The following is a 144,179-nucleotide window of genomic DNA, read 5'->3' as shown; positions in this document are numbered from 1 at the left end:
GCGGTTTGTATAGAGCCTAGGCTCTAAACAATCAAATTAAAGCCTACCTTGAAATAGTGTCGAGAAACGTCGTTTCAATACTGAAAATATTTGTGATAGCCTTAAAATATATTTTCATTTCTATTTATAAAGTTTAAAGCTTCAAAAATAGTGTAGATCGATAGATCTATTAAAACTTGAAAATCGTGAAAATTGGCTGTCCAAAAATGCATAACAAAATACACTATTTCCAAAACTTAAAATCCATTTTTTTCTCATGTCCATGCATCTTGACATTCAGATGATCAATTTGAGTATATTTGGGCATCAAAACAACCTCTTGTAGTGAGATTTTTTAGGTAGGCTCAAACTTGATGTTTTAGAACTTCAGCTCTATATAAAATTTTCTCATATCTATATATATATATGGGAGTGGATTTTGTATGGCCATAGCTGACTGCTATAGTAAATGCCAATGGCCCAGATTAAATCTAGGTCGATCTAACTGTTACGATCTAGTTTGAATTTTAATTTTTTTTCTATAAATCCAAATCACTTGAAATTTTAGGTGTATATTCTTCTCATCAAGGCTCATCTAATAAAAATATAAAAATAAATAATCCATAAAATAAATTGACAAAAATACCCTGAAAACTTTATAGGGGTATTTTGGTCAATTTTTTCATGTCAATTTTTTTATATATATTTTTTCGAATATTCACCTTCTTTTTTTTTGTATACACGTTTCAAATTTCAAATCAATCCGATTTGTAAAAAAAAAAATTAAAATTCAAATACTATTGGACATTCGAGATCGTCAGATCGGCCCAAATTCAATATGGGCCGTTGGTGGTTACTGTAGCATTACGCCCTTGGGCTGACAAGATCTTTTCCCTTAGCCCACTAGCTCATATAAACATATGATCCCAACGGCCCAGATTGAATCTGGGCCGATCTGACGATCACGGATATCGGGTAGTGCTTGAATTTTAAATATTTTTTCTACAAATCCAAATCACTTGAAATTTTAGGCATGTGTTCTTCTCACCAAGATGCACCTAATAAAAATATAAAAAAAAAAATATTCACAACAAACAAAATGATTCGAGGGTATTTTGGTCAATTTATTTCATGTAAAATATTTTTTTGATATTTTTCCAAGATTCATCTATTTTTTATAAACACACACTAAAAATTTCAAGTGATTTGGATTTGTAAAAAAAAAAAATTCAGATACTACCGGACATCCATGAACGTCAAACAAGCTAGTGAGCTAATCCTAGCTTTTTCCATATATATATATATATATATATATATATATATATATATATATATATATATATATATATATATAGAAGATGCTATAGTACGCTGATTCGTCTACCGTTATAGTAAACGCCGAATGCCCCAGATCGAATCTGGGCCGATCTAACGATCACGACTGTCCGGTAGTATTTTATTTTTCATTTTTTTACAAATTAGAATGATTTGAAATTTAAAACGTGTATTCATAAAAAATAGGCGAATCTACAAAAAATTATCAAAAAAAATATTTTACGTGAAATAAATTGACCAAAATGCCTTCGAAAAGTTTCAGAGGTATTTTGGTCAAATTATTTTTTTCGAATTATTTTTTTTATATTTTTATTAGGTACATCTCACTAAGATGTCCACACATTCCAAATTTCATATCATTTCAATTAGTAGAAAAAATATTAAAATTAAAACACTCTCAAACAACCATGACCATCAGATCGGTTCTGATTCAATCTGAGTTATTGGGCGTTTACTGTAGCGGTACGCACATGGGCGTACAGGACCTTTTTCATATATATATATATATATATATACATATATATATATATATATATATATATATATATATATATATATATATATATATATATATATATATATATATATATATATATATATATATATATATATATATATATATATATATATATATATATATATATATATATAATGATCCTATGAGACCCTCCCACCCTCATGTGTGTACGACCCTAAAGGATCGCCATTAAATTTGGCACAGATCTCTAGAAAAGTTATCACATAGGCGTGGGACTTAACTTTTCTAGTTATTTATACTAAATTTGATGGTGATCCTTTGGGGTCCTACGCACATGGCTTTAGGAGGGTCTCATGGGATCATTACTCTATATATACTTTATTTCGTGTTTGAATTTTAAAAACAGGTTGATAACTGATAGTGTGCTTGTGGCTCAAGAATTATCCATTCAAGAGTTGAAAGTAAATAATCAGGTGTAATGATCAAATTGGATATGAAAAAAGCCTATGACAGGATTGAGTGGAGCATTCTTTTAGAAGTTTTGAATAGGATGGGTTTTGGGGTAATATGGCATAACAGGATTTACGGTTGTTTATCTTCTGCGTACTTCTCGGTACTTATTAATGGTTGCCCAAAATGATTTTTCAAAGCCTCTAGAGGTCTCTATCAGGGAGACACTTTATCATCCTTTTTTTTCATAATCTATGCCGATTGTTTTAGTCTTACGATTAGTAATGTCGTGAATAGATGTAACTTTTCAGGCTTTCCTATTGGTCATGATGGACCTATTATTTCTCATCTCCAGTATGCATATGACACATTGATATTTATTGAAGCAAAAAACGAGTATATTGAGAATATTGGCAGATTTTTAAAGTGTTGTGAATCGGCTGTGGAGCTAAAATCTTACAAAAACATCTTTGGTTGGGTCAATTGTAGTGCGGATATGGTTGAGGAGCTGGCTCTGACTCTTGGATATAAAGTCGATACCTTCCCCATAACTTATATGGGGCTATCAATATCTAATGCAAGACTTCCTATCTGAATTTGGGATAAAATGATTCAGCGTGCTCAAGTGAAACCAGATTTATGAAAGCCGAAGTATCTGTATCTTGGGGGAAGAGTGATCTTGTTGAGATCCTACATAGCAAACTTACCTATTTATCAATTGTCCCTTTTGAAAATGCCGTCAAGTGTGGTCAAGAAAATCGAAAGGATGATGCGTAATTTTTTATGGGGTTATTTTGGGGAGGATAAAAAATACCACTTGTTGAGATGGAATAGGGTATGCACCCCTAAATGTGAAGGGGGTCTAGGCATTAGAAGAATTTCTCTGATGAATGAGGCTTTATTAACTAAATGGTGGTGGCACGGTCTATTCTTCAAAGATCATATTAGAAGTAAGGTACTTATAGCAAAATATGATATAGATGGCTTTGAAGTTTGGATTGGAGGGGGTAGAAGAAGTGCATCTAGGTCGATTTATTGGAGAGATATCTTTTTATATAAAGATTATCTTCATAGATATATCCAGTGGTGTGTGGGGATCTCACAATTCATAAGCGGATCTCAAGTTTCCTTTTGGCATAAAAAATAGATAGGTAACTTCCCATTGAAGATATCCTTTCCTGGTTTATTTGCTAAAGTTTCTAATCCTAATGCCTTGATAACTGACACTTACGAATTAGTAGGGGAGCAAGTGGTATGGAATATTCAGTTTTCATATAACATAATTCAAAAAAACATGCTGGTGCAATTTAAATTATGGTTATCGCAATTGCAGGAAGCAGTTATTTCTTGCAATATTGCGAATGAGATGGTATGGGAGCATAAACATGATTGATTGTTCACGGTGAAAGCGATGTATTCCCTACTATTCCATGATCGCCACAATGGTCTTTGCCACAGATTGCACATGTATGGAAGTGGTCGATACCTCATAAAGTACAGTGCTTTATTTGGTTAGCTGGGCAAAATAAGGTTTTGACCATAGACAATCTTATCAAGAGAGGTAACGTTTTGCCCAACGTTTGCTAAAGAAGACAGTGAAATCTTTTGGTACATTGTCGTTTTGTTTCAAAAATTTGGGAATTCTTTCTAAATATGTTAGGATTCAGGATGGCTTTACCTCAGGATATGTTGGGTATTATATCACAACTAGTCTTTCTGGCCTTACCGAAGTTCGGGTCTATCTTGTGGCAAATAATTAGAAGGGCAATATATTGGGAGATATGGAAAGAGTGTAATCGACGCAACTTTGAAGGGACAGTATTTTTCTTTGATAGTATCTTTCAACGTATAATCCATACCACTTGGACGTGACTTTCGGTCACTAAATAAGGTAGAGGTATCACTGAGATTGATGTAAAGTTAAACTTAGTGAACCTTGCTTTCTCTAATATGGAAAGGACAATGCATGTAGGTCGGTGGTTACCTCCTATTCAAGGGTGCTTAACATTAAACTTTAATGGTAGTTCCCTTAGTAAGCCGGGCGAAGCAGGTATTGGAGGAGTAGTGCAAGATTGGATTGGGACAATTATTCTCGCTTATGCATGACCTAATGGTTATGCAACCGCCAATTTTACGGAATTCAAAGCTTTGCTCAAAGGACTATTGTTCATTAAATCTATTAATCTTGGAAATTTCATCATGGTGGAAGGGGATTTTTTGAACGTGATAAGATGGCGTAACAATGAGCAAAGAGTTCCATGGATGCTTCGGTCAATTTGGGGACAAGTGGTGGATTTGGTAGAGGTGGTGTCGATATCTTTCCATCATGTGTATTGGGAGGCCAATGGTGCTGTGGATGGTTTAGCTATAAGCGGTGCTTCGCTTGAGTCTATTTCTATCCTTAATGATGTGAATCTGGTCTAAATTTCTAACAATAAAATTTTATAATCGTGGTAAAAAAAAAATTAGTATGCACATCTTTTGTCTTGTCACGTGTAGACATTTTTCTCTTTTTAGTCCCATATTCCCTGGGGTACATAATAAGTTACATGATATATTGGGTAAAATTTTTAATAATAAAAATTTTGTAGTTTCTTATAACGGTGAATAAAAAAAAAAAAGCTATTAACATCTAAGAAATAAAATTTTATAGGTTTCAAATTAAAAAATGCTACGAAATTAAGGAGCATACATACGATATAATCCTATAGATCCTTGCTATAAAGTAAATCCCTCAACTAGGCTTTAAAAGAGAGAATGGTGCTTCATCCCACTAACAAATGTGGTTTTGTTATTCCAAATTTAACCATGATTTTTTTTGTTAAAAGACCATGTAAATCTATCAAACTATAAAAACTCTCATTTATCAATAAAATATTTTATTATTTTCATAATTTCCTTGAAATGAGCCTTTTATACAAAACTAGAAGTAAATTTCACAACAAAGTATCACATACACTTGGAAGTCATAAATTTTGTATAAAATATTATACTATTTTGAATAAATTGTTTTAATGAGCATAATTTTAAAATATCAAAATTATAACCATTTTTCTTCCTTACAATGTGTAATCAGAAAACTATTGGCTTTTTTATTCCTTATAATTAAAAGTTCATAACTAATAGTTCAACACTACTCTGATTCCTTATTCAAAACTATTTTATAAATAAAAACCCATTGATTCACCCACAAAAACACTTTGAAAAAAAACATGATAAACGGACATGACAAGTGCTCCTCTTACATAATAAAGTCTGTAATCACTGAACAAATAGCATTACACGCAGAATCTACAATTGCATGCTCCTTCAGCTGTATGCTCCCTAGCTTTTAGGAACTCAAATTCTATTCTTCTCTTTAAAAAAAGGGTGTAGTTCGCACGGATGGATCCTGTAGAGTTAAGGTGTTGATGTAAAATATTCTTAGGATTATCTCAAAATCTATTTTATATCTAATTATAAAATTTTAAATTTCAAAATTAGTTAAAATCAAGTAGATATATAAACATATGAAAATCTTGAAAATGGACGGTGTAGATAATATGTTGTAAAATGCACTATTTTTTTGATTTAAAATCTTTTTATTTTTCATGGTCATACATCTTGATGTCGAGATGATCAATGAAAGGTTTTCAACATTGAAACTATCTTTTCTTATGGATTTTTGAGGTGCATCCGTAGTTCTACATTATAAAGTTGCATCCTTATATAAACTTTTTCCTTAAAAAAAACACCTATGATATTTTAAATGTGAATTTATAAATTTGAAAACCAGATAAAATAACACTATATAAGTCTTTTTAGATAATTTAGTTATATAATATGTTCCCTCGGGAGCATTTTATACAAAAAATATACTCTTTTGAATAGGTGTTACCACGGTGTATCAACATTAAATGCCATGGAGGAAATTGTTTCACGTCTTATCCATTTTCTTTTGAAGTTCTTTCAAAAAGGAATCATTGTTCTTTTATTAATATTGGCATTTTGTTAGTTCGAATTAATTTAGTTATTTCTTCGTATTAGTTAAAAACTTTTATATCATGCAAAAATAATTCCTACTCATGACAATTAAAGTTATAATTTATTTTTATTGCAGTTTTGGGTATAAGGTGAGACACGTTAAAATTTATAGGTCACAATTATATATTTAATTTTTTAATATTAATTAAAAAGTTCTATATCAAAAAAAAAAAAACTAAAATAATTTTACTCATGAAAATTAAAATTAGTATTAATAAAAAAAATGAAATTCCATCTTAAGTAAAAAATAATTCTCAGATTTAAAAATTTAATTTTGGTCATGAAAACTTCTTTCTTAAATAACATTATTAAAACCATTTTTTATGAGAGAGACTTTTCGAAATCAAAATTTTCAAAAAACATATACATTGCAATTTATAAATTTTATTAATAAAGTTTCTATTTTTCAATTAAGTAATTAAAAAACTTTGTATATCATACAAAACTAGCAAAGTGGTCAGCTCCCATATCTTAACACAATTTTAAATTTTTGGCCCTTTAATATTTGATTATTAAATCCAATTTAGTTTAACATCATAATTATAAATAAAAATTTAAAAATTTATTTGTGATTCACGCTATAATTTTTTTAGATTTAACAATTATTTATGACTCAAACTATTTCTAGTTCAAGTTATAACCCTACTTAAAATTTAAAATTTATCAAATTTTATAATTAAAATTTTAAAAAATAAGTGTAAATAATTATTACCAAAAGCTATAATTCCATCTTAAGAAATAAATGGAGCTCAAAATGATAAAATTTACTTAAATTATAAAATTAATATTTAATTTTTTAAGAGCATTTTTAGTAACTAAATTTTATTTATTCAAAATAACATCTTCAAAACATCTCCGGAGTGTGATTCCTTAAGTTACATTTAACTTTCTAATTTTTTTTTATTAAAGGGAATGCATAGAATTGCACAATAGTATAAGAAGATTGGGGACCTTAACTTTCCCTTATCATATCCCACGCCCGGGTAAAAAAGTGGGTTGTCTTAGGTAGGCAACCAACTTAAAATTTTGCTAAAACTTCTCATGACTCCGGAATATGTATTATTTGTTTTTTAATATAGCAGAATAACAAATTAGAATTCGTGCAGCTGGCCCCAATTACTTGGAAAAAGGATTTGATGATGATGACATAGAATTATACACATTTTCAATTATCTAACAATCACTAGACTGCCCGAGTGTATATTTATTTGTTCTTAGACTATATAGATCATTTTCCCATCAAAAGTATTTAATTATGTTTTGTTTTCATGTTATATGATTTTTAGAATTGTTATTTAAACTTTTCTAAATCTCTAGGTATTTTATTGATCTAATTTGGAATTATAAAATAGAGATATTAATTTTACATTGATTTAATTACTCAAATATGATTTTATGAATTTTTAAAAATCATAAATTATTTTTAAAATATTTTTATATTACATAAGATACCCAATAAGATAAATGGGCCCACCATGACAATTGGGTGGGCCCATGGAGTGCCACCCAGGGTGGCGCTCCCCACCTCGAGGGCGTTCTAGTTTGGTTGAGCTCAAGTTGTTGGCTTGGGAGAAAGATAGCCTATGATTTGGAAAACTTGTGTTTTGAAGAAGCTTTGAATTCAAATAAAGAAAGTGTAAGGAGGCTTATGTATGAAATAAGAAAGCATAATATTAATATAGATATTTTTTTATTTGAATTAATTGATGGGAAAATGGTTTAAAAAATGAGAGATAAAAGTTCTAATAAGAACGATAATGATCTAGAAATATAAGATCGTGGAAGGATTAACGTGATATAACATGATAATGATTAACATGAGATATTTTCACCTATTTCCTTATACTTACACATTTATTGTAATCAAATCATTGTGTAAATGATTATTATAAATAAGAACACACACCCCTTTCTATGGGTGTAGAGAATTTTATATAAAGATTGTTTTTTAAATTTCTTCATGATATCAGAGCTAAATAAGAACACACATCCCTCTCTATGAGTGTAGAGAATTTTGGAGAATTTTATACAAAGATTGTTCTCTAAATTTCTTCATGATATCATAGTTAAGTTCAAACTTTCAAGATATCAAAGCTAAGTTCAAACTTTCTTTCTAAACTCTGCGTCAAACTTTCATTGACGCAGCTCTCTCTAAACTGCAAATGCTTTCTCTCTAAATTGTACATCAAACTTTATTTGATGATGCTCTTTCTCTCATCCTGTTCGTCTGATTGATGCCCATTCTTCTCATTGATGTATGGGCACTTGTGCTGCATCCTATCAAATCTATGGTAGCGTAAACCATCTCACTCCTCAATGTTATTGTCGGTACTCTTGACAGAACTCTCAATACAACCTTAATACTTTGACTCATTCTCTTGGGGCTATGTCTCTCACCACACCATCTGAGGCATGTTGGATGTGCACATTGGAGCTACAAATCATGTAGATGATGATTCATGTATGCATATTGATATTATTCTCTACAATGGTTTGTGTTGTATCATTATGGGTGATGGTTCCTCAATTTCCATCTCACATATTGGCATTGCCTCTATTGCTTCGTTTATGGGTTCCTTAAAAGTACCTTATGTTTTTTTTGCCCCTAGATTTCAAAAAAGTCCTTTTATGTATATCAATTTATTGACCAATTTAATTGTTCCTTCCTATTTACAACCGTTGCTCTTTTAGTGATGGATCTTTGATATGAGAAGCTCCTCGCTAAAAAAAAACGTTAAGGAAATATTTATTTTCTTCAAAGTGATGAAGTTCATGCTTTGTTTGTTGCTTTCCTATCCTATATAAGTAATGCTGGAGTATCTGCCGAACTATAGCATCATCGGTTAGCTCATACCAACTACGCCATAGTAAACCACTTGAATAAACTCAAGGAATTGCCCTTTTTATGTAATAAAGTACCAAGCAACATTGTTTCCAAAAATTGTCAACTTGAAAAACATCACTAACTACTGTCAAGTAATGTCTTCCACAGTTGCTGAAATCACTTGGTGCCGCCACTTTCTATCAGAATTGAGTATTAGAATATAACATGCAATTCTTCGTTGTGATAATCAAAGTGTAATAAAGCTCGTCTTTAATCTGATTCTTCACGCACGATCTAAACACATTGAACTAGATCATCATTTTACTCAAAAAAAGATGGAAATTACTCCTAATAATATTTCAACTACATAACAATTAACTAATATTTTTACAAAAAATCTTCCTACATCACAACTTCGTTCGATTGCAAACAAGTTGTCTATGTTTCACATTGACATAAGTTTGAGGGGGAGTAATAAGAATGATAATGATTTAGAAAGATGAGATTTGAATATACACCTTTGATTTTTTCGGCTTAAAAAAAGAGGGTGAACAGTTATACGATTACTATAATATCATTCTTAGTTATTTTTGGGCTATTGTATCAAAACCCCGTAGTATAGATCAGTCCTTCGAAAAAGTACTCATGCATCAGCTAAAAGTCCATTACACCAATCAAAAAATATAAATAAATAAAGATCGAAGAAGCAAAAGCTAAAGACAAATTGATCAATTTGGACCCAGCCAATAGCTAAAATCTACAAAAAGAACGTCTTCCACAAGCGTCACCATCAATTGAGCAGATATGCTGCTGCATTCTTGCACTGTAATACCACGATTGTTCATCCTGGTTGAGTTTCAAACGAAAAAAACAAATGCAGAGGCCACAGATCCATCAAAACAGATGAACAATACACACAGATTGGCTAAATCCTTCTTCCTTGAGATAATCAAAAGAGATTAACAATCCACACAGGTTGGCTAAAGCCTTCTTCCTTGAGATACCCTGTAACATTAGAAACCGCAATTCTGCAATCAAGGGGAATAGTATCAAGATCAATAGGGTACAGAACACTTCTCTTCTGAAATGCTTCTGGTTTTCTGTAAGAAACAATGCAGCTTCCTAACCTAAATAGGGAGGCAAAAAAAAAAGAAGAAAAAGTAGTCGCAATGGGAGCAGCTCATGGCCACCGAAAGCAACTGTGTACGTCGACGATTCCATACATATAAGAATAATCAAATGTGTATAACACCAAAAAAACTCTATTTACATCCATCACTTGTACAACAAACTGTCTCGCTAAAGCACATTGACATGAGTGACAATCACTAAAGCACAATGACACGAGTGGCGATCCCCTCTGGTTATTGCAGAGAGAAAGAGGAAGGGCGGGAGAAGAGAGAGTTGGTTGGCTTCTTTTCAGCACTTTGATATGCCACCCAGTGACAAATACCTCCAGTATTTATGTTGCAGCCACGTGCTGTTTTGTTTGGGACGTCTCCGCTTGCCCCTGGAAATGCTGAAAACATAATGTCACAAGATTATTGATGAAAAAAATTGATAGTTGGTAAAAAAGATCCATTAAATGACAACGAGAGAGAGAGAGAGAGAGATGTTCGGAAATATAACATATCATCATCACAATAATTATCAACTACAATTTCAACGAATTGCACACCATTAGCCATTCCAACATCTAAACGGAAGGTACACATCTAAATTCCATTGACTAGTAAAAACCTACCACTCTGTACTCCAAGTTATCACCGAAACCATGGGGACGAAGAAATTTGAATCAATAAATACCGAGGTTCTTTATTGTTCAATAATCGAAAAATTAACAGGCATATTTTACTAGATATGGGGTGCTAGCATATCAATGAATCCTGCAACACACCTAGAGAACATACCAAAATATGCACCAGAAGAAGTGAAAGGAATAAATCATACAAATAAGCCTAGGCTGGCAAACATTGCAAATAATCCACACCTTGATACAGTGCTGAAGCCTCCATATAATCTGGAAGAAAGGATGCCCAATGAGAACAGTTTTCTCATATTCACCTAATTACTCCCATGGTTTTGTTACCTTGTTTTGTATTTTCATATATGTTCCCACGTATACTTTTAAGCACGATGTATGATACATACACTTTCTTTTAGTTCGATGAACAGATATGGTTAATGAAGAAGAGAACTCTAAATCACCTGAAACAATTGATGAGGAACAAACTCCTACTCTAACCTGTTTCAAAAGAAGAAAAAACAAATGCCTCAACGAATGTATTCTGGACCTCAATATGAACCAAAAGCCTCAAGTCTCACAGAAAGTAAAACTACTTAGCGCTAAAATGCTCCTCTCAATCACATAAACATAGTATGTAGAGGTTATCTCCCTTACTAGGTGAAAGATAATTAAAACTGGCAGACAACACTCCTAGAACATGTAAAACATTACCTTTTCTTCTGTAAAAAATACTAACCAATTGGCAGCCCTTGCATAGCACATAGAACAACAGCATGTTGCTCAATGGGAAGCAAAGATGAAGCTTGTTTGCCTCTCCATCAACCAAAGAAATTTCCCAATGAACAGCCATGCCTATAGTATGTTACTCCATTAACAATATAAATTTTTCTATACATTATATGCGTGTGCGTATAAAGATACATCTTATATATTCCTTATAGGCATATTGTATTCCAGGGACCTCTTAACCCAGAAACATTAACATAAAGTTCTCAAAAAGGGTAATCCTTCCAATTCCCATGTTAAACTTTAAGAACTGAATGCTTAAACATAAATGTCTCAATATGATAAAACTTTATAGAAAAAGAATATTTTCACTTAACCAAATTTTTAAAACAAAGAGTAGGATATCTGAACCGAGCTGAAATAAGGAACCATTGGAAGCCTATACCAGGGCACCCAAGAAGACGCGAGTTGCACATTATAAACCCAACCCCCAACCAAGATCCAGTAAACTAGGTAACCTTGTTGCATTATATGACCAATACAACATCTGAATCTCCTCTGAATAAAAGTAAGAATCACAAAATAAGCTAGAATAATTTTTTTCCATGAAAGATGGGCATAAAGTTCTAGCTTCATGGTCCTATCCTGTTTTCTGTAAGAAACATCGAGAAAATTGCTTAAGATTTAGGAAAATGCCAATATTTTATTAACAGATGGATATACACATTCCCGACTCCTAGTATCTTCTTGAGTTGCATAGAACTTGCAAACAACAAAAACAGTTGACAGTGTTTCAATTGTTACAATTGAGCTAAAAGCACCAAGCAAAGTTACTTCAAAAATATGTGAAACCGCAACGAGTTCTTAAGCCACAAGAAGTACAAGTGCCAGAGAAGAGAAAGCGAACAATACCTTTCTGTTCTCACGCCACGTTATGCACGAGACAAAAACCTGCGGAAGCGCTTCACTCTTGGCTCATAGTTGTTCAATGAACTGGTATCATCCTGGCTAGATAAGTTCCCTCGTCGCCTTTTTCTCCCCATTCGGATCAGGAAGTCTTCTGTGTCTAAAACATAAGATACCTGTGTATGTGCAGTCAACAAAAAGACGCTTTATAGCATGAAATTTTAACCTTAAGCCAAAATGCCCATAACAAAAACAATAACATTTTCTTGAAATTCGTATCAAGAGTCCCAGTCCATGCCCAAGCACATTACATGACCTACCTTGGAAGTGTTGCAAGAAATCTTATATTCCAAGCCATTGACCACTCGAACGCCTTCCAGTGCCAAGCAAGATGAGGAACTCTCGTCATCACTTCCATATTTCTGTTTGGTTCTGTAAAAGAAACCCCTGTTACAACATATAACACCACTACAACAAGATCAATCTACCACCAAATTATTATGATCCACACCTCTTAAGGAAAACCCCATCAATCTCCTTCTTATAAGGGATAACTGCCAGGAATTCACTGTAGAGATAAGCAGCAAAGGATGGTTCCATGGAAATAGCCAAGACCTCAGGTTTCTCATGCCCAGATTCCATCAGCTGGATAGACAAACGAGTCGGACCCGATGACTGCAGTCACCATTACAATTACGGAATATCATTGCGTGAATCCAGATAATTACTTTATAGGAGGACAGCAACCCTTCCACTTATAAGGACAATAGAGAATAGAACCTAATCTAGCAAAACCAAGAATCCTAAATTCGAGGAAAACTTACACATTCAAAACGGTACATATTCTCATCATAGAGCAGAACACGAGCATTTGCATGATAAACTAGATCGATAAATTTTCCAGGTGCCCTTGAATTTTCATATGCATACAGCTGAAGGAGTTTATTGTCCATCTCATCAGATGCAATAGCTTGTAGCTGAAACAGATACCATGCAAATGAGCATGTCTAAAGCATCAAGAAATATTAGGGAATAAGTGCAGGTGTAATATAATACCATACCTGTTTGACAATTTTAAATATCAACTTGTCTAATGTGAATAGCACATAGGACTGTGTACCAATAATAGCACGACAATCATCCTCAAACTTTGTATTGTCAGCAGAGCCATCAAGTAAGCTGTAAAGGATGCTCCTAAATCTGTACTTGGCATAAAAAAATGAACACTGAGCTGTTGACAAAAATACTCTTAAATGAAAAGATAGGACAATAAAAATACTCTTAAATCAAAAGATAGGACCACAATTAAACGGATCACCGACTTGGCATAGAGATCAGGAGGACTGGTATCCTTCAATGTTCTCCATTTCTTTTCAGCAGATAATGAGTTCATCTTTGCAGAGAGTATCCTCTCATACAATGTCTGAGAAAGCAAAAACCAGAGATTGAATAACTTAGATAAATTGCAGTTCAAAAATTCAATGAATCGACATACTATGAGACCACCACTGCTTTGGTCAAAATTGGGATGTCAGTAATTAACACAGTTGACTCAGGCATGCCTAAAATTTAGTTACAAGGTGAGTCTATGTTTGTTTTTGAGTGAGAGAGAGAGTACAAGTTTCATTAGTCAATCTAAACTGGTTAGAACATATTATTAGCACTTTAAAAATGTGGAAACTCTGTTTTCATTATTCAACCAAAATCAACTTAACTTTACATGTCAGTGACAGTTAAAAATTGTGAGAAGTATGGAACTCAACTCCATGAAAACCTTCAAAAAAATAATTATATATTATTTTCCGATTCTTCTTTAATCATTTTAAACTGAAGTAGTTGTCGTGTTTCGTAACGTCAAATCAGTCAAACCATGCTGGATGCAGGTTGAATTGGCTTGTAAGCAGGCCAGGTTCACTCTGAGACGTGAATTTCTAGACCATAACAGAGAAAAGAACTCTAGAAAAGCAGTGAAAATGAAAAAAATCTCACCTGGTGAAGCCTAAAGAGCACATAGAAAGAATCATTCCCATAAAATATCCTTGATCCTCTATGTTCACTGCCACGTAAAGCCAAAGGCACAAACTTCGCCAGAGGCTTCACAGAGAGCAGAAAACGTTCTGAAAAGGCCAATGAAATTCCATCCCCATCTAGATCATGAGCATCAGCCATCCCTTCAGCCTCTCCTTCACTTTCAGCCTTAGCATCATGCTCTTCGTCTTCTTCTTCCTCCTCTTCACGAGAGCACTCATCCCCATCACCCGACTCACTCCCTGACACTTCCTCACCGCCCTCAGATACATTCTCACTGTCCTCTGATGACCTTTGGGCACTCTCGTCACCCTCATCATCTGCATCAGCATCATGTTCCCCTCCTGCCTCTTCTCCACAACAAATCTCTTCTTCTTCACCATGCCTAACTTGATGATGATATTGCCTGCTAGCACTTGCAAGTGGACTACTATTGTTCTTGTTGTTATTATTATCTTTTGCCTTTGACATGTTCTCAATACTACCATCACCGTATGCCACAAACCCATCCTCATCAAAATCTGGATTTGGAGAGAGTTCACCCTCTTCTCTTTCAGGCTTAAAGGTGCTAGAAGAATTCTCACGATATGTACTAGTGCAAACCAAGGGAGAAGCATCAGGCTTACTACTAGCATCTGCCATGCTCCTCTCTATCGTCACTTCCACTGCTTTATTGTTGTCGCCACCATCCTGTATCACAAAAGAGAAAAGAGCTTCAGAAATTGCGTGAGAAACAATAAGAACAAAGAAGTCTAAACTCCACCAATATCTGAGTAAGAGCCTTCTACTAAAAAGTTATGTTTTCCTTGTAAACCTAGCATATTGCCAACCATTTAACAATTATGAAGTACAGAATTCAATAGCATCAATTTCTTGCCCCTTGTATCCATTCACTTATGTTGACAGGACCCCCAGCCTATCAAAAATGATCTATTGAACTTGATTGCCACCAATATACACGGGCCTGTAAACTTACAATCAATCTAAGTCACTCAAAACCACTGAAATCGACAAGAGGAACAAAAAAAATGATGCAAGGACAAACTATAATGTGCGAGTTGATATCCTTAATGTTACACAGAGAAAACAGCAAGTCTCAGCTAAATTACACCAGCATAGAAACATCTGAATAAACTGAAGATAAAAAAAACTGTAACTGGAGTTAGCCAAAATTTAAAGAAAAAACCCTGTCATTCTTAATAATATCACACAAAAAGGCTATGACAGAAGCATACTTTAAAAAAAAAAATTTAAGGAAATTCCTTTCCGAAACAATTAACAGTTTCAAAACCAACAAAAACAAAAGAGAAAAAAATTGCCCCCAAATTACTGTAGGACTATGAACGCTCAATAACATTGCCAACTATAAACAACAGTCAACAAGCAAGGTCAAAAGCCCCACTAAAAATGGGACACATGTTCCTTAAACAACAGTAAAAATATCTGTGCTAAAAAGACGCATTCTTAACGAAAACCAATGCCATAAGCCATCATATCTAGATGGAACACAAAACCATCAATCTCTATGTGAAATCCACAGAACATGCTTTCTAGGACATAAAACAAATTGTATCTATACAAGCAATATCAGAAGAATAATTTAACATCAACAAAATATCCAAAAATTGCCTGCGCTTGGATTGCTTACCCCACCCAATAGTAGCATATCATCATTAGGTTTTCTCTCAAGCTCGCTTTCAGTGATGGTATGACCAGCTTTAGAAAGCATCGTACCAGTTCCTTGTATGAAAAAGAAAATTCTCAGAATGCGGTGAAATTCAAAACAAGAAAACAAAAAATACAGAGGAATTGCAATGTACCACAACTTAGTAAACAAAATGCAATTGAGCATGCACACTGACCCAATACATGCTCCAGATTAACTCTTCCTTGATTCATCTCTGATCTAGCAACAGCATGTGCCAAGTTGGAATCAGAAGTTCGCTCAGTAGAAGCCATATGTATGGTGACTCCTGGCATTCCATCACCCATAGGATTAGAAACAACAGCAGCATTTGTAACAACTTTTCCATCACTTTTGCGAACAAATTGGTCGGTGTCATTATGCACATCTTGCTTACTGGACAAATTAGCATCCCCATTACCACAATTAACCAACAACCTACCCTTGCAGGATGGCGCTTGTTCAGTTGCTGGTTCATCACTACTCCCCCCAGGGTGTGCTTGAGGCTTGTTGTGGTTAGTGGGGGTACCAGTACCATCAGCAGCAGCACAGGGACTACCATCACTATCCCCAGCACTAGTCCCATTAGTTTTTACAGAGTGGTTATGGCCCTTATTAGATTTCACTACATCTTCAGTGTCTTCTGCACCCTGAGGACGTGGGGGAACACCCAAAAGGGGCTCCAAGAAGTTCGTCCAAATTCTCATCACCTTGTCTAGCTGCTCCGTGTTAGTGCACACCTCATCACAAGAATACCTAATGATTTGATATATATCTTCATGAATATCTGGATCATTGTACTCAAACTCGAGATTGGGGATAATTGGCCGTCGGTTGCCCGCGGCGATAGCCAGAAGCACATCATCCTCCTTGCGCTTTTTCTCATTTATTTCTTTAATCTCAGACAGCAAAGCTGAACACAAAAAAGTAGAAGATAACAAATCAACATACAGGTAAAGCACAATTGCAAAAGGCATGAAAGTGAGTTTCAAGCAATTGGGAGAGATAACGAAAGCAAATGCAAGGTGTTCTTGTTCAATTCTCTCATCGACCAATGGCATACTTAATACAAAAAGCTAATAAAAAAATTAGGCAGTTAAATTTCAGGAGGTGGAACATAATACAGGACTTTTGTCTACTTTACCAATAACAATACATGATAGTCTTACATTAATGCCAAAATGTATAACCGCCTTGTAACAGTAACAATGCTATAACAGCATCTTTGTTTAAACTCCTCTCCTATATATATATATATATATATATATATATATATGGGGTCGAGGACATTATGTTGAGCCACATGCCCTCCTAACCACCAATGGCCCGACCCCGTTCCTGACGAAATTCAATAAATTGGAGATAAGATTGCAATTTAGTGTGTTGCACCTCCTTTTCTCACTTTTGTAATGGCTATGCTCCGACATGATTGACTACATGTAACTTACCGCATAGGGCCCAAAAGCCTTACTACACACAGCCAAACTAACAAAACTACAAATACTGAGAGGGCCATATCACATGGCTACTCAACTTCTTCTTTCCAGTAGTTCAGGGTCGAATCCACCAAGTAACCTACCCAAAAGAACCAAATAATGGGGACAATGGTGCCATTGGAGAGGGGAGGGATGGTAATAAATGGATAGCCTCGTTCGCTTGGGATGATAACCAGACTCAACATATGTAGCATTAATCAAAAGTGGATAAGTGAGTCTTTAGATCTAGGAATCAGTATTATAATACACTCTGCAGAATCTTCACTATGTAGACTCAAAGGTAAAAGTATGCCCATTAGACAGTTCATTATTGACTGTAATGTCTGTGATATTTTTATGTCTCTGATATTTTTATGTCGTTGATGTTACCATGTTCAAGATATGTTGAACATTTTTGTTTTTGAATAAAGGTTACATTATATTTTATAACGAGTAGCACAAACAAACGGCTCACAAGATGTGAGTAAAAGAAGCCCACATCCGGTGCTTACAAAAAGAAAACAACGCAAAGAAAAAATAAAAACCAAACACAAAAAGAAAGAAAAAGGGTTCAAAACAGGGAAGGAAGAGAGAGAGAATGAGAGACACACCGAGATGAGAGATGAATAGAGAGAGTAGAGAGTAAAAAGGGGAGGAGGAGGCACGAAGAGAAATGAGAGAGAGAGAGCAGACGGGAGGTGGAAGAGAAGGGGTATGAAAGAGAGAACAAAGAAGAAGTCAAGGTGGAGGGGGATTGAGAGTTCCATCTTTTTGGCAAGCTGGTCAGTCATACTGTTACTTTTGCACCACAGATGTGTTGATAGTTGACTTGTAGAGGCCTGCTGAGGTGCTTCACCTGGTCGACGATGTGAACCAAGTGCCAAGGGGGAACTGCTGAGTTAGAAGCCCTGGCAACTGCATAGTGAGAATCGGCTTCAACCATAAGAGCGTTAGCCCATCTGGGATCAAAACTACTTAAAGCTTCAAGGAACACTGTTGCTTCACCCCAATTAGAGTCCCCATGGCCAATGTGAGAGGAAAAGAGGTGCAATGTGGCCCCATCTGCGTCCCTGGAAATATCACCCACTCCACAGGGACCTGGAGTGCCTAAAGAGCAGCCGTCAATGTTCACTTTGACACTGCCAAAGGGGGGTGTTTGCGTGAGTGTAATAGTCTTGGTGGTCTGGAATTGACAATCAAGAGCCAGTTTTGGTGGAAATCCGAGGAGGAGAGGCCTCTGAGACTTTTGTAGTTGGAGGTCCACAAAATAGTAAGAGCTCTGGCCTTATCAGCCGTTGCAGCAGCTGAATTTCTCCAATACCTGAAGATCCAAAAGTTTCGTTCTTTCCAAATTGACCTATGGTGGTTTGAATGGATGAGCGTCACTACAAGGTCCCAGCTAAGGGCAAGGGCGGAGAAGAGAGGACAGCAAAGAGGCCGGGGATATCTAGTGGGGTCACCCAAAAGTAATTGAAATCACTTAAGTGTTTAGACCACACACTTTGGGAGAAGGGGCCGTGGATAAAAAGGTGAGGGTGAGTTTCCTCATCCTCTTCACATAGGACACATCGATTGGCAAGATTAAAGCCTATTTTCTGAAGTTGATAATGTGTGAGGTTTCTCTGTGAGATGACCAGCCAAGAAAAAGACTGAATTCTAGGATGGGTGTCAACAAGCCATGTTGTATGGTGTATGGAAGGACTGGGTGGCATTTGAGGGGTGATAACAAGGTAGAAGAAGGCAACTGAATGACCAGATAGGTCCATCTGTCCCAATATCTCTAACAAGAAAGTTAGAGAGGTAGCTGAGAAGGTTGAGCAAGAGTTGGAATTCATTCTTGGTGATAGGTCTTCTAAATAGAGGAGTCCAGATTTGTTGGTTTTGGGAGGGCGGAAAGTAGGAAGCCACAATGGCATTAGGGTCCGAAGCAAGTAAAAGTTAAACTTGAAAGCTAGAAAATTAAGTACATAGTTTTATCTTGCAAATTTTAATATTCTCTAGAATCTAGATGGTGGAATCCATTGTGTTGTATTTTAGAACACGTGTAGATTATTATATATATGATGAATTTTAATCATCACTTAATGATTGCCAAAGGATTTAAAATTTGTAAAAGTTTGTAGGTACTAAGCCGTGAATGTATCCATATGTGCAACAGCGCAACTTTGGAAACTGGAAAGCAAGTTAATAAATTAAAGGGAGAAGGAGGTAGTCCCCCCTTTCTTCAATTTATAGTCAACATAGACCGCTGAGTCTATGTAAAACCCGTGAAACCCCTCCCACTTTAAAAAAAGGGACCCACGGCCCCTTTCCCAACTTATATCAAGACTAAATTAATTACATTATTACATACATGTTTATCTCATTTTCAGATATACCAAAGTCATCCAAACACAAAATCTCCCGAAGACCAGCCCAAATTTCACAGATATGGTGGAGTCCTGCACCTCTCTCTCTCTCTCTCTCTCTCTGACTGATATTGTGAAACATTGAAACAACAAGCAGGTGGATAGCGAAAAGAGGCCAGCTATAGGTTACAAGTTCAAAATTTTGGGTTCAGGATGGGAAGATCTACAAAAATAAACTAATATGAAACAGCAAACCACAGAATGATCCTCAAATAAAAGGGAAGAAAATTGTGCTCAATTGGAACCCAAGAATGAAAAAAAACAGCAAGGGTTTCCTTTTGTTTTTGCGGCCCACATTTTTGGAAGGTAATCTTTGATATCAGAAGATGTTATCCAAACCAGACATGGTAGACTGAGAAAACAAGAAAGAAAATAAAATAAATGAGGTTAAAATGAGCAAGAAAATCAATAGAACAAGAAATGCATAACCTACAACACAGTGGCCACGAAGGGGACAGAGTTTTGCTTAAAAGAGAACAAACAAAATGTATGAATTAGAAACTTCGTAAGGGAAGGCTGTTTTCCAGTGAAAATGCAAAGACTCCAGCATGAAGCTGCAGTTGGCTTTGAGAATTTCATGTTCCCTGCAGGTGTCCGCTGTTTTCAGGCAGAGTTTGGGTTGGTTTAGGGAACTTAACTTTTTTGCAATTGGATAGCTTTGGTATTTCTGAAAAGACAATGGATATTAATGCAATTTTGACACATCAAAAAGTTTTTTTTTTTCCTTTTTTTTTTTGGGGTCCTGGGACTCCAGGGGGGAGGGGTCGTCACGGGGTATAAATTGACCCAAGGGTCTATGCGGACTATAAATTGAAGTGGGAGGGGACTATATACTTTTACATAAATAAATAAAATGAGCCATGACAAAAAAACTAAAAAAGGAAAAGAAATAGCAAAAGAAATTTTCTTTCCATGGTCTTAATGAATTTTTCCTCTCTCAAGATTTTACTCTCACTTTTTCAAAGACTCAGTTAAAGACTTCTTAAGTTGATTCAGGGCTCAATGAATCAGCTTGGGACTGCATTGAGTCTGAGTTGAAAAGTTTCGTCCTCGTAGACTTCCACTTTCCATCTGCTTCAATGTCAATAGTGGAGTTATTACTCTTGGTACCACAAGACCAGTGTTTCAAAAGTGCTAGGCGGGTACTAGGCGATCGGGGGGATCCAGGCGGCCCAGTAGAAATTTTTTTCTTTTTTGGTTCTCCCTCTAAAATAGCCTCTAATGGGTTTTAGGTTTCAAAACCCACAATTTTACCCTTTAGTATTAAAAAAATGACCCAAAAATACCCTCAAGGAAATATCCGCCCCTAGGTGGGGCGAAGGCCCTAGGCGGCCACCTAGGCGGGTTCAGGCGAGCGCCCAAGGATATCCGCCTAGGCGGCAGCCCAGGCGCTGTGTGGTCCGCTTTTTGAACCACTGCACAAAGACAAGACCTACACTAATTGGATAATATCTAGCATTTCAATTTCCTTTCCTAAATAAAGAGCACTAGACATCTCAAATCAGGCTGCCTCTGCTTAATCAAACCACCCTATCCCTAGGCCGCAACCCTCCCCAAACGCCAAACAAGTGACAAGCATAAGACCTTTCAGTTTCGTCCTAACAATCCAAGAATACAAGTGGTTCCCTCAATTCCCTACATTGTTGATCACAAAGTTGATTGCTCTTAAAAAATTTCACATTTCTGGAAAATGATAATGGGTAACCAATCTGACATCAGTTCTTTTGTTTTTAACCTTTTCACAATTAGTTCCTCTCCTTTTTATTTCGGGCGGAAAAGCTGAATTTCAACCGTGGCTGTTAATGCTAAAGACATATGCCCTAATCACTAAACCAAGAGCAAAAAACCAGTGAGCAAGAGATAGGACTCCAGCTCGTGTTTGTTTATCACCCTAGAATTGGCTCCTTAAACCCAACAAGCGACATCTGCAATTAAAACAGAAAATGGGTTGCACCCTCTAGAAAGTAGAAACCCATTTTAAAGTAATATAACCCAAACCATGGTCTAAAAGGGCACTTCAAAAACGAATGGGTTCTGAAAAATGAAATCCCAATTCACAGTATGATATATCAAACCATGGTCCCAAATTCCTTTCCTCCCACTACAACAAAACAATAACAAATACAGAATCTGCAAAGCTAATTCCATTAACTTCCATGTCCAAGTAAATAAACATGATCCTTTCAAAAGAGGAACAAACAAGCTGCATCATCTGTGAAATACACAAAGCAGGGAATGGTATCTGCTAATAAAACCTCTGACCATTTAAGTCCCTGCATATACAATACAGCCCCTAGCACATTGCATCCCAAAGCCTGCAGCTAACATCAACGTCTACTGCCTAGTACTTGATCAAAATGTACATTCTTGTGAGAGAATAAGACTATAGGAGAAGAATAGGTCTTATATAAAAACGACAAAGAAGACAGAGGCACTCATTAGGTAGGGAGCTTCAACAACAGGTCATAGCAGTCAGGATCCCTGACTACCCTAGAATCAATGGCCAAAGGGAGATCAACTGTAAGGAAGTTCCTGATTTAAGGGCTCTACACATGGATTAGTGAGGATCCCCCTACCCACCCATCAACTGGTAGCAGGGTGCATCACCACCATGCTTTCAGATGAGGTATTTTCAACCAGATGCCCATTTAAAGTGATTGAACGCTTAGATTGAAGATCTCCTAGTGATCTATGACGCTTACCTCTATTAATGTTTTCATAATTCAGACATTTTGGGCTTCAAATTTTGGTTGAAAGCATGCTGGAAAAATTAGTGACAAATTTCAGTTCCTTAGGGTGCTTAGTTTCTTTCTTTCCATTATTAAGTCCTTTTTGTATTTGGGTTTTAATTTTTCTTAAGTTACAAGGTTTCTAAAAAGTAAGGTTCCAATACTAGTCAGCTGAAAACCATTGAGTTGGACAGTTTCCAAGAGCCTTTATGTTTTCTTTGCCTTCAAAAGACCAAGTATAGGGTGTGTAGAACTTGGAAATCTCCATAGATACCCATGTAACACATTTGCTAATTCATTTTGAAATTAAGATTGAGGTCTTTCTTTTCATAGTGTGAGGCAATCACTGGAGGAGTGATTCCTACACCTCGAGAAACCAAATTCATTTCGAAGTTGAAATTGAGAATAAAGATTGAGTTCTTTCTTTTGGTGGTGTGAGGCCATTTCATTCACCTCGATGAGGGATTGACAGAGTGATTCTACGACTTTAGTTTAATGTTGGAAGGGTATCTCCAACAAGTTAGAGCCTTTTTCTTTCCCTTACTTGTGACGTTTCCTTTTCCAAATTGCCCTCAACCAAATGTGACACCCTATTTCTAACCCCATCAAATCAACCCTTCCCAAGCCTTAGCAGCATAGTCCATGCTTCTCAAACATGTATGCTATACCTATAAGCTCTCCAATCTAACTTAGCCATAATGTTGCTTCAAGCCCTTCAAAAACATTATCTACACGTAGGCTGTGCCTGAAATTTTTCAACTACTTCAACCCACGTCTAGAACCAGCCCCCAATCATCTCCTACTCATACCAAAACCTACTGAATCATTTTAGCACCAATCCTACTAAATTAGATCACCCATTCCCATATCCTATTCAAATTAGAAGACTTTGACATCCTCAAAACCCTGCTGTCCTAAATTTGTACTACTAAAACTCTTATGACTTCTATTTCTACTTGGAACCCTAATCCAAGCAGGAATCCCAGAGTAACTAGCAAACCCACATGATAAGGCCTCTTATTCCAATTATGATTCCTATCCTAACTAGGACTCCTAATCTAACCCTAACTCAATTCTTCCATCTTCATATAAGCCCTCCAAAAGTTAATACATTCGTGCAGGGTCCAATAACATTGTTCCTTCATGTTTACCATAACAAAGTTTTTTCCAAATTATAGTAGGCACCTTCTTCATCAAAAAAAAAAATTTATTAGCACCTTTAAAAGCATGAACACTCCTAGAATCCACACAGACCAAACCATGATACTCATACAAATTACCAATGCATGTCACCCCCTGGACCTCTTGCCTCTTTTCTTTCCCCCTGATTATCATTGATTCGAATTTTATCCTTGGTATCCCTATTCTAGGCTACCACCATATTGTGAAGAAGAATATTGAGTTTGTTTGCGTCTTTCTAAGCATAATAGATAATATGTTCTCATTCTGAGTTTTCCTCCTGTTTTTAAGGAAGCATTCTTTTGGGTATGCCACCAGATGACATTTGATTTCTCTTAAAAAGCCTCACTAGAACCATTGAGATTATCAAAATAAGTGTTGTTTAGACCGGACCGGGCGCAGGAAATTGGTGAACTAGTGGACAATTCCTATCCAGTTGAACCCCTCCAACAGGAATGTCCACCATACTGGTACTGAATATCAAGTTGAACTCCTGATCAAAAATGTAGAAGGCAAAAAGGCCCTCTTCTTTTTTTTGCCATTTTAACCGTTTTGATGTGTTGTTTGTCAATTACAAATAATAAGGCCATTTTGTTAATTAAAGCATAAGGGTGGTTTTTAAGGTTTCAAAGACACTCTTTAGAGAGGGAAACACTTTGGTAGGTCTCTCTCTAACTCTCACAAACCCAAAAGGCCCCTAGGGCGAACTCCTGTCAAGTTCTCCAGGCATCTACCGCACTCAATCCCCAATTGCAACCCAAGTAAGTCCATTTGATTTTTTTTATTTTTTTTATTTTTGTTAGATTAAATGAAGTAAAGAAAATTTGAATAAATTTTTCTTTTTTAGGGCTATTAGAAATAATTCTTTTCCCCCCAAATAATAACAAGGGAAAATCTAGAATGAGATCATTTACCTTTGGTACAAGGTGGTCACATTAATCTTGACCATTGGATGTAAAATTGGGTGGCTGCAATTATTCCAATGACCAAGCTCAAACTTCAAAAGAAATTTCTCGAACTTTGTGACACATCCAAGCTATCAAATTTCACATCGGATGGCTGTAAGTAATTGTGACCACCTTGTATCAAAGGTAAATGGTCTCATTGTATACAATCCCCAATAACAATTGGCTATTTCTTGCATTCATTCTAAAGGTTTTTTGGCCTAATAGTCACATGCTGTAGGTATTTGCCTTCAATATTCAGTAGTTCATTTTCACTGTTACTGCATGATAGGTTATTGGAGACTTGGGGTGCATCAAATGATATGAATATATGGTGTGATATAACTTCATTTTTTAAGATACTAATTTTCCCATTTTTTTATATTTTTCTGGATTTTTCTATAATCTCCTCTATTTTTTCAACTTCTTTGCACTTCACCCATTTTATTTTCTTTTTCTTTTTTTTTAATGACTGGACTGACCGGTGAACCGGTCATGTCTGCCCTGTCCGACAAGACCCATCCGCTCACCAGTTTGACCCCTAGCCAATCCTAACAATAATAATCAAGACCTCAAAATTATCACTGCCTCCCACATTTGAAAGTCGTAATCAAGAGCTCCCGTTCATATTGAACCATCTGGTCATAATCACTAGATTGGACAGTAAGTCTTTACAACAAGCAAAACTTTCAAATTATTCCCCCAAGTTATGCACTCTAAACACAAATTCGGTGGGGTATTAGAATGTACAAAAATTTAAGTTCCAAGGGGCAAATATGCAGGTAGAGGTGCCCCACATGCTTGTCCCCTGGCCAGAGGTTCCAAGGAAAGAGTCACAGTGATCTAGGTAAATTTGACAACTACAACTTCTATAATGCTAAATGCTGATATGGTAAAGAAAAAGAAATGTGAAGTCTTCACTTGGGTAAAAAACCAGCCATGTCGGTTTAAGACTCAAATTAAGAAATAAAATTAAGCATATAACATCAACTAATTTTATAAATCCTCAAGGATCATGACAATGCAGAAATTAACGCCACCTTTTGTGCTCAAACTCTTCTTGTCCTGTTGTTTGAAATAGAAGCTCCGATGATCAAGTGACTTGTGATAATTCTTAGCATACACTTCAGCCCAAACTTTATTCATATCCGCACGACACCTTGACCACTCATCTTGCTTTTGCTTCAAGCGAGTCAGTATGACAGGTAATGCAACAGCAGCATTCTTGCGAAGTAGGTCCATCACATCCAAACCATGATCACCATATATTCTCTCAATACACCTGATATTTATAGCTGCAAGAGAGAGGAGGAGAGGAGGAGAGCAAGAGAGAGATAAGAAGTGAGAAAACAAATAAAGAGGAAGCACAGAAAGAAGATGGCAATCTTGCCATTGGCTACAAACCAGTCAAGTGATCCTCGATACGAATTTGGCCATCAAGTTTGCTATTACTGTCTTGCATCTTTTCCAATAATTCTTCAACACGCCTCGTTGTTACATTAGTTGATTCTAACAACATGTCCAGCTCAAATCTGACATCATGTAATGAAAATAAACATAATCAAGACACTCGAGCAAGTAAAGCAAAAGCAAGGCACACGTGCAATGGCCCATGCACACACACACACAAAGATAATGAATTCAGAGAAGAAAACAGTAAGGCATATAAAAAAATATCAAGCACTGAAAAAAGAACCAACACTTTGAAGGAAGAAGCTCAAAGTAACTACCATACCTATCATCTTCGCATCTAAAAAGGCTCTCCTCATATTGGTTTTTGCGCATATGTTTGAAAGAGTAATCCTCACTGCCAGATGTCACTGATACCCACACGTCGTTCAAAACTGCTGCAGCCAGCTCTGTCCTCTGGCTAGCAGGAGGTGTTGGATACTGCGAGAAATTTCATAAGATGATTAAAACCAAAGTCTTATATGTTAACACAAAGCAAACAATCAAAATCTTCAAACACAAATGGACTTACATTCTTTGGGAGTAGGCGATAACTAGGAGTACAACGATCACAATTTGAGAGGTCAAGCTCTGAAATAGGCTTATTCATGTATTTGTCTTTACTCGGATTCAAGGAGACCTTGTGGCTAGTTACATCTCTGGGAACAAATGGGACATTTTTCTCAAGCCTATCTCTTTCTTTTCTTTCCCTATCTTTATCTTTATCCCTTTCGTCTCGTTCACGCTCCTGATCTTTTTCCCGGTCCTTTTCCACCTTGGGCTTAGCCACTTGACCTTCAGTCCATAAGGATTCTGAATTCAATTTGAAGGAACAAAATCAACTCAGGTGTGACCATCATATTTGTAACAATTTGCAAGGCAATTCTACATTCGGTTGAGAATTCACAAATGCAGATATGTTGCAGATAAAAAAGAAGAAACTAAATCAACCCTCAAAATGGCTTGAAGCCAAGTTCCTGATATCTTGTACCATGAGAGTGAAATAAAACAAAATTAATCCACAAACTTACTTTTGTTAATAACACCAGCCAGATAGCCATCTGCATGAATAATTCTCCAAAAGCTCAGATGAACAGTTGAAAAGAAAGTGAAATAGTTAAAGAGCATAAGAATCAACAGAATAGAATTGGCACATTACCGATATTCTCACACTGTGACAAAAATTCATTAAACCCCTCCATAAGATCCGGATACTTTCCAAGTATATCCGCCACCTGAAAAGGAAAACATATAACACTTTTTATACGTTTTACTACTTTAAGAGTAATGCCAATTGTAATAATGAATTGAGCACGAAATTCAGTCACCAACTAATTGATAATTTGCTGAAATATAGAGAACCCCTGCAAGACAGTAAGAAGTAAATGAGAAGAAGGCTTACCAAATTTTGCAATTCTGAGCGACTAATAATTTCTTTGCTATAGATATGCAGGCACTTCAAAAACTCCTGGTAAGTGTCACCATCATGCAACCTCTCCTTGACTTTTTCAATAAAGGGGAATTCTTGTGTATACACACCTACGACAAGAATTATAGAGTTAACGTTACAAACATATATATGTGAATAAGTAGAGCTCGATGGATGTAGTTCTGTTTAAACATCGATGCAATTCTATAACTGTGAGATATAAATTTAAATATAGAAACTAATAGCTTCTGTGCAATAAAACACATTTAAAAAAATGGCAATAGATGAAAAGCAAGCATAGAGACATCATATGATCATTTTTAAGCACGCTGGAGGTTGTTTCAACACGTCTGTCGTGTCATGACAATTAGAGCAATTTTGGGTGACTTAATCGCTTTCAAATATCAAAATGCTCTAGTCATATAAAGAGATATAACTGTTGAATACTTGTTCATAAAACAACCAGTATCAAACTGATAATTCTTTAGAAGACTGGGGACCTGCATCTTCCTATAACAAATCAGTATCAAACTATCCCCAAGCCTTTCAATACCTATACCATGGATCAAAAATGCTCAGAGAGAAGTCATGAAAAAGCTCTCCGACATACTATGTACTCCAATAAACTCATTAAATTACCAACTTTGAGAACCTGGCAGTAATAAAATCACAAGAACCTCGGAAACCTATAATAATCCATGGCCAAACTTGCTAGGAACAATATAAGAATGTAAAAAACTACCTACAAAGTTGGAAGGCTCTTACAAAATAGCATGGGATAGCAGAATCAGCAATTCAAGACTTCAAATTTTTACCACTCTCCTAGAATATTTTCCAAAACTATAATTGGTGAAACTTTGATCATCATTTCACTAGGCCATGCAAAATCTAAATTTACATTGGCATTCTCAGATATCCATAAGACCATAACCAAACAACATATACTCAGATAAAAGTCTGGAATGTACAATCATTAAGATTTATGACACAAAAGCATGAAAAACCATGCATTAGCAAAAGCTCAAGGAAGAAATTTCATACAAACCCATTGCCAACCAAATCTCATATATTATTAACTCCCAACAATATTCAGTATCCAAAAAAACCAGATGAAAGCATAATGGTATAAAAAGAACTACTCACCCTTCAACACATTTTTTTCTTCAAAGGAAGAAGCTGCTCCTGTGGATTGAGCTCCAAAACTTTCGACCCCCTCACCAGCTTGGGACTGCTTGCGAATGAGCTCATCCGCAACCCTAGCAGACTTGCGCTTGTGACGCTGCATATTATCCAAATCCCTGTCCCTCTCCCTTTCCCGGTCATGCTCTGAATCTTTATCATCCTTATCACCACGCTCTCTCCTATCCTTCTTCTCCTTGTCAACCCGCTTCTTTTGCTCCTTGTCAACTTTGCCAGAAGATTTGTCATGTTCAGGATCGGGACAGTCAACACTGAGATCACGGTCCATGTGGACTCCTCTATCCCTCTACCACGCCACCACACATTACAAAAAATAAGCCTTTCATTTTACTTAAGTTGGTGGGTAAGACCTGGTTAAACGATCCAAGAAAGAGCACCCACCATAGAAATAAAGGAACTAATGTATCCCTCAGAATGCCTCAACAAAGAATTCATACTATGTTCAAACTTTTAGTGCTTAAATTTTATTTTCCTTTTTCTGCTTAACTTCCAGCATTAAGCCGATATTTAAACTGGTTTAGAACCCAAAAGAAGCACAATCTAAGAAAAGGACAAAAAAAAAGTATTACCCACCAAGGAGGATCACTTCAGGAGAATTGAAATTTACCTTCTCTCCATGAGATTGCCTTATGACAGGCATCCCAAGGCTCTTGTCCTCCCTACGCAAAACATTGATGGATGAGTTTCGAGCAGAGGATGCATGTTGAGTATTAGCCATGGCTTGCGAATCAGGAAGGAAATGAGTGAACTCCTCAAGTAAATCTTGGTGATCATGAAATAAAAGAGCCACCTGCAAATTTGAAGAAAAATAACCCAAATTCATTCAATAAGTGAAAAACCTAAAGCAGCTATTCATCATGAACATAGAGTGCTGATACAAAAACTATTACTAAGAAGAACATAAAATCAAATATTGCATGATGAATTTAAATATACCTCCTGGTAAACCTCATTGATTGACTTGTTCCTTTTCCGGTACAGATTCAAAATCTCCAAAAAAGATTTGTAAACTTGCTCATCATATTGGAAACGAGTCTAGAAACAAGAATCAAATTAAAATCCCTCAGAAAATTATGAAAAAACCAAAACACTTTCAAGAACAAACAGGAAAAGCATTCATCATATTGGAAACCAAATATTATCAAAAGTTAAAATATTGCCTCACCTTTATCTTGTTTACATAGTTGAAAACGTTCAAATATTGCCTCACCTTTATCTTGTTTACATAGTTGATTGCTTCGTCAAATTCTACGGGTTTCTTTGGAGGAGGCTCATCCTCGAGTGGAAGAGTAATCTCATAACCCTTAGGCAAGAAAGTATTAAAACCTAAAATGAGGTTGCGGTGACCCTTGAACAATTCCTTCACCCTAGTTATAACACCTGCTGTGTCGATCCTGTAATGACCACACAAACAAATCATCTTCATCTCTCTAATATTGCAAAATCTCTATCAAATAAAAAAAATTATAAAGATCATCATTGAACATAAATTAAAAGAAAAAATCAACGCACAAGAGTATGAACTGCTAAGAGATAGGATGGTAGAGAAAACATAGGGAATTATCAGAAACGAGAAAAGGAAGGCAGCTGTCAAATCCAATAAATTATACATTGCAGCCTTGAACTGCTTCATGACTTCCAGAAATTCATCATATTTTTCCTTCTTATCCAGAAACATATCTTTCACAGCCTTCAGATAGGCGAGTGCATCGTTTGTCGTAAGCTTCTGAGTGCCAACAGATTGTTGTTGGGGTTGTCCAGACCTAGCACCCAAACAAGGATAACCAGAAGTTAACATCCAAGCAAAGAGAGAGAGAGAGAGAATGCAGCCCAATTTTCAAATAATATACCTAAACAATACTGTCTAAAATCATATCCACCATGCTAATAGAACCAAGAGGTGAGATGGGTCGGTCAGATTGCACAAAAACAATAAAAATAAAAATAAAAAGGTGCATAGACAATGCTGATAATGAAAAGAAAACAATCCAGAAACCCACGGATTGAGTCATGGAAATTAGAAACAAAACCATCCCTGATCAACAAAGAGCCCTAGGACTTCTATTTGAATTGCATATGCATAAGAAACAATCTGAACTGATGAAGCCCCAATGTGTTACAAGAACTACTGAGCATAATGATCAGAAAAATTTAAATTGGGAACCCAGAGAAAGAGAGGGAGGAGAAACTCTGAAAAGCAAAAATGGGAAGAGGGATTTACAAAAAAGTAGGAGACTTACGGTTCCCCACGAGCAGGGCCATTGGAACGCCTGGGTTGAGAACCCATGTAACCATCTTCTCGAGAACGCTTCATCCTTCCGATCCTTCACCACTATATGCAATCAAAACTGCAGAATCCCTCTCTCTCTCTATCTAACCCCAATCTTCTACAACCAAGCTAACCCCAAAGCTCGAGAGATTTCCCAGGCTTTGGGGTCGAGATTCTAACCATAAAAGACCAGTCCCTAACCAGATCTACCCAAAACAACAAACCAAAAAGACCCAAGCAATTCGCTTCAACCCCAATTCCTCTCTGCAACCAATATCCCCAACAACACAATAATCGCGAAAAACAAAGGGACCCGAGAAACCAGACCCCCGAACAAAATCTCTCCAACTTCTTAGATGTGAGAGAAAAAGAATGTATAGAGAGAGAGAACAGGAAACAATGAAAAAAATAATGAAGAAACATTAGAGAGGGAAGTGAGAAGAGAGGATAATGAAACGATCCATGGTTAAGAAGCCCTGAACAGAGATGAAGCCGAGAAGGAGGGAAAGAGTTAGAGAGAGAAAGAGAGTGGGAAGAGGTTTTAGAGAGAGAAAGTGGGAATGAAGAAATGGGTTCGCGGTTTCCTTTGCAGAGCAGGACTAAAAAGAAACCGCAGGGGAGTTGGTTTCATACTAAATGCAAAATCAAATATTATTACCCTTAAATATGGAGTTCAGTGCAGATTAAATGCAAAATCAAAAAATATTACCCTTAATCTCTCTCCCCCTCGCTCGAACTAATCCTTCTCTCCCTCGAACTAATGGGACAGGTTTCTATCCTTCCCCATGAAGCATAAAAGGTGTATCCTCCCCTTATCATCTAGCCGTCCAATTTTGTTCAAGAGAGTCGCTCACTGTTTGATCTTAATCTATGACGTCTCAAAATATGTTATTTTGAAGGTCTATCCTCCCCTTACCATCTAGCCGTTCAATTTTGTTCAAGAGAGCCGCCTATTGTTTGTTCCAGTGGTTTAAAAAACGGATCGATGTCCCGGATCGGGCATCCCAAAAACTGATCCGCATCGGTGAATTGACGATTCGGATCGAGAATCGGGCCGAATTGTTCTGAATAAGCCTCAAAAAATTCAAAAAAATTATTAAAATTTATTATAAATGTTGTTTTTTATGAATCCAATAAGAAATGAGAGTACTACATTATTAACTTTCATTGTTTTTCTCAATTTATGAATATTAAGATGTTTTTTCCCTGTATGAACTTACGTTGACCATTAAATTTACATCACACAAATAAAATCATATAATTATCGTGGATTAACTATATAATCATATATGGAGTACAATAAAGACTTGACTAAATCGATGAAAAATTGGCCACTAAAATCTCGAATTGGGGGAAAACCCCAATCCGCTAAAAAAACCCAAATTATTACAACCTAACTAATTATAATATTATATACCAACAATATTTTATAATTATTTTATCATATAAATAATAATAAATCCAAAATATTTTATAATATCATCTAATTTAAAATGTATTATTGACAACTGTAAGAAAAATAGTACACTACATGATTTATAATACAAAAATTAATAAATAAAATAAAAGATTTGGTTATCAATATAGAAATTATTAAAACGCGTATCAATTTTCTTTAATTTTTTAAGTTTCTATAATAAATTAGTGGAAGAGATTGTTAGTAGAAAAAGAGAGATTTCAAATGGCCTCATTGTATGAATCTTATCTTTAAATTAATATTACTAAATTTATGCTAAAGACCATCATGTTATAAAAATAAAAAATATAATTAGACCATTTATTCCTAGGTTGTATGAATAAATACCTTTTATTTTTTTTACAAGAAATACTTATTGTGTTATCTTTTATTATTTTTTTACAAGAAAAATATGATACTTGTTGATTATCTTTGTTTTTTTTTTTTGACAAAAAAGAAGATGTTGTACTACATTTTTGTTTGTTTGTTGTATTACTTTTTATTTTTTTTACAAGAAAAATAAATAAATGATGTTGCCAAAGTACATTTTATTTTTTTATGCCTTTTGTTTTCTTTTTTTTTGCAAGAAATACTTGTTATATTACCTTGTATTTTTTTTACAAGAAAAATAAAAAAATGTTGTATTATCTTTTTTATCTTTATCTTGAAAAGCTTTTTATTTTATATTTTTTCTATTTTTTTACAACAGTAGTTTATGCATTTGTTTATTTTTTTGACAACAAATTGTATTGTTTTTAGAAGAAAAATAAAAAAATATTGTATTATCTTTTGAATATTTATCTTGAAAAGTCTTTTATTTTATATTTTTTCTATTTTTTTACAACAGTATTTTCTGCCTTTGTTTGTTTTTTTTTACAACAAATTTTTTTTTGTATTTTTTTGTTGTGCGCTAAGGGGTTCGAACTCAAAAAAAAAAAAAAAATGGTTGTTTTAACAGTATTTTTGTCATTTTATTTCATTGAAAATATTTTTTTTATAATTTTTGCTAGTGCGAGTTTAATAGAAAAATAGACATTCAAAATTTGGTGTTTAAATAGTTTATAGAAAAAAAATTAAAAATAAAATAGTGTAGAGACCGGACATTGTGATTGGAGCAATCTTAACCATCCATTCAAAATGGACGGTTGGATAAGGAGGAGGATAGATCTTCTATACATTACGGAAAATATAAAAAGCTTGCTTCTAACTAATCCCCCCCTCTTTGTAACACGAATTTTATGGTGTACTAAACCTGATTATTAAAAACGTTAGTTGATTTATACGATAGTGAGAATCCCCGTTCATTTTAACAATTGATGGATTGAGATGAATTCAGCACTGCTCGAAAGGAAGGTATACTATATTACTTGTAGTATAGTGCACTTCCCCTCGTGGTGATTACACCGTTGGAATTTGGACGCTGGTTCGAGGGCCTAATAAATTCAAACACCTATACTATGCTTTTGCAGTACCAATATTGTTTATCTACTCTTAGTCAAAAGCAGCTTGGGAGTTTTTTTTTTTTTTTTTCGATCTGAAATTTAGAAACCACCTGAAAATCATTAGACAATTATTTTCAAAATATAAAAAAAAAATTGATTTTTTGATATTTAGATCTTATCCTTCATGGTTTCTATTAATCTAGGGGCGTTATCTATAAATTTCTAAGATATATAAAGTTCAATTTAAAAAAAAAATTACAAAGTAGGTACAAGATTACATTTACTCTTTTGTGTTGAAATTTAAATCAGGTGGTTGTAAGTGTATCATTTACTACATTTAAAATGCAAATATAAATTTCTCAAACTTCATAACCCAACATAAGCTGTCCAATTTGAAATCGGATGGCTAAAGGTATTTGTGACCTCGTAAATGATTTTGTAATATACAATCCCCTCTTTCTTTCTTCTTTTTTTTTTTTTTTTTTGAGGTTATTCATCCCGAAAATTTGAGGTACTAAAATTACACCTACGTCGGGTTTTGCCCGAGGACATAAATAGACAATATACTCCTGCACGAGAGTATAAAATCTTCTCAGGTAGAATTCTCCATCTCCCAAATGAAGCCTAGGCTTTACGGAAACAATTAAAGCTTTATCTCAAATAGTTGTTCAAAAAGCACTTTCGGCAACGGAAATCGGCCACTAAAACATTTTCAATATTAACAATAAAATTAAAATTTAAAAAAATGGTACTGATCTTGTAGATATATATATATATATATATATATATATATATATAACTACTTATTTTTAGAGCAAAATAAAAGGCCTAGATAATTTGTTACAATATTCATTATATTTAGATCTTGAAATCTTAATTTTATTTCACAACAATAATGGTCAAGTTCAGATGATTGCTATAAAAATTTTCAAATGCTTGAAATGTAACAAGTCATGAGATAAAACTTTACTCACTTTGTGGCTTGCTTTACAAGTTGCCGATGAAATAGCAACAAAACTATTAGATGAGATGACTTCGAAAAAAAATTTAGGAGGGTATAATATCCGGATTTACAAGAAGCAAAATGCGTTATTTCCTAACCCAAAAATTGGAATCTAGGGTATCAAGAACATCTCTCTATCAAAAATTTGAAATTTAGGATGTCAAGGACCCCACTCTTTCTCTCTAGAACCCCACAATCTTTATTTTCTTCGATCTCTTTTCTTCAAAACGGCTTTCGTGGGATCTTGATAATGGCACCGAGGTTTTGCATTTCCTTTTGGATACAGATTTGAAAAATAAGCTGAGAGATTGAATGGTAAATCTATAAATTTAAAAAGATCCATAAATATCGGACTCCAATTTGCATTATAAATCAATTGGAAATGACTTTGTGAGACCCTCTCATACTCATGTGTGTAGGATCTGAAAGGATATCATTAAATTTGACACAAATCTCTAAAAAAGTCAAGTTTCACACCCATATGATAATTTTTCTAAAGATCTATACCAAATTTAATGGTGATTATTTTAGGTCCTATACACATGGGTGTGGGAGAGTCTTATAGGATCATTACTCTAAATTAATACCCTAATTTTAACCTAAAAATTATATTCGTTTTTTACCCTAATTTTTATCGTAAATCAATAACCCCAATTTTAATTGGAATCATGAACTTTAAGCTTCGATTTAGGGTTTGATTGATTGTAATATATATCACTATAGACCCTAATAATCGATATTCCCAAATAATGTAAATCCTAAATCTATCAATTGTGAATCAACTTAGAATAAACCTTTAATTTAAATCCTACTAATTATAAAGGGGAAAAGTTTTTATAGAGCCTAGGCTCTAAACAATCAAATTAGAGCCTATTTCAAAACATTCATTAGACTAGGTATTTTTTATGCCCGAATATCATCAAATTGATAATCTTGATATCAAGATGCATGGACATGAGAAACAAATGAATTTCAAGTTTTGGAAATAAGGCATCTTGTAACACATTTTTCGACTGTCAATTTTTAAGATTTTAAAGTTTTCATAGATCTGATCCATCTATACTATTTTGTAAGCTTTAAATTTTATAACTAAAGATGAAAATATAATTTAATGCTATCACAAAACTTTCTGGCATTAAAACCATATTTCTCGACACTATTTGAAGGTGGGCTCAAAATTATTTGTTGAGAACCTCAACTCTATACAAACAGCACCCAATTATAAAACCTAAATCCTAAATATTTAAATGATCTATTTGAAGACAATCTATTTCCTATTCCCTTAAATGAAAACTCTAAGCTTTTCATGTATTTTATTTATTTTTATTTTGTAACTTATTTGCATTATTATTCATTGAATTCTTGAACATTTACGATTGGGTGCGGTTTGCATAGAGCCTAGGCTCTAAACAATTAAATTAGAGCGTACCTTCAAATAGTGTCGAGAAATATGATTTCAACGATGAAAAGCTTTGTGATAGCCTTAAAATATATTTTCATCTTTGTTTATAAAGTTTAAAGTTTCAAAAATAATGTAGATTGACATATCTATGAAGACTTGCAATTCTTGAAAATTAACGGTCTAAAAATGCATTACAAAATACACTATTTCCAAACCTTGAAATCCATTTTTTTCTCTTGACCATGCATCTTGATGTCGAGATTATCAATTTAATATTTGGGCATCAAAACAATCTCTTCTAGTGAAATTTTTGATATAGGCTCTAATTTTATTGTTTAGAGACTCGTCTCTATACAAACTTTTTGAACAATTAAAGTTTTTGAAATTATTTTTGCGTATATCTATTGAGCTCTGATCTTTTGCCAATTGACCTATAAAGGATGTAATGGTGAGGTTTCATCTTGTTCATTTACAAGACATGAAAAAGCATCGGTTTTTTATCTTCAACTTATCTTATTCATTTGAATCTTTAATAATTTTCTTTCAAATAAAATCTCAAGAAAATCTTTCTTCGTAGATTTCTTTTAAATCTTTAGTAATTTTCTTGCAAATAAATTGTCAAGAAGATCTTTCTTCATAGATTGCCTTTAATCTTTAATGATTTTCTTTCAAATAAATACTCAAGAAGATATTTCTTCATATCCGACGCAATTCGAGATAAACATAAGAGGACCAAATATCTAATATATTGACTTAAAAAAATAAAATTGAAAGTTAACCAGCCTAGCATTAATGGCTCTTCTAAATTCAAGTCGAATTCTTAATTATGATAATTTTGAATGATTATCAACTCAAAATCAAAACCGGAATACAAATCTTATTTATATACTTTAGAGCAATGGTTTAAAAACGGATCGGTGACCCAGATCGGGTTTCTAAAAAACCGATCCGGATCGATGAATCGGCTATCCGGATCGGGAATCGGGTGAATCGGTCAGAATAAAGCTTAAAAAAAATCCGAAAAATTTATTAAAATTCATTATAAATATTGTTTTTTAGGAATTCAATAAGAAATGAGGGTACTTCATTAAGAATTTTCATGTTTTTGAATGAATATGCGAATATTGATATGTTCTTTTCCTGCATGAACAGCCATTCAGAATTTAATTTACATCACACAAAAGGATAAACATATAATTATCATGGAATAAGTATATCAACATACATGGACTACAATAAAGCATAAAATTAGTAACATATGATCTAAAAATAAAATGATAGACGACGTTATTGTTCTTCTTGGTCACGATGGTGCCATTGATTGAATTCGTTTAACAATTCATTGATTCGATCTAAAAACGAATCATCGATATTAGCAGGCGTCTGACTATTCCCAAATCCCTAAGTGTTAGTGTTTTGTTGTGTTTCCAATCTAAAATCCCCGAAGATTGTCCATCCTTCATGCTCACCTGCACTGTCGTGCTCATCCCTACATTGTTGCTGTTGGGACTCGATATGTGAATAATATGGCTGGGATAGGGTGGCCTCATAATCATCATCTCTCTCATTTTCTCTTTGCATATTATGGATTAAAAACAAAAAAAAACAAAATTTCAAAAAAAATCGATCATGGATTAAAAAAAAAAAATCACAAATTTTCAAAAAATTCTATCATGGATTACAAAAAAAATTTTGATCATGGATTAAAAAAAAAAAATCACAAATTTTCAAAAAATTCAATCATGGATTACAAAAAATTCGATCATGGATTACAAAAAAAAACAAACAAAAAAAAACAAAAAATTCAATCGTGGATTACAAAAAAAGGAAAAAACAATTCGATCATGGATTACAAAAAATTCAATCATGGATTACAAAAAACTCTATCATGGGTTACAAGAAAAGCAAAAAACAAAAAATTCGATCATGGATTACAAAAAAAAAACAAACATTTCGATCATGGATTACAAAAAAAAAACAAACATTTCGATCATGTATTACAAAACATTCGATCATGGATTACAAAAAATTCTATCATGAGTTACAAAAAAAAAAAAAAAAACAAAAAATTCGATCATGGATTACAAGAAAAAAAAACAAACATTTCGATCATGGATTACAAAAAATTCGATCATGGATTACAAAAAATTCTATCATGGGTTACAAAAAAAAAAAAATTGTATCATGGATTACAAAAAAAAAAAAACAATTCAATCATGGATTACAAAAAAATCGATCAAGTATTACAAAAAAATCTATCATGGATAACAAAACAAAACAAATAAAAAAAAAAAAAAAAAATATGTACGAGACTCGCCGATTCACTATACGGACTCGCCGATTCCATACAGTGAATCGGCGAGTCACTGTACAGAATCATCTGGTTCTCTCTAGAACCGGACGATTCCCGTTTTTTTCGCCTATTCGAGCCGTCCATGGCGATTCCCGAGTCGAACCGGGCGAGTCCTGTTTGACTCGACGTTTTTTTAAACACCGCTTTAGAGCAATGGTTTAAAAAACGGATTGATGACCCGGATCGGGCTCCCAAAAAATCGATCCGAATCGGCAAATCGGCGATCCGAATCGGGAATCGGGTGAATCGGTCATAATAAAGCTTAAAAAAAATTCGAAAAAATTATTAAAATTCATTATAAATATTGTTTTTTAGGAATTCAATAAGAAATGAGGGTACTCCATTAAGAATTTTCATGTTTTTGAATGAATATGCGAATATTGATATGTTCTTTCCCTGTATGAACCGTCATTCAGCATTTAATTTACATCACACAAAAGGATAAACATAGAATTATCATGGAATAAGTATATCAACATACATGGACTACAATAAAGCATAAAATTAGTAACATATGATCTAAAAATAAAATGATAGACGTCGTTATTGTTCTTCTTGGTCACGCTGGTGCCATTGATTGAATTCGTTTAACAATTCATTGATTCGATCTAAAAACGAATCATCGATAATAGCAGGCGTCTGACTATTCTCAAATCCCTGAGTGTTATTGTGTTCCCAATCTAAAATCCCCGAAGATTGTTCATCCTTCATGCTCACCTGCACTGTCGTGCTCATCCCTACACTGTTGCTGTTGGGACTCGATATGTGAATAATATGGCTGGGATAGGGTGGCCTCAAAATCATCATCTCTCTCATTTTCTCTTTGAATAATATGGATTAAAAAAAAAAAAAACAAATTTTCAAAAAAATCGATCATGGATTAAAAAAAAAAAATCACAAATTTTCAAAAAATTCTATCATGGATTACAAAAAAAAAATCGATCATGGATTAAAAAAAAAAAATCACAAATTTTCAAAAAATTCGATCATGGATTAAAAAAAAAAACAAAAAATTCTATCGTGGATTACAAAAAAAGAAAAAAACAATTCGATCATGGATTACAAAAAATTCAATCATGGATTACAAAAAACTCTATCATGGGTTACAAAAAAAACAAAAAACAAAAAATTCGATCATGGATTACAAAAAAAAAACAAACATTTCGATCATGGATTACAAAACATTCGATCATGGATTACAAAAAATTCTATCATGGGTTACAAAAAAAAAAACAAAAAACAAAAAATTCGTTCATGGATTACAAGAAAAAAAAAACAAACATTTCGATCATGGATTACAAAAAATTCGATCATGGATTACAAAAAATTCTATCATGGGTTACAAAAAAAAAAAAAATTCGATCATGGATTACAAAAAAAAAAAAAAAACAATTCGATCATGGATTACAAAAAAATCGATCTAGTATTACAAAAAAATCTATCATGGATTACAAAAAAATATATATATATAAAAATATAAAAAAATAAATAAATAAATTCCGTACGGGACTCGCCGATTCACTGTAGGACTCGCCGATTCCGTACAGTGAATCGGCGAGTCGCTGTGCAGAATCGTCCGGTTCTCTCTAGAACCGGACGATTCCCGTTTTTTTCGCCGATTCGATCCGTCCATGGCGATTCCCGAGTCGAACCGAGCGAGTCCGGTTCGACTCTACGTTTTTTTAAACACTGCTTTAGAGTAATGATCCTATGAGACCCTCCCACACTCATGTGTGTAAGACCTCAAAGGATCACCATTAAATTTGGTACATATCTCTAAAAAAGTTTTTACATGGGTATGAGACTTGACTTTTATAAAGATCTGTGCTAAATTTAATGGTGATCCTTTAGGGTTCTACACACACGAGCGTGGAAAAGTTTCATAGAATCATTACTCTATACTTTTTTTGGATGCCCATAATCCTACTTTTTAACATGAATTAGACCACCGAACTAATATACCAAAGGGAAGTTATTTGATGGAGTTGCACCTCATAACTCATCGAAAATTATAGTTGAAGTATTGAAAAACCCTTACGTCAATCATATCGATGTGAACATTATGGTTGTGAAAAGAAATTAGGATTTTAAGCTCTAAAAATAGTGTATATTGTAATAAATTATGTTGACCATCCATTTCACCTTAAAACAAGTGTTCATAAATCCGCAATATTTGTACCATTTTTTTAGTTTAAAATTATATTTTTAGTGTTGAAAATTTATTTTAGATCGAACAAGAATCTTAAGTAAGGCTTTATTTTGTTTTCACAAATCCTAGGCCTTGTAGAAACTTCTTCCTATACAAAATACTCAATCCCTCTATCACAAATCCTAGGCCTTCCTATACAAAATATTCAATCCCTCTAAACCAATATTGCTCCTTCACAGTGGAATAATATTTTGCTATGGTGTCATAATTCTTACTATTACCCATTTTTGAGATCTATAATGCCAAAGTCTACATAGCCAACAAACTTGGTTAAAGAGGGCCTGTAAAGGCTTGAACCTATGTTATATAGAAATGGACTCGCGTGAGCGTGAGCATAAGTGTGAGTGTGAGAAATGTTAACCCATGTTACGTAGTTGTGAGTGTGAGAAATGTTAGCCTAAAAAATCATTTAGACCCAGCATGTCTATACAATTTATGGCTCTCTCTCTCTCTCTATATATATATATATATGGAAAATTTTTAATAAGGTTGCAACCTTAAAATGTAGAATCATAGATGCACCTCAAGAATCTATCGGAAATGTTGTTTTAATATTGAAAAAACCCTCCAATCGATCATCTCGACATCAAGATGTATGAATATGAAAAAAAAAAGTTTTTTAGTCTCGAAAATAGTGCATATTGCAACACATTATCTAGACCGTCCATTTTCAACATTTTCATATATTTATAGATCTACTTGATTTTGACCATTTTTGGATTTTAAAATTGGGTTTTGTTAGGCTATACCACTTGTGGTGTAGACCCTTAGAGTACTTAACAGTTTTAGATATTTAGATACCATTATCTTATAGTATTAGATATTTAGATACCATTATCTTATAGTATAGTAACCTTTTGTTTAGAGGTATTTAAAATAATTAGCCGATGGTAAACTATAAATTCCTAATAAAAACAAAAGTATTTATTAACAATAGTAAACAATGACATCACCGATGTGGTGTGTGACATCACCCACAAGATGTATTAATTGTTTTTAACTCTAATAGAATGCCACTATTTCCTTATAAAAATATTCATTATACATTTCTAAATGACAAAAAATGCCCCTATGTGAAAATTTTTGTATTACAATTCAAGGGTATTTTAGTGTAAAAAAATGTCGAGCACTTTAAGGGTCTACACCTCCAAGTGGTGTAACCTAACAAAACCCTTTAAAATTTTCTAATTAGGTACAAAAATAGATTTTAAGATAATACTAATACTTTTTTACAACAAAATTACATGTTATGATAAAATTTTAAGGTGTGCCTTAATTGGATTGTTTAAGGTTGCAACCTTATAGAAACCGCACTCATATATATATATATATATATATATATATATATATATATATATATATATATATATATATATATATATATATATATATATATATATATATATATATATATATATATATATATATAATGCTGGGATTAGCCCACCTAGGTCATATGAACTTATGAGCCCAATGGCCTAGATTAAATCTAGGCCGATCTAACGGTCACGACCTAATTTCGTATTTTAATTTTAATTTATTTTTTACGAATGTAAATAACTTGAAATTTTAGGTGTGTGTTCTTAAAAAATAGGATACTCTAATAAAATATCAAAAAAAGAATTTGCAAAAAATAAATTGATCAAAATACCCCTTAAAAGTTTTGGGGGTATTTTGGTCAATTTATTTTTTACAAATTATTTTTTAAATATTTTTATTAGCTGTGCCTTGATGAGAAGAATAGACATCTAAAATTTCAAGTTATTTGGATATGTAGAAAAAAATTAAAATTCAAACACGAAATGATGTCGTGTCTATCAGATCGGCCTAGATTCAATCTAAGCCATTAAACTCATATGTTCATATGAGATAGTAGGCTAATCTCATTGTTTTCCTATGTGTGTGTGTGTGCACAATTGACATCTACATTTATATATGGGAAAGTTTATATAGAGCCTAGGCTCTAAACAATCAAATTGGAGCCTACCTTAAAATTTTCACTAGAAGAGGTTGTTTTGATGCCCAAATATCATCAAATTGATCATCTCGACATCAAGATGTATGGACATGAGAAAAAAATGGATTTTAAGTTTTAAAAATAATGCAACTTGTAATGTATTGTTAGACCGTCAATTTCAAGATTTTCTAGTTTTCATAGATCGGCTCTATCTACACTATTTTTTAATATTTAAATTTTATAACTAAAGATGAAAATATAATTTAAGGCTATCACAAAACTTTCTAATATTAAAATTATATTTCTTAATACTATTTAAAGATGGGATCTAATTTGATTGTTTAGAGCATCGGCTCTATACAAACCGCACCCTTTATATATATAACATAACAAAAGTAAAACATTAAAAAATGAATTAATAGTCCAAAAATATTACTAAATGAATTAAATTTGTATTCATCAAAAATTTCTTATAACCAAATTTGCATCATAACATAAAAAAAAAAGGTTAAAAAATATTAATTAAGTATTAATTCAAAATGTAGCAACCTCATTGCATAGCTATTAAATTGGATCCTAATGTATACATCTAAAATCATATATTGCACCACTCGTATCCGCAATAGTATGATAAAAGTACTACAAGTTTTAAAAACTATTAAATACAAGTACGAACATTTAAAACCGGTAGAACTCAAATGCCAAGAGAATGCAAGTAGTTCGACATAAAAGTATATTAAAAAAACTAAAGTAGAATAAATGGTAAAAACGAACTAATCAACTAAAAAGATCTTATATGGCAAAATGAGAAGAGAAACGTTGGCAAAGAGGTTAGATGAAGATCCATGGATCCACAACTTGGAGAGATGAAGCTACGACTTAGGTAGCGTAGAACGTTTATTAGCACGTAAATAAAAAAATATTTTTATTTATAGGAATAGTCACTTATATAAACCTTAATTAAGAAAGTAAAATATTTTTATTTTTTATCTAAACTAGTTTATATCATAAATTATTTTTTATTTATAAAATAAAATATTTTTATTGAAAAATGCATTTTTAAACAAAAAAAACAATAAATTCCGTACACAAAATGTGTCCAAAAAAGGGTCAAAACACTGTCATAGGAGGGGTCTTTCGCGTTTCTAGAAGTGCCAAGACGCGTGTCGTATCCAATAAGTATAGATATGTGGTTAGACCCTCGGATACACAGGTGTCCATATTTCATAGACTTAATTGTGACTCATGATGTCATAATTACTATTACCAATTTCGAGCTCTATAATGCCAAAATCTACATAGCAAACAAAACTTGGATAAAAAATGCCTCTAAAGCCTAGAATGTCCTAAATTTTGCTGCACAAAACCTGGCATCAATGTTATATGGGTGCAGTTTGTATAGAGCCGAGGCTCTAAACAATCAAATTAGAGCCCACTTTCAAATAGTATCGAGAAATGAGGTTTCAATATTGGAAATATTTGTGATAGCTTTAAAATATATTTTTATTTTTAATTATAAAATTTAAATTTTAAAAAATAGTTTAGACCAAGCATATCTATGAAAATTTGAAAATCTTGAAAATTGACAGTCCAAAAATACATTACAAGATGCACTATTTCCAAAACTTGAAATCTATTTTTTTTCTCATGCCAATGCATCTTGATGTTGAGATGATCAATTTGAGGAAATCTAGGCGTCAAAACAACATTTTTTAATAAACTTTATGAGGTAGACTCTAATTTGATTGTTTAGAGCCTAGGCTCCATATAAACTTTTTCCATGCTATATAGGTCTTGTATATTAAAGCTTAATCAAATGCGCAGGTGGTGTTGTCTATGTTTACGATATGAAGAAAATGAATATTTGTCATAATTACCAATCTTTAAATGCTTTTATTGCAATTAAATGTTTAGGAAGTTGGGAGCTTAGAGTTTATTTTTGGTCGAGTAATTGGAATAAGCTTAATATAATTAGAAACTTACTCGATCCATGTAGTTTGGGTTTATATCAATTTCAAATCTATTGGGAAAGTGAATGCATGTCATGTCTCATGTGCTTATATGTTTTGTTGTTTTATGATTTAACTTTTATTTCATCTAAAATGGGCTTATCTTCATGACTTCTTGATTACCATGAAGCATTTTTTTTATTGCTTTCAATGACTTCCATCTAAGGATGGGGTTGATTCTCTAGGTTGTCGTTGGGTATTGACAAAATTTGTGTGTTGTTGATGGGTTTTGACAAAGTATTTTCTTGGTGGGTTTGGAGTGTCCAGGGTATGGGATTGTTCTATTGGTGCATTTCTTTAATTGATTAAACTTAAGTCGTTAGATGTAATTGTAGCTATGGATGTTTGGTTTTCTTACCGGAAAAGTCTAAAATATAGGCAACTAAGACTTCTTACGGTTAATTCAATCATTTTCTAGTTACGAGGTGTTAATGTAAAATTGTTTTTCTCATTAAGCTATACTAAAATTCAACCCCCTCAAGAATGGTGCGGCTCTATTGGGCACGAAGTAAAAAGTTGTCTTGACGGGTGTTTGCCCACGACTATGAGATTGACCTGACTATCCAAATTCCAATTAACATAAGATCGTGTTCGAACTTATATTTTAAAAGTTAGAAGAGGTGGGTTCTGTCAAATTAAGATCTGTGCAAAATTTAAAATAAAAATAGAAGATATAATGTGAAACAAGAATAATAGCTCTACTAAAGACAATAAAGATTAATAAACAATAAAAGTAAAATAAATAATAAAGGAAAAATCAACAAAGAACAAAACAGCCTAGAAGTTGGGCCCTCAGGTCAGGCACCCTGGAGTTGAGCCCAAATGCGACGGCGAAGATTTTGAGTCTCTGCTCCTTGTTCTTCAAAATTGTAGACCCCAATGAATGATGATACTCTGGAAAAGAGTATTGTAGACACCCCATTTTTTGAAATGGCTATTTTCCTTATTTTTCCTAATTTTCAATTTCTAAAAAATGCCTAAAAATGCTTAGTAGATCTTTAGGGACCAGATTAACCTAGTACACTGTAGATCACCCTTTCTGCAGTCCGTATTCCTTTGAACCATGATCCCATCCTTTTAAAACATCACAAAGAATCTCTAAAATAATCCTAACATCCTAGAAAAGCATCTTAAAATCTAGAAATTTATTCTAAACACTATAAAATAGCAAAATCGACTTAGGATATGGGATTTCAGGATAAATCCGAGTCAATATATGATAAAATTAAGATAAAAATCACAAGGAACAAAAAATCTCAAAACTTGAGCTGCCCGAGTCTTAGATGCCACTGGTCCAAAAAGCCCTAAATGCCACAATCTGTAGAGTCTAATATTAGGATCCCGAAAAATTAGCTCTCACATACCAAAGAACTTAACCATGGCATCTGGACCAAAAACCTTTAAACACCATGGTACATGGCGTCTAAACTTCAGACCCAAAAAATTTATGGCTGAATTCCTATAACTCTGGACGCCACATAACCTGGTGTTTGGTCCAATTTTTGCTCAAACACTGCATATCATGGCGTCTAAACCTATTTGAACAGTCAACTCAAATTTTCCAACAGGGACTCTCATAGGTAATTGAAACATACATAATCTTAGATCTGGAGAACTAATCCTTACCACAATTAAGAAGCCTAACCCTCAAGATACCTAACTTTGGTTTTCTAACTCAAATTCCAGAGAATATAACTTAAGCTTATATCTTCTTAACCTTAGCCTAGTGCTTTGGCCTTCAAACCTTAGATCCTTAAGGCAATGACCCTAGATCCTTAAAGACATGACCCTAGATCTAAGTTACAAAACCCTAGATTTAATTTCAACCTCTCTCAACTATCCACAACCAATATTTTCAGCAAATCTCATAGGGGAATTCAATCCTCAAAAGAGAAAATTGAAGGCAAGAGGTGGAAACAATATGCGGTCCTGATACGGGTGACATCCTCCAATTCGGGTGTCCCGGGCCAACTGGCTCGAATAGGTAAGTTTCCTATCTGTTTCTTCTTTAATTTCTAGTTAATTTTGTTTATTTTCGTTAAATTTAATCTGTAAAAAAAAAAAAAAAAATTTTGGCAAAAAGATCAAGTCGGCAATGCCGACGATTTAAATTGGCCTACATGGGTTAATACTTTAAATCGTATTACGATCTTCATCTGCACAATCTCTATCAAATTTTAAATTAACTAGTTTATAATAATAGATCAAAGGATTTCAGATTTGAAATCTTTTCGATTTCACGATGTAAATAAGTATTACCTAGGATTTTGCTTCTAGACCTTTGGATTTGATTGAAAAAAAGCTGCTTTATATCTGAAAGTTGTTGGAAAAAGTGTCTTAGATCTAGGGTTTCAATTGCCTAAGTTTAGGGTTTGGAGTTTGTTGGACTGAGATAGGGCTTAGATATGGAATCAGGGTTTTCATATTGTGTATTGCTGAAGAGGCTAGGAAAAGGTCTTTTTATAGGCAAAAAACAACTCAAAACAAAAGTCGGTGATCCTCGCATATGGGGCACCCACTTGTCAACAATGCAGTATGCATCATGAAGGCATCTATGTCCAACGATGCGCTTCATGTCATTGACATCTACGAGGCTCTGAATAACATAGATTGTCCTACAATTTGATATGTTGATATATTTTCTTGCTAATTGATAGAAAATCTCAATTTAACAAATATTGGAGTATTTTCTCTCTAATTTGCAATAAAACCTGCTTATTTTGGGTGATTTGATTTTATAACTCTTGATATTTAGGATTTATAACACATTCAAGGTATTATTATAATGGATTATAATATGGGGTTGACTATGGTTCAATATGTCTTGTTATGTACTGGGATAGTGTACTCCTGGTTTAGAATTTAGAAATAAAATTAAATTTAGATTGGGTGCCTACCCATGGCTATGAAGTAAAAAGAGATGGGGAAGGATTCTCTTTTGTTTGACAAATATGTGTTTTGAGTAAGCCATTTTTTTATAGATTCTTCTTGTTGAAATTATTTTTATAGTCAAATGTCAAAGTGTGTGTGTGTGTTTTGAGTAATCATTATTTTTGTTGAAATCTTGATGGAGGAGATTATCAAATAAGTTCATGATAGTAGCACCTTCTAAATGATCCAAGTGTGTGTGTAGGGGGGGGGGGGGGATGGTGTTGTTGCAAGGATGTTTTGGTTGATATGATAAAGAAAAGGAAATTAAAATACAATAATATATTTGATAGTGAGAAGCTTAATAATATATTTGATGGTGAGAAGCTTAAGAGCTGACACAAAATATGAAAAGATATATACCATGTTTAACATTGCATCTCACAATTTAGTTATGGATGGATGGGGATCAAAGTGTGTGTGTAGGGAAGGGGGGGATGGTGTTGTTGCAATGATGTTTTGGTTGATATGATAAAGAAAACGAAATTAAAATACAATAATATATTTGATAGTGAGAAGCTTAATAATATATTTGATGGTGAGAAGCTTAAGAGCAGACACAAAATATGAAAAGATATATACCATGTTTAACATTGCATCTCACAATTTAGTTATGGATGGATGGGGATCAAAGTGTGTGTGTAGGGAGGGGGGTGGGGGATGGTGTTGTTGCAAGGATGCTTGGGTTGATATGATAAAGAAGAAATTAAAATACAATAATATATTTGATAGTGAGAAGCTTAGTAATATATTTGTAGGGAGTGGGGTGGGGGGGGGGGGGGGGGGGGGAGTGGTTGTTGCAAGGATGTTGTTTGGGTTGATATAATAAAGAAGATGAAATTAAAATACAATAATATATTTGATAGTGAGAAACTTAGTAATATATTTGATAGTGAGAAGTTTAAGAGCAGACACAAAATATGAAAAAATATATATCATGTCTAACATTTCATCTCACGATTTAGTTATGGATGGATGGGGATCCAAGTGTGTGTGTGTAGTGGGGCGGGGGGGGGGGGGGGGGAGATGGTGTTGTTGCAAGGATGTTTGGGTTGATATGACAAAGAAGATGAAAAATACAATAATATATTTGATAGTGAGAAGCTTAGTAATATATTTGATAGTGTGAAGCTTAAGAGCAGACACAAAATATGAAAAGATATATATATCATGTCTAACATTTCATCTCACGATTTAGTTATGGATGAATGGGGAAAGAAAAACCGTGGCAATAAAAATGGTCAACTTGTGTAGATTTTGTAGCAATGAGCTGTAACCGCAATGCTTCTAATCTCTATATTGGACTTGATTTCATGTCTATAATTGTGCAATGATACCCACAGGTACAAATATACTCTAGTAAGTCTTTGTCGATATTGGGAGTGAACAATATATTTCATGGATATCATTACAAATAGAAGACATAGTCAAGTGAGGGGTGACACGTCTCAATGACATGGGGACACTTGATTAAACCCAATATGAACCTCTCCATATTGACTTAGTTAATGAGGTGGATTTATCATCCTCAAGTGACAATATAAGAAAATGGTCAATTCCAATGTATGAGGCCCAATTAAATCCAGTTAAGTAACCCTTTTAGACTCGCTCTCCCCATCAACATCGCTTGTCCATCTACCATCTCTATTTCATAGCTAAAACGTTGTCCAAGAAGATAACCTTGAGAGTGATCGAGACAATCTGTAACTCAAAGGGAAAAGCACCGAAAATCATAAGGGGAATTGCTTCTATACAAAAAACCAACCCCTTACTTTGTACGAAGTAGCATTGCGATATTTTTCTATATTGAAAGCTTATTTCTTTCTAGATGAAGGCATTGCCTCTTAATGTAGGGGACCCCTACCTCTATTTATAGGAAGACACCTTATTCATATAGGGCATATGTATTCTTTTCTTTCTCATTCCATATATATAAGGTTATGAATTCCGCACCAGATAAAAATTCCATAACTATCACATACATTTCGAACTTAAGATACAACCATTGGTCATAATCTAGTTAGACTTCAAGGGCTATCCGAATTTATCCGAATTAACTCAAGAAAACTTACCAATATCAATATCAATATCAATCACATATAACATGGGATTTTCTTATGGAGGAGATTTTGGATATCACCATGTCCAACATTTTGGTGCTCATTGTATTGTATGATGCAAATGCTCATTAGGTGGATGAGAGAGGGAGGGATTAACTATCAATGATACATGAAGAACTTATGGCTTGAATTGAGCTTTTTGTTATTTTCATAAAAGGTTATCCATCATAGTACTATTAAGTGGATATTTGGTTTTGCCTTTTTTTTTTTTTTCTTGGATAGTTCAGTTGAGAAAGGGTCCCCACTGATGGTAAGAATGGAACTCAATATATTATATTGTGGTGCCCCAAATAAAACTTGATACATTACATTGTGGTGCCCTGCTACCTTGACTACCTAGCTTTGAGCCCACTCCTTTTAGTTTCGGCATTGCAAAAGTGACATTACGGCAAGAGGAAAATTTAACACTTTACGCATCTGGTTTTAAGCAAAACCTTTGATTCTTAGCTTGTGGGGTGCTAAGTCCTTGATTATATATATATATATAGGGAAAAGATGAGGAACGCGACGTTGCGTATTGGGTAACGGTGTGCGAACAGCAGTGGTGGTTTGTTGGGGAAAATTGGACGGTCCATATTGAACTCTCAAAATTTAAGGCCCCCATTTCGCACTCTATTTCGTCAAAACCCAAATCAAAACCCTGCAACCCGATACCCATTTCAGCTCCATCACACCCTCTCTCTCTTCACGAGACCTCTCTCTCCACCACTCTCTCTTCCTTCGCCTTTTGTACGCCTCTCTCTCCATTTGCAGCAGCGCACCTCTCTTTCTCTATTCACAACAACACACATCTCTCACTCTACTTACAACAGCACACATCTCTCTTTCTCTATTAAAAAATGCACTTAATAGATACAATAAAAAATCGATTTCTTTCGTGAGAGGATGGGATGCTCTTTCCCACTTGTGAATTTGAACAAAGTTGCAACTTGCAACTCTATATATATAATAAAAAATCCAGTTTTGTTAATATGGATCATCAAGCTGTGTTTGGCAAACTGTATTTTTTCCCGTAAAAATATCCATCCTCCTTTGTGTATGTTGTGTTCTTCTAACTGTAGCAAGAGATACAAATCATAAACAACAACAAAATTTGGAAGCAAATGTAACAAAGAATTGAGAGAGAGAGAGCGACCTAAAAAAGACAGAGAGATGTACTTATAAATGGTGAAGGCAGTGGCTTTGATGTAGCTCAGGTGGTGGCTTTGCTTGAGTAGAGTTGGGGCAGTTAGAGGGAGAGGCAGAGTGAGGGAAAGAACGAGAGTGGTTTTCTCTGGTTTAATAAGGTGGGGCGAGGGAGAGAGGAGATGATGGGGGGAGAGAAAACGAGAGTGGATATGAGAGGGTTTTTTCTTGGTTTAGATATGAGAGAGAGAGAGAGGAGGTGGATGGTGAGAGAGAGAGAGAGAAACAGGGAGAGGATCCAATGTAGAGAGAGTGGACCCCAATGTAGAGAGAGAGGACGTGTGTTGTGAGGCACCACCCAAGTGTCAGTCATTAAATGTGTTTTTCAATTGAAAATGGGGAGCTCCGTGAAATTGATATGTGCTGCAAATAGAGAAAAAAGCATACAAAAGGTGAAGGAAGAGAGTGGTGGAGAGAGAGGTCTGGTGAAGAGAGAGAGAGAGAGAGAGAGAGAGAGAGAGAGGGTGTGATGGAGCTGAAATGGGTATCGGGGGTTGTAAGGTTTTGACGGAATAGGGTGTGAAATGGGGGCCTTAAATTTTGGGAGTTCCATGTGAATCATCCAATTTTCCCCAACCAAACTACCACTGCTGTTCGCGCACCGTTACCCAATACGCGACGTCGCCTTCCTCCTCTTTTCCCATATATATATATATATATATATATATATATATATATATATATATATATATATATATATATATATATATATTAAAAACTTGCTCTTGGGGAAATGGATCTGCCATTTTCCGTAATGTTTTTTCCCTTTGAAGTCTAGTAGTAGCATCTTGGAAGGCTCTTTATGACGCAACAACTCAACCAAAAATGCTAATTACAAGAGGAAAATTATTCCACGAGTCATGGGATGCAAGAGCCCGCTCAGTCTTCAACGTCCATCCAAAGATGGACGTTATGTAAAACATACAAGGTCAAATCAAATATGGACCGATCAAAAACATTCCCAAAAAAAGCCTATTTTAAAGTTCAATTTTTTATTTTTATTTTTTATATTAATGATTGCCTTGACTTAGATGATGAATCCCTAAAATTTTAGATCAAAAGTATATTTTTAAGATGAATTTTAGAGAGAGGCCGCACGTATACATATGAGTCTGCTGATTTATAGAAACCCCATCCATTACAAAATTATAGAGTTCAAAAGTATTTGTTGCAAGCAAGAGATTAAAAAATGTGGGGCCCCTGAGCTCGTGTTGTTAATGGTTTTTATTTTGAAGATCTTGGAGAAAATATGATCCACAATGTTGACAATAATTTTAGCAAAATAAGCCTTAAACATTTATCAAAAACCTAAGGCTTCAAAACACGAAAGTTTTGAGCTCAATGTTTTGGAATATAATTAGCGCATTTGTAGTTGAAAAAAATAATAAATTCCATATCTTATCTTGATCATGGGGAACGATAGAGGAGAACATGGTTTTTAGTCATTCGAACAAATTTTGCAACGAGAAGGAGGAAAATGAAAAAGCATTACATGAGAGATGGAAAAAATTAGTTAACCATGTCCCAATGTTTACAAGAGCTTACACTATTATGGATGAGCTATGGCAAAATATAAATCAAATTTAATAAAAATCAAATTTACCAATGAAGAAAATGAATAATTCAAAGACAATATAGTTGAAAACTTAACCATTTTCTTTTTTGAGTTGAACAATCCATTTCGGGAACTATAATTTTAAGTTTGTTTGGTTGAATAAATATCAACCTCTCATTGATGATAATTTCATTGAAAGGTTAAAACTGATTAATATGTAAATTCTCTAGTTTCTAGAATCTTAGGTCCAATAAAAAAAGGGATATTGCAATCCCAAGGATTTCGAATGTTATCAAATATGGGATTTGCTAATTTTAGGTCTCTCAAAACCCAAGCTTCCTCTTAGGATTTAAGAACCATCTAGAAACAAAATAGGATAGAGCATAAGGCATAATATGAGAAATAAACATGAAACACACACGCCATAAAAACACAAAGATTTACATGGTTCAACCAAGAGGGCTACATCCACGGGCATGACAAATTGAAATCCACTATATCCAATGAAAGTTACATCACAGATTTTGGCGCAGAGAGTTACATCTCTAAACCTCGACTCGCCCTCGACAAAACCAAGTCGAGTAAACCCTTTTAGACCTACTCTCTTGATAGGCATGATCTACCGTTCTTTCATTTCTATTCCATAGCTAAACCACTGCTCAGGAATAGACCATCTCCATTCGACAGCTAAACTATTATCCAGGTGGAGAACCTTAAGAGCAACTGTGACTCTCTCTCTAAAAGAGAAACCACCCAAAATCTTCATGGAATGGAGATAGTCTCTTCTTGGATAATGGTTTAGCTGTGGAATAGAGATGAGATCGGTGGGTCGTGCCGATTGGGAGAGCGCATCTAAAACGGTTTATTCGATTCGGTTTTATCAATGGCAAGTCGAGGGTTAGCGATGTAACTCGCTGCCCCAAAATTTGTGATGTAACTTTCATTGTATATAGGATTTAAGTTTCTTTTAGGAAACTTATCAATATCAATCCCACATAATATGGAATTTTATTATGTGGGTGCTTTTGGATAATCACCATATCCAACACTTCCAAGATCAAGGATTTCTAAATAGACAGGGGTTTCTAGGTCCTGTTGTCGAGCATACCCAAAAAAATATGTGCTCATCTAGGAACATATCATGCATTCACTTCCCCATTAAAATCGTGGCTAGGAGTATTCTTAGGATCCCAAATTTCAAGGATGTAACCTCCTCACCTATAACCACCTCCAGAAGAAGAAATAAGATTCTTCTACAATCCCCCCATTAAAATCGTGGCTATGAGTATTTTTAGGATCCCAAATTTCAATGATGTAACCTCCTCACCTAGTAACCACCTCCAGAAGAAGAAAAAAGATTCATCTACAATCCGCAAAGGTCCGAGAACGATAACTCCGAGAACGATAACATCCTAATATTAAACAAAGACCCTCCAATGTTGGAGTCGTAGTTCCATGGAAACAGCCCATACTGACCTGTTTGGTTCATCTGAAGACAAAATTGACATTCATGTGGGGAGTCATGTATCCTCATTTTAAGCCAATTTTCAAGAAATGTCATATCCACACAAATAAGTGGAATTGACATTTTCTGAAAATCAAAAGTTAAACGCACAAACTCTAATGTTATTATTATTGTTATTATTACTACTACTGTTATTATTAATACTATTATTTAAAATAATTATTATTGGAATAATTATCATTTAAATATATAGTTATTATAATATTATATTATTATATTAATATATTGATATTATGTTATATTATATTACTATTAAAATGTTTAGATTTATTATTACATTTTTAATATCATAATACTAGATTAATAGCGATAAAAGATATTACATTATTACAATTAGCTGACTCCAATTGGGATAAACTTAGATGATGATGATCGTGGTGATATATTATACTCAATGTTGTTAGATTTGCTTCGGGGTTTTCTTCGGTTTGGTAAGAAAAATGAAGCAATTCGGTGCTTCGGCCGATTCAGGAAAAGACTTTGGATTTTTTTAATTTAATGTATATATATATATATATATATATATATATTTATATATTTATATTTATATTTATATATATAGTGTTTCTTTGCTTGGGCCTAAGCTTCGGCTGAATCTACCCGAAGCAGACCTGAATCTAATCAAAATGACTCGAATGTGACCGAAGTGGTAGCACCAACACATAAAAATAATGAAAAATAAATATAAGTTTCAAAAATAATAAAAAATAAAAAATACTTTCATATAGATATTTATTTGCTTGGGGCGAAGCTTTAGTCGAATCTGCTTGAAGCAAACCCGAATATGATTGAAGTGGCACCAAGCAAAGAAATATCTATATAAAAGTATTTTTTATTTTTGAAATTTTTTATTTTATTTTTTCATTAGTTTTATATATTTGTGCTGCCACTTTCGTCAGATTTGGATCTCCTTCAGGCAGATTCGGCCAAAACTTCAGCCTCTTTAGCCTAAGCAAAGAAATATTATATAAAATATTTTATTTTATTTTTATTTTTTATTTTATTTTTTAATTTTTTTAATATATTTATATTTGTAAATATCTAATTTATTTGTATTAAATTCAACCAAAATTTGAAGTCTTCCCCTGAATCAGCTGAAGCACATTATTGCTTCATTTTTCTCATCAAATTGAAGAAGGCCTCAAGCGAATTTGACAGTATTGAGTTTTAGAGAGAGAAACTATCTCAAATTTCAAGTTTTAGATAAAAAAATACCTGAAAATTTGTAGAGAGAGCAACTATCCTGAATTTTAAATCTTAGTGAGAGAAAATATCTTAAATTTTTTTAGAGAGAATCTAATCAAATTATAGAGATCAAAACTACTTGACAATTTATAGAGAGAGAAACTATCTTAACATTTTTGGAGAGACACTATTTCAAATTTAACAAAAATTTGATATTATAATAAATAATAAAAAAAGCTATGAGAATGTTACACATCCATGTACCACCCAAACAGTAGAAATCAATTTTACCAAAATACTTTTTTTCAAAAAGTATATTTCACAGAAAATAGATTTTCTAAGATAATGTATTTCCAGATATCCAAATGATCCTTCGAGGATCCCAAAAGTTCATAGGGGTATGTAGGCCATTTACAGGAGGGCACAACAATATGGCATGCTCCCATTGGAGTATGCTACAACCCAACACCATGGCAAAAGATAACTGTGTTTTGGAATGTTTCAAGGATGAGGTTTCTATAAATCTTAGGTTTTATGAAGACAAAATAAAGCTTCACCTCAAATCCGTAGTTGGAAAGCATTTTCGGTAAAGAAAATCTCCAAGATAGCTTTAAAATTAATTTTCAACACCAACAATAAAATTGAAACTAAAAAAATTGGTATAAATCTTGCGGATCTATAAATACTTATATTTTAGGACAAAATGGACGATCTAGAGACAATTTATCTTTTGCACATGGAGGTCACAAATGTTCTTGCCCATTAGATGTCAAATTAGATGGCTTGGGGTGAATCACGTATGAGAATTTTTTTTGGAGGGAAAAATTTATATAGAGCCGAGGCTCTAAACGATCAAATTAGAGCCCATCTCAAAAATTTCACTAGAAGATGTCGTTTTGGTGCCCAAATATCATCCTCAAATTGATCATCTTGACATCAAAATGCAAGGAAAAGAGAAAAAATGAATTTCAAGTTTTGGAAATAGTGCATCTTGTAGCATATTTTTGGACCGTCAATTTTCAAGATTTTTAAGTTTTCATAGATCTACTTGATTTACACTATTTTTAAAGTTTTAAATTCTATAATTAAAGTTGAAATATATATTTTAAGGTTACCCCAAAGATTTCTAATATTGAAAGCATATTTATCGACGCTATTTGAAGTGGGCTCTAGTTTGATTGTTTAGAGCATTGGCTCTATACAAATTGAACCTTTTTTTTGGAGTTTTATGTCTATTGAATGACACTCTTACAACCACCCATTTTGAAATTTAAGAGACAAGAATGATTGTGACATCCATGTACAAAAGATAAATAGTCTCTTTGTAGACATTCCTGACAAGTAATTATTTTGCGATGCACATGAACTATGACTCATCTCCATTGTTCATTCATGAGAACGGCGGGTGGGTGGTTGGCATATATACCTGGCATTATCGACACAACAGGCATACTATAGTTTGGAAGTACATAAGATTGTTTACTTTTGATATAAGGAGGTTATAATTTTTATTGACAATTAGATGTGAAAGGAGATATGACTGGGGATATGTCATTGATTGAACACAAAATCCAAAATAAATTTTTTTGAATATTATGTTAGAGTTTTAAAAAATACTTGATTGTATTTCAAAATAACATTATGTTTTGTGTACTTTCACTATGTTTTAGGTAAATTGAGAGAGAAAGGCGTGGTTCTAGTCCCACATTGGACAAAACAGTGAGGATTGAGTAGTTTATATAGATGGACAGTTTCATACCGTCTATTCTTAGAACAAAAGTGTGAGTGTGTTTGTGTGGAATACGCAAAGCGCCCATACAAGTGTGCAAGGTTGCTTGATAATACACTTTGCACTTCGTACCATTGAAGACATAAGACACCTGAAACTGCTTGCTTGCATCCAACAGTTGATAGCGATTGATGGTAGTTGTTGGAAACCTAATAAGGCAAATGAATTGTTTATGTCGAAGTGAACAGTCACTTGCCTACCACTCATAGAGTTCTATATAATTTACACAATTTTTACTGAGCATTTGCACTCATGCATCTCTCTCTACTTGTTTCTCTCTCAATCTCTCTCTAACTTTGAACTTTCTCTCTAAGATACGTACTCTGGTGCTCTACAATAGGATTCTAGTTCAAATGCAATGGTGCTTGATAGCGCATTTATACTTCACACAATTAAAGACATAAGGCACATGAAATTGCTCTCGTTGATAGTTATTGATGGTGGTTTTTGACAACCCAACAGTCACATTGTGCTATGAAGCAGTATGTAAATATTCACTTGAACAATTACATGCCAGCTACTCATGGCTCTATATAATAGGTTCGTTTTACCCATTCTTTACACAATTTCCAGAGAGCTTTTGCACTTATCCTTTTATCTCTCGCACCCTCTCTCTCTTTACTTCTCTCTCTCTTTGTGTCTCTCACTAAATTTGAACTATCTCTAAGATACATACTTTGGTGCTCTACAATAGGTTTCTGGTTTAGGTGCATAGAACTTTGAAATACAACAAAAGAGGCCTTATGTTTTTCTAGATTGTGAGGGCAAATTGCTCCTCTTATGCACATCATTAACAATAGTGGAGGGGGCAAATGTTGTCTTGAGAAAGTTTTTCTATGTGCCCCAAAATATGAAGGAAATTTATTCTTGTTTCGTCCCTTTTCCACCCAACTATTTCCAACATCTCATGAGATATTTCATAATGTCAGTTTTTGTATCTAATAGCTAATAATGATTGTGACCTCATTGTACCAATAGTAAATAATCTTATAGTATATAATCCCATATAGTTTTTCCTTTTCTCATTTGTGTAAACATAGAGAAGATAGTACAAATAGAGGAAGAGTTTTGCCTCGAGAAATTTGGTAACTAAATGTTGAAATTTCTACAAAACTATTGTCATTTCCTAGTTTAGCAATTATAGTGAAATGAAATTCATATTCTTCAAAAATGAGAAATGTGAACTTCCACAATAGAAATGGGAAATGCATATTTTTCGTTTATTGGGCTATTATGTCTAAATATATATATAATTTAATAAAATATAATGACCAATACAATGTTTCATAAAATAATATAATTCCAATAAAATACAATATTTTGACATACTATAAAATATTAAAAAATTCCAATAAAATACAATGATCAAAATTCCTCCAAAATTTTAAGAGCATTTTGGTTGTTTGCTTTTGACATAATATTTTCTAATATCTCCAAAGGCATGTGATATTTAGATGTATAGATGTCTAAATTTTTTTCTCAATTCAATGCATATGAAATAAATCGAAATTGAATTAGAGAAAAAGGCATATACCCCTTCTCTGTTATTATAATCCCAAATAAAACATCAAGTCCATAACAAGCTCATGCCCCTCGAATTAAAAGAAAATAATGTTAAATTAATATCCCCCTTTTCCATTTTCCAAATTACATATTTTCTAATGACCTCATCATTCAAACCCAAGCACAGCTCATCATCTTTCTCCCTCTTCCTCACCCATGAACCCCCTCCTTTCTCTATCTCTTAATGTCCCTCATCTCTCTCATCTCTTGGACATCACAAGTATATTAGAAGAGAGATGTCAAATTTCATTTACATGATTGCATTATTAGAAAAAAAAAAAAAAAATTGTAATTTGAGAAATGGAAAAAGGTGAAAGTCACTTTTTTTTTAATTTGGCGAGTGTTCATGGGCTTTCCATGGACATAATGGTTATTTGCGATTACAATTATAAAAAGAGAGGTTTTTGTCTTTTCCTTATTGAAATACTTAGAGATACTCTAGCCCATCTAATTAAGATCTGATGGTTGGGATTGATAGCATTTAGGATATCTAGGATATCTATAATATGGAGTTTCAGGCGTTTTTGAGTCATTCTATTATTTTAAAAATATATTTTATATGTTTGTCAAGTTTTATGACAAGCATAAGTTCCCAAACTTTTGGCTCAATATGATGTATAAAAAAATAAAAATTGAAATACTTAGACATGCTCTTAATTGTCCCGGATGATATTTTGATCATTATATTGTTTAAATTATTTTTTACAATTTTTTAGGTGGCTCACAAATTGACCTAATTAGATGTATAAATAACAAATAACATTGAAATACTTGGACACGTTCTCAACTCATCTAAACGTGTTTGCCTTCTATGTGATCTAGGCCATCCGTTTTTTTAGATCTGCCATATACGGCTAGTATTTCATTAATGAAAACTTCAATGAATAATTAAAATTGGTTATTTCGCTTATCTATTGGTTTCAAAACCCAGCTTAAACCAAACATGGTTTTCTAAGATCCTCATAACTCTAGAGAATTAACAAAACATGGTACTTTCCATTACTAGGTACTCACATTCCTGACTTCAAGATTTTAGAATTGACAAGTTCCAATTTCGATTCCAACTTAGAATTACCTAATCCCCCCTTAGAGCACTATGGCTTCACAAAGTTTTGCTCCTAAAATTTATCAGGTTATCAAAATTCACATGGAAGGGAAGCGCATGAGAGATTGTTCAAATAACATTTGATACGACACACGGATGATATGGTTATTATCCATATCCCATATTTTGAGTTACTAAAGGTAAAGAATATCTTGGTGATAAGTTGGTGACATATTCAAGAGAGAATTGGAGAATCAATTTTTATTTTGTTGTTATCTTGTAAATAGTTCCATTTAATACTGGACGAAAGAAATAATGGGCACGACTGAATAACCTTTGAATCGTGGATGTAGTTCTAGGAGACCGAACCACGTAAAAGTTGTTTTCTTTTTTTTCTCTTCTTCCCTCTTCTTCTCATTTTCTTCTACTGAGATACTATCATTTTGACTTAAAGGCAAATATAATACATAATATTTAGGTAATTTTAGTCATCAATAAAGAATAATGGCCCACCATTTTTTGTGATTAACGGTAGGTTTTAGATCTCATCATTCTTCTTATGATACATGAACTTCTGTTAAAATTGTCTTAATACGAAAGGTTTCTATATTATGCAGTGCTAAGAAGTATTTGTTGTGTCATATATGAAAATATAGTCGAGGCATCTATAATGGCCCAACTTGTTAATGGAATTTTTTTTATATAAGATCGCAACCTTAAAATGTAGAATTAACGGTGCATTTAAAAAATCCATCGTAAAAGATTGTTTGGATGTTGGAAAACCCTCTAATTGATCATCGGGACATCGAAATGTATGAATATGAAAAGCAAAAAAGATTTCGGATCCACGAAATACCGTATCTTGCAACACATTATCTTGACCATCCATTTTCAAGATTTTCAAGTGTTTATAGATCTACTTGATTTAAACCATATTTAGAGTTTAAAATTTTATAATTAAAGATGAAAATAGATTCTCAAGCCATCCTAAACATTTTTTATATCAAAATTACATTTATGATAAAATTTAGATATGTGCCTTAATTAGATTGTCTAAAATTGCAACCTTATGCAAACCACACTTCGTGTTGATATATCAAAGGCAATGGCAAGATGGTGAAATATGACAAAGACATGGGAGACAACCTTGTTATTTGCAACTCACTTTATAGACATGAGAGTGAAGGAAGATTTGGTATGAAAAGAATCAAGGAAATCAATGTTTCAATAAGCTAAGTTATGATAGGCTTTGGCAAGTGGAGAAAATTCGTTGTGGTTGACATTAATTAAGAAAAAAGCCCATTTGAAGACATTTATGGGATTTTATGACCACAAATGGAGGTTCATGGGCTGGAAATATATACATGGGTATCATCCATAGAGGATAGTACAAGAGGGTAGTACTCAATTATAGTAATAGAAGAAATCAACTGGAGTCCATCTCAAGATGAATACTTGTCCCCCACAGAGTCCATGAGGTCACTAGAGAACATGAGAGTACAAATGATGTCCTAAAGACAACACATGGATACCCAACTTTCATCCCATGGCCGCCTACTTTACCTAGGGGGCATACAAAAATTGCTACTAATAAATGATAGAATTCCATAATAGGATTAATAATTTCATTTACAGAAGAAAATGACAGTTGTAATGTGATTTTTGTGACCATGGTATCAGGTCTTAATTTAATAAAATAATCCTTGAAAACATAAAATATTTGACATAGCAGTAGATATGTTTAAATTATAAAAACATCATATGTTACTTTATAAACAAATGTCCCCTTTTCCCCTTTTTTTTTGAAAAATACCACCATCCATATGTTCCCTCTTGATTTTCTCTATTTTTTTTTGGAAAATCTTTCCCATGTCAGATTTCTAGTCCATTGTTTTCCTCTTTTTTCTTAAATGTCTTTCATTTTCATATACTTATGTAGATAATTTTCTATTTAAATTAAAAGTAAGGAATTTATTAATACAATTTTTTTTTTCATATTTTGGTCATGAATTTATATTATTTAAATAAAAATAAACAAGTTAAAAAATAAATGTATTGATCATTTCTACTGCAATAGAAGAACGGATTAGACTTATCATTGACATATTATTGGATAAAATAATATCCTAATATGTGTTTTCTTGTGCATTTTTTTGTTGGCTACCAAATTATAATGTATTGATATTCTTTTATCAAGAATACACCTTATTTGTACTAAGCTCTACTCTCTCTCACACACACATATACAAAGAAAATGAACACCATAGGTCTCATTTATTGTTATGGGTAATGAGATGAGAATGTGATAATGGCACTCAAAAGATTTTTGTTACATTTTTATATAACTAGTTTTTAATAATTTGTTTGTATATAGTTGTTACATATACATGAGTATGATTCTTCGCGGCATTTTTGCACGTGTGTGTGCATAGATGGATTTGGTTCAATCTCAAAAGACAAGAAGGCAACACCAGATAAATGGAAATAACAACTTCAATTTGATTTTATTAAGTACCTATGTACTTATTGGGTAGGTTTTTGAAATTCTTCAGACCGAATCCCCTTGGACCTCGACATTTATAAACATGAAAATTTAACTTGATGCGCGCTTGTTCAACTTGATGTGCAGTCTTTCTACTTGATGCGTCAGTACACCAAGAGAGGATTTAACAGAAGGTTTCCTATGGGATTATGTAAAATGGCTCGTGTGATCTAGCTTGAGTATATAATTTTTTTTTTTTCATTTTTCAATTCTTTTTCATTTCTTCATGGTCTGGATCACTTACAAGTGGTATTTTTATAATATAATAATTTCAAATAAAATGAAAGAAAAAAATACAATTGGATCTCAGGAACTTGAAACCAATCAAAACCTTTCTTTCAATAACAAAAAAAAGATAACTTATGCTTGGGAATAAAAGACATAATAAATAATATGGAAAAAACAAAAGCGGATGTCAGAGATTACCTCAACCGGACGTAGCACACCCACATCGAGTCTCCTCCCTTTGCTGCCCACAAAAATCACATAACCAAACCTAGCTTGATTTAAAACCCATAAGAGTGATTCAAGTTTAACCTAGCCTAGCTTGGGTGTGCCCCCCTTAGGATAGTTTGTGAGAGAGAGAGAGAGAGAGGTAGGCTAAGGTGGGGCATGTCCCCTTAGGTTTCTTAGAGAGAGAGTAACCTATGTGAGGTGTGCCCCATAGAGAGGCTAGAGAGTGATTTTATTTTAGAGAGAGAAGAGAGAATAAATAAGAGGTGTCGAGACCAGGGAGGAGAATGATCCTTTTTATAGATTTTTCATGTATTAGGGTTTGCTATAAAATTGTAAGAGCAAATATTGGCCATCAATTTAAGGAGACTTGTGGGGTGAATGATGTGCGCCATCTATTCCCTAGTTCCACCATCAATATGCTAAGGATTGTGTTAGAATTTTATCCTTCCCTTGCTAAATATATTCTCATCAAATAAGTTAAATAAGGAAATTATCTCTTTACTTTCTCTATTAGTAAATAGTCATTCTTGATTTTCAAATCAAACCTTCTTGATTAACAAGATATTCTAAAACTCAATATTATCATTCCTTAATGCAAGTAGGCCTCTCTCCAAAATGGAAAGCGAGCTAGCATAAGATGCCTCTCACCATATTTAGTAAGAAAAGGCAATTCCCTATGGGTGAGGCATGCCACCCTTTGGTGGCTACTTATGGGCCCCACCCAATTGTCCCATTTGATTCAAATGGGCCTCCAATAATTATGGAGGGTCTCATATGTTTTAGAAACAATAATAATTGTTTTTTAGATTTTTTAAACCTCTTAGTTTATTTAAAACTTTATTAAAAACAACCCACCAGTTCCCATGACCTACATTCCACATTAGGGGCTCATGATTGGACCGTCAAAGTCAATCAATAGGCTAGGAGACGTAATATCAGTTTGTGGATTTTAAGTTCTCCCCTAGAGACAAACCATAATCCGTCAGACAATAATGCAACTATGATTCTTTGGTGCACAAGAGTAATCTCTCGTACATATACATGCTTCACCCTCAATGATGGATTACTATTTAAGTACGACTATCTATGTACATGTTGTGTGATGATACAACAATGAAGTTTTTGTCCTGTTTCTATAGACTATTCATCACACACAAGCGTCACACAGTCCTGCGACTCCCATCCGGATGTACTCCGACCTCATCAAGAGCTAATCCACTAAACCCTCATTGGTTTCATCTCTATGTCCAGGTACCTTAGGTTTTCCAACTCGGCTGGCCTAACACGTCAAGCCTAGTCTGAGTATCGGTAAATTGCTATGGTCCACAAGAAGACCACACTCCCACTGAGTTTATGATTCATTTATTCAAAGTTTATACAATCTCTCTAACGGTGTTTAAATGCCACATAAACCCAACATTATGGCCCCCCCTCCTCATAGTAAAAAGAGATGTCACACCTTAATATTGGTATCAGTGGATCTGCCAAATAAGGTTGGTCTGCTCCAAAGAATCATTTTTCTAGTTTTTGATCTTGTTCACTTGCTACAATTTCCTACTTTGATGTTTTCAGGTTTGGAATTTATTATGAAGCTAAGTAATTTGTTTTTTGGAGATTTTTGAGAATTTTTTTTGGTATTTTTATATATTGAATTCTTTTATATCTTTTTCTATTTTTTCATGGGTTTTCTTAGTATTTTTTTATTTTTGGTATTTTTAGATTGTTTCCATTTTTCCATGGGTTTTCTTGAAAATTTTAAGGTTTCGAGTAGGAGTAATTTGGGTAAAAAGCTAAGACTCCTATACTCCCTTGCTAAGACTTTTTTTTTGACAAAATTTACTACTTTTATTGACAACTACGAAAAGAAAATTACATCATCAGAGACGATAAAAGAAGGGATTGATGCCCCACCCTTTGCTAACAAATCAACAACACTATTAGGTTCTCGATAAATATGAGAAAATGAAACTGAAACAGTAGCTGCCAAATCCATCACTTGCAACCACATGGACCGAAGTTCCCAATGGACTATTTGTTCCTTATTGCACCATTTGATTACATTCAAATAATCCCTTTCAAACATATAGCTACATCCCATATTCCTGCTGATGAAAATATTCAAACCATAAAGCAACGCACTGAGTTCTGCAAAATTTGTCGTAGCATAACTTATTGGACCAGTATAGGTAAACAAAATATTGCCATAGCAATCACGCATCACACCTCCAATTCATGCCAGTCCTGGGTTGCCTAAAGAACTAACATCAAAGTTAAGCTTTAAACTTCCTAGACATGGAGCTATCCAAATACATCTTGGTCTAGTGCTGCCAAAGCCAAGATAAAATGGATTACGCAGGTTAGCTACCACATCTACCTTAGAGTACCCCGTCCCTCTTTATTAACTGACAACAAAGACCATATAGAACTTTTAATAGTACGGATGAGTTTATCAAAAGGAATAGCAATCCCTTCAAAGGTCCTTCTATTTTTTTCCTTCCAAACCTCTTTAAGTATTACCCCTAATGCAATCTTCCATACTACTCTTCCCATCTTAGGAAGAAAAGATAATTTCAACGTTGAAACAATCCCAGCCACATTTTGAGGAAGCACCATCTGTATCCCTACAATATCAAAAAGCCAGTACCAGATTCTCACTATAAAGGGGCAATAAATAGATAGAAAGATGTGAACTATTCTCCCCATCATCCTTGCACAACAAAGCAGACATTTGGGATAATTTTTCCCCTTTTAATCAAGTTATCAATAGTCAGAACTTTATCCTGCGCTGCTAACCAAATAAAAACTTGAACTTTATGTGGAATCGGTCATTTCCAGATTTGAGCAATGTATGTGCAAGACCACATCCACTGATCATGAAAAGAAAATGTTATAACATGATTTGGCAGTGAAGATACCATCACTCTCAATTTCCCATATCTTCTCATCCTTTGTATTTTGAAATAAATATACATTATCCAACATCTCCATGAGTTAGCACCATTGGGCTAACAATACATTATTCAATCGGTTATAAGCCAAAATAATGTTCCATGAGCAACTCTGACCCCTACTTTCTACAGCCTCACTAACATTTAAGTTGGGCGTAGTCACTAGCCTAAACAAATCTGGAGCTACTGCCTTTAAAGGATAATCCCCAAGCCGCTTATGATGCCAAAAGGAAACTTGTGCATCACAACCAACATTCCATCTAAAATATCATGATATCATTGGCTTGCAATTGAAGATAGCTCTCCATAAAGGAGAAGTATCCTTACCCCTTCCACCCTCAAGCCACATTTGTAATCTATCCATATCATATTTGGAACATAAAACTAGGTACCAAATATATTCCTTCAAGTGGAGGCTGCACCACCACCATTTGCATAAAAAGGCTTGGTTCAAAGTTCTGATCTTCCGAATACCCAGACCTCCTTCCCACTTTGGGGTGCATACTCTATCCCATCTTAAAAGATGAAAGTTTCTCATCTCTCCATAGAAACCCCAAAAAAAATCCCTCCTCATATTTTCTAATCTTTGTGTAACCAAAGCAGGTATGTTAATCACGACATTTGATATACAAGAAGGTTGGCCAATGTTACTCTCCCTCCTAAAGACCGATCAAGTTTAAGTTGAACTCTTTCAATCACCATATCCCAAACTGTAAGAGAGTGTCTAGAATCCGAGATGGGTATTCCAAGGTATATAACAGGAAAAAAATCAACTTTACATCCCATCGCATTTGCCAAATTATCAACTACAGTCTGTGAGCAATTGATGCCAACCATAGATGACTTGTGGAAGTTAACTTTCAAACCCAGTGTCACCTTACAACATTCCAAAAACCTAGCTATGTTCTTCACTTGAAGGATCTCAACATCACAAAAAATGAGAGTATCATCTGCATATTGCAAGTGGGAAATAGTCATACCTGCATTTGCAATCTTAAAGCCCGAGAAATGACTCACTCTTTCGACCTTACTCAGCATCAAACTGAAGCATTCAGCATAGATAGTAAATAGGAAAGGAGAAAGCAGATCTCCTTGATTGAGTCCTCTTGATGCATAGAAGAAGCCCACATGGCTCCCTTTAAAGAGCATCGAAAAATGAGCGGAGGAAAGACAACCATAAATCCACTCCTCTAGTTATCTCTAAAGCCCATCACCTTCATAATTTCTAATAATGCCCCCCATTCTACTCTATCATAAGCCTTCTCCACATCTAACTTCAACATTACTCCAGGCTTTTTACTCATCACCCAAGAATGGATGCATTCTTACGCTATCAGCACACTATCAGTAATTTGTCGGTCCTCAATAAAAACTTATTGCGTATTGGAAATGAGGAGAGGAATGACCACTTTCAGCCTTTCGGCCAACACTCTAGCAATTATTATAAAGGCTAGTGAGCAGGCTAATCGGTATAATATTAGAGATTTCTGATACCACCATCTTTTTGGGAATTAGAGCAAGAATAGTAGAATTTACTCCTCTAAAAATATGCCCCGTAATCATGAATCCTCTGACCAACTCCAGAAGTTCACATTTAACCAAGTTCCAAAATATATGGAAAAAAACTAACGGAAAACCATATGGTCCAGGCGCTTTATCACTTGACAAGGCAAAAACTGCATTTTGTACCCCCTTAATAGTTACCTCTCTTTCCAGCTGACACTTCAAATGGTTAGGAAGTACTTTAAAAGGTACTTTATCAAATTTTGGGGTAAATTTCACTTCCTTAATAAAAATCTTCTTGAAATGAATTATAACTTGCCTGATCATTTTTAGAATCAATCCTTAGAATGGCTAATTCAGAGATATCATTCTGTCTGCTCCTCGCACTAACAATAGCATGGAAAAAATTGGTATTGAGGTCCTCTTCTTTTAACCACTTGGATCAAGACCTTTGCCTCAAATATATTTCTTTTAAGATTATTCAACTCGTCCAACTTCTTGCTCCGATCCTTAAGAAATTGTTTTGTTACAACACCATCGACTTAAATGCTCTGATCAAACCATTCGATATCAATTAATACATTTTCTATTTTAGCTTTGATATCAAAATTGTTTTCTTTCTTCCATGCAATCAATTTGTGTTTGATAAAGCTTTTGGCGTAACTGATAACCCACAGTACCCTCGACGACGGTATTTGTCCAAGCCTCTTTTATTAAATCCACTACACCATCCTCCTCCAACCATTCCAAATTTAATCAGAAAGGTTTCGGACCACCTCTCAAGACACCTGTATTAAAAAAAAGAGGTAGGTGGTCAGAAGAAAGTCTTGGCAGAGACTTAACATACGCTAAAGAAAACTCCTCCAGCCATTCCATCGAAATAAAAAATCTATCTAGCTTACACATAGCTAAATTGTTAACACTATTATTAGACCATGTGAACTTAGCTCCAATCATCCATAAAAGCATTACTTTCAATAAACCTATTAAACAATCTAATCGATGAATCAATAGGAGTGCCTGTCAGACATTCGTTTGGCCATCGAATAAGGTTAAAATCACCCCCCACCACAACTGGAAAAGGAAGAGATTGAATAACATAAGTCATCTCAGCAGTGAACGCTTCTTTAAGAGATAGAACAAATGGTCCATAAACATTCATTAACCCTCAAGAAAAGCCCGGTTTAGGACCAAGAAAATTTTGCAAAACCAACGAGTCCCATAACTCCCATAAACCACCTGATGCACCTACTACATCAACTCTACAAAAACAAATAGCACCAGAACCCCAAACTTCCATAGCACCAGACACAATGGGCCTAGGTAGTTTATTTTCCTGTAATAGCAAAACAACCGGTATATATTTGGACACCAAAAACAAAACATCCCTTTCCTACGGGGGTCACCCAAGCCCCGAACATTCCACGATAAGAAATTCATAAATAAAAAATGGTAAGGGTTAGAGGAGCAACCTCCTGATCCATCAGGACCCACTCAAAATATAGCTCCTCAATCATCATAGCTTCATTCAGCTTGTCATTTTGGGATACAGAAATCGAAGAAGACGAATCGACATCAACCATCGTCGGGTCACCTAAAGCGATTGCACTTGACCGTCCTCTCTTGAAGATGCCACGGGCTTCAAGACACGTTGAAAATCGAACCCCCATCTTCGTTATCTTCATCTTCTTGCCTACAGCAGAAGCTTTGGCTGAAGGAGACCCAACCGCTTTGCTAGAGTCAGGCTTCCCCACTGTTGCCACTCCCTTTCAAACAACTACCTTGTTTCTTCTACGTTCTTTGATCTCCTCTAGCACCACACGGAGAGGGACATCATTCATTCTCATGTCATCCAACATCTTGGATAACATTGGAGAGTCATCCAATAGAACCTCCTCAGCATAAGTCCCTAAAGGAACCACATTCATCTCGTTCGAAATAGTACCCGTAAGTGGCAATGGCAGAATATTCCCCTGTGGTAAGACCTATAGAGGTAGAGAATCCTTAGTCACAGTCAAAGCAAGCCCCGAGTCCGATATTGCCTCTTCCAGGGGACTAGCCACACCCTCTTCGATCATCAAAGGCCCCAAAGGGACTTCCTCAGGCTCTACCATAACAATGCCGAGTGGATCAATCAGTAAGGGATCAAACCTGGTCCCAGTATTCTTGTCTCGACCTTTGGCCACCGCCACACGATGAGGTAAAGAATACATCTTTAAGATCCAGAGGACTGCTACCAACAACCACGAGAAACTCCGGTGGCAAACAGCAGCCGATAGCTTTCTATGAGCAAGAAATCCTAGAAGAACAACCACCACCGAGATGAGCTCCAAAATATTTCTTTTATTCTCTATCTCCTTCCAAAGTTGGGAGATAGATACAACGTTCTTCACGGTTGCATGATTGATGGAGGAAAAGCTTGTTGCCATGCAGACCAAATCCTTAACAAAAATTTCGTCGTCCTTCTCGGGACTCAAAGCTGTTGTCATTCCCTTAACATTCGTGCAGTCCCTCTTCAAAAAAGGCGGTAAGGCGGAGGGATCACAAAAGGCCAAATGATTACTCATCTCTGGGCCGGTCAACGGAGCCTTTAATGGCATTCGGTCGCAATACATGACACCCGTAGATGCTAACACATGGCCTACATCAAACAACTCTGAGAAACCCGCCGATGAATCCAGAAACCTACCCACTGGAATCCACCGTTTAGAAATCTTCGGATATTGAAAGTTTTGAATTTTTGAAACTTGAATTTCTGGTATTTTCTCCAAGAACAACTCCTTGGAAACTGACGATTAGCCTTACCACTGGAAGAAGAAGCTCTGGTCACTTTCATCTTCTTCAGAAGTTCACTTGACCCATCCTGCTGTTTTCCAGCTGGATAATTCTTTAAAGAATCTTGAACCAATCTCGACATGGAAGAGGTGCCATCATCATTTCATGTTCGCAATCGCAAAGAGGTCATCAGCAACACTCAAGCACACTTTTTTGGAATAAGCATTCCAGGGTAACCCCAAATCTTGATAAGCACAAATTTGCATATCGGATTCAAAAAGAATCCCAGTACACCCCAAAATTACCAATCACCTATTTGATTATGGACAAGTTCCAAGCATTTAACAGAAGACCCCACGGTTTAATCCAAAATGTATCCTTTTGGAGAAAGGAACCATGATCTGTGGGTTTCCAATGATCTAAAGAAAGTAAACTACCCCGAACTCTACAAAACCTATGAGATAGGGCTCTCCGTACCTCTTCCTTCGACCGTAGTTTAAAGACTATTTTATTGGAACCAATAATCTTAACATCGGGAAGATAAGAAAGATTCTAACTTCCCTGAGCCCAATCAAATAAGCCAAAAAACCGGTTAAAGGAGGTGAAAAAGAGCCAATTACAAAAAGGTATGATTTAATATCAAGTTGCTCCCACACAACCCGATCTACAACTACCTTAGCACATGAACAACCCATAAAAACCCCATTCTCAGCCATACTCATAACATCAATTTTCACATCCAAAACCTTCTTCCAATCCATCCCATCCAACCCATCAACTATTCCATTCATCACCAATCCAGTCTGCACCTTTCCAAACAGAACCTTCACACAACTTAGAACACAGAAGAGAGAGAGAGAGGTGAGAAGAGAGAGGAAGGACTTCTAAGAAGAGAGAGAGTAAGATGGCTTCCTCATTGCAGCTCTGAATCAACCCCCTAATAGCTCTTTTAATTCTAAAAAAAACTAAAGACTACCAAGAACTTGTAATTCATAGAGCATGAACATTAGCCATGAGAAAAATACTGCTTTAATTGCATAGAATTGATTTTCAGATTGCTCAAATATGACGGGAAGACGAGATTTACTTAGTCCTTCAATGTAGTTTGACCCATTCCATTTGTTAGTTCTAAGACTTCTCGCTAAGACTTCTCAATCTAATTTCTCTAACTAAAGTTTCTAAGCCCTTGGAAATAAAGGTTCATGGTTTTATATACAAGGTTCAGGAAATATGGATAGAAAATTAATAATCTAGCTTATAGAAGGGTGAATTTCGATAAAAAATGAGTTGGAAAATATCATATATTTTACCCTTGGACAGCTTCTATACCAAATTGCTTGGCATAACAATCACATGTGATGAAGAGATGATAAGGTCTGTCGCTATCAACTTTCATTTTGCACTTTTTGAGTGGAGGTGACCTCATTTTCCGAGATTCTTTTTGTTGATTGGTCGAGAAGTCAGCTTTGTTCATGTCCGTCATGATTTCAAGTCGGATGCTGATCTTCTTGCTAAGCTTTTTTTTTTTCTTTTTTTTTATACTCTTTTTTCCTTTGTTCTTTCTTTTTATTTGTTTTCTCTTTTGATCTTTGTACTGTTTCCTTCATTATCTCAATGAAAAGGATCCAAGGTTGAGTCGGCTTTTCCCTTGTGGCCACTTGTGGGTGGTTTCTGGCCCTTCTCTATCAACTCAAGGACAATGGACTTAGGCACGTCCATTTTCCATTTAGTTAATGGACGACAGAGATTACTGCCACTGTGGTCCATCACATACCCAATTAGACTGGTGTATAGTATCACTACGCAGCACTTTCCATGGTCGGCGTGAAAACCACCCACGATATTTGTCGCAGCCTAACATTGCATCTCATCTTTCAACTTCAATATTTTGAGCACCTTAAACGATATTAAACTCCCACTGAAGTATAATGTCTATTTACTCCCTTAGGCAAATTCTATATAAGATTAATTTTTGACCCAAATTTCGGGGATATAAGTTGTTCAACTCATAGATAAACTCCAATAAAAATATTTTCTAATTGCACCCTCTACAAACTTGAAAACAATAATGTCTTAAGATGGAATAAAGGCCGTTCAATTTTTAGAGAACGAGATCTAATTGTTAGAAGGGAAGGGTTTTTATGTTTCCCTATAACATAGAAGATCTATGCTTCCCCTATCATCCAACCGTCCAATTTTGTTCCAGAGAGCCACTCACCATTTGATCTTAGATCCGACGTCTCAAAGTTTTTATTTTTTTATACAAATTGTATGAATATGAAATTTGGTACGTGCCATCTTCTCATTAAGATGTACCTACAAAAAATATTTAAAATAATTTTTCGATAAAATATAATGACCACAATACCCCTTGAAACTTTTAGGGGTATTTTGGTTATTTTATTTTATTGAAAATATTGTTTTTATATTTTTCGATAGTGCAAGTTTAATAGAGGATAAAATTCGGTGTCAAAATAGTTTATAAAAAATTAACAATTCAATGGTGTAGATATGTGACATTGTGATTGGGATAATCTTAGCCCTCCATTCAGAATGGAGGGTTGTACAAAAGGAAGTATATAAGTTTTATGTTGTAGGGGAAGCAAAGAAAACTTGTCCTTGTTAGAAAAATCAAATTTCAATTTTTTTTATTTTGAGAATAATCATATAGTAAGTCTTAGGTGTTTCTAAGATCCCCCCAAGTAGGTCTCTTGACCAAAGAATTAAATGTAAACTATGCTTCTACGTGTACAAGTGCCCTGGCAATTCATAAGTATGTCAAGAGCATGTGTATTTATACTACTTTCGAGAGCATAGTCTGCTTCTACTCCCTCAGATTAAGGACTTACCCATGAGTTTTTTTAGTCTAAAATTTTGGGAACTACTTAAGAATTACTATTTTACTATTTTAAAAAAGGAAAATTGAAATTTGACTGTTTTGATGCTAAGATCTCACCATGATGGTCTCTATTCAATCTCGATATATTCATTTTTTTTTAGAAAAATTATGTAAATATCTATTTTAGTTTTTGTTATTACCAAAATACCAAATACTTTTCCGTTATTACTGATATGTCCATTTTTTGATATTCATAACAAATTTTTTTTAAAAAGACGAAAGTACCCAATTTCAGTTTTTCAAAAAATGAAACCTAATTTTTTTAAAGTTTTTTAAAAATGGTTTTTTTTTTTTTAACTCTCTCCCCTTCATCAGGGTCTTTTTTTGGTAAGTTTTGCCTCACGTTTTGAGAGAGGAATTCGGCCTGGTTTGGATATTCTCATAGCTTTAAGAGCTTGAATTGACGAGATATCTCCTTTTGAATGTAGGGATCATGGGCTGGGTCATCAACACACCGAAGCTCTCCATTCTCCTCTTATGTATACAAGCCAAAACTGAGTAATATTGAGAGGGCCAATCGAAACCAATCGGAGTATAGAAGGTCTGTAATGGTATTTTGCAGCTGCAAATTCACCTTTGAACCAGGCCAAGAGAGCATCGTTGGGAGCAAATGTGTTGGGAAATTGAATTGGGGCAGGATTGGGTGGTTGCAAAAGTGTTGGGAGATTGAGTTGGGGCGGGGATTGGATGGTTGAGGAAGGGCAGGAGTTCGATGGTTGGTGCCATTAATGGAGGAAAGAGAGAGATAAGATTGGGGTGTGAGAGAGAGGAAGGGAAGCCATTAAAGGTTTGGGTTGAGATCTCATTTGCCCATCATAGATGGAGAGAGAGATGTTTCTTTCTGAATTTTCAATGGCAAAGGATAGAAATTACATAGGAGATGTCATTTTTGCATTCAGATAGAGAGAGAGACATAGGGAATCCAGATAGTGCCGAAATATGTAGTTCTAATGTCGTAAATTATCTATGAAAATCTATCGGGAAATTTACTTATGGACTTGTTAAATTTAAGAGATAGAGGAGAGAGAGGGAAAAAACATTGAAAATTCGATTTTTGAACTTGATTAGTCGGTAGAGAGAGATGAAAGAAATTTTTTTTTGTTGAAAATTTAAAATTTTCAGTTTTTAAAAAATCGAAATTGGACTGATTTCGGTTTTTGAAAAACAAAAAATGAGTAGTTTCATTATTATTATTTTTTTTAATTGTTATGAAGTCCAAAAACCAAATATATCAGTAATAACGAAAAATATTCGGTATTTTGGTAATAACAGAAACTAAAACAGATAATCACATAATTTTATTTTTTTCAAGTGTATAGATAGTATGATTTAAAAATATTTTTTTATCGACATTAACTTAATGAATTGAAAATGTTATGTTTAATAAAATGAGTAATGATTCGGTAATCTAAAAAGATCACTATTAAAATTGACACGAATCTCAACAAAAATAATTACATGGGTATAGGATTTGACTTTTCTATAGATCCATACTAAATTTAATGTTGATCCTTTAGGGTCGGAGGGTCCTATTAGATCATTTCTCTTATAAAATTTAGGCTCTAAAATTAATTTTAAGTGGACATTTGTACTCCCGCGGGAGTATACTATCCTTTAGCTTTCATGAAACTTCCCCCCTTAATGTTTTAGCGCTCCTCCCAGGATAAGAGAGAGAGAGAGATGAAGAGGACGCACCAATGAGCTCTCTCTGGAGAGAGAGAAACGGAGGCATGCAAGCACTTGCCTCTCCCTCTCTTTGGCCCTGCTGCGAACATTTGCAGGGCACAAAAAGGTACTGGAGAGCACGGGCAAACAATTCAGTCTTCGCTCTCTACTCTCCTTGGAGGCCCACATTGCGGTGGGCGAGAGCGCTTAGCAACTTCCTTCACTCATCCTCTCCCTCTCCACTTTCTGCTGTTGGCGAGAGCACTTATCCTCTCAACAAGCCATTCTCCGGTGATGACGAGGAAGATGATGAAGCTGCTGAAGAATATGATGAAGCTGCTGAAGAATATAGGGCAATCTACAATGATGATGAAGTGTTAACCAGGGCTTCTGAAGAAGAAGATGATGATGATGAGGAGGAGGAGTTGGAAGGAGAAGATGATTTTGATGTCAAGGAAGATGAGGAAGTCTCAGGGTTTGTCTCCAAATCTCCATTGTCAAGATTTGGAGAGCACAAGTGGCAGAGAGTCGAGAAGCTGCGTTCTAGAGCTCGGGAATTCGGGGCGGATATCATTGATTTGGAGGATATCATCTCCATCTATGACTTTCCAATTGATAAGTTTCAGGTCTGTTTTAGTCTCTCTGTTGTATCGCATTTAGTCTAAGAGGACTTATTGGGGTGTTTGTTTGATTAAGAAAGGGCATATTGTCTTCTATTTGCTAGCGTTGTTGCATTGTGAAGGTTTTGCTGCTTTTCCAATATGAATGCTCTCTGCTTCAATCCCTTTCTCTCTCTATATTCCTTGTGCGTGTGTGGTATATATGCTAAAATGACTCAATGTAGTGGTTCTCAGCTACAATAATGAAAGAAGCACATCCTAATTCTTGTCTTTGTATGCACATCAGTGTTGCCGGGCAGCGCCTAGGTGGCCGGGGGTCCTGGATACCCAGCTCCTAGGTGGCCCCCCAGAACTTGGGTGGCCCAGCCAGAATAAGAAGCTAATCCAACTGTGAATGCATTCTGAGACATGTAACACATTAAAAATACATAATATATAGTCCATCCGTAGTCCATTACTACAGGGAGAGAATAAAACCAGAAAAGCAACAATAAAAAAAAGAAAAGAAAGGTTAAGAGACTATACCCTCTCTTAAAGGTCTACAAGGGAATCCACCCCAAAACAATCTCTTCACGAAGACCAAATTCTATTCAATTTATTCACTGATTTACCATGAAGGGAAATCTCCCTTAAATAGACTAAAAAAAATATAAACACTTTCCTATTTTATCTCTCTTCCCTATTTTCTCTTTCTTAACCTATCCCCATCTCTTAACCTCATGTACCTATTTTCTCTCTCTTGTTTTATCCAAAGCCACTAAAAAGATTTGCTTCCCATGTTTTCATCCAAAGCTTTCCTATTGCTTCCCACATTTTTATCCAAAGTCTTCCTATTGTTGAAAAGATAAAACTCCCTTAGATTTAACCTTATCTTCTTTATATTGCAAACTAACCAACTCAATCAATCAATATCAAACACAGGATAAACTCATACCTACCTAATTATCCTTGCGCACTCCTTAAACAAAAGAATAAATAAAATAACTCTAATAATCCCCCTTATTACATCGTTGCCCTTTCTTTCTTCTACGACCCTTCCTGGCCCAGCCACGAACTATCTGTTGGGGCACGACTACATCATTCTCCCCCAATTGAAAGGAACTCACCTTCAACGAGCTGGCTTCAGTATGGATGCGGTATAAGTCTGGATCCACCCTTTTGAACTCTTGCTAAGAAATCCACATGCCAGAGTATGGCCTGCCCTTCCATTTGACTAGATATTGGTGATAGGAACCTTTTCGAGTTTGAAAGCTTTTAGTCTTCAAAACTTGTTCAATTTCCTCAGCTTTCTTTCTCCATAATTGCTTTATCATATCAATTACTTCTTCTTCAATTTCTAGAGGATCTCCATGAAACTCAAATAAGTCAGCAACATTAAATATCGGGGAGATATCCAAATGCCTTTGGTAATTCCACCTTATATTCATTGTTCCCATATTGCTTCAAAATGCGGCAAGGGCCCACCTTCTTGGACTTGAGTTTATTATAGGTTCCTAATGGAAACATCTCATTTTGTAAATACACCATTACTAAGTCATTCTCCTTGAAATTTTTCTCTCTTTTATGCTCATTTGAGGCTTTTCGATACTTTACATTGCTTTCCTCAATTTTCTTCTTGATTTGAGCTTGCAAATCTCGAATATGCTCAGCAAAAGCATTGACATCGTCACTTATCTTTCCTGGCATGGGTAATGGCACTAGGTCCAGCACATGATTAGGAGTCTGCCCATTAACAATCTCAAATGGTGATTTTTCTGTAGATCGATTCACTAAACTATTGTATGCAGTGATTTAAAAATCGGCGAGTCACAACGGACTCGCTCGAGTCGGCACGGGAATCGGTTATCTTGTGCTGATTCCACTGTAACACCAAGAAATGCCCGGTTCTAGAACGAACCGGCCGGTTCTGCACAGTAAACTACCTTGTATGACGTCATAAACGGGTGAAAGTCATCCGTATGACGTCACATAGCGAGTCACAACGAGTTCACAGGTGGCAAAATACCGATTTTCCACAAGTTCACACGTGGATGACTACCATCACCCGCCGGCTGCGTGTGGATGGCAACCTCAGGCACACGCGCGCAAACGTTTATGAACTTACAAAGCTATTTATAGAAGCGAAACTAAAGCTCACTGTTGGATGTGAGATAATTCCCACGGTGCGTTAAATTACGATGAAATTTGGATAAGTATTATTAATGTAGATAACTATTACACTCGCGTTGATAGCGGAGTGATTATCACTTCGTTGGTAGAGCCTTTACGTCTCAAGTTTGATTCAGCCTCGATTCCGCCTTGGACACATTTTATTTTATTTTTGTTGACAATAAAAATAAGTAGAAAATAACTTTTTTTTAAAAAAAAATTATTTTTTTTGAAATCTCTCTTTTTCTATTAACAATCTTTTTTATTAAATTTATTCTATAAATCTAAAAAATTATATATTTTTTAAAGAAATTTATTCCATTTGAAATCTCTCTCTTTCTATTAACAATCTCTTTTACTAAATTTACTCTAGAAATCTAAAAACTTAAAATTTTGAAAAATTAAAGTGTTCTTTTGAAAATTGGTATGCATTCTAATAATTTCTAACCAAATTTTTATTTTATTTATTAATTTTTTTATTATAAATCATGTAATTTATTATCTTTCTTACAGTTCTCAATAATACATTTTGAATTAGATCGTATTACAAAATATTTTAGATTTGTTATTATTTGTAAAATTTAAACCAACAATTTTAATTTTAGCATATAATATTATAGTTAGTTAGGTTGTAATAAATTTGGATTATAGTTAGTTAGTTTGTAATAATTTGGGTATTTTTAGGGGATTAGGGCTTTCCGCCAATTTGAGATTTTGACGGCCATTTTTTATTGATTAAATCTAACTCTTTATAGTAGTCCATGTATGATTATATATTTTATCCATGATAATTTTATGATTTTTCTTATGTGTGATGTAAATTTAATGGTTAACATAAGTTTATACAGAGAAAAAACATATCAATATTCACAAATTGATGAAAACAGTGAAAGTTAACAATAGAGTACCTCCATTTCTTATTGGATTCCTAAAAGACAATATTTATAATTAATTTTAATAATTTTTTTGGATTTTTTTAGAGTTTAATCCAATCGAGTCGGTCCATTCCCGATCCGGATCGCCGATTCACCAATCTAGATGGGTTTTTGAAGTGCCTGATCCGGGGCACCGATTCGTTTTTTAAATCACTAGTTGTATGTAAACTCAGCCTGGGGCAAAGCGAGGTCCCACTGAGATATGTTATCACCAACAATACTCCTCAAGAGGTTACCAAGGCTCCTATTCACTATTTCGGTCTGCCCATCTATTTGAGGATGATAAGCCCTAGAAAATTGAAGTTTAGTTCCCATACATTTCCATAAAGTGTGCCAAAAATGACTTAAGAATTTTGTATCCCTATCAGATGTAATAGACTTAGGAGCACCATGTAGCCTTACAATATCTTTGAAAAAGAAATTGGCAATATGTGTAGCGTCCATAGTTCTCCTACAAGGAATGACACATTAATTGATCAACATCAACAAATGGTACGTGGAAGTCCAAGTACAAAGTCCATAGAGATATCAACCCATGTGGCATCTGGAACAGCAAGAGCAGTATCAAGACTTGTATTTTGTGTGTGATCTTTAGAGACTTGGCAAGTTCGATATGGGTCACAAATTGATCAAAATCCCTTCGCATACGTGGCCAAAAATACTTTTCTCCAACCATACCTATAGTTTTGTCCCTTCCAAAATGGCCACCTAAGCCCCCACCATGAAGCTCCATGATTATCTTCTCCCTTAGGGAGCAATCAGGTATAAATAATCGCATACCTTTAAATAAACAACCATCGTGCATGAGATACTCACCCATAGGGTTTCGCCCATCAACACACCTTTCAAGGACCTTGCTGAAAATTGGATCAACTTTATATTGATCTTTTATCACTTCAAACCTCAACACTTCTATAGACTTCTAAGCAACACTACCCTTCTACTTAAAGCATCAGCTGTCTTATTTTGGGTTCCAGCCTTGTGCTTTAATAGGAAGGTGTATTTTTGAAGGATGGCCATCGACTTAGCATGTCGCGCATTCAACAGCTTTTGGGAACTCAAATTTTAGTATAGAACAAACTCCCTATGAATCAGATAGTGCATCCAATAGCGCAAGGCTTGCACCACTGCATAAAACTCGAGGTCATAGACCGAATACTTCTTGGGTGCCTCATTCAATTTCTCACTAAAGAAAGCTACTGGTCGCCCCTCTTGACTTAGAACTGCCCCTCTGCCAACATTTGATGCATGGTTTCAACCTCAAATACCTTAGAAAAATCTGGTAAGGCAAGTACTGGTGCTTGCATCATCTTTTGTTTAATTAGAGTGAAGTTCTTTTCAGTAGCGGGACTCCATGAAAACTTTTCAACCCTCATACATTCAGTCACCGGTGCTATTAGAGTGCTGGAATGTTTGATAAATCGGCTATGAAAGGTCGCTAGGCCATGAAAAGAATGCACCTCAGTGAGTGACTTTGGAACCAGCCAATCAGCTATGGCCTTCACCTTTTCTTCATCCACCTTAATTCCCTTAGATGAAACAACATACCCCAGAAAGACGACATTGTCTATCATGAATGAGCATTTTTTCAAATTCACAATAAGTGATTCCTTAAATAGCACATCAAAAACTTGTTCCAAGTGGTTAAGATGATCTTGTGGGTTAGCATTAAAAACCAAGATATCATCAAAATAAACCACAACAAATTTACCGATAAAAGAGCAAAGTACCTCAGTCATTAGGCCCATGAATGTTCTTGGTGCATTAGAAAGCTCGAATGGCATCACATGCCACTCATATGGTCCATCTCGAGTTTTGAATGCGGTCTTCCATTCATCCCTAGGACGAATCCAAATTTGATGGTACCCACTCCTTCAATCAATCTTTGAAAAAACCTTAGCTCCATTAAGCATATCTAACATATCATCGAGCTTGGGTATGGGAAATCAGTACTTGATTGTAATTTTGTTGATTGCTCAACTGTCCACACACATCCTCCATGACCTATCTTTTTTTGGAGTCAGTAATGTGGAGACATCACATGGTGACTTGCTTTCTCGAATCAATCCCTTCTTAAGCAAATCAACAACTTGTTTGTGCAACTCTTCATGTTCGATGGGGCTTATTCGATAATGGGCCAAATTTGGTAGGCTAGAACCAGGCACCAAGTCAATGTGATGCTGAATATTTATCGTTGGAGGAAGACCTTCAGGTAATTGTTCAGGCATCAAATCTTTATATTTCTCGAGTAGAGGTTCAAGAGACCTAGGAATTGTAGTCGGTGAAGAATTTTCTTTTGCAAGCAACACATAAATCACATCCATATCCTTGCTGCTCTCTTTTAATTTGTGCACATTAAGTAACTTTTAACCCTCCTCTTTAGTATACTTGGGTGTAGGAAGTTGCTTCATAGGGTGGAGTGTGATATTAACATCATCCTTGGCAAAAGAATAAGTGTTTAGTCTAGTTTTATGCACCATATCATGATTATAAAGACATGGTCTACCAAATAATATGTGACATGCATCCATAGGTACTACATCGCACCACACTTCATTTTTATAATTAACACCACTGGAAAAAGAGATTAAACATCGAGTAAGAACTGATACCTCACCTCCTTTCTTGAACCACTGGATGTGATACGGGCGTGGGTGCTTATGCTCCTTCAATTGAAGTTTATCCACTATCTCTTTAGACACAATATTTTCACTGCTCCCACCATCAATTAGTATTGTGCATAACTTGCCTCTTGATGTGCAAGTTGTTCAAAAAATATTGTGTCGTCGCCACTTCTCTTCCTCACTAGGTCTGGGTTTGCTAGCATGGTTCGCTGGACAACTAAGGCTTCACCCCTTTCATCTTCGTACAACTCCTCAATCTCACCTTTGAAAGGCTCAGTCCCTTCATAAGACTGGCTTGTCCCAATATCACCTTGGCCTTCGTAGGTGTATCCTTCATCAACTTCTTCTTCATAATTTTCTTCGGCCAAATTAACTTTGACAGGGGGTTGTCGTGAGGGGCAATGGAATACCCTATGCCCAGGCTATTGGCACTTGAGACACACAATTTGTGTATCATCACGAGGTGTTTTAGGTACTCCCAGCCCTCTCCCAACACCACCTCTCCCCATATTAGGGTTTGGCCTAGTTGGAAAATTCTGAGAGGTTTGGTTTCCACGCCCTATAGGTGGTCTTCTAAAGGTTAAAGCTTGCTGCGCTTGTGTTGAAGTAGAGCCTCTTGTCATTGAACTGTTTCTACCAAGGCCGAGATTGACTATTTCCTTTGCTTTGCGGGCCAAAGTATAGGCATTAGACATCTTATAGACATATTTGAAGGTCAATTCATTCTGAATGCCTTGATTTAGCCCAGTCAAGTTATTTTTTGATCTTCATACTCTTGTAAATTTGCCCTAGATGTCAAAATATAGAACTCTTCAGTATAGTTACTTACCGACTTTTCACCTTGCTTGAGGTTTTGACACCTTTGGTACAAAGCTCGGGCGTAATTTACTGGTAAAATTTTTTGGTACATCTTCGTCTTTATCTTTTCCCACGAATTAATTTTTTCCTTGCCTTATCGAAGACGATCTTGTTGCAAATCATCCCACCAAACCAATGCTTGGCCAAAAAATTTTGTGGCTGCTATTTTTACTTTTTTGTGATCTGCAATATCTCTGTACTCAAACACTTTCTCTACTTTACTTAGCTAATCAAGAAAATCATTTGCATGCAATCGACCATGGAACTCTAATATATCAATTTTTATTCCAGGTTCTTCTTCTCTTTCCAACAACCGAAGAATTCGTTCATTGAATTCGTCATTAACCGGGGCCACTCGAGGTTGGTTAGGAACAAGATGCATACCTCTTTCATCTCTGTTGCCATGAGTTCCAATACCTGGTCTCCGGATTCCTTCCATCCTGAAGCTGAGCAAACTTTTGCACAAGCTCATCTACTTTCTCAGCTATGGGCATGAATTGGTCTACTCTCTCTGCTTGGGCTTGAACTACTCCAGTCAATAACTTTAATTCATCGAGGGGTGTCTCTTTTGAAGCCATCGGAACCCGCTTTGATACTAATTGATGCCGGGAGAGAATAAAACCAGAAAAACAACAATAAAAAAAGAAGAAGAAAGGTTAAGCGACTATGCCCTCTCTCAAAGGTCTGCAAGGGAATCCACCCCAAAACAATCTCTTCACGAGACCAAATTCTATTCAATTTATTCACTGATTTACAATGAAGGGAATTCTCCCTTAAATAGACTAAAGAAAAGATAAATACTTTCCTATTTTACCTCTCTTGCTTATTTTCTCTGTCTTAACCTATCCCCATCTCTTAACCTCACGTACCTATATTCTCTCTCACGTTTTATCCAAAGCCACCAAAAAGATTTGCTTCCCACGTTTTTATCCAAAGCCTTCCTAATTATCTCTGCACACTCCCTAAACAAAAGAATAATTAAAATAACTCTAATAATCCCCCATTATTACATCATTGCCCTTTCTTTCCCTCTTGGGTTCTACAACCCTTCGTGGCTCAGCCACGAACTATCGGTTGGGGCACGACTGCATCAATTACTCCATAATTCCATACAATCAATTAAAAGTTCAAAGTTTAAATTTCAAACCATTAGACATTGGCCATATTTCGTAGTTCTGTAGTCCATACCATAGGCCAAACTCCATACACTCCATAGTCCGTACACATTAAAAATAGAAAAATATTATCCAAGACATTGATTCATCATCAAGAGAACGAAATAAATAACACATGGGACATATCAAATGTCCATGGTCCACAACTCGACATACACTCCTCCATACTCTATATCCATATACATACACATATTTAAGAGGAGGAAAAGAAATATAGACTTGAAGACTCAAAGAGTCTTAAGTCATTACTCATCATAAAAAAAAGCAGGGTCAGCTATATCATACACATCATAGTCGAGCCCAACATCATCAGAATCATCACTCTCCTTAACATAATGGTCGTCCTTGTCCGCCTCTATTTCCTCCTCTTCCTCCTCCACCCTCGTCCTCTGTGAAGAAGATCTAGTGACCCTAGGAGGATCGGCTGCTGTCCCTGAGGCCTCCATAACATATCCCATGTCAATCCTTCATGCCCCTCGACTTCATCGTTATCAACTAATCACTCCATGGCATTATCCATATTTTTTGATCTAAGGGGATCTCTCTTACCTCTCCTTGAACTATCAATTTTTCACATAAACTAGGTCATTGAGCCTCTTTGACAAGAGGAAAAAGTACCTTAAGAGCGTCCTTCACCCTCGTCAAAAAGCCTTAGAATGGACAATATCTCGCGCTTTCTTTCCATTCTGATCCTTGATCCAGTTGCATGCTCTCCAATCATCAGAGGTAACCATTTGCCTCAACTGGAGTCTCCTTGAATGTATGCTATCTCGATATAGGTACCAGATATCAAATCTCGTGATCCCTAGCCTCATTATCTCCTTCTTCTTTCTAAATCTGTGCATCATGCTGAGGGTGAGGGTGAGGGTGTGGCTATAAATGAAAGCGGTAACTGACCTAGCCTTCTTAACTGCACCTGCAATCTTACTCAAACTGGCAATAGCCTCAAGCATGAGGTCTATACAGTGTGCTGTACATGGTGTCCAAAAGATATTAGGGTAGGCTATGCGCAACAAATTAGCAGCAACAACATTAGGAGCAACATTATTTGTGATAACCTGTATAACATGCTGCTCCCCAACCTCCTTGATGCCTTCTCCATCACTTTAAATATGTAATGGGCAAAAGTAGCTATCATCTGAGGCCTCAATGGACCTAAAAATAAGTCCTTAGAGTATAATTCACCAACAAATTCATCTGACTTCTTTTCTTCTTATCACTCTAAGTATCAGTCATAATAGAAACCCCATACTCTGAGCCCATGAATGCTTCTGTGACTCTCACAATCTCCCTCGTGACATGCACCTCTTTTTTTCAAAAGAGGCTCTGAAAGCTCATATGGAGTTGGGGGCTTCAACCCAAGCCCAAATTGGCCAATTGCCTCTACCAAGGTATAGAAGTTTCTTAGGCGAGCGGCATTGAAAGGAATGCTCGCATCATAAAATCACTTAGCAATGTACTGTACAGTTCTCTCTCTCTCTCTCTCTCTTCCTTCTTGATTCTATTCATAATGGTTGTTTGCTTATTTGGTTTTTCACCTGCAACCTCAGGGTCAGGCCTGGGCAAAAAGGAATCTATAAGCCCCCTACTCTCAGAACCAACTACAACTACAACTCCTTTTCCTTTCCCTTAATCTGAGACATAGCAAACTGCTTCACCTCTTCACACCCCTCTTGATCACTATCATCATCATCATAATTAATATGAACCCCACACCTTAGCTCTGTTCTGCATGCCTCTCTTTCCTCTCTTTTCTTTTTTTTTTTACTATGCTCATATAATTTTTTATCTCCTCCCTAATCTCATTAGGAACTTTTTTTACACCAGCCAACATCCCTTTTGATATCGAAACTTGTTTACACGGGGCAACATCCCCTCTGATACCGGCATGATGTTTCTTGAACCGGTTTATACCTCATTTGTATCCTTCTTACAATAGTTGCATCTTATGCAATTTTTATCTAAATGATTCGGGTTATAGTCATCTTTTTGACTCGTAGCACCACTTCTATTAGATCCCGAAGAAGACATCTCAAATTAATATAAGCAATTTAAAAAACAAAATTCTTTCACTAACCTTGATTGCTCGATCTTTAAACGTCCATCTTTGAGTTGTTTTCCAATCTCAAAATTTTCTAAAAAACCCTCTAATAGTCCTAAAATATCTCCAAAAGTAAATCTAAGGCATGTTTGGTTCGCTTAAAAATATTTTTTAAAAAACTTTTTCACTTGAAAAAATTATTTGATGTGGTCAAGTGTGGGAATATTTTTACATCAATTAGTTGCCAATTGGTATGAAAAGATGCTCTAACACCAATTGGTATGAAAATATTCTCACACTTGACCGCATGAGAGATTTTTTCATGTGAAAGTATTTTCTAGAAAATATTTTCACGCGAACCAAACATGCCACTAAACTCAAAGGGTGATGTTTGGACTGATTTCTTGGAATTCTGAGAAACCCTTTGATCTTATGAAAATCACAATCCCAAATTTTTTGAAGTTTTTCTCTCTCTAAAATAGTTCAAATGGGGTTTAGGATGCATATGAACATAAACCCCCGAATTTAAAAGCTTAAATTTAAAGAAAAACCCTAAAATGCTCCTCAACGAGGGATTTTTATCCTTGGGCGGGGGTTTCAGGCGCCTAGGCGGCCGCCCAAGGACTCATTGCCCAAGATGCTCTCCTAGCCCTGGGCAATGCACCTAGGTCCCCCTGGCTGGCAGGCCACTTTGTTGAGATACTGATGCACACTATGATAGATTGATAATATGATTATTAAAGTTTGCTTCTCGTTCAAATCTTAGGTCTTGACAAGTCATGGCTTCCATAAATCTGCCCATCATACCTTCAACTGTACCCTGTGAACCCATCCCATTAGCCCCTTCATCATCGTAAACCTTAGCCATCAGGAACCCATTAATATCAGAAACCCACCCATGGCCTTCCGAACCTATAACGTTTCTCTGACTTTATTGCTTTGGGATCCAACAACATCTCTAGTCTGATCAGCCTGCAAGTGAAGATTTTTCCCACAGGGCTACACCAGTGCATGCTGCCAAACTCACAGACATGCCACTCCCTACAAAATTACTCCAAAAAATCTTAATGTAAAACATCAAATTCCCCCCTCAAAACTCATGCGCACATCCCCTCCCATACACCAAGAATTTCACCACATAATGCTTTCAAACCCCTCATCTCTGGCGTAATCTTATGTCTAGCCCCCCTGTTGGAAAAATTATAGAATACCACAAGTTCCTCTCAATCACATGGTTCCTTTAGCATCTGGGTGGGGGAAGACATATTCACATAAATCTTCTTTCTTATGCGCCATGTTGATAGGAACATTCAAGAACCATGATATGACATCAAAGGAATCACATAATTGGTGAGACAGAGAACTCAAATGAGGCCTTTGCAGACTCATGGTGGGCGAAAGTATATTTCCTCTTCCTCTTTTGCATTTTTGCAAGATGAAGCATAAAAAGCCTTCAAGTCGACTTGAGCAGAACTCATAGGCGTTTCTATCAACCTCAAACCTTTGGTCCCCCATGTTTGGGGCATTAAAATCTCAACTCCTCTGGACTCTAGACCGTAGCTTTTGGTATACCATTGCACTCCTCGATCTTGAAGGAATAGGCGAAATCTGTGGTGGTTTTGTTAAAGTAAATATAACTCTATTGGGCATAACCTCTAGGCAGCGTCGAAAATCTTATTAGTACCCCAATTCTGGCCATCATCCCAAAAATTATCAGCTTAGCCACAAACGCCTCCATATTCTTTATCTAGATCGAGAAAGAAGACGAGGACCATGAAAATTGGGATTGTCATCATGTCTGATAATTGATAGAATAGGAGAAGACTGCGAAGTCCGAACATATCTCAAACGGCGGAGAAAGAAATGACATGGTCCATGAGTGGACCTCGGTCAAAGAGTCCAGGACCATGGGAGAACGCCATGTCAACCACTAAATATCTCCTCCACCAATCTTCCCCCCTCTTCAAACTTCAAATCTCAATCCTTTCACCACGAGGATTTCAAAAGTCAACTTCACTCATGGGCTTATACTTTCCATATCCCCACTGTCCGTTTGACACCGTGTCATTTCATTGGAGTTGAATTTAAATTCGACGATGTTAACGTCAAATTTAAAATCCCTCCAAATCCAAATTCAAATAATGCAAGTTCAAATTCAATTCTCTTTCAAACCCAAATTCAAATTCAAATGCCATTTGAAACCCAAATTCAAGCCCCAATCCAAATGAGAGCCAATTGACGGTGATCCGCCTGAGATCACACTCTTCTTCATCACTTTCTTCCATTTTAAAATATCTTAGGCCAAGGGTCCAACTTCCTTTACCCCTCTTCCCAATCAAACAACCAATAACTTAGATGTTGGCCTTTGTTTGGATGGCCAAGATGTGTCCATATTTCTAGCTCCCTACCACATTCTTGCAATCCCCAGATATAGGCCACATCACCCATTACACATGTATGGTGGGCTCCAATGTCTCCACACAGCCCACTGGTGCACCATAATATGAGTCAACACCCATTTGGCACCTTATCATTGTCCATGCAAAAAATCTTCCCACAGCCTTTTCATCCTTGGTACGATAATCAACCAGCACCTCTCAACTTCTACGGCATGTGGACAGCCACGATGCTTCACACCTCCATCCCCTAAACTCCAACCTCAAAACCATTAGATATAACCCAAGCCATCGGATTGCCCAGAGATGGTGGCCTTAGATGCCTCCACATTGCCGGCTTGCCTATTGCATGTGCAGCCTTGTATCTAGCCCCAATTGTGATTTGTGGCCAGCATCGGCTCGTCTCCTACTGAGGCACTCCACACTGTCCAACTGTCCCCCTTTTTTGAAATCAGTCATCCATCCCTACCAAAAACTTCCCTTACCCTCTTCCTTATCCGCTCCCTCTCTTACCACTTTGTTTCCCTCTTGTATCTTCCCCTTTTGCTTTGAGAAAAAACTGTCTACCACCCATTTAATCTTCCCCAAACCTTAAACCATATGTACTATCATAGTGGCAAACATAATTGCAATTGAACTACCATTCAAACACCATCCAAAACCTAGCAATGAAAGATGCAACCTAAACAATATCCCCAAACAGAGGTCTTCCACCCATGCCGAATGACCCATTTTGCGCACATGGAATATCCTCTTAGCATAACATGAATCACTCCCCCTCACCTCCCTAACAGTTCCAATACCAAGGTGGCTATAGAATAAATGCAAACTTCCAAACCTCACTTCCCCAATCCAATTACACCATATGCTTGTTCCCAAGCTCAATTAAACCCTCTCGAATGTTCTGCTTTCAAAGTAAGGCTTCCTATGAACCCTATACCCTCCTCCCCAACTATAAGAAGTTTGACAACATCCAACCACAACCTAAAAAACCTAAGGCCATGACCACAAACCGACTGGGATTACAAATACCTACAGAGCCATCATCCTCTTCTTAAACACTCTTATCACACCCCATTCTCCCATAACAATTTGAGCCCACTACCCTTGAACTCCCTACCATGGAATCTAGCAAGCCATGAGACTAGCGCAAGCAAAATATATTCCATAACCTTGGACTCAAAATCCTTTTCATTGGACTCAAAGGAGATTCATAGGCTTGACCACGTGAAAGGTGATATCGAGTAGATGCTCAAGGTTATGGGCTTCGCTTGTGATGGACCTATAGATGACATTAGCAACAAGTTCATGAACAATGCATTTGAAAAGCCAAAACTGGTGGCAGACAATATAGAGAGCTTAAAAACCTTACCTGCTGCATCAACTATAATAGTACAGAGACCCAAATACTATTTCTTCGGTGTTGAGCCCAAAATCTGCAACCCTAGCCGCCATTTCTAATGTAAAAGGCACTCCTCAAGATACTACCGAGCTCCCCATTTACCCACAAATGAAAGTTCTGGCCTGACATATGTGTGGTAATTGGTGAACCTACCTAGAGATAATTCTTGAACCATTGCCTCAAATATCATCCCCATATCCTCATCTTAATCGAAGCTAAATTAGATTCTTTGAACCTAAACCTTATATGCTCCATTTGAGGTAGAAGCATTGTTACTTGAATCTCTCATCGAAGGTCGCGATTTCGATTCGGAGCCCCAATTCGGTGATTTTGACTAGGAATCTTCACAGAAGCCGTTTATGTGAAGTCTAGAATCTCAATTCCTTATTTTGGAATATGTTTTCCAGCATTTATAGAATCTCATTTCCAATATTTACTGATTCTCGATACCACAATTGGTGAATATCGATTCTACACTTGTTGAAACTAGTTTTCATATTTATCGGAATTCTACGACTTTGACGTTTATAAGATTTCAAGCCATCAAACTACTCGAGCTAGACACTCAATCTCAAGCTACAAGGTGTAGTCATCTTTTTTTGCATGAATTGACCAATAGAAACCAAAGTGGTGGTCCGCATTCTCTACTTTATTCTTTAAGTATGCACTAAGAGATTGCAACTCCAAGATGTCAAATATAATGTAATACAAATAGTGAAAATATTCATGTATAGCAGGTCGGTCAATTGATGGCATTGAGACATTGTTTTTCTCTCAGTTCCCTCTCAATTCCAAAGATGTCGGAATCTCGATTCATAAAAGAATGAATCTCGATTCTATATTGAACTATTCCAACTAGTTAAAAAAATTGATTCCAAAGAGCTGGGAATTTTGTTTCCATCTATGTAGGGATTTCAATTCTATTTTAGTCGAATCTTGATCCCAAAAATAGGAATCACGTCCCCCACGATTCCTCTTGTATGGATGTCGATCTCAAAAACATGAATCTTCTAGCCAATGGTGATTTCTCGATTTGGATTACTTATTGATTCGGTGTCCGAATTGCTTTGGGTAACTATGGGTAGAAGACCAAGCACGTGGGAGTCCATTGCCTCAGGTGGCATTTGGATTGTTTGGGATCCAAATATCCTAGCCAGATCCTTATGTATTCCAGGCAATTCTCTTTCTCCATCACCTTCTTCAGACTTTAATGATAGTAGATAATCTTTATGGCAGTCTATAGGTCGACAGACCAAATGTAGAGATCAGTTTTGGGTTGAAGCCATGTACGCTCCCTAAACCCCCCTCCAATGGTGTTTTGGAGGTGATTTAAATTTACATAAGATGGTCATAGGGTCTGAATCACAAGTCTCTTAACTAGCCTTCAGAATTCATAGTTATGAAACTTGTAGGGTTGGATTGGAATCGCTTGGTCTGACCTGGGAATCATTAGGTGACATCCTGATTCTTTGATGGTATTGGGAATTGGCTAATTCTTTAGATAGAATCAACCGGTTTGGTTCTGTTAGGGAATCGGGCTATTTGGTTGAGGATTTATTACTTTTCATTTTTAATATTTGTTTAAAATTTTTTTATTGGCCAATTCTCTCAGTTGGATCGCCGATTCCGATTGGCGATTCGTTGATCTAGACCGGTTTATTGGATGTTTGATACACCCGATTGATCCGGGTTTTTAAACAATGATATTCAGCAAGCATCTCATCGGCATCCCTCTCAACGGTGCTTTGTTTACTTGGTCAAGTCATTTGGAGAACCCAATTCTGACAAAGCTCCATAAATTCCTGGTCTCACCCGTCTTGGAAAATAAATTTGCAAGATATCCACATCCAAACCCTCCCAAAACCCATCAGACCATGCCCCCATTCTTTTGAGCATTGAAATGGTCAATAATGGTTGCACATGTTTCTGCTTTGAACTCACTTGTCTTGAAGACAAAGGTCTGCACCGATTATTCCTCCAATAGTGGTCTGAGCTCAACATCCATGGTTGGTTGGATTCAAACTATGAAAAAAGTTCAAACTATGGAAAGAAAAGCTGTAAGTGTGCAACTGCAACCAGTTTGGTCTCCTTCCTGTAGGGTGGCAACCGGCCGAGCCTAGGCTGATCACGGGTTGGCCCAAGCCTGGGCCTAGACCATAGAGGCCTTATCTAGACCTGTCCTGGTCTTGTTAATGGTTTAGGGCCATGGACCCCCGGCGCAGGCCTTCGGCTTGACCCGAACACCAAGCATAGATTGTAGGCTTCGGCTCGGCCCTCAGCCAAATTTGGTGGCCCGGACCTGCCTATTTAGGGCTTGGCGGGATTTCACAGCCCATTGCTGCAACCCTTACATGTCCCGGAAGCCCTACTTTCTATGATAGCCAACTTATGGGGGGGTTTTTATAATGCTTTAAGTGAGGGTAGTTTTAGTCTTTTTTATTACAATGTAATAAAAGGGCTTGGGGTGTTGGGGGTTTCTAACACTTTCTAGGCACGAACAGTAAAAACAGGCTGTGAATAGTAACAACAAGTCCTAAGGGGTTTGGGATCGCTTTTTTGTGCAAGAAAAGCCAGATCCACTAAAATCTGGCCTGTTTTGATGGTTTATTGAACTGCTTTTGCCTCTTTTCTCTATTTTCCTGCATCAGAGTTTCAAACATTTTAGTGAAATTCCAAAGTTGTGTTTTCTAAGATAACTATGCCTATGTGCTTAGTTGTAGAACCTAGTGTATGGGTAGCATTTCAGTCCAGCAAGTAATTCTTCATGTGGCCAATACATGGGAACTACTTGTCCACAAATTATTCTATGCCAACTCTGGATCAGGGTCACTCAAATGATTGCTGCATTCCTGTTAACCTAGTGTATGTACTGAATGTTTTATTTGTATTGAAGCTTTCTCTAGAAATTTCAAAGAATTTGCTGGTTTTTACAACTACAGTAGTGAGTGCCATTTTTGACATCACACACACATACTTTGTGCAAGTTGTGCTTGTTGGTATCCTATTTAATTATGTCATGGGACAATTATGTCGTGGGACAATTCATGAATATACAATGCAATTTGGTATTCCAAGCCTAAATTTGACATTAGTTTTCTTTGTATTGGTTAAGTGCTTAGCTATTCAAGCATTCTTGAGGGGCTCTTCAGTTGTAGTATCTGCACCAACAAGTAGTGGAAAGACTTTGATAGCAGAAGCTGCAGCAACTGCTACTGTAACAAAGGGAAGGCGGCTGTTGTACACTACTCCTTTGAAAGCTCTATCGAACCAAAAATTCCGAGAGTTCCGGTATGATGTAATTTTAGCAATCCTTGTTTATGAGGAAAGTATCTTATATACATTAGGTTGCTTCTTCAATGATATTCTGAAATTCATATGAAATATTTTCTATGGTAATATCTTGAGAAATATTTTTATGCAAGTTTCTACAAACTAATATACTTATTTTGATGTTCTATCTATGATCAGGGAAACATTTGGTGAAAGCAGTGTTGGCCTTCTCACTGGTGATTCTGTAATAAATAAAGATTCTCAAATTTTAATTATGACTACAGAGATTCTTCGCAATATGTTATACCAAAGGTATCATCAGAAACGAAATGATGTTTGCTATTCCTCGGTTGAACTATGAGTTACGTTTTCTGAGGTTTCTGGAGTGAACTGAGTCTGTTGTGAAGGTTTGGCATAATCTTCTATGCATGTTTAGTGAAGAATGCTGCATATGTAATATGGATTATTCACTATTTCATGGATAAGCAACTGTTCATCATGAATATCTATATAACATTGATAATGGTTTAACAATGAATATCACTTTTAGATTATCCTAAACTTCTTATTGTGTAAAAAAATGTATCATTGTCTATTGAACTACAAGACAATTTCACCATGATCTGGGGTCTCCTTAACATCTTTGGCTTTATGTCCCAATCCAGCTTGTCGAGTTCAGGCTCATTAGAACAAAAATATTTGGTTTATTTTTTTAATATTTATTGATTGTATTAGCAGTTTTAGAATTAGTAGGACTAAGACAAAATAACGGAATGCGAGCTTAGTAATAGTAGGAGTAGAAACAAGGAAGTATTTGAGATTGATGGCCAAGAAATACCTAAAAGAGATTATTTTCGATATCTTGGATTGATAATCTAGCAGAATGGAGAGATTGAAGAAGATGTCGTACATAGAATTAGAGCTGGGTGGGTGAAGTAAAGATGTACATCTCGAGTTTTATGTGATCGCCGTATATCAATCAAATTGAAGGGGAAGTTCTCTGGTTTGGTCATGAGACTAAGCATACTTTATGGGACGAAATATTGGGTGATTAAGAAGCAACATGTCCATATTATGAGTGTAGCTGAGATGAAGATGTTGAAATGGATGAGTGACAAGACAAGAAAGGATAAAATTCATAATGAAAACATCCGAGGGAGCTTAGGGATGGCTCTAATAGGCAATAAGACAAGGGAAACTAGACTTAGGTGGGCTGGCCATGTGTAGGTTTATACAACACCCCTTAGAAGGGGCGATTTGGTTCAAATGCAAGGCTCTAAAAGGATAAACTTGATAGAGCAGAATGATAGAATAAGATTCGTGTAGCTGACTCCAAATAGTTGGAGGTAAGGCACTGATGATGATGATGATGATGATATTTATTGTTTGTATTTTCCCTTGAACTCAGGTTGTTCTTTATTCTGCTTATGAACCCAAAGCGATATGTTGTCATTTGACATCTCTTTAATTGTACATAACCGCTAGATTCCTTATGTCAGTTAAAAGTACAACTAGGCCACATACATACCAATTATTTGGATTTTTTTTATCCGTAATCTTATTGGAAATATCTATTGATATCACAGCAGATCCTACAAAAAGACCGTGTCGAATAAAGTATATACTTCGACTTTCGTGTGCTAGAATTTTGGCTCGTAAACATAAAAGCACGCTACGTGCAATTTTGACTCCATGCTCAATTCGTTATGATTTGCTGATTGGTGTGTGTACTTGGCGAAGATGTGGCATATGGTCAAATTTTGTTATATTTTCCATTGATTGCTCTCTAGTTCCCACCCACTCTAAACCTCACTTGAATGCCAGATCCAACACCGTTATATTTCCTTCCTCCACATGTGTAATATGTGTGGAATTGCTCACTTGGTGCCTTTTGTGTTGTCTCTTGTTCTCTAGTTGATGTCTCTCATTGAGAGAGCTGTTCTCTTTTTGAATGATGAACATTCATACTCATGCAATCACTTATTTTTTTGGTATATTCTCGTATGTTCTTGAAATCCTGTTATCAAACTGAGAGTTTCCTCATTGGATATGCAAGTGACTATCGTTTTACATCATTTGCTTTTTCATCTGTGATTTATCAAACAAGGATATGCAAGTGACTATACAAAATTATGGGGCCGGTTCTGTCAAAGAATCAGCTAGAATCGGCACGAGCTGGCTGGTTCCGGTCATTAAAAAGTTTAAAAAGTTTAAAAATAAAAAAAAGACGGGCTGGTCTAGAACCAATGGGGACAGGTTGATTCAGAACCAGCTGGTTCTCGATATTTTACGGGATCTAGATTGGCCCGACCGATTCTTGATCTGGATCGGCTGGTTCCGATCTGGATCACTGATTTTTAGACAATGCTATATATGGAAAACCATGAAATAGTAGCGCAGAGAAGTTTGTCATTGAAGTTAACTTTCTCAAAAAGAAGTTTCTCACAGAATCCGTGGAATTCAATGCTACTCTCAATGCACTCAATAACATGGGGTAGAAAATTATAGAAAGGTGGTGGACGATAGGCCATAGCTAACCCAAGCAATAAAATGTTTCGGAATGTGTTTGAAATGATGAAGCACATACACCAGGTTGTGCGGTCTAGCACAAATGAGAAGGGTCTGAAACAACGAAATGCTTGAGAAAAATTTCATATAATCATGAAAAATACTTCATAACCAAAAGTTCCACCCATAACTGATCAATGGGCTATGATTTGACGACATACCCTAAGTTTGCTGGATTGACCACGTTCTTTCACAAAAAACCCTTTCTTTCACTAAAAATCCTTTTAATCCAGGTTTCATAGAGCAAACCTTCTAAGCGCTCCTTGAGTCTAGTTTTGTACCAGTTCAGAGGAGAAGGAGATGAAGCAAGGTGAAGAAGGGAGAGATGAAATGCAATGGAGCCTTTAACTTTATAAGGAAAAGTCAGTTTAAATGAATGCTTGGCATCAATGGTGCATAAATATGCTGTCAATGCAGCTATGACACAAGTTCTTATGCTTTTCTACACTGTGTTTAAAATTTGTAAGGCGCCACTTAGGTGGCCAGGGGTCCATGCTGGAGTTGTCCAACAGAATGCCATTCACCCTACTATTGGACTACTCCTAAGAGCAAAGGCTGTTGGAAATATCAGACTAACTTAGGATAAATGCCTACTAGTTTCCAAAATCAACCTTATTGTGTTGGTCAACCAAATATTTCCCTTTGGAACTCAAGTAGCCTGTTGATCATAGTATAGTGTTGCCTTATAACTGGTTAATTAAGTGCCAAAAAGTGATAAATTAGAACCTACATTCCTGTTCAGCTCCTACGAACTAAACTAGGGTCAAAATATGAAGTACAGAATTCAAGGATTTTGCATGGGATACTTCCATCAATATAGGAATTCCCCTTGTCTTGCTTTTGCTCTGCTTGTGCATGGAGCTCCTTGCTTATGGAGTGGCATAACGGAGAAAGAAGGATTAACTTTATATAGTGCCGCCATTGGACTACGAAAAAGAAATCGAAGCCTCTCATTTTTTTCAGATTGGTGCCTATTGAAACTTATAGAATGGTCTAGTAGGCCTTTCATGACTGAAAATTGCTGGTACACTCTGCAACTACAGCTGGCTTGCGAAGAGAAATTGGGCTTACCTATTGTTACAATCGAAAATAATTTCAGGAATAGTAAAGAGGAGAAATGGAGAAAAGTAAAGTAAGATAATGGAGGCTAGTAAGAGAGGGAACGAAGGAAGAAATTTTTCAAGGGAAAATTTCGTATAGAACCCTAATTTCTCATATTATTTCATGGTAGACCCTCTTTCCGTTTTTCTTTCAAGTGGCATAAGAAAATCCCCAAGGATTTCACCGTACCTCTCATCTCTCATCTCCCTCTTTTATTGACTTTTGACCATAAAAATTAGCCCCAACAAATCTTTTTATACCATGTCATCCCACAAACGTTTTTAACCCTCTTTTTCCCTTTTCACCTATTAAAAACGTTTTTGGGTTAAAGTGGTATAGAAAGATTTGTTGGGGCTAATTTTTATGATAAAAAATCAATAAAAAATGGAGATAAGAGATGAGGGGGTATGGTGAAATCTTTAGGGGTGTTCTTTTGCCGTTTGAAAGAAAAATAGAAGGATTTTCAAAAAACAGAAGGAGGCTCTACCATGAAATAATACGAAGAATTAGGGTTCTATACGAAAATTTAATGGGTCTTATTTTCAAATTAAAGAGGTCTAGAAGGGTGTCGAGTAGAAGCTTGTTGCTTGAGATCGAGGAGCTCGCTTTTAGAAATAGTAACTAACTGTTCTTTAGTTTTAAAGGAAGTAGCATCTTGCTGCCCATGCTTAGCAGGAAAAACTCCTTCACTAATTGTTCCTAAATTTGCTTGAGAAAAGTTACGTCTAGGGCATCCAATCATATCCCAACATGTATCCCTTGTGTGTCGAATCGCCCCATAGGGATGATATTTGTAGGCTAGGAGAACTATATGATCTTCTATGTGTGGTTGTTAAGCCTATGAGATAAAGGCCTATGAGATAAAGGGCCAAATTTTCAACAAACTTCCGCACAGCATGTACACATGACAACCGCATTACTGGGAAGCAGTCTTATAGAGGGACACGTGTACATGTGCATAGAGAGAGCCCCCTTTGCACTGTAGTGACAAGTGTTGGACTTGCTCTTAAAAGGGGTCAAAACCACATTCCATGATCATGGTTTCATTGTTTATTGTCCAACTGTGACAAGCCAAATCATAAACCCTTGCATCAAGACTGTGGGTCATAGGTCGTTGTTGGGTTGGACGAGAAAACAATAGTGGATCATAGTTCTTGGGTCAAGTGGAATGCCCTTATTGTCACTAATTTTGACCCATCGGTACTAGTTCACTTCTAAAATATTTTATTTTAGTGTTAGAAATGCCTTTATGATTGTTTTGCAAATTTTTCAGAATTTTAGAAATTTATTTCTGCTGTAAAATCCTTCGAAAGGGCATTTTCATAATTTATGGAATTTGGAAGGGCTTATGTGGGGCCCAGGATCCAGCCCCACATGTGCCACCAATGGGTGGGACGTGGGCCATTGTGGGGACCACTTTATCTCTCTTGGGTGACGCACCCTCTTTCTTTTATGGGTGTCGTTTGTATAAAGCTGAGGCTCTGAACAATCAAAGTAAAGCGCACGTACAAATAGTGTCGAGAAATGTGGTTTCAATACTACAAATCTTTGTGATAGCCTTAAAATATATTTTCATCTCTAATTATAAAATTTAAAACTTAAAAAATAATGTAGATCGAGTAGATCTATGAAAACTTGAAAATCTTGAAAATTGATGATCCAAAAATGCATTACAAGATGCACTATTTCCAAAACTTGAAATCCATTTTTTTCTCATTTCCATGCGTCTTGAGGTCAAGATGATCAATTTAAGGATATTTGGGCATCAAGGCAACCTCTCTAGTGAAAATTTTGAGATGTGCCCTAATTTGATTGTTTAGATCCTCGCACTTTTAAAAACTTTTTCCTTCTTTTATTTATGTGACATCTCTTTTTTGTTAAAGGTTATTTTAGCGCAATATTTTAAATATTAAAAGATTTTTTTTAATTAGGAGTTTGGTTTGACCAAAACTCTAATTATTTTAACTTCCCACAGATTTTGGAAAGATATTAGGAAGTTTTGGATTGGTCATAATTTTAATTTAAATAGAAGTTGGACTTGGGTCAAATTATAAGGGGATAATGTTCCTAATAATCCACCCAAAATCATGATGGCTGATTTGTGGGATTTGTTCTCTCACACCCACAGATTTCCTAAGTTCGTATTGGTCAAGCTGTGGCATTGAATAGACAATACCTAAGGAAGGAATTCTAATCCAAATAGAAGGAATTCTTTTTATTTAAACACCATTGAGCCCCTCTCTCTCAAAACACATATTTCTCTCTCCTTCATGCACCAAGTCTCTCTACCTCTTTCATTAAAAAATTATTTTTCTCTCCCCTAAAAAGGTCATACCCCCAATTTGATGAGACAAAGGTGGCACTTTGAACCCTAATTAGGGTTTTGCTTTTGCTGTTTGGAGAAGGAAAAGGGGTATGCCCAGCCATAGGAGGATTCTATGCCTTCATGGCCAGCCCTAATTTGTTCCTAAGGGTTTCTACAAACCCATTTAGGTTTCGATGCTCTCTAAAACCCTAGACTAAGAGATATTACCTATGAAAACTTCCTATATCTGAAATTCCATCAAAAGGGACAAAAAGTGCGCCATCAGTCAAGGAATGGGGTGTGGGGTGTAAGACATGTGAGGGTAACTCCAAGCAACATATAGCAAGTTTTCGTGGTGGATTTTATTATTTTTTAGTGTATAGTGTCCTATATAAGTGGAATTCAGGTATATTGAATAAAAGAAATTTTTTTTATTTTATTTTAATACCTTGAGTTCCATATAGCCACTCCTTTCACTTTCCCCCCAAATAAGAGGGGGGAGAGGGGGGGGGGGGGGGGGGGGGGGGGGGTGCGAGGTTTATTTGACCTAAACCCCTTTTTAACCTTTTAGATTGAAAGAAACTATAAAAAAACCACATTTTTGCATTTCTGTAGGATCTCTTGGGGGTATGGGGTTTATGGACTATGAACTATGTGTTATGTCTAGTATTACATTTGAATGTTGGATTATATTTTCCTATTTTCTTAATGTGCTATTAACAAATTGTCCAAATCTCAAATACTTTGGACCCCAATATGCAGTTTTTATTGTGGTTGGAGTGTGGACTAATGGTATGGAGTATATGGACTATGGATGGACTATGTGTTATGCATTCTTAATGTGTTATGCCTTAATATGCATTTTTTACATAGAATTTGGGCCTAAAACAGTTGGATCACACCTCCTACCCTTGTTCTTCCACCTGGGCCACCCAGAAACTTGGGAGGCTGCCAAGGCGCTAGGCGGCCTGACCCTCCCTACCCAGCTAGGCACCACCTGGCATTTTTTGGAACATTGCCTCTATCTCTCCACTTGGCTCACATGGTCGCCTTCACTCAATATGTTTTAAGTGAGGGAGTGAAGTTTTGACACCTAAAACCAATACATGACACAATGACCTTATTTTCATAAAACAAGAGTTTGCTACCTTCTTGTGGAACAATTTAAATTTTGTGTATTTAGAAGGAAGATTAAACTATTTTATAGCTAGCTATGTTGAGGTTGCGCTATTTGTTGTGATGGAGGTTGATTTACTTGTGGACATGGTTTGGTGTCCTGACGTTGCTTCCTGTATTATGTGGTTGATGCACTCTTATAACAGCCAGTTTGGATGTGGCGTATAAATTCTCACGCCAGGCTGCCTTATTGGAGGTGGGAAAAACAATGTTTTGAAAATTTACTCCCATCCCCAATGTATCAGGTTTCATCTATCAGCTGGGCCTCGGATTCCACACTAAAGACTGAAAAGTAAGGCCTTGACATATAAAGCCACTGTACCAGTGACTTCTACATGATCCAAACAGGCCTTAAGGTGTTGAGGCTATATTCTGGCTTATAAGCATTTGTATTTGTTATGGCTTCCTTTTTTTCTGCTAAGGTTAAGTGGAAAGTGTCTATCTCTTTTGGAGACCATATCCATTTAAGGTTAAGCTTCCAAAATGTGGCAAGTTCTGTTTGTAGTGGAATCCTACGAGATCCTTTAAGGTTTCATAGTTTCTTATGGAGGTTATGATTAATTATTGAATTTGTTCTTTGCCTATGGAGTATTTTCGTTGGATGTGGAGTCTGCTGAACCACGGTCTATTCCGATGAAGTGGTGGAGCACGAGGAGATCTGTCTTTTCCTGGCCATTTTGTTGTGAGTCGGCAAGAATGTTTGGAATTCTTAACTAGGTAAGGTTTGGATGTTTCATCTCAACAGGTTATCATAGTTGTCAGCTCTTGAAACTTGTCCTGGACTATAGTAGACTCATCCATTCGATAGAACAGAAAATGTCTCGGAATGATGAATTTGGTTTGACGTTCTGTAGTTGAAATCCCATGTCATTTGTCTTTAACGAACATCCACCAAAGTGCATGCCTGTGAGCATGCAAGCTCCAAATGAATCCTTTGGACAGTGGGGTTTGGTGGCTTCCATTACTTTTACCGTTTTCTGCCTCAAATTCTGTGATTCTGGGTACATTAGCCATCCTATTCAAGTGTTTCTTTGCTTCTTCATTGTGTGCTTGTTGCCAAGTCTGTCTAGTTTTCTCATGGAAAGCATAGCTCTATTGTGTTAGGTGCTCAATATTCACAAGGAAGTGGATGATGACATGGGTGATAACTTGGTAAATGGGGAGTGCTTCTTAGTATATGTGTCTATCTAACATTTTCTTCGATTATTCTTTCACAACCAGACACTGATCTAATCTTTGTATATTTCTTTTATTTGTTATTTTCTTGATCGAACTTAATATGCCATCGACTTTGAAAAGAAGTTGATAAGTATTCTCTCAATCATGGAGTATTTGTTTCGTTATAATAATATTTTCAGTCTTTCTCTTAGCATCTTACACTTGATTGATAAAATGCATTTAGAATATGTAGCTGCCTTGTTAATTGTTTCTGCTCCATATTGGATAAATTTAATAGTTTTCAGTATGTTGTTAATGAACATAAATGAAATTTGTACTTATTATCTGTATTCTTGTCTGAGATTACAAATTGTTCAGTTAATGCTTCTAACCATGAGTAATTGGCCTTGTTGGCATCTTTTCATTTAAAAAAACAGTTGTTAACTACTACCTTGGTTTAGAACTTGAATTTCTCATCATGTTTCTAGTGAAAATGTTCCTTATATTAATTGGTAAAATAGCCAGTGCTGGCTTGTTATTTTTAATATATAGATTTGTTTTGGTATATTATCAAATGGTTAGTTGTTGCTCTGTTTGTTATTCTCTTATGCTCACCGAGCGTAAGGTTTTTGACCTAATCATTTTTCTCTATTACCATATGATTGGGGAATGGGCTTATAGCTGTTCTGTTCTTGCAGTGTTGGCATGATCGCGGAGGGAAGTAGATTATTCCAAGTTGATGTGATTGTGTTGGATGAAGTGCACTATCTTAGTGACATTTCTCGTGGCACTGTTTGGGAGGAGATAGTATGTTCTCCACACTTTTTGTTATTCTAGATAGACTTGTTTTGTGGCAGTCATCAAAATTTTTGCAGCTCGTATTGAGCTGTTAACAATGGGCAAATGTTCAGGTGATTTATTGCCCGAAAGAGGTTCAGCTTATATGCCTTTCTGCAACAGTTGCAAACCCTGAAGAGCTAGCTGGTTGGATTGGGCAGGTAGATCATAGGACTTCATTTGTGAGAGATCATAAGCATTTTCTGTAGTTGGGTATAAGAATATCACAAAATCTGATATGCATCTTGTCATGCTAACTGTAGATGATATTAGACTTTTCTTGGTTTTATCCTTGGATTGCAAGATGAGATGGCATTTTAATATCACATGAATGAATTCCATGTCAAGATTAAGTGAAGCTTTTACGTTTTGTGCTTCTGCATTCTTGTGCGGTCATTGATGAAATAGTCTCCTAAAAGTGTTTCTAATTTGAATTACTACCATGGCATCTTTACGTTGATTTTTAACTGGGGCAATTTTTACCTAGGGGATCCTGGCTTCAACGTTACGGTTCCTTTCTGTTTTGATTATTGAGTGTTTGATTGGATGCCTTCTAGCATACGGTATAATTTGCCATTTTCCCTTTTGGATTGTGTATCCTACCAATATGAGATGTTATTGCTGTTTGTACATGCATATGGTTGTGTTCTATGTGCTTGTTTGCATACATTGACATTGCATGCCAGTATGGAAATCAATTTTGAAAAATATATAAATTGCAAATTAGTCCCTCTAGCTGAATAAAGAACCCTTATGTTCTACAGAGTGTCTTGTAGCTCATAAGTGACACAAACACTGGAGATTCCAACATTAACCACAAGTATGTGACACTTAGATGAACCAATTTATGCTACCTGATTGTGGCATGTAGGATGTTACACGTTAGACATGGATTGTTTTGCCGAAGCGTCTCAGGTGCAAACTAAAAATTCTTCAAAATCTTCATATAACATGTGCATAGGCACGGAAGGGGTAAATGAACCCATCTTTTATGGATTCACACTGGCCCTAATGGGTTATGGTGCACATGAAGTGGGTAGAGCTACGCTATTGGCTGTGAATCCATGAGCCACCATTTTCCTCATCATAGAAATCACTTATCAGATGCAGTAGCATAATGCTTTATGCAATCACATCAAAGCGAATGCACCCTTGGCCGCAATGCGTATACCCACAGATACCTGCTAACGTGATGTGCTTGAAAATGTCGTCTATCACCTGTATATGTGGGTGCATAGTGCAACATTATTCCTCTGCTTCTGTAGGTCACTGCTGTGGGTGGAAAAATTAGGAACACTTTTTCTTGAAATAGATTATTTCAGTAAATTTGGAGATTCTTTGGCAGAAGTTCGAGTTTAGTTTGTGCATTATTTTGAAGGATTTCAGGTGAAGTCTGCCAAGTACTTGAGGCAAGGGGCAAGGGGAATTATCATCGTCTGAGGATTAACGCTTATCCCAACTATTTTGGGGTCGGCTATACGGGTTATGTTATGCCATTTTGCTCCATCAATGGGCATACACTCAGTCAGACCATAGGTCATCATATCTCTTCTCATTACTTCATGTCTTCTCACTACTTCATTCTATGTTCTTTTGGGCCTTCCCTTTGCCTTTTAGAGTCTTCCACTTGCACCAAATCGCCCCTTTTAATTGGTGCTGTTCTAGGTCGACATTGGACATGGCCAGACCACTTAAGTCTACTTTCCCTCATCTTATCATTTATTGGAGCCACCCCTAAGTTCTCCCTGATGTATATATTCTAAATTCCATCTTTTTTTGTCTTACTACTCATCCATCTCAACATCCTCATCTCAACTAAACTTATTCTATAGATATGTTATTTCTTGACCACCTAACATTTTGTCGCATAATCTCACCATGTCCATATATCCTCTTGAGTCTCCTTTTGTTTCCAACACCACCAAATTAATTCTCTAGTGAACCTATCGTATGCTTTCTCTAAATCAATAAAGACCAAGTGAATATCTTTTCTCTTCTCTGTAACTTCTCCATCAGTTGCCTAAATAGGAAAATAGCCTCAATTGCTGACGTCCCTGCTATAAAATCGATTTTTTTTTTTGATACACTTGTTTCATGTTGTAATCGTTACTCAATCACTCTCTATCACGGTTTCATAGTGTGGCTCATAAGTTTAATCCCTCGATAGTTTGTAACAATTTTGTATGTCTCTTTTGTTTTTTTAGATAGGTACCACAATACTATTTCTCCATTCATCCAACATTTATTTTGTTCTCAAAATCTTGTAAAATGATTTGGTCAACCACGATATGCAAATCTCTTTGAAGTAGTTTCAAACCTCTATTGGGATACTATTTGGTCGTAAAGCTTTTCCTATCTTTGTCTTTCTTAAAGCTTCTTTCACTTTAAATATTCTAATTCTACGAATGTATCTATAGCCTTCGACCTCATTTATGTTAAAGGTTCCTCCTAACATTGTGCTTTCCTAGTGGTCGTTGTTTAGCAATTTTTGAAAATAAAAAATCCAAACTTTCATTAATGTCATCCTTCACCAAGACCCTCAGATTCTGACTCTTAATGAATTTAATATGATCTAGATCCCTGCGCTTCCCCTTTCTCATTTTTATTTCCTTATCCGAATGTCATTTCCCTCAAGATTCCCTCTTTTACCATTTTCTTAACACAATCGGCCATCTCATTCTATATAATATTAATTGCGTTCTCAGAATTCTATCTTCCTTCTTTTATCAATTTATTCCTATATAACTAATTTCTGCCTTTTTAAATTCCGTCTCCTAATTCTTGGGCACGTATTAATTTCACTCCCCTTTCATCTCTTATGCAAACATCCATAACAATGAACCTATGTTGTGTGGTCAATATCTCTCTCTTGGGATGCCTTACAGTTTTTACATGATGGCCGATCTGCTTTCTGAAATAGAGAGAAGTTTATTTGATTTTTATATGTTCCACTTTTATGAATAATTAATGTTCATTTTGCTTTTTTATGTAAGTGTTTGCTATTACTAGGTCGTGAGCCATAGCAAAATCAAGAATCACGTCAGCCATCTCATTTCTTTCCCCAAATCTTCTATTTCATATCTTTTACTTCTTGCATGACCATTGTCCCCTCTTAGAAACTTCCTCTCTTCATTTGGTATTCCTTGGAGTAGTGCATCCTTGACCTCCTAGAATTGTCTTTCGATTCCATCCTCTAGTGCTTCTTGTGGCACATATGCACTGAAACAAGTTCAATTAATAGGAGCCTATCACCTACTCTCTTAACACCTACTACTTTATCCTTCAAATCTTCGTTTACTATTATAACTACATCGTATTTTTAATGTTATCCTTTCTTATATGCTAAAGTTTATATTCATCAATTTTCTTTGACTTTGTTTTGCTGTAAACAATCTATGTTAACTCTCCTTCGTCTCGTTGTATCCACTAACTCCACACTCTTACTTGTTAGAGTTCCTACATTCCATGTGGCTAGATGAATCCTATTCTCTTGGGCTAGCTTCTTTACCCGCGATTGTCCAAACTTGCACGGGAACCCTTGCTTTTATATCACCATAACAGGGCTTCATTGTTTCGTGTCGCTTCCAGGGAATGCCCTAGATAAACCTTGCTAATTTCTCATTGCATCCAGGTGGTGGTACAGTGCGTCGCTTATAGGGAACACCCTAGCATGGGCATATCTCGTTGGTTCAGGTTTGGTGAGATAGATGTGGCAAAAGCTTTATGCTGGCTGCCAACCTAAACAACCCTCCTCCTTTCTCAGGGCTTGGGAATGGCATGACCGGCCATTGCGTAGTTTCAAGGTGCGAGGAGAATAAAACCTAGAAATTAAAATTTTTCTTTCAATTTTGGGTTTGATATCAGAAATGAGATTAATTTTTTGGGTAAGTGTTCATCTTCTTCAAGGAACAAATATTCGACACGGATATATTCCAAACTCAAGGACCTAAGGGTCGAAGTAGTGGTTTTTGTACGCTTTGTGGGAAAACTTATGCCAGGGGTATTTTTTAATAAAAGGAATATCTTGCCAGTATTATAGGGAATGTAAGGGCATTACTTAAAGCAATCGACGAAATTAGAAGAGAGATTAGGGCATATATTGATAGCCAAAAAACGAGTGAAAGCCAATAGAAAAAAGAGCATTGACACAACAAGAATTTTTGGGAAAGGTTATATTATTTGATGAAAAGGTTCAATTCTTGGAAGAGGTTCAAATTACAATCTCTCATGCTATTTCTGTATTATCTAATTTCAGCTGAATGATAGGTATGATTTGGGGTGGATTCAAGTGGTTGTGAGAGGAATTGAACCGTGTTCCAATGCATCTATTCAAATAGTTTAGGTTGGAGTATATGGGGCTCAACAACTTGGTCAATATAATTTGAGGTTATGGTAAAGCTGATAACAAGTTGGCAATGAATTATAATAATATGCTCGTCTACTGTTGCTCTGTGGTATAATTGTCTAGTGGAATAATATGAAATGAAGTACTATCTAAATCCCACTTGCTCGGATCCAATTGACCTAGAAGAGGTTGATATTGTTGAAAAATGGTTAGTCAAGAAAGTGCATCCACTTCACAAAGGCATGGAAGAGCAATCAGATAATTGGATGGGGATGGAACCACCACATTGAGATGAATTTTTAAGTCTTCGCTTTTAAGCTTTACGTGCTTGATGTGGAAATCTGGATATTTCAAGAATCATGATCTTAAGCTCCTATATTTTGTTAGTAAATACTAAATAATACCTTAGTAAATAAAAATCTTTCTCATAGGTGGTGGAAATGATGATTTAGAGGGTTAAAGTGGAGTAGTGATCAATGATGATTATCAGGAAGGTGAAAATGAGGAAGAAGAAGGAATGGAGATGAAGATGAAGATAAACTTCCATTTATTATGTAACTAACCGTGGAATTTGGAATCTTGGATTGCTTGTGTGCTTTATGCCTTTGTGGTTTATGTCTTAGCCTCCTTGTAAGATGAGACTGGGATTGTGGGGCTCTTTAATTTTGTGGATGTTATGGGATTAACTTTTGGACTTTATTGATTTACTTTATAGGTTATACCCCTCAAATTCATTGTGTAATTGATTATTGCTTATAGAATTGCTGCCCCAGTGGTGTGCTTTGTGTGATACATTTTGTTATTTCATAACTTTGGGTTCTAATACTGTCTAGTTATGAATTTATAAGTTTTTTATCGTTCCTAATAATTTTCTATGTTTTTAAGATTTTTTAATTTTCTCAAATTATTTATATTTTATATTATATATTTTTTATATGTTATTTTTAAATTTTACTGGTCTGACCTGGTGAAATTGTATGGTTCAACCATTCCAACTCAACCAGTGCCCCGACTGTTTCGATAGCTGGTCCTGTCCTGATAAAATTGCTTGGAACAAATAGGCACGATGCTGCCCACATAGGTTGGCTGCATTCTAAATAGAGTTGGAACTTGGGACTATGGTTCTGTTTGATCCTTGTAAAGCTAAATGTTGGATCCACCCATCCCAAGGTGGTCTGTATTCTTTGCCACTGAATTGTTTTTACCATGTGCTTTGTTTGAATTTTTGTTTATTGAATCACTCGAGTTTACAGGTTTGCCTAATAGAAGATTATCTATGGAAGGCTTAGGAATTATTTATTTCCTGCACAAATTATTCTTACTTTTTCATATTAACAGTCCCTTCCAAAAATGTCCACATAAGTATTTTGTTTTTTGGAATATGCTGCAGGATCGTTATATGAGTTATTTTGCACATTTTCTTTATCTCTCTTCCTTGTAACATGTCACTTTTAAGTGTTTCGAATATCGATCTGAATGCTGTTTACTATTTTGAGAGTGCAATTTACCCTATCTGTCTTATTTACTGTTTTAAAGATGGTAACATAGGAAAAGGAAACCTAATGCTTGGCCTCTTTTGTGGCCTAGATTCATGGTCCTACAGAGTTGATAACGTCGACCAAGCGACCTGTTCCCTTGAATTGGCATTTCTCTTTGAAGAATTCCTTGTTACCACTTCTTGATGAGAAAGGAACGAAGATGAACAAGTAAGAGCAGTTCCTGTAGTTTTAATGGGATATTGGCAAATTTTTTTTCTTCTCTGTGTATGTGATTTACTTCAGTTTACTTTCTCTTTTTTGTTTTTTGTCTCTAGAATTCATGAAGAGAAGTACAAAGTTAGTGTGTATTACCAGTTGCATCAACATTAACACTTCAACGGAATATAGTGGTAGAGGCAGCTGAGATAATCCATCCTTTTGCATGCTTTTCTATGTTTATTCTGGAAAATTAACTGTACTTCCTGAACTGGCCTTCTTATTTTGGTTGATAGCTTTAAAGGAAAGCTATTCATTTAGAAGAAAAAGAAATAGAGGAAAAATTTATTCATGTGTATATGTAGTATGCATCCACATGCATGCGTGTGTGGCAATGTGCGGCAATGTAATTAATTATATGACCTGAGGGATCTCAGACAAATTAGTATTCTAAGATTTCAAAATGGTGAAGTAAATTGAAATAATGTTGTAGCTGTGTTATTAGATTTTGTTCGAATGATAATCATTGTTGTGGCTCCACACTCATGAACCTATCAGAGACATATTCAGAGCGACGGTGGGCCAATGGAATAATGATTATTTCTTGAGGTTTTTCAAAAGTGGCCCTCTAGAAGAAACATTTGATTGCTATACCTGTTTCCTTCGGCTAAAACTTTGATATTAAGCTATATGTCATCGAACTTGACATTTCGAAACTTCATCTTCGAAGATCTGACATTATGCCTCAAGTTCTTTCCTTTTGCTAAAACTTTGATACTATGCTTTATGTCATCGAACTTGACAATTTGAAACTTCATCTTAGAAGTTCTGATACCATGCCTTAGATTCTTTCTTTTGTCCGTATTGTAGATGTAGATATATAGATTTAAAATTGGCATTCAGTTGCTGTGATCCTTGTTTATGTTCGCTCTCAGTTTATGTTGCTCACAATTTGCTTGTATTATCTTAAATCACCTCTGAAATGTTTAATAATCTGTTTCAATAGCTCAGAATTAGTTTTACCAATTAGGAAAAACATGCTTGAACTTCACATTTATTATTTCAGAACTACAAGAATATTGCTCCCAACACGCTTCGAAGTGATGTTGTTGATGTATATCATTATTTATGTTATCCTTATCTGTTGATTCAGTGGTTTCATTGTCTTCTCAGTTTATTTTCTGTAGCATCTGCTGAGAGGTAAATTTATTTTGTGATAATGCCATGCTTTAATTGATGATTCCCTCAAGCTTTGCCTGTATATCTAACTCTGTATGTGTGTGTGTCATATGTGTGGTGTGAGTCGTGTGTGTGTGTGCGCGCACGTGTGAAATTAAGTACACCCTTGAGCTAATTTCCACAACATTAACTCACGGGCCCAAAACGCCTTAAAAGACCTATCTAGGGGAATTTGTTTGATCCTATTTCGGTAGAAAAACCATGTGCATCCTAATGAATAAGCTTATGATAAGAAATCCAAAAAAAGAGTTCCCCAGAAAATGTTTGTTTTTTGTGAGGCAATGTAATTAATATAGGCCGTCTGTGTCCGGAAAGAAAAATGGTGTTTGGGCCCTAAATTTGTAGTTCTTCCTGTTATCATCAGATGAATGCTATAAAAACAAAAATAATAAAATAAAAGAAACTTGATTGGAGTTCTTAAAGGCTTAGGTCTAAAGTGGACGGTTGATATTCATTGAGCTCTCTCTTCTCATAAATTTCATTTTCTGGGTTCTTTTTCTTGTTTTTTTGTTTTATCTTTTTTTTGTTTTTTTTGGAGATTGTTCTTTGAGCTCAAGAGAGTGTACGTGGAAAATTTGGGGTAAAATGCGTCCTTGTGGAAAGGCCCTTTTTTTAGTTTTTAGCTCGTGCGCTGATGCCATAGAAATTAGCTTAGGGGCTTTTGCATCCCCCCCCCACCCCCAAACACACACACACACCCACCCCCTGCTTCCTATTCTCTTAACATGGAGCTGAGATCTGTATAACATGTTGCATTCTCTTGCTTTTTTCAAACAGGAAGCTCTCACTTGCTCATCTACAACGCTATGCTTTGGGAGCCATGTCCTATCGGGAGGAAGGTTTGGGAAGGCGGAAAGCTAGAAAGGGTGAGAGAGAGCGAAGCTATGGTACCATCCCCACTGACTTTGGTGAATCATCATTATCAGAGAATGACATAAATATAATACGTCGCTCACAAGTATGTCGTCTTCTTTCTCAAAAAAAAGATATATTTTAAACATTCTTAAAAAAAAGAATGCCATCTAGATTATGTGCTGGTTTCAACCTTGTGTTCATGGATTAGAATTCTGATGATTTTCCCGGAGCTAATGTTCTAATCAAACTCTTTATTCTTGTTCTTAGGTTCCTCAGGTGAGAGACACATTGAGGCATCTCAGGGCAAGGGACATGCTTCCAGCTATTTGGTTTATTTTTAGCCGGAAAGGATGTGATGCAGCTGTTCAATACCTTGAGGAATGTATGCTATTGGATGATTGTGAAATGGATGAAGTTGGATTGGCTTTGAAGAAGTTTCGTACCCAGTACCCAGATGCGATTAGAGAAGTGGCTGTCAGAGGCCTTATGCGAGGGGTTGCAGCTCATCATGCCGGTTGCTTGCCTCTATGGAAATCATTTATTGAAGAGCTTTTCCAGAGGGGCCTTATCAAGGTTGTGTTTGCTACAGAGACTCTAGCAGCTGGAATCAATATGCCAGCAAGAACAGCTGTTATTGCATCCCTGAGTAAAAAGATTGATACTGGACGCATCCTCTTAAGTTCAAATGAGCTGTTGCAAATGGCTGGTCGAGCTGGTCGTCGTGGTATTGACAAACAGGGCCATGTTGTTCTTATCCAGACCCCATTTGAAGGAGTCGAAGAATGCTGCAAGCTTCTCTTTGCTGGTCCAGAACCTCTTGTGTCGCAATTTACTGCTTCATATGGGATGGTGTTGAATCTTTTGGCAGTATGGATCTTTGAGCTATCTTGTGGCTTTTCACCTTCCTGGCAAACTTTTGACCTTTAGGTTATTTTTGTTTTGCAATTATTCTTTACAGGGTGCCAATGTTACTCGCGGATCCAAAGAAGCAGATGTTCTGAAGGTTTTTCGTGCAGGAAGAACACTAGAAGAAGCTCGGCAATTAGTGGAACAAAGCTTTGGTAACTATGTTGGGAGTAATGTCATGGTGGCTGCAAAAGAAGAGCTTAGCAGGATAGAAGGGGAAATTGAAATGCTAACTGTAGAAGTTAGCAATGAAGCTGTTGACAGAAAAAGTAGGGAAAAATTGCTTGGGTCATCATACAATGAGATAATTAAACTGCAGGAAGAACTAAGGGTATTCCAAATTTTTGTCTTTTCTACTGGTAAATTTGATATGTGCCTGGTTGGCAATTTCCATTTTCTTATATTACGACACTTGAATTGAAGGAAAATTGGAGATATGCTGTTAGTGGTCTTTAGTACTTTTGGCATTGCTGACTATGAAGTATGCGGTGCGGGAATATCTTCTCCCTCCAAATTCAGATATTTTGATTGCATAGTTGTTAGATGCCATACTTTCTTTAAGAGGGCACCTATGCTCTAAAGGTGGAAAAGTCCTATGTAGTGGCATCTGAAATCCCATTTCAGCTCATTGTCTTGCTTCCACTGACTTTGCTCTTTTCAAAATGCCTCATTTGGCTTCCTTATTCTTTGTCATCTTCTCTATGTGGTGTCATTTCCTTTTGCGTGCTATTATCTTGCTTGCTATTATCTTGAATACTGAGGGCAATATTACATGTTTCTTATGAAAAGAAAAAAATATTTTATTTGTTTAGTTTAAATAAATTGTCTGGAATGGTGAGGTGTTGCTACATTCGCAATGTAACTGTCTAACTTGAATATGTTGGCAGATATCCTACCACGTCATTCCCTATGATACTTACATAGATAATTTGTATTATTTTACTTGGTGCATGGATTTGTATATAGAAGTGGATATAGATATAGGTATAGGTATTTACACACAAAATATCTCACACATAGATGGGAGGTACAGGCAAGAAAACACCTACACGTCCATACTATCATGACATGTACTTTCTAACATGGTAATTTTGGAGGTGCCATATCAAATTTCTTTTGTGATCACACATGAAATTGTCCATTGGACATTAATTAGTGTGCAGCATTTTCTGGAGCTCAACCTCTATTTTATGCCATCTAGCATGTTGTAGTATAGATGATGTGCTTTTTTAGTATGACAAACAAATAAATTTCTTTTCTGCTATTATGACTATGATTAATGTTTTGGAATTAACATCGTGGTCAAAAGCTATTCTTTCTTCCATTGTACTTGGACTCGATTTTTGTTTCTGATTTTAATTTTTGCAAGCTCATTTTCTTTCATGAAGGAACTTGCATTATAATGTATTGCTTTAGGACCTGCTTGTCTTAACAGGCTGTGAGTGACTAGTATAATCATCTGCTGTATAATTTGTTCTTGTTTCTTATCCTTAAAACAGATTTTGATCTTTTGACTGTAGTGTCCTTTTCTAGTAGGCACAAAAACGACTCCGGACTCAATTGCGGAAAAGAATGGAACTTGAAAGAGTGCAAGCCTTGAAGCCACTTTTGGCTGAACTGGAAAGCGGGCAGTTACCCTTTATATGTTTACAATATAAAGATAATGATGCTGTCCATCACCTCATTCCTGCTGTGTACTTGGGAAAGATCGATTCAGTCTCTTCTACCAAATATTTGGTGAGTCTTGGGCTTCTTTTGAGGATGCGCTTCCTTCTTGCCTATGATTATTTGATATATAAATAGCTGATTGTTTATACCACCATTTTTCCAAGATGAATTTTAATTTGTTTCGAGTTATATCTGATATTCTGAGTGTTTGTTCAAATGGGTGCCTTTGATGATAGAAATATGAACAAGATGAGAGCACTAGAGCCTGCAAATATAATTTGCCCAGACTATGTAATATTGGTTTTTTTTTTCCTTTTTTCTTTTTGAAGCTCCATCCTAAAATGGTAGGTTTCAAGTTCTAATCTCAGCACCTTGTTCCTGCTGTGTGTGAGGGAAATATCGAACTCAATCTTGTCTATTTGGTGAGTCATGGGCTAGTTCTGAGGATGCATTTTCTTTTTGCCGATGAACTTTTGAGATATAAATACCAGATTGTTTATGCTGTCACTCTTGCAAGATGCGTTTAAATTTGTTTCTAGTTATCTGATATTGTGATATGTTTGTTCAAGTCGTCGTCCTTTAAGGACATAAATATGAACAAGATAAAAGTACTAAAGCTCACAAAAGTTGTCAGCCCATCAGTGTCTTGCAATATAGTATTCAGTGCTTGTTTGGTGCTGTCTTAAAATTGTAGCTTTTGAGTTCTAATCCCATGTTATATGTACACACAAGTAGATGTTAAGTTGTAACTAAACAAGTTGTATATGTTCACTTGTTGATTATGAATTATTGCTGGAAGTCTTTGTTCCTTCCGAGGTTTTATTGACTAGCCTTTAGTTGGTGGCTGTGCACAGTTCAGAAGAATATGCTGGTTTGGGCTGCTCTCATTGTGGACTGGCTCGTCATGTCATTTTTGGATTGGCTGATCGTGTGATTAGTCTTTGTCTTCTTTGTCTTATCCTCAAAATATTTCAAACTTTTGGAAGAGTAGAACTTCTGAGGCTTCAATTTCTTCTTCTATGTTGACATTCTCTATTTAAGCGTTGACACAGCTGGGCTAGAGGGTTCTTTCTTGGATGAAATAAAAATAAAAAACTGTCTTTTGGATGGATACTGAGTGCATTGTCTTGCTCAATCATGAAGGATGCTCAATAGTTCATCCAGGCCCAGCGGGGATTGAGGGTATGATTTGGCAGGACTGTCATCCATTGGGATTGTTTAATGCCATCATGCTGGAGGTGATACGTTTGGTTACTGGCGTTGGGATCATGATCAGTAGGTCCTTGTTCCCATTGATGGTGGAATGTGGCCATCTCATTGTGACTAGATGCACCACCAGAAAGCAACTATCATGCCATTGCTGGATTTTCCTTGTTTCAGTTTTAGCTTTGCTGATTGATTGGGTCCTCTTGACATGTCTTAAGGAAGCCAATAAGTATGTCCTATAGGTTGGCCTAGGAGGGCATTTCTGTCTTCCTTAGCTATTTGTTTCTCGTTGCCACCTCCTTAGTGATGCTCTCTCAGCATCTCTTTGAGATTTCTTGTTCTCCTTTCTACCATCTCGTATTTGTACTAGTATACTCACTCTCTTCTTATAAACTGATAAAACAATTAAATTCGTAAAAGGGGTACTGCACCCAGCCATAAAAACATTAAGGGGACATGTTTCTTGCGTATATCTTTTGATATGTTTCTGCCTCCTATATTTACTTCTTTCTGATGCATTTTAGCTCCAATTTACTGCCTTGGTAAATTAATAACATCATTGAAAAGTAAGATTATTGTACCTTTGTGTTGTTTGGTTTGTAGATTCTATTTTATGCTTCTTCCATTGTAGAAAGTTATTTGTTTCAATTGTTTATATTCATCTTTTTGGGACTTCCTGCAGTCAATGAACTTTTTACTTTAATATTCCTATTTATGTGGGTATGTTTGCTGGTAATTTTTGCCTACTGATATGTTTTCATTCTATATGTGCATTATAATATGTGCCGTTTTCTATTCATTGAGCCCCCATTCATCATTCAATCATTTAAATTCCTTTTGAAGTATTTTTCACATTTTGATATTGCAGATTAGTGGAGATGGTGTCCTTGATATTGCAGATGCAGAGTTGGATTTGAGTGATGACGATGACTTTCAAGGAACAAATGTTGTTGAACCTTCACATTATGTGGCTCTTGGTTCAGATAATTCTTGGTATATGTTCACTGAGAATTGGATTAAGGCCATATACACAGCAGGCTTACCTGACAATCCGTTGTCTCAAGGTGATGCATCGCCTAGGGAAATCATGAGGGGACTTCTTGAGAAAGAAGGATTACAATGGGAAAAGCTTGCAAAGTCAGCATTTGGTTCTTTATGGTCTATGGAAGGCTCCCTTGAGACATGGTCATGGAGTTTAAATGTGCCAGTTTTAAGTAGCCTTTCAGAAGATGATGAGGTTGGTTATTTGTTTCCAGAAGATTCATTTTCCTTTGCAATTTGATTACTGTGATCCTAACATGCATCCCAGTACCATTGGGTTTTGTAACGTAGCTGATGAATATTTTTAGAACCCTATTAGCATGTAATATCATATTTAGGATTAGTAGGGCATGTTTTGAGATGACTGTATACTATCAGGTTCTGAAGCTGTCAGAAGTGTATCATGAGGCTGTGGAGAGTTACAAGGACCAGAGAACTAAAGTTTCGAAGTTAAGGAAACAAATCTCCAGAACAAAAGGCTTTGCTGAATTTAAAAAGATCATGGACACAGCCAACCTTACCAAGGAAAAGATTAAGCGGTTGAAAGCTAGATCTATTCGTTTAGTCAACCGGATTGAACAGATTGAACCATCAGGTTGGAAGGAGTTTTTACAGGTAGTTTCTTATCACCATTTCACATATGATTCTTTCTGTTATTCAGGTCGCATCTCGTGTTTGACGTTTTCTGAAATTATAAAGCAGTTGTTTATTCCTGTGTGTTTGGAGAAATGTATAATGTGTATAGCCTGCTATACAAATTTATGGACATCCGCGACTATAGTTTGAATGGGTTCCTTAAACTCATTCTGAAATATTTGACAGTCCTTTTCGTTTTGTATTTGCCATGTTATACAAGCCATGTTCAATGTTCCTATCGTTCTATTCTCCTCCTCCCATCCATCCCATTAGTCTTTCCTAGATAAATTTCACGTCTTGTTGCATTATTTGCATTCTGCAAATATTAATGAATTTCTTCTCCAGATTGCAGTATCTCATTTTCTTTTTGCCCTTTCGATATGCTTTACGGCGGGTTTCCCTTTCAATTTCATCTAGTAAAGAGGTTTTCCGTGTTATGTCATCTTAATCCCAGTATCTTAATGGAGTACTGCTGATAGTTTACCTTGTCATTGTGCAGTTCATTTGTTTAGGGCCTCTCCTTGCCTTGTTAGCATCCTCTCTCACATGCAGAGTATTGGGTGCTTATAGAACTCTTTAACAGTCTTAGCCCCTTGGAGGTTCACTTTTTGTCTTTCACGTGGACTTTGAGGAAATTAAGCAATTTATAGCATTCATAACGATCTTGTTCCTTTCGACTGTCAGACCTCCCTATATCTCTCTTACCACCACCTCCAGCTTTTCATCATATACTTAGCGTGGCATATTGGCCTACCCCAATTAGTTGGGATAAGGCTCGAATGATGGTGAGTTAGTCTAGCATATACTGTTGCAACAACTTTCTCACGACATCCTTGAGCTGTAGTTAATTGTCCTCTTGGATAGTATGACTGACTGATGGTCCCATAGTATTTACCTGGTGACTTTTATTTTCTTAGCTCTTCCCTTTGAACACTTCCCTATATGCACTGATAGCCTGCTCTAGATTCCCAATATACCACAACGTATTTTCCATCTCTCTAATTTTTCTTTTTTCGTTTTTCACAATTCTAGTGGCTTTCTAATCTTTTGTTAGCATGCTATTTATAATCTGGTTTCATCCCCTCTATTGATGGTGACATCCCTTCTATTGATGTCGCTAATAATCTTTATTTCAGGATTGAATCTCTCTCTCTCTCTCTCTCTCTATCTCTTTCTTGTTTTCCCTTTTCACTCTTGCAGCCTTTGTTTCTCTTCTTTCGTAGAGATCCAAGCCCACAAGCTTTACATGGTGGTAGAGTAAGGCTTGCAGTGATGGATACCGACAGGTACATCTTCTAGAGATCCAGGCCTACAAACGTTTATATTTATTTTGTCTGTCTCTTGCAGCCTTTGTTTCTTTTCTTTCCTAGATCCCTTGTAGTGATCAATACCTTAGGTCCCTTTAACGGTGATCAAATACCTGTACCTTTGCTCAAAATAATCGGGCTTAAATTAATCAGGACTGACCTGGGGTGTTTACAGTCATCCAGTTCTGTTGCACCATTTTTGGGTAAGCTTTCTTTATTAGATTTTCTCCTAGGAAGTTATTTTATCCATTAAATGGCAGGTCATCTTTGCGGACTTGTGGCTATTTAAAGGCCATTAGCTGTTGGTTATTTATCGTACCCCTGTATTTTTGTACAAGTAGTAGTGCTTTTTCAATACTCCCAGTGTAGGTTGGAGTATTGGGCTTGAGCACGTTCTTTGAGCAGGTTTGGTTCCACTGAAAGTGCAGTAGTAAGTTTAAGATATAAATGGAATATCTTATTTAATAAGGTAGGTGCGAGTTATTTGGTTACATAAGGGCATTTATTGTAATTTTTTATAACAATACAATAAATGCATGTGACTGATCCGAAAAGGGGTATCACACAACTTTTTTCCTCTTCAATTTCTCTCACGCACCTCTCTCTCTCTCACACACACACATACACACTCTCTCATCTCCTTTATCTTATGCACCCACTTCCTTTTCTTAAGATCTTCTTCCTCTTTCCCTTCACATAAATCTAGATTTTATTTCCTTCTTCCTCATCTTCTTCCTTCTCTTTCCCTTCGCTTCAACTGGGTATCGTAATGAGTTTCAAATTCGAAAAAGTAAAAAGTCTAGATTTGAAACTCTTTCCATATAACTGCGGGTTTCAGCAGCATGGCTAGACCATTGGAGAATGTACAACAGGGAGAAACCTTAATAGTTTTTTTTTAAATGGATTATGTTGAAGATATTTTTATTTTCATTTTTCTGAAGTGTCATTTTCTAGGATTTATTCTTAATCTGATCTGGTTTTTGGGGAAAAGTGCCAATTTTTTAAGGTGCTCTCCCCATTGATGGGTGATTTGATGATCAAGCAAGTTGCATAAATTGTATCGGATGGTGAAACTTGAAGCCACTTTTGTCTTAATTTTCTTTGTTGCTGGTTGATGTGTATCAAATATATTTAAGGCCTTTTCATCTCTTAAACTTGCAGCCTCAATTGTGTAACCGACTGGCTCATGCACTGTGTAGTGCTTTCGATGTTTACAAAGTACTTGGATCGAAATATGAGGGTGGTCGGTTGCTGCATTCTTGAGCCCGAACGATATTACTGTGTAGCAGTAGAATCCCTTGGGAGTTAAGAATGCCGTAGCTTCTCCTTCTTCGGGAGCCATCCTTATGTGATTGTACCCGAAATCGCCATCCATAAAGGATAAGGCTTGGCAGGTTTCCATAGAGTCAATAAGTATCTTGGTGAAGGGGATTTGATAAAACTATTTGATGTGTATTGAATGGTGAAACTTGAAGCCACTTTATATCTTAATTTTCTTTGCTGCTGTTTGTTGTGTATCAAATATAATTAAGGTCTTTTTACCTCTGAAATTTGCAGTCTCGATAGTGTAGCCGACTGGCTCATGCACTGTGTAGTGCTTTCGATGTTTACAAAGTACTTGGATAGAAATCTGAGGGTGTATCCTGATTTCAACAAAGGTGGTAACCTGTTTATTGCCTTGAAAAATGAATGAAAAAATGGCTACCTTGCCGAAGCGACCGTCTAGGCGGTGTTTTTTTCAAAAATGTCTAGTCCCTAGTTGTGGACTAGGCGGCCTGCTTTAGGCAGGTCCTTCAAGGCACCCGCCTAGGCGTTGCCTCTCCCAATGACAAAAAAAAACACTTGGGCAATGGATAAAATCATCATTTTACCCCCTAGAAAAAGGGGGAAAAGGGTTTTGGGGGTCATTCTTGCTCCCAAAAACATTGTTAGTGAAGTTTAGAGTGAGAATAAACCTGAAGAAACAAGATTTTGAAGATTTGTATAGAGATCGCAGTTTTTAGACCTCCTCGTGACGAAATTAAAGGATATTCATCCCCAATCTTTTTGAGGCTTTTAGTGGTTGTAAAAGAGGAGATTTGGGAACCAAAAGATTTAGGTTGGCCCGATATCGATTCCATTTCAAGAAGGTTGTTATATTTGAATAGTTTTTATTAGGTTATGTATTTGTTTTTTTCACAATGTGTCAATGTCTTCTGATATTATTGTTTGCTATTTGTTTTTTTTTTGTAATATGTTATGGTATATATTTGATATGTTATTGACTATTTACATTATTATTTTCCCATTTTGACATGTAGTTTGGGCTTTTTGGAAAGTAATTCAATAAAAAAGTCCATTGGCCCTAAATCGAATGAAATCGAATGAATATTGTTTTTTTACCCCTTTTTTTTAGTTTTTTTTATGTTGCTTTTGAGTTTGAACTTTGTAATTTACAGTCTAAAGTCGTAAATGTTTATGTTTGATCTGTACTTCTGACTTCTGCGTTTTGAACAATATATTATATACAAAACTTACTTATTGAGTAAAAAAAAGTCATTTCTACATAGAATGAAATGGGGGTAGGTGTGGGGAGGCCAATAATCAGCAAGAATCTGCACTTGCCTTTGTCTCTGGGCACTCACCTTTGCACCTAGGCGGCCTAGAGACCAAACCACCTAGGCAGCCGCCTCCTTGTTTTTGAACATTGGCCTTGAATAAATAACAATGTCACGGATAACATGAAGCATGGAATACCCTGGACTTTAAATCACTGCACAATCTATCTGGATGGGCAAGATATTTAAGGTTATTCCTTCGGGGTAGGAAAATGTTGGATGACCGACCCTACTCCTGCCATGACATTTGCACATTCAGATTCTGGTGATATCACTCAAGGTCTTCCAAACGTTGAACAAGTGTTAGAACTTTTTTCTTAAAAGCTTCAGATTCCATTCGAGACAATCAGTCATGAGGGTTTAATTCTTTCTAGAACGACTAAAGATTGAATTGGATTCCCACTAATGGTCGTATAGTGAAACTAGATGCAAAAAACTCATCTTGTGCAGATTGGGAAGCCGATGAAATGATTGTTATGAACTGGATTTTAACTTTGAGTAATGATCTTATGGGACCCCGCCGCAGTTGGTAGAATGGGACCCCAAAAGACCACCGTTAGATTTCGATCCAAATCTCAAGATGGAATTTGAATCCCTCCCTCTTTTTATTGAAAAAAGTACTTTTTTTAAGTAACTCTTTCTCTTTCTGTCCCCTCATTCGTACTCTTTCTCACCTTTCTCTCTCTACCCTCCCTCTCGCTCTCTTCTTCCTGCTCTCACTATTAAGGTCGCTGTACTCCCCTTTCCTTCTCTCGTCCTCCCGCTTTCTCCCCCTCCACTCTCTCTTCTTCTTCTAGTAAGCCATCAAACCCATTTTCCATACGTTTTTGTCCTCGATAAGTCTTTTTCTTGGCATTTAAGATCACCAGTTAGTTTAGTCAAGTGTATTGACATAGAATATCACTCTACCTTCACTCTAATTCATTCCCTCACAACTTTCTCCTGGATCAAGCTTTACACAAGAAACAACCTTCTTGGCCCTATTTCTACTCCATCAATGGAATCCTTTCTGATGCTTCTACTTTTCTCAGTCACAATTTCTCTCTCATCATCCCAATCACAAAACATAAGCATGGGTTCTTCTCCCTCTGCTGCCCCAAATGGTGGTAGTCCAAGTTAGTGGCTTTCACCTTCTGGTAACTTTCCCTTTGGCTTCTGCCCTCTCAAAGACCCCCAACTATTCTAAGTAGAAATTTGGATGCCAAAAACACCGGAAAAAGCCCTGGTTTGGTGTGCAAACACAGATGGTCCTCCCTTTTCAGTTGGCTCTTCTATCATTCTATCCAGTAATGGTGGGCTCATCCTACGAAACAGTGAAGCCCAATTAGAACCTGCGTTCCTTAACTCAGTACTGGCTTCTTTGGCTTCCATGCTTGATAATGGTAACTTCGTTTCATACAATTCTGATTCTCAGGTAATATGGGAAAGCTTTGATTCCCCAATGGACACCATTTTATCAGAACAGACACTGAGTACTGGCTTCAAACTCAGCTCTAGTGTCTCGGAAACTAATCACTCAATTGGAAAATACCAGCTGATAATCCAAAATGATGGAAATCATGTTCTCTACAACCTTGTGGATGGAGCAAAGACGATCATCACACCAGACGAAGCATATTGGTTTACGCAAACAGATAGAAGAGGATTCAATGTGACTTTTTATCTAAGCCCAAGATGGCCATATGGTTTATCAGAAGAAGAAGAGAGAAAGTGGAGCGAGAGAGAGTGGGAGTAAGAGAGAAGGAAAGGGGAGTACAAAGACCCTAATAGTGAGAGCGGTAAGAAGAGAGCGAGAGGGAGGGTAGAGAGAGAAAGGCGAGAGAGACAGTAAAGAGGGAGAGTACGAATGAGGAGAGAGAGAGAGTACTTGTTTTAAGAAAGAGTAGGAGGGATTCGAGTTCCATCTTGAGATTTGGATTGAAATCCAACAGTGGTCTTTTGAGGTCCCATGCTACTAGGTGTGGTAGGGTCCTATAAGATCATTACTCGTTAACTTTTATGCAACCAAGTTGAGTAGCATATTTATGAATTATAATACTTAAAAGGAGTTATGGGACATAGTGGCTAAAAGCCTACTCACATGAAAATGTCTCAAAAACCTATGAGTTGGAGCAGCAAATCAATGACTTCAAACAGAAAGATCTATCAATTAAGTGACTATTAGGCTTCTTTATGTCTTCGGATGAACTGAATCACTACCAGTCCTAATCTGGGATATGAGAATATCACTACATAGAACAAAAGAAGATATTAGATCTTTTAGGAGGTTTTAACCGGGATATGAGAATATAAGATCTAATGTTTTGGGTGGCAAAACTCTGCCATCACTTAGAACAATATTCTCTCTTCTCCAATGTGATGAAACTCGCCGAAAAGTTGTGGTTGTGTTGGTTGCTAAATTTGAAAGATCTGCCCTTGTTTCCAATTCTTTTAATAATTGAGGTCCTCACTGTAGTGGTTGTTGAGGTGGGGGATGTACTGGTGGTCGCAGGAGCCTCACTCTTCATGTAAAGGATAAGCTCAATTGTATTCATTGTGGAAAAATCACACGACACTAAAGAAACATGTTGGAATCTCATTGGACGTCCTAAGTGCAATATACTCGGGCATATCATATGCAGCTACAACCATTGAGGAGACTTGTCATACTGTGTCTTGACAACAGGATGCTACAAAATATCTACTTCGCGATTAGACATCTTATGTACGTGAGGATGAATTGGTGATCGTTTCCAAGGAAGTGCTTCTTGATTTTAAGTGGCATGTCTTCACGCCCAATTGGGTATATCTGCATATCATTTTCCACGACTCCTCGAGCTCTTTGGATCATTGATTTAGGAGCCACTGAACATATGACTGGTATGTCCAATTCTCTTTTTGACTTATGCTACTTGTTCCAATCAAGAGTTTGTCAAGATTTTTGATGGATCCCTTGTTCCAATTAAAGGAAAAGGGACTGTTTCAGTAACTTCCTCCATAGATTTGTTGTCCACTTCGCATATTCACAAGCTGTCTAATCATCTTCTATCTGTTAGTATTGACTTTAAATTGTCGTGTGGCTTTTTTCCCGTCTTATTGTCTTTCAGAACTTGCCTACCGGGTGGACATTTGGGCATGGTCGGGAGGATGCAAGGTTGTACTTGTACCTTTAGAGGCATCAAAACCAGCTCCTGTATAAACTCAAAGCACTACAATGTCTGTGATTGCTAATAAAGTATGGGTGTATTTTTGGCACACCCGGCTTGGTCATTCTCTACTTTCCATATTGCATTCTTTGTTCCCAAAGACTTTTTCATCATTGGGTCATGTTCAATTCCAATGTAAGATTTGTTAGTTATCAAAAAATTGTAGAACTTCATTTCCTATCACAAAGAATAATGGATGATTGAACTAGATTGACCACACTTTATCTAATGAAACACAAAGATGAAGTAAAATGGTAAGAAATCAATATTTGTTGGGAGTTAGCCTATCCCTCTTGTTTGGAACGAAAGTTTCAATTTTTTTTTGGTCTGATGCTGTCCTTATTTTTGCCTTTATAAATCGTATGCCATCAAGAGTGCTTCAAGGCAAGTCTCCTATCCAAACACTTCTACCTGATTCTCCTTTGTTGTCCATGCCTTCGAAAGTTTTTGGTTGTGTGCTTTGTTCATTTTCTGGGTTGTAAAGAGACAAACTTGATCCTAAAGCCATTTCGTGTGTTTCAAATACTATTATCTTATTAATAGACTTTGTTATGTCTCTATGGATGTCACTTTCTTTAAATCCAATTCATATTTCTCCTTTGCTAGACAACATTGCTCTCTTCAGGGGGAGAACATTAGACATGAAGAGAGCAATGCAACACCATGGGATCTACCTTTTACAACCCCTTCATTTCTGAAATTTCCCATAATGATGATGGAAATGCCTTGGTTGCACCCAAGGAAAAGGAGCTGAAGACATACGTTAGAAGAATGAAGTTGGGCAAATCTTGTGTTCAGTTATTATCATGACTGTACAATTTCTGGCCTTTTTATTTTTTTTCTGTTTTTTTGGACTTTCATACTATAGAGTTCTCATTCTGCATTTATATACATAATGCTAAAAAAGTATATTACACTTTTCAATTTTAAATACCACTCTAAATTATAAATAAATTGATACACACATCCATCTTTTAAAAGGACTAAATAGCATACATGCATACAGTCATATGTGTGTTCATGCGTGTGTAGGGTGGTTTCCTGCTTTTCCCTGAACAACTCTCCCAGATGCTCCCAAGGTAAGGAGCTTCAGCCAAGGGCCGATGCGAGTCTCTCGCTTCTGCGCCCATTCCCACACTTGCTCTCACTCTCAACAACTATGCTTTTGTCCCAATTGCCAATATGGCAGCTATTAGGGTTCTATTATTGGTTGCAGCCTGTAGAAGGTAGTTTGTATCTCTCCCAACTGGATGTCAATAAGGGTTTCCTTCATGGATACCTAGAAGAGGAAGCAATATGAGACGCCCACCTTTGTGACGTTCTCCTGAGGCCTCCCAGAATGTTTATTGGCTGAAAGAGGCTCTTGATGGCCATAGGCAATCACTGCGAGCGCAGTTTGATTGATTTTGTAAAGCTGTGATTGCTATTAGATTCTACAGGAGCAGTTCTGATTATTCCCTCTTTGTGAGGAGGAGACCTCAGGGTACTATCCTCCTTCTTATTTAGTTGATGTACTGTTGTGGCATGGGATGAAATTGGCAATATATCCTCCCTTAAGACCCATCTTCACCGAGAATTTAACAAGAAGGACCTAGGGTATCTTAAGTATTTTCTAGATATAGAAGTTGTGACTTCTATGCGAGGGATCTATTTCACAGCGCTAGTATTGAAAGAAGTGACTGTAAAATTCCTAATTATAGTTTCAAAAGTTTCTCTTTTCTTTTCTAATAACTACATTGCCACAATACAATGTAGAAACAGAAAATAAACCTCCTACAATCTAGGATTTAGTTCCTACTGCCAAAAACTTTATTCAAAATGGAATTCAAACTTCTATATGAATTCTAATACAAATTGGGAATTCTAATCAAGTAGATGTCCTAGTCCAAGTAGAATTCCTTATCCAAATAAGACTCCTAAAACAATTTAGGACTTCTAAATAAATATTAATAAAGATCTGAAATAAAACTGATAAACAAATATGGGAAGACTTACTTAACCTTTGCCTAGGGTTGCCCCCTTAGGACTTAATGCACCCCACACCTGATTACCTAACCAATGGCGCACTCTAATCCTTTGGTCTTGTTGAATCCTTTGAGCTAGGAAGCACCTCTGGAATACTGTATCACAAAATTATGGGGCTGAGAGCATGGGCTACTATAAATAGGTTTTCTTTAGACCCTTTTAAAACTTTGCCATCTCGAAGTGCCTACAGGTGGGGCATTCCACCCGAGAGAGAGAGAGAGAGAGAGAGAGAGAGAGAGAGAGAGGACTAAGAAAACAGGTGAAGAGGATGACGAGAGGAACCCTCCTTATGTGGGCCTTAATGGCCCTAGGGTGTTACTAACTCAATTAAGATTCAGTTTGACGAAAAGCTTTCCTGATAATATTTGCAGTGAGAGAAACAAATAAGAGCCATCCATCCCTAAAATTATGATTTAGGAAGGAATTTAGGAACTTTATCCCTTGAATCTTTGACTAGTCAATCTAGGATAAGACCAGTTGAATCTCATCTTCTATTTTGACTACAATTTCTTTTATCTCACAAAGGCATTGTATAAATTCAAAGCCAAAGAGTCTTGGTTAATTTTCAAAGTTATAATAATATTTTCCAAAACATGAAATATTCTTTACTTTTGCAAAATATTCTCATAAAATATTCAAGGATTTTTCCAAGATTTTCCAATTATAAAATATTTTCTAAATCAAAAAGGATTCCCAGATGGATCTCCCAACTTACTAGGAGATCTGTGGAGTGTCCCACTAAGTGGGGCTTGAGGCCTTGTGGGCCCACGTCCCAAACCCATGTGAGTCCCTCACGTGTGGGAGTTGGGTTGTTGGCACCCCCATGTGGGTCCCACATCCATTTGAGCCCCTCACGTGCAGGAGTTGGGGCCTTGTCACCCCCATGTGGATCCCACACTGCACAAAAACCCTCTCATTTTTATAGAAATAAGACGACAAAGAACTAAAAAATATAAAAAATTATAGGAACATCAATGAAGTTGAAAATAATATTTTTGAGTTCTTAAAAGTTCTAAAATACTTAGAAATACCTCTGGAAGTGGATTAGTACCAATACGTCAAGAAAAGTGACTATTAGGACACTCCACCTGTGTTAGAAATTGAGATCCACAACTATCTTCTCAAACCAATGCAACGGGAACCATGACCAACAACTATGCGCATGGGTCATGATTGGTCCGTCAAAGCTGGCTAACAAGTAGTGGAACCATATTCCCAGCATGTGGATTCCAAGTTCCCCCTCTTAGAGCAAGTCACATGCACATATCAGTATATAGGATAAAGGGAACTCTCTCTAAGCACATGTACATGTATCCCTCTATAGGGTTTCTTCCGAGAATGCAACTGTCATATGTACATGTTGTGTGGAAGTTTGTTAAGGATGTGGCCCTCTCTTGTACAAGCCTACAGCCGCACACAAAAGGTCATGAAGCTCTTTTGGCCTACAAACCATCCCTAGGCATATCTCCAACTTCAACAAAGGATGATCCTCCAGAAAGCCCTCAATGGTAGTGCCTATGCTAAGGGAAAAAGGGTTTTGGACATGATCCAAGCTACAGACCGGCCAACCCTAAGTCAGTCAACCAACCAACATACACTCCTATTGAAATGCACAATTCATTGTTTTTACATGCTCTCACGGGCTTTAAAGGTCGCATATGCCAACAAGCATACCCTTGATCTTTTATGCGAAACAGGAAAAACAATAGTTAATCTACTGTTTTAAAACCTGGTCTGGGTGGCCGAATCGGTCACTGGCTTGACGTATTTTGATTGTCCCAATATTACCTATGCAATTAGCAGTGAGAGGCATTTTATTTACGTGTTATAATCGTCACATTTAGAATGAGATACACATATTTTGAGGAGCCATTTTATGCACGTGTTTAATCTTCACATTTACAATGAGATACACATATTTTGAGATATCTCAAAAGTAGCCCCGGTAAGGGACTTTTATTTAGCAGTGGTTCTTCACTTGATCTACGCAGCTGCATGTTGGTTGCCGAATGGTTTGCCAATCGACTACTGGGTATTGCACCATGGTGGGGACGAATTTGGTTCCTTCAAGAAGCAAAAGGTAGAGTGGAGTCGTGTGGTCCAATATAGAAACAAAATATAAAAAAAAAATATAAACCCTATTTGAAATTTTATGGGTATGACGTTCCTAAGTGATATGGGAGTGCATATCACATTTCCTATATTAATGCACTCCTTCAGCCAAGCTGCTATCTCCATCTGCACTAGTGCTGTCTCCCATGAAAGGACAAAACACATTGATGTTGACTATCATTTGATCAGGGAATGTGGCAGCCAAAATCGTATCCACTTCATGTGCCAGGGCTGAAATCAACTAGGAGATAATTTTTACCGAGTCAATCGGTCAAGACCGTCTTCATCCTGGAAATGCATGACATACATACACCAAGAGTAGTGTAAAGAATGTGTATGCTTTATATTTGTTCTATGTAGTTATGTGAAATTTTAGTATTCTTTAGGACTGATTAGTCTTTTTGTAGTTTTTATAGGACAATGTTTTTCTTTGTAACTTATCTTGTGTATAAAGTACTCATGATATGAGCCTAGGGTTCATTTTTTATCCCCCAATGTGCCCCCCCCCCCCCCCCCCCCCCCCCCCCCCCCCCCCCCCCCCTCTCTCTCTCTCTCTCGTTTTCCCTTCTCTCTCTTGCTACCATTGTTCCTCCTTTCCTAGAGATCTAGGCCCACGAACTTTACAAATTCACTTTTGATTTGCATAGTACAGAATCATTTGTGTTTCCCTCGTACACCTTGGTTACCGGAAGATTTATTTTACAATTTCGTGGGCATTTAATTACCCAGATGTTTAAGATGCCAAAATTCGCTCGACGCAGGTTATTGTAGTCTTTTGAAACTCAAGTATTTGTTCTTAAGGGACTTAATCCATCATTTTATCTCTTTATAACAATCCTAAATTTCACACCTTCTTGAAACTCAAAACCAGTGTAACGATCTATGTGAAGTATACATGATGACATGTAACATTGATCTGTTAATGGTATCGGAAAGCAATGACTAATGTTTCCATGTGTGTTTTTTCTTTATTTTTGGCTCACCATGAATCGTTCATCTTGATGTGTCTCTTGACAAATTTCTTGTGCAAGATTTGAGTGCTTACAGTTGTCCCGGGATCAGTTCTTTTAGTTTTCTACCTTAAATTTATGGATAAGTGGCCTTTAGTATCTGAGTTCTACTGGTTTACCGGTCAAGACCATTATTTTGCACAATCCGCTGCCATTATGGTGATTATTTACTAACAATTCAAATCAAATTAGAAACCATATTACAATAGCTTAATGTTGTAATATATTGGTCCATTTCATCTGTTAGTGCTTTCACATATATGTAGTCATGTATGTTTTTGTGTTTTTTTAATTATTCTGTTATCATATTGGGACAGGTAAGCAATGTCATACATGAAGCAAGGGCTATGGACATTAATACACAATTGTTGTTTCCCCTTGGTGAAACTGCATCCGCAATCCGTGGAGAAAATGAACTCTGGCTCGCAATGGTTCTTCGTAATAAAATTTTCTTGGACCTGAGGCCAGCACAGCTTGCTGCTGTTTGTGGAAGTTTAGTTTCGGAAGGCATTAAAGTGCGTTATTGGAAAAGTCATAGGTATGTCTTCTATCTTAATAGTTTAATAGTGTTTCAATTCTATGATGATCTAGTGAGGAGACCTTTATTAGAAATGCGAGACAGATTTGTTGTTTTGGAAAAAGAATTTTAATATTTCAAAACTTGTAGCAAAACTTTTTCACCTGAATCTCAGATTTAGTTGAATTGTTTAGAACTGTTGAGTCAGTTAAAATCTTCATAATTGGTGGACATGCTGCTCTTGTGGTTTTGATTTTGAAAATTTAAGTTGACATTCTTATGATGGATTGATTTCTTTTACTATAGAAGACTAAGATTCAATAGGTTGAGAAATCATGATAGTACGAATGGCCCTATTTGGATCCTAGTTATGAAGGGTTGCGATGTTATCCTTTTTCTTCAAAAGAAACTCACTCTTTACTATTTTAGTATAAAAAGTTAGGCCTAAGATTTTTCGTATAGATTTGGGTAATAAGTGAGAAGGCGATGGAGGGAAAAATTGTTATTATGTTTATTTTTTATTCAATTTCAAAGGATGTATATTATAGTTTTAGTTTTAAGGTTTATCTCTAGGGTTTTTATTGCTTTTTAGGGATTCTTGGGTTTTTTTTATTTTTATTTTGATATATATATATACATATATATATTACTTCATGAGTACTATTCACAAGTACTATTTATGAGTACTGTTCATGGGTAGAGTTCACTGGGATAAAACTGTCATTATGAATTTTAAGTTTAAATTAGAATATATGGGTTAATATATTGTTTGTTTGGACACTTTTTGTACTTGGAGCATTTAATAATATTATAAAGAGGTGACTGGGGACCTAGGAGAAGGCAATCACGTGATTTTCTAGAATTGAGAAAAAAGAAAAGCTCAGGCTTTTGTTACCCTAGCTGGGTGTGGAGAAAAAATCTTAGGTTTTTTTGAATTGTGCTCGTGTTTTGCGTTGTTTCTTGTTGATTTGACTCATCATCATCATTTTAGCCTTTTCCCTGTTAATTGGGTAGGTTATATGAATCTTGGTTCTCTATTCAGCTCTATTAAAGGCCATGTCCTTAGTGAGGCCTTAAGTCCCCATATCTTTTCGGACTACTTCCAACCACGTCCTTTTGGTCCTACCCTTTGCCCTTTTCAATCATTCCACTTGAACTAACTCGTACTTACTAATAGGTGTTGTACTTGGTCGTTCTTGCTGATTTTACTCTTTTATCGAATTTCCCCAATTTGGTATCAGAATTCAAGGTTTCTTCAACCACAAGGCCAAGGAACTATAGCCAAATCTAGGTTTTGCTGAGTTTGGCTCAAGTTTCACCATATCAGCCTAGCTTTTGTTGATTTCAGTAGTTTTTGTTGATCATGTACCTAGGGTTTGTGATTTCAGCGAAGCCATAGCAGCAAGAAGGGACTATGGGAGGGGGTTTCGAGGCCTGCTCTGTGATCCCAGCGATAATAGAATTGAGGAACTTGAAAAGCAAGTTAGCAATTGACACAGTAGTTCGTGAGCGGTAATAGTGGAAAAGACGGTGATATTTCAGCCCAAGAGGATCTTGAGTACGAGCCTTTTCACTTTCGCGTAATGCGTGGGGAGCGGAGTGATGAAGATAGTGACAAAATACTTGATGTGGGGAACATTACTCTAGGGTTTTTGATTTGAAAGATGAGATTCTTGATTTTGACATAGATTGCAGAAAATTTTTGCAAGCTGTAGATTGGGATTCACCACTAAGCTTCGATACATACTCCGATGCATAACAAGATCGTTTAGGGGATCCATTCTATGATATGGATTAAGATGATGATGATGAGATTTTGGAAGAAGGTAAAGAATATGGAGAGAGGCAACAAGAGGATTGATTCGAATCATGGCCTTTGAAGATCTTATTAACAGTGATTCAAAGAACCGACCGCTTGGCGCCTAAACGGTCCATAAGGCCTTGGCGCATCGCCTAGGACTAGGTGGCCAATTTGGGTGGCAGTCCCTGGGGGGCTGCCTTGACAGTATGGAACTCGCCTAGGCGCGCCTAGGGCTTACGCCCCACCTAGGCGGTACGGAACCCGCCTAGGCGGCCACCCCGCCCAGAGGCGGAATTTGTTTTTTTTTCAAAGTTGACAAAAATTGATCAAAACATCACCCATTGATATTAGATTTAATTTTTGATGTTTTATTGGGGGGTTTTGTTAGAAGTTTTTGAGTCCTTGGAAGCATCTTTGACTGGGTATCCTTTTTGGATTAGACTGGGCCGCCCAGGTTTTGGGTGCCCGCCTAGGCTCTAGGCAGCCTGGAACCCTCAGGCCGACTAGGACCCGCTTAGTGCTTTTTGGAACTATGCTCATTAATATCGAAGAGGTAGAGCATTCAAGAAATTTAGGGTATTGGAATCAAAATAGCACAGATAAAACGTGGTTAACTCATAAACCGCAAATTGTGGTTTTGATTTCAGAAAGTAATGAAATAGATGTTGAGAAAGCCTCTAAAGACTAGAAAATTGGGTTTGAAGTTTCCTGCACAATTTCCAATGGGAGTTCAAGGATAGCTTTATTTGATAAATTTGTATTGATTCCTTAATATACATATCAGGATCCATTTCTTTAGGAATATTTGAGCCGACAAAGAAAAAGAAGGTTGAAGGAGGTCGTTTTGATGCTGAATTCATCTTAGCACACTTGAAAACTCTAGGACGAGTTTTCTTCAACTAAGGGAGAATGATGGAGGATAAAAAAATTATTATTTTTAATTTTTATTCAATTTCAAAGGATGCATATTATAGTTTTGGTTTTAATGTTTATTTCTAGTGTTTTTTTTTTAGGGATTCTAGGATTTTTATATTTTTTATTTGCTTCATAAGTACTATTCACAAGTACAGTACGTGAGTACAGTTCATAGGGGTAAAACTATTATTGCAAATTTTAAGTTAAGATATATGGGTCAATGTATTGTTTATTTGGACACTTTTTATGTTTGGAACATTGAACAATATTATGAAGAGGTGCATGGGGGTCTTTGAGAAGGTAGTCACATGAATTTCCAAAATTGAAAAAAAAAGAAGAAGAAAATCTTAGGCATTTGCTACCCTAGCTTGGGTGTGGAAAAGAGACTGCAGGTTTCTTTGAATTGTACTTGTGTTTGGCTTTGTTTCTTGCTGATTTTACTATTTTCTCAAATTTCCCTACATCAAGAGGCCACATAAGAAAGGGAAAGGAGAGGATCGTGATTGTCTCAGAAAAGCGGGTGTTTGTTGCATGTGCTGATATGTGTGCGTGTTTGTCAGTGTGCGTGTCTCTCTGAGGAAAGGAAGAAAAGAGGAAGGGCGGGGGTGCTGTTGATATCAATCTAGTGTGGGCGGGCGGGGTGTGACAACCCAAAATTTTTGAAACTGAATAATAATAATGATAATAATAATAATAATAAATTTTTATGAGAATCCATGGTGTTAGTAATACACCATAGGGGCCATTCTTTTCATCTTCTTTGATAGATTTGGAAAAAGGTCTTGTTATTCTGAAACTGATAGGGGACTGTTAGCCTTTTTCTAAATAAAATGGTTCAAAAACAATTTTTATTACTTGATGCTAGTTTATTTTTATAGTGTAGACCTTATGGTCTACATTTCATTTGCACCTTAAAGGTAGTGTTTCACCACTTTACGTGGCAACACCATTTCGTTGGCCTCTCTCGCTCTGTCTCTCTCTCTCTCTCTCAACATGTCAACTTAACAACCCCTTTGGTAACCTATTGACGATCCATTTCATTATTTGTTGACACGTCTTAAGTGAGGTATTGCAAAAGTTTCCCTTTCTCTTATCCTTAATATAATAAGACCCCTCTCTCTGACCTTTATGCCAATGAAACTCTCTATCTCTTACCTTTATTACAATGAACCTCTCTCTCTTGGCTGTTCCTTTTTGTGTTTTTCTCTCTCATATGGTTCAATAGTGTACAATAGAAGAAAGGTTTTTGTCATAGTGGAGATTATAGGAAGTGGGTATGTTTTGTATAGGCTTTGTTTTGTTCATAAAGAGAGGCTTGCTGCTGTATAGAGAGAGAGAGAATTTGAAGGCCAAAGTAAAGTAGATGAACACATCAAGGCCCAGTTTTTTTTTTTTGATAGCTGTTGACGTTTGTATTAGCAAGAGAAGAGATACAAGATTTGTCCAAGGGAGCCTTAGGATCGAGGCTCCTGGTAAAAAAGAATTGGTCAATTGACTGTATACAAAATGGAGTTATAAAATATCCCCTGACACAGTATTCAGCACATGTACAAAAGAGATATAGGAAAAAAGGGAAAATACAAAACCCTGACCGAGAGGAGCACCAGCAGATAAGTAGATAAAGAGGCCGACCCAAAAAGAGCAGTGGTAGGGCCTTTACTTCTTCATGGGCCAAGGCTCCGTCCTTGGCTAGCAGATTGTCGAACCCATTTGATGTCCTCGAGATATGTGTCCGTGAGACAGGCGTCACCCTGCAAAGATAGTCAATGTCATCATAAATATGTGAAAGGTACCAAGGGGGGGGGATGCAGTTCTAGAAGCCCAAGAGATGATGTTCCTTGCGTCGCCCTCCACAATAAGAATGTCCCCAAGATCAATCAAAACTCTGTAGACCTCTAAGGAGGGCCATAGATTCACCAAACTGTGAGTCTTGGATACCGAGGTATTCAGTGTAGGAGAGAAGAATGTTTTGATGGTTATCCCTAAAGACCCCTCCTGCACCAGCATGTCCTGAGTTGCCTAAAGAGCAGCCGTCAAAATTCAGTTTGATCGCTCCTTGGGGAGGGGGTTTCCAAGAAGATTTAGCTTTGTTTTTCCTTGGATTGTGTAAGAGGATAAGCTCCCAATTGGTGAGGAAAGAGTCCATGGGGATACCGTTGAAAAGGAGGTGTTGTGACGCCCAGAAGGTTACTAAGGACGTAACCTTAAAGAAGAGCGCAGGACCTTGGTTGACCATTCCCCAAAAAATTCGGGCGTTTCTTTCAATCCAAATGGTCCAAATTGGGGAGGGGGTTTGCAAGAAGATTTAGCTTTGTTTTTCTTTGGATTGTGTAAGAGGATAAGCTCCCAATTGGTGAGGAAAGAGTCCATGGGGATACCGTTGAAAAGGAGGTGTTGTGACGCCCAGAAGGTTACTAAGGACGTAACCTTAAAGAAGAGCGCAGGACCTTGGTTGACCATTCCCCAAAAAATTCGGGCGTTTCTTTCAATCCAAATGGTCCAAATTGTTGCAGCCACAGTTGATTTCCAGAGGATTCTGCCCGCCTTTGGCCAGGGAGCCGCCAACTTTAATGCAAAGAGGTCCTAACCGTAGGGGGTACTACCCAAAGCATCTCGAACAGTTGTAGGATAAGACCCCATAGGTCATGAGCCATTTTGCAATGCAAGAACAGGTGGTTGTTAGATTCCTCTTTGCACAAACACATTGTGCACCTATTAGGAAGAGGATAACCTTTTCTTTGTAGTTGATCCACGGTGAGAGCCTTGCTTGAGCCTGCTATCCAATTGAAGATTTGCACTTTAGGAGGTGCAATAGACCTCCATACCTGAGAGATGATAGAGGTGGGATTGAGAGGGAAAGTAAGGGGTTGGATGAGCTTTTTGTAGAAGGATAGCACTGTAAAATTCCCAGAAGGAGTTGGAGACCACACGAGCTTGTCCCTTCCCTGGGTAGTGAGAAAAGTCTTGTAGAGCAACGACGAGAGAGAGAGAAATTGAGAAGATTCCCCTTCGAAAGGTCCCTTCTAGATGCCATCGCCTTCTTCCTCCTTCCAACCTGAATTCATCCTCAACTGTAGCCTCTCTGTTCAGTGCTAAAAGAAACAAAGAAGGGTAGCAGTCCCTAAGGGGGACTTGACCTATCCAAAGATCGATCCAGAAACGAACTCTAGATCTTCTTTTGGGCAAAATCTAATGTGTTCCTTGAATAACTCAAGTGTGGTAGTTAAAGACCTTCGCACCCCTGAGGCGTTTGACCAACGGCTGGTCACTGGGATCCAAGAGTGGGCAAGAATATGATACTTATGCCGAAGAACCTGCGCCCATAAAGATTCAGATTGGGTGGCAAAATGCCACCACCATTTCCCTAAGAGAGCAATGTTATGCTTTCTTAAATTTCTAATACCCAAACCCCCCTGGCTTTTGGTTAAGAGAACTTTGTCCCAGGATATGAGATGAATTTTACTATTCTCAGCTTGACCAGACCAGAGGAAGTTCCTCATAAGCCCTTCAAGGCGGTTGGCCACCGAGGCCGGTATTTGGAAAAGAGACATCATGTAAACATGAACATTAGTTAAGGTAGCTTTGATAAGGGTGGTTCTACCCCCAGGGGACAAGTACCTCCCCTTCCAACCAGCCAACCTTCTGTCCATCTTATCAATGACATGGGACCAAAGGAATTTTTTAGGTTTCTCGAGGCCTAAAGGAAGGCCCAGGTATGAAGTACGGAGAGCCTCCACCTTACATTCCCACCGTGGAATAAGGTCTTTGATAAGGTTGGTGGTGATAACAACACCCATCATTTTTTATTTCTCCATATTTACCTTGAATCCAATGGCCACCTGAAAACATTTGAGGGAGATTATGTGGTTGTCCACCTCGGAGGGGGAGGCATCGAGAAACACTAGGGTGTTGTTTGCATATTGCAGATGCGACACAGTAGGCCCTCTCCTGGATGAACAAAAACTAGAGAGAAGACCAGCTTGGTAGAGCCGCCCTAGGGAACGGCTAAAGACTTCAGCCGAGATCGCAAAAAGGAAAGGGGACAAAGGGTCCCCTTGGCGCAGGCCTCTTGAGGACTGGAAAAACCCTTGGGGAGTACCATTGATTAGGATAGAGAAAAAGGGGTGGGAGAAGCACCCCCTCGTCCAATTTTGCCATCGGTTAGGGACGCCCATACGGATCATAGTCTCATTCAGAACCGACCAGTTAACATGGTCATAGGCCTTTTCCCTGTTAATTTTGAAAATGAGTCCAGGTTTTTTGGCTAGGTGTCTGGAGTGGATGCATTCATGAGCTATCAAAGCCCCATCAAGGATTTGTCTATGCTTAATAAAAGCCGACTGAGAGGGGGGGATGACCGAGGGAAGAACTTGCTGAAGTCTAGAGGCCAGTACCTTTGATAGAATTTTATAAGAGGAGTTGAGCAAACTTATAGGACAGAAGTCCTTAAGTTTTTCAGCCCCTTCGACTTTAGGGACTGGGGTGATGAACGTTGCGTTGATCGATTTGTTAATGATACCCCATTGAAAAAACTCGACGAAGAATCTTAAGAAATCGAGGCGAAAAGTTTCCCAAAAGGTCTTAAAAGGGGCCACAGGAAACCCAAGAGGCCCAGGAGTTTTGTCTTTGACGAGATCATACATGGCTTTAAGAATCTCCTCTTCGAGGAAAGGGCGTTCTAACCAGGTTGCCTGATCCACCGAAAGGGTTAAGAAATCTAAGTCATCCATGGAAGGTCTAGGACCAGAAGGGGCAGTGTAAAGGCTCTAGAAATAATTGATGATTGCTGATTCAATCTCCGCCGGCTGTTCGAGGTAGCAGCCGTTAACTTTGATGGTCGAGATTGAATTGTGTCTCCTACGACAATTAGCAATCCTATGGGAGAAACGAGTGTTAAGGTCCCCTGTTTTCAGCCAGTTGACCCTTGACCTCTGAAACTAATAAATCTCTTCTTGTTTAAGAGTCGAGAGATACTCCAGTTTAGATTGGGATCTAAGCTCAGCTTCAGAAGAGGATAGGGGATGGGATTCTTCCAGGCTATCCAAGTCTTGTAACCTCGTAAGAAGTTTAAACTTGATCAAAGAGAAATTCATTGAGACCGAGGATCTCTAGGACTTGAAAGAGGCTTTAAGAAGCTGAATTTTCGATTGAAGCCTGAACCTGCTCTACCGTTGACTTGGGCCGAGAAGGAGTTCCACTAAAGAGGAATGAGAGTGGAGAGAGACTTCTCTTCCATCCAGGCCAATTCTAATCTGAAGGGTTTAGGGCCCCTATTACAAGCAACGGTAGATAAGAGGATAGGACAGTGATCAGAGATAGGTTTAGGCAGGGCCACTGCATGAGACCTTGGAAACTTTTCCTCCTAGTCAACGGAGAACAAAAACCTATCCAGCTTAGAAAGAGAAGGTTGAGAGGAGTGGCTGGACCAGGTAAATCTATTACCTTGGAGAGGGATATCTAGCAGGTCATTCCTTGTAATAAAATCGAAAAACTGAACCATACCCTGGGAGATATTGGCAGAGGAGTTCCGTTTATGAGACCAACGAGTGATGTTAAAATCCCCACCTAGGCACCAAATAAAATGAGGGAGGGAAGCGACATAGTCCAATTCGGAGCATAGCCGCGGTCTAGAAACCGAAGAGCAGGGGCTGTAAATGGCCGAAAATTTTCAATCCAGGCCGTCGAAAACTTTGGAAAGAAGTAGAGTGACCGAGAACTCCCCAACATGTGAGGAAATCATGGTATGATCTGTGGGATCCCAAATTACCCAGATACCCCTTGAGGCCCCTACTGCGGGTAGAGCTACCCACTGGCAAGGTCGCCTACCCCAAGCCTGACGCACTTGGAGTAGGGAAGGCTATGGGTTCTTAGTTTCAGAGATGTCTAAAATAGAAGGACAATGTTTGAGAGACGGATCCTTAATGGCCTTCCTTCTCGAAGGATGGCCAAAGCCTCAGATATTCCATGAAACTAACTTCATGAGGAAGAGGCAGAGTAAAGAAGGGAGGCAATTCTGGGAAAGCACCTCAACAAGCAGTCTTGAAGGGGGGAAGGGGACCTCGCTGAGGAGAAAGAACCCTGGGACGCTAAAGAGGAAAAAAGATTCAGTAGTTCTCAATTGCAGCTCCGTATCGAAAATATTACGATTAAATGCAGAAATATCTCTAGGAATATTACAGAAATATCTGTTTTCCTCAAATAATGATTTTTTTGGGAAAATGAAGCGACTTACACATAAATTTTACAATGTCTAGAATTCATAACAATAGACAGAAATAATCAATTTTTATTTCTAATAATTTTGTGGTGTCTAAAATTCCTAACAATAGATAGGAATAATAATTTTATTAAAAGCAAACTACTTTTCAGGGGAATGAGATCACTTACTTTCAGAGCTTTCTTTAGCGGATACAGACTTAACCTAATCACCACATTCGGACCAGGGCTGAGTCTGAGGCCCTAGCCACTGAAATACCATTAATAGAATCAACCCAGCCCCTAATTAGATTGATGTTGGCCAAGCCTGTCAACACGTTCAACTTCATCCTGTGAAAATGAAATCTCGAGACCGCGGGCCGTAAAAACGTAGAAATGTCTCCCAAAGATATCGACTTGAACTCTTATATATAAGTTAAGCATGGTCGTTGCCCAAAATGAGGATGTCGTTCTTGTGAAACTAAGAATTTTGAGTCTTTCCCATAATTCGAGCTTTTCCTGAGAAGTGTGAGTATTGGGTTGGTTGGCCCTTCCCATGCATCAATCTCCCCATCAATTGAGCAAAGTCCAACTCTACAAAAAGGCGAGGCTTCAAATTATGCAGCACAGAAGCTAGAGTTGCAGAATACAAAATTCTTTGAATATTTTCGATATGGAGCTGCAACTGGGCCTTCACGTGTTCATCTGCTTTACTTTGGCCTTCAAATTCTCTCTCTCTATATAGAGCAGCAAGCCTCTCTTTATGAGCAAAACAAAGCCTATACAAAGCATACCCACTTCCTATAATCTCCACTGTGACAAAAACCTTTCTTCTATTGTCCACTATTGAACCATACGAGAGAGAGAAACACAAAAAGGAACAGCCAAGAGAGAGAGTTTCATTGTAATAAAGGTAAGAGATAGAGAGTCTCGTTGGAATACAGGTAAGAGAGAGAGGGGTCTTATTATATTAAGGATAAAAGAGAGGGAAATTTTTGTAATACCTCACTTAAGAGGTGTCAACAAATAATGAAATGGGTTGTCAATAGGATACCAAAGGGGTTGTTAAGTTGTAACGTTGAGAGAGAGAGAGAGAGGCCAACGAAATGGTGTTGCCACGTAAGGTGGTGAAACACTACCTTTAAGGTGCAAATGAAGTGTAGACCATAAGGTCTACACTATAAAAATAAACTAGCATCAAATAATAAAAATTGTTTTTGAAACATTTTATGTAGAAAAAGGCTAACAGTCTCCTACCAGTTTCAGAATAACAAGACCTTTTTCCAAATATATCAGGGAAGATGAAAAGAATGGTCCCTATGGTGTATTACTAACACCATGGTTTCTCATAAAATTATTGTTATTATTATTATTATTATTATTATCATTATTATTATATAATTATTATTATTATTCAGTTTCAAAACTTTTGGGTTGTCAAAGGGGGGGTGTTGAATGAGATTGGGAGAATGGAAATTTAAGAATGAAATAATAAAGGGGAGGGAGATCTGATGCAATTTGTAGATTTAGTTGTTACCGTTGAAAACTTCGCCCTGAAACTCTAAGAGTCAGGCAAGAGAAAAAGGGAGGACTGATGGTGTTGAGTGAAATTGGGGGAATGGAAATTGAAGCATGAAACAATAACGAGGAGAGTGATTGGATGCAATTTTTAGATTTAGATGTTACCATTGAAATCTTTGCCCTGAAACTCTTTAGGAGTCTGGCTGCACTCAATGGTAAAGTAAAATTGAGATAGTGACTCTGTTTTCCTGGAGAGATCTGAACAATTAATGATACAAAAAAGATCATTTTTCCCGAAGAGATCTAAACAGTTGATGATAGACTCAAATATATCAGTAATGATCTTGGTTGTAACATTTAACACCCAGAAATTTTAGAAGGAAATATATAGGAGGACCTTTTGATTGAAGAATTATAGAATATAACGCGGACAGTTATTGCAGAAACTTCAATTATGGTAATATATTGAAAACTTGGTAACAACCTTATACCCGTTAGACTTAAAAGCCATTAAAATGGTCGTCTTTCGTGTGATATCATACTTATTTAAAAGGGCCTATTGTGTGCATTGAAATGACAATCATTATGTTGATTTTTCCGTTAGTCTTATTTCAGCCATATCTATGAGCCATCATCTATTGTCACCGGCACTATTGATTATTTAGAGGAGCAAAGAAGATCCCTTTTGCGGATCCAAGCCAAACATGGAGTGGAGGTGAGAAAAATTATAAAATATTTCCCATTGATAAAGACGTGCTACAATTGAATAATGTGAATTACCTTTCTATTGTGAAGATTCCTTGTGAATTGGATGATCAGTTTTCTGGAATGGTTGAGGCATGGGCATCTGGCTTAACTTGGAGGGAAATAATGATGGATTGTGCAATGGATGATGGAGATCTTGCCCGCCTCCTACGGCGTACAATTGATATACTCTCTCAAGTAAGTATCGTCCTTACTGTATAACAGTTGATAATATTTTTGTTTTATCTTGAGTTTAAAATTATGTTTTTTTAACTCGTAATTTTGATTATGTTACCATCAAAATTAGAGTACATAGGATGCCATATGTACAACAACTATTATGCGTTATTCATTCTCATTTGTACAACTAGATGTTATGATATATTGTTAATGCCTTCTAGTGTTTTCATTACTTAATTTCTAGGAATATCTGAGAAACCTGAATCAATTGGTTAAGACAGCTTCTTTGATTCTTTCTTATTCTTAAATATACTTTAGGTCAGAACACTTCCTAATTTATTTCTTCATTCCTGGATTCTTTTTTGTAGAGTGGTTGTTTTGGATTAAATTTGCCTACTGTAATTGTATTAACCATTCCTTGCATTGTCAGTCCTTTTAAAAGCTAATCTTTTAAAATTTGTGAACTTTATAATATAGAAAATTTCATTTGATCAACCAGATTTCATTTGTGTGCACAATAACCAGGTGCGAAACTTTTGAGTGTGCATTAGCTGATTCAGGAACCCCTCAGTTTGTGTTTCATGCACTCACAATACCATTCATGAAGAGAGCATTGTCATTGATATTGTATTATAATTTCCATGTATTATGAGATGTATATTTGACATTTATTTATTTGTGCATAATATATGTACATCTTGGTGATTGTCTTTTTGTATAGTCAGTCTATTTATTTCCATATAATTTGTGCATAATATATGTACATCTTGGTGATTGTCTTTTTGTATAGTCGGTCTAGTTATTTCCATATAAGACCTATTCAATCATTTGTGCTTATCAAGTAATCCCAAAAGAAAGATTATTAAAATCAAATATGATGTAATTTCAGCATGATCCTGAATTCTTTATCTTAAACTTCAAGAACAGATTTAGGTTTCTTGTTTGTTTAGATCAGTGTTTCATAGAACATGGTTCGGACTGGGAATCACCCCAAGGAATCGGTTGAGATTGCCCCCCCCCCTTCCCGACCCCAAAAAAACAAAAAAAAAAATCTTATTTATTTTTTAATTTGTATTTCTTTTCATCCTTTTTTTAGATGTATTCTAGTCTCGAAAGTCCCCAACAATGTTTTATTTTGTTTAAAGTTTTTTATTTTTAAATATTTTCCTAGGTCGCCAATCTGCTCTATTCGGATCAGCAAATCTGGGTGATCTAGATTGGATTGGTGGTGTGGGCGATCCGGCCCATCAATTCGGTTTTTAAAACAGTAGTTCAGATACACAATCAGCCGAAATTAATCAGATGCGCAATCAGCCAAAAGCAAATATTTGGGATAAGGCTCGGATGAAGATGGTTTAGATACACAAGCAAACTAACTACTCCAACATAAGCAGTTGCCTTGCCATTGGGCAAGAGTATCTGATCTCTATGGACTTGGAGTAAATACTAATACATGGAAATAAGTCTTTGGCATACTGGGTCAAAGCTCCTTACCAATTTTGATTGTGTTAATTAGATAGATAGACTCTCTCTCTCTCTCTCTCTCTCTCTCTCTCTCTGTTGAATGAATAAATGAATGAATATGAATAGTTCACTCACATATTCTGTTCTGAATATGCTCCCTTTATCCAGATTCCAAAATTGCCAGATATCGACCCATCACTTCAGAACAATGCAATTCTAGCATCCAATTTAATGGACAGAGTACCCATCAATGAGCTTGCAGGATGAATTATTTTGTAACATCCATAGTTCCCATTTGGAAGGCACAGAGATCTACTGTGTGAAGTCTGGTGGTAATTCAGTCCTTGCACTATTTTCATTGGGTTTAGTTTCCATCCAAACACATATAACATGGGCTGTGAGGTCCTGGGTGACGGTTCTCTGATTACTACTAGACAATGGTGCTTCACGAGTTAAACCTTGTATTATGACCTGCACAACTTGGGACTTCAGATGACAGGAGTTTCATATTCGATTCATCCCTTGTATTATATCTTGTCCAATGTAGTATGTAATGTTACTGTTATAATTGCCTAATTTGTATTCCATTCTCATATGTGGTTTATCAATCATAAATTTTAGTCTACAACATTTTCTCCATCGGGTCATGGGTTCTATGTACTATTTAAATATAAGAACTGGTTGCCAGGGCATTTGATTTATGGCCCATATAAGAAGGAAATAGGCTTCTGGGTGATACGAAGGTGTGAAACCCATTGTGGGCCTAGATCTGGGATGATGGAACAAAATTCTTGTTTCCTACTTCCTTGCTAGTATATTTTGTAATTACCTTATGAAGTAATAAATTGTCACCTTTTTTCAAAAAGAATAAAAAAAAGGAAGCATTTACGACTTGGTGATAGAGATCAAGAAGTGCTTTCCTCAAGATAAATTGTCAAATTCTGGGATGTACTACTAGGGGCTGTTTGGTAACCTGGAAATATATCTCTTGGAGTTGCATTTCCTGAAAGGTGGCCAATTTCCTGTTGAGCCATTTCTCCACAAAATGCATCTCCCACCTACTCAAAATATTTATTTCGATGGGCTCAATAGCCCTTCATGCCTGAAGAAAAGGTCAATCTCTCCCTCATTTTTGTTGGAGTAATTTACTTATGGCCCCTAAAAAAATAGGGAAAATACAAAATGATCCGTTTATGGCCTAAAATTCCAAAGGTCAGACGTGCGATATTTTATTTTTTTTCACAGTTGCCCCTCGGTTCGAGGATGGCATCTTCAGATTGTTTGGAATTCTACATATCACAAGAACATGTGACGATCCGAAGATGACATTCTCAAACCGGAAATGAAGTTCCAAGCGGCCAAAAGATGTAAATCTCTGACCGCAAATATTGCAAGCAGTCTAAGATGTAGACCTCGAACCGTATTATTCACGTTATATCAGGAGGTGGTTCGAGGTTGACATCGTTGGACCGAAAATGGACTTCACAAGGCGGTCCGAGGATTCCAACCTTGGACCGTAAATGATGTTCCAAGCGGTTCAAGGATGCCAACCTCGGACTGTGTTATTCACGTTAGACCAAGACAATCTTATTTCTTTTGGGAGAGATGAAGCATCATCTTGGAAAGAGGTACAATGGTATGTGTCCTGTTGGCAATTTTTCTCGATCACAAAATATCCCGAATAACTCCATTTTAGATAGAGAAGGACCGTAGCACATGATCAACCCATACTTTGGTGACATGCCCGTGTCTATCCATGTCTGCCGTATGTATCAAATCTCTTACGAGTAACTTATTAAGATTTATGCAGGCGACTTCTTTCTCTGTAATGCCATCCTCACTTCCTATGAATCCTTCCAAAACCTAGTCAATCTTGAGCAAGGAATCTCATACTCCCCGATAAATAAGCAACAATACAAGAAACAACACAGGTGTTCAGAAAATTGACTCGGCCAAGGTACTCGGACCTTGGCTGAGGTGAGTCACTTGGCTGAGTTCAGGTCATGCTTTAAAAAAGAAAAGAAAAGAAAAAAAAAGAAAAGAATAAAATTAATGAGGTTTATATATAATAAGATGTCGAATTTTTGTCATGAATAACGAAGTATTGGTATTAACGGTGTGGTGCCTGGTGCCTCAAGAGGTTCAAGCATCGAATCCTGCCTCTTGCACCTCACATAGAGGTTCAGGGATCGACCTGAGGTAACCGAGATGTGCACAATCGCTAAAAGCCACTTTGATATTCTAGAAATAAGGTAGTGAATAAAAATATATATAGAGCTCGATATATAGTACTCGGTCTCGCCCTATCGAGGCTGAGTAACTCGAACGATTCCGAGTCACTATAAAAGATCCAAATCCCTTGTAACTTAGCTCCAAGATCGCCCTGACCTTGTCATCTCAAATGGATTGTAAAAAAAAATAAAAATAAAAAATCTATAATCTCAAATGTTTAATGTTCTTATGTGAGTCATACCCATAATTGGTAAAAATCCATAGAGTGATAAAAAAAACCTTTGGGAGTGGCATCCATATTTTCCAGTCAAGCTCAGATACTGGAAATCATTAAGAGTGCAAAGGGAAATATAATCAAGATCAGATACTAATGACTATCCACCTAATTTTTTAACCTGAAGACCAAAGAAACCAAAAATAACTAACATTAAAGAAAAACTATAATAATTTACAAAGAAAAAAAAGAAAAGAAAAACACTATCTAATTCTACTTGTCCCAAAAATAACTTAAGCTTTACCAAGTGAAATTCATAAATCATGATTGTTGAATTAATAGGACAAATCTTATGTTGATTAGAATCCTAAAAAAATAAATATTGAAACACAATATGTTCTTAATATAAATGTTCAATTAGTTCTCAAACAAAAGAGACAAAATATGACAAAACATACTCTAATCCAAAAGATCTCGCAACTATAAGAAGTACAAGGGAAGTTCAATTTAATATTCCCCAGATGATCCAAGAATCTCTAGAGAAACCTAGAAATACCCAAAAATCTAGAGATCCTAGCAAAAAATTGAGAAATTATTTTGGAAAGTTATGCCCAAGAAATGCATCCATATCATTCCTTTATATATATATATATTTATATATATATATATATATATATATATATATTGTATTTTTTCAAATTTTTATTTCATAGGAATAATGAAGGGTGCCAATTTCCAACAGTGACTAATTCATCTCAGCCATCTATTGTTGATCACATGGCTAACAAAATAATATTTTTAATATGATGTTTGACGTACCAATGTTGTTCATTAGAGAACAATTAGTATGTTATGTTATTAATCATATGAACATTTGACCCTTGCTATGAATGTTTGTGTATTTTGAAAACTAAGGTATTTTGAATAGTCAAAAAAGGAAAAATTGTCTGGTAATCCATCCAAAAGGAAAAAAAAACACAATAGGTGTACCAATGTTGTTCATTAGAGAACAATTAGTATGTTATGTTGTTAATCATGAACATTTGACCCTTGCTATGAATGTTTGTGTATTTTGAAAACTAAGGTATTTGAGTAGTCAAAAAAGGAAAATTGTCTGGTAATCTATCCAAAAGGTCAAAAAACACAATAGTTGTCCTTTTTTTAACAAAAGTGAGGTATT

The 144,179-nt window shown here is 36.3% G+C and overlaps 2 protein-coding genes and 1 long non-coding RNA gene across 30 annotated transcripts; 1 reads left to right on the top strand and 2 right to left on the bottom strand.

The window, feature by feature from the left end:
* Positions 1 to 10,010: 10,010 nt before the first annotated feature.
* On the bottom strand, positions 10,011 to 31,395 carry SNL4 (SIN3-like 4). 14 transcript variants are annotated; one of them, XR_016041956.1, is made up of 25 exons: positions 31,234 to 31,395; positions 30,604 to 30,756; positions 30,159 to 30,387; positions 29,930 to 30,028; positions 29,601 to 29,783; positions 28,937 to 29,279; positions 27,767 to 27,903; positions 27,524 to 27,599; positions 27,396 to 27,425; positions 26,897 to 27,177; positions 26,651 to 26,805; positions 26,320 to 26,447; positions 25,956 to 26,210; positions 16,623 to 17,093; positions 16,359 to 16,469; positions 16,145 to 16,236; positions 14,458 to 15,186; positions 13,791 to 13,891; positions 13,530 to 13,668; positions 13,293 to 13,445; positions 12,980 to 13,143; positions 12,789 to 12,900; positions 12,475 to 12,644; positions 11,298 to 11,334; positions 10,011 to 10,608 (listed from the first exon to the last, which is right to left on the bottom strand). XR_016041956.1 is itself a non-coding variant. In XM_020664590.2 (24 exons), exons 1-23 carry the CDS (start codon positions 31,305 to 31,307, stop codon positions 12,495 to 12,497), a joined length of 4,365 nt encoding a protein of 1,454 aa, XP_020520249.1. In that variant the 5' UTR covers positions 31,308 to 31,395; the 3' UTR covers positions 10,011 to 10,608; positions 12,475 to 12,494. The 14 variants fall into 14 exon arrangements, 8 of the variants coding, with proteins under 8 accessions (XP_020520249.1, XP_088704853.1, XP_088704854.1 ...); XR_016041957.1 differs by having other exon boundaries at positions 10,011 to 10,599; XR_016041958.1 differs by having other exon boundaries at positions 30,204 to 30,387.
* Positions 31,396 to 50,386: 18,991 nt separating this feature from the next.
* Positions 50,387 to 51,783, bottom strand: LOC148780151 (uncharacterized). Its single transcript, XR_016042554.1, has 2 exons — positions 51,300 to 51,783; positions 50,387 to 51,196 (listed from the first exon to the last, which is right to left on the bottom strand). It is a non-coding gene; the product is annotated as an uncharacterized LOC148780151 (long non-coding RNA).
* Positions 51,784 to 74,766: 22,983 nt separating this feature from the next.
* On the top strand, positions 74,767 to 141,181 carry EMB25 (DEAD/DEAH box helicase). 15 transcript variants are annotated; one of them, XR_016041945.1, is made up of 17 exons: positions 74,785 to 75,402; positions 82,253 to 82,321; positions 92,088 to 92,263; positions 92,444 to 92,557; positions 101,252 to 101,360; positions 101,465 to 101,551; positions 107,323 to 107,441; positions 109,446 to 109,626; positions 109,791 to 110,390; positions 110,482 to 110,760; positions 111,966 to 112,166; positions 114,172 to 114,540; positions 114,723 to 114,959; positions 127,534 to 127,754; positions 138,770 to 138,880; positions 138,961 to 139,107; positions 140,722 to 141,181. XR_016041945.1 is itself a non-coding variant. In XM_088848725.1 (17 exons), the coding sequence occupies exons 4-17, from the start codon at positions 92,520 to 92,522 to the stop codon at positions 140,818 to 140,820; spliced, it is 2,787 nt and encodes a 928-aa protein (XP_088704851.1). In that variant the 5' UTR covers positions 74,785 to 75,402; positions 82,253 to 82,321; positions 92,088 to 92,263; positions 92,444 to 92,519; the 3' UTR covers positions 140,821 to 141,181. The 15 variants fall into 15 exon arrangements, 4 of the variants coding, with proteins under 4 accessions (XP_011621796.3, XP_020520261.2, XP_020520263.2 ...); XM_088848725.1 differs by having other exon boundaries at positions 138,781 to 138,880; XR_016041944.1 differs by lacking the exon at positions 82,253 to 82,321 and having other exon boundaries at positions 74,767 to 75,402.
* Positions 141,182 to 144,179: the final 2,998 nt, after the last annotated feature.

The sequence above is a fragment of the Amborella trichopoda genome, chromosome 10, assembly GCF_054954075.1.
Source record: "Amborella trichopoda isolate Santa Cruz 75 chromosome 10, AtrichopodaSantaCruz75HAP2 v2.0, whole genome shotgun sequence".
Classification (NCBI taxonomy): Eukaryota; Viridiplantae; Streptophyta; class Magnoliopsida; order Amborellales; family Amborellaceae; genus Amborella; species Amborella trichopoda.
The sequence above is the reverse complement of the archived record's forward strand: the minus strand, read 5'-3'. Positions and strand labels throughout refer to the sequence as shown.

Bases quoted from the DNA above. Each gene is read 5' to 3' on its own strand.
- SNL4 (XM_020664588.2), bottom strand. From the start codon at position 31,307: ATGAAGCGTTCTCGAGAAGATGGTTACATGGGTTCTCAACCCAGGCGT. The intron at 27,178-27,395 runs GTAAGTTTGTGG...AATTGAATTCAG, and splicing joins GGCTGGTGTTATTAACAAAA to AATCCTTATGGACTGAAGGT. The intron at 12,901-12,979 runs GTGTGGATCATA...TTTCTTTTACAG, and splicing joins GATGGGGTTTTCCTTAAGAG to AACCAAACAGAAATATGGAA.
- EMB25 (XM_011623494.3), top strand. From the start codon at position 74,809: ATGAGCTCTCTCTGGAGAGAGAGAAACGGAGGCATGCAAGCACTTGCC. The intron at 92,264-92,443 runs GTATGATGTAAT...ATCTATGATCAG, and splicing joins CAAAAATTCCGAGAGTTCCG to GGAAACATTTGGTGAAAGCA. The intron at 114,541-114,722 runs GTTGGTTATTTG...GTATACTATCAG, and splicing joins GCCTTTCAGAAGATGATGAG to GTTCTGAAGCTGTCAGAAGT.